This window comes from Thamnophis sirtalis, unplaced genomic scaffold (genome assembly GCF_051295495.1).
Source record: "Thamnophis sirtalis isolate CommonGarterSnake01/CBP01778 unplaced genomic scaffold, rThaSir2_p1.2 scaffold_4, whole genome shotgun sequence".
NCBI lineage: Eukaryota > Metazoa > Chordata > Lepidosauria > Squamata > Natricidae > Thamnophis > Thamnophis sirtalis.
The window spans coordinates 71,603,653-71,723,297 of NW_028261384.1; the positions used below are offsets into that span (position 1 = coordinate 71,603,653).

The following is a 119,645-nucleotide window of genomic DNA, read 5'->3' on the forward strand; positions in this document are numbered from 1 at the left end:
TTTATTCTTTTATTTTTTTAATGTATTTAAAATATTTTTATTCTGTGTGGATACTTTTTTAAAATTGTCTTAGATTATTTAAAAAAAGATTCTATCCAAAATAAATTAAAATAAACCATTTTTAAAAATTCTATATTGTGCATAGAATTTTTAAAAATGGTTTATTTTAATTTATTTTGGATAGAATCTTTTTTTAAATAGTCTAAGACAATTTAAAAAAGAATCCACACAGAATAAATTGAAGTAAAACATTTCAAACTATTCCACACAGAATAAATTGAAGTAAAACTATTTTTTAAAATTCTATGCACAATACATTTCAAAGTATTGAGTATAGAATTTTTAAAAATGGTTTATTTCAATTTATTTTGGATAGAATCTTTTTTTAAATAGTCTAAGACAATTTACGCGCTGTCCTTACCAGGAACTAATGCTGCAACTGAACACATTTTTTTCTACAGTAAACAAAGTGTGGACATCAGAAAAATCACAATTAAGTGTTGAGACTTTGAAAGCCATTTTATGTGTGAAATATAATTTAACAAATTCTTGTAAAAAATTTCATGACCTTTTAAACAACGACAGCAATCTACTAAAAAAAAAATCACTCAAGTGAGAAATATGCCAAAGAATAAAATAATACTGAACATAATTTTTGCAAATATATTTAATAAATATAAATGTAAATAAATGTATTATATTTGTAAATCGTAGTTATGTTGAAATAAAAAATATATTACAATACTATTTTTGCGTTCTATGAAAATTTTTGTTGCTCCATATAAAATTTTTAATCAAGACCCCCCCCTCGTCCCCCGGATCAATGGTGTCCCTCTTTACCAATCTGAAAATCTGGTCACCTTACCCTTTTACCACATAGGGATACACAAATGGAATCCTATGTTATGCAGGGGCAGTATTGTTCAATATTTTCAAGTAATGTGAGTAATCTTCATATACTACATTTATGCATCTTTATAAATGAAAGTACATTTAGAGATCATATAGTTGCTAACTAAGCAAATGAACTAACTGCATAGACTTGACAAACATATTTTGTATTAACTGATCGTTTAAACAGAGCCTATTTATCTAGATCTCTGCATGTTTCAGGTCCTGCCTCTCCCTCCTATTCAAGAAAGCATGGACTCTTGAAACTTTAGCATTTCAAAATAAAACTTTTATTGAAAGGAAGTGAATGCAAGACAATGCAAAGTAAGATCCAAGTTCGTCTCAAACAATTCCATTAGAATAAAGTGGTTAGAAACCCCTCCGCTCAGTTTTATGCTGAATGAGCCCACAAGGAGTCACTCCCATGCGCTACTTCTGTGAGGCTTCCAAACAGAGAGAAAACAGATGGCCCTCCCCCTAGTACATCCCCCAAGGTAAATCAAAGCAAAGGGCAGTATAGGTGACAGGGTAAAATTTATAAACCAGGAAATTACAGGATACATAGGAAAACAGGATGATAGCAATTAGTGAGTAAAAGAATCCGGGGTCCCCTCCCCACTTGAATGGCAGTATCACCTCTTCAAAAAAAATGAGATTACCTGTAAGAGAGAATAGAAAGATGAACATCATAGAGAGTTTGGTTTGTTAGGATACTTCGAATGAAACTATTTCAGCAATGCAGGAGCCCTAACATCTTTCTTAGCTACCCACTCATTTTGTGAGGGAGGTAAATGTTTCCAGGACACTAGGTATTCAGTTCAATGCTAGTGGGTGTGAGAGTCAAGGATTTCAAATTGTTGTTCCTCTTCCGCCATAATAGGGGTTTGATGAGCGTTTTCGTGGGAACTTAAAGGGGATGTAATTTAGGGTTTCAATAGGCTGCAATGAAAAACTGGGTGGACCTAGAGGTGGTATTCAGCCGGTTCAGGTGAACAAGTAGCAGAAATTTTAACTGATTCGCTGAACCAGCAAATACCAACTCTGGCTGCCCCTGTCCAGTTGCCGCTTGCTCCCGCCCACACTCAAAGCTCACCCCCACCTGCCCGGTGGCTGCCGCTCACCCCACCCACCCAGCCCACTGCCAGCCCCGCCTGACCACTGCTCACCCACCTGCCCTTCCCACCTGCTTGCCCCCCCCTTACCTTCGACATGCGGCCCAGCTAATCGTCTTGCCTCACCTCCATGGGTCACCCACTCTACTCACCAAAGGTAAGCATGACACTTACCATTTAGCACCATTCTCTGAGGCCTTGGAGCCTCTGTCCACTCGCCATTTGCTTTGGCCGAGTTGAGGAACACATCATTCCCTGGCTCTGGCCTTGCTCCAGAGCCTCTGCTCACTTGCCGTTCGCTTTGGCGGCGAACAGTGAGTTTAAGAGGCTACTTCAAGTCTTTAAAAGATAAAAGATTGGATAGCATCCTGTCACAATTCAAGTTTTTATAGAAGCCTACAAAGGTCCAGTAGGAAATAGGATAAAATGTATTTGATATTGCAAATATATTTCAGCACCTTTCAGAATTTAAGTTTGCTAAAGAAATAGTGTAAGTGGGATTTTGGTAGCTTTCTGTTAACAATATTTTTAATTCTACCATTTTCCATTTTTGGGTTGGAGAAAGGCTGGTTTAAACCAAATTAAAAGTCATTGCCGCTGTCTCCCAATTACATTTTCTTCCTTCCCTAGCATTTTTCCTCCAGATATAGGGTTCACTTTTTCCCTCCCGATCAACCAAATGTTGAACCCTTGGCTGCGGTAGGGAGGGATTAAGCGTCTGGTTTGTCCCCGAGTCTGATGTCCTGGACTGAGAGAGGAATGGTTTTTTTATTGTTAAAGCCGGACTACCGCCCACAGATTCGAGGAGCTCACAATGAACTAGTTTGTAGCAAGATGTCTTAACCAAATCGGCTCTTCCTCCCAAATTCTTCAGATTCGAACTTTATAACAAGGAATTACTGTTCAGTCCTATGTCTTTCAAGGACATGATATATTCAACTACTATCAATGCAAAACCAGAAGGCTCGCGAGATTATTACGAGAGGGGGGGGGAAGTCTCGCGAGTTTTTGTTGATTGCGTTTGGAAAAGGAACAAACCGAACTCTCTAGCTTAGAGATAGGCTCATTGCTTCTGACTTCAGCGCAGTGGCGCACGCGCAGTTGTACTGGCTGCGCCGGCCGTCTCCCTTCTGTCTCTCTCTGTGCGCGCGCGAGTAAGAGTAAAGCGAACGTAGAGGACAACGGAGACAATTTGGCAATTGCTCCTTCTCATCCCTTACTCGTTTTCCAGGATACGGAGCGAACCGACGAGCCGAGGGCAGCATAAGAAGCGGTGGAGCACGAAGCGTTCGGGCACGGCCTTGAGGAATCGTTGAGGCATAAGTACCGAGAGTGAGGCCTAACACGGGCCCCAGCCGGGAAATGGGACCGGTTTGTGTCACGCGAAGAGGAACCCGCCATCCCTGGTTTTAGGAGCTCGTGGAAGCGACACCTGACGGTCCCTGACACCGAAGGAACTATTCTTCTATAGGCCGGCAGGAGGGACTAGTCTTACAGAGTCGAACCTGGCAAGGGGCCCCAATGGCGACTGCTTCTTTCTCTTCCACCTCTTGGGCGCCTTGACGGATTCTTGTTTGCCGGAGAGAGATACCGATGCCGAGTACCTCAGAGGCGGCGACGTTCGGAGGGGGGAGCGGTGTCCGGGCCTGGGTCGGCGGCTCCGAATCACCAGTGGCAGAAAAAAAGCGTTTGCATCACCGGCGGCGGAAGCGCTACGCTTCGGCGCAGCCGCCCCCGCCTTCATTGCCTCCGTCACCTGTGGCGGGCCCGCCGGCACCTTCCCTGCTGTTTCCGCTGCTGCAGCCCTCGCTCCTGCAGCCGCCGCTGCCGCCGCAGTCTCTGCTGTTCCTGGCGGCCACTGGCGGCGCCGCCTCCTCCTGCTGTGGGGAAGGGGGGGAGCGGAAGCGACCGCGAGGCAAGCGGCGATCAGGGATTCGGGGCAAACGGCGGCGCGGCAGATCAGGGGGTGCAGGTGGAAGTAGCTCAGGGGCGGCCCTCGCAGCCTCGGAGCGACGCGGGACTGGGGCGGGCTTGGGGCCACTGGTAGAGGCCGCGGCCGAAGAATACGACGACGTAAGCTCCCAGTCGGAGGGACCGGTGGGAGGCGGGACGGCCGGGGTAGGGAGCGGCGGCGGGAGTCCGGCGTCCTCCGGTGGCGGCGGGGGCAACCAGCAACGCTCAAGCCGCGGTGAGGCGGATCGGAGCATCCGGCGACCGCGCAGGGAACACCGCAGCAACAGTGGGCGTCGCTCTCGGGAGCGGCACCGGGAACACCGTAGGCGGGGGGCGGACAAGGTGTCGTTACAGCAGGAGGGGGTGGCCGCGGCTGCCAGGGGGGGAGCCGAGGCATCCTCTTCTTCCTCTAAATCTCGCAGCCGCCACAATCACAGCGGTGGCCAGGACCGAGATGGTTCCCGGGGCGGCGGCGGCGGCAGCGACGGCCGCAGGAAGGGCTCAGCTGCGTCGCCCAATAGCAGTCGGAAAGACCGGGAAAATAAAAGCCACCGGAACCGGACGAAAGCAGGCAAAGAGCCTCCCTCAGCTTACAAGGAACCGCCTAAAGCCTACCGGGAGGATAAGACAGAACCCAGGGCCTACAGGCGTCAACGGTCGTCACTCAGCCCTTATCGAGATGACAGCCCAATTAGTCACAGAGCTTCACAAAGCCAACGGAACCGCAAGTCCCCCAGTCCCCGTTCTTCTCTTAGCCCTTATTGGCGTCGGTCACCCAGCTACGGCCGGCACAGTTCTTTCGAGTGTGGTGGGGATGTATCACTGAGTCCTTACAGACGTCGCTCACGCAGCCCTTATAGCCCAGCCATCAGGTAATCACAAAATTGAAGTTTCTTTAAAAACGCATTATTTTAGGCTACTCTCTCAAAATAGAATAATCCGATAATAAAGTGTGTGTCTTCCAGCTGGTTAATCAAATATAAGAGGGTGAAATGGGCTGAACATAAAATAATGTATTTTTGAAAATTGGCCTACAAATGTTTTATGCATACGGGCCATCCATTACAATGATATTAGAAATGGGCATTTTAACAATATGTTATTCTGACTTCCTTGGAACTAGACAGTTTTTGAGGAAATTCAGCTGTTAAAGTAATGTTTTGGTGTAAAAAATCTTTTTGCAATTAAATCTTTTCCCAGTTATTGGCTAATTATACAAATGTACATATTGGAGTATAATTTTCAGGTTAAATTATGAGTTCTGAATAATCAAGCTCTAGAACAAAATCAATATTTGAGGAATATTTACACTTAATCAGTTGGTTTTACTTGAAAATATAGGTTTGAGAATTTTTCTAAACTGTATGTTTCAGTTTGTGTGTGTGTGTGTGTTTTACACATATAGATACACAGACATACTCAAAAGTAAACCTCCTTGGGCTCAATGGGATTTCTAGAAAAAAAGTATGTATTTCCTAACTGTATGCAACTCTGCACATTAGCTTTCATCAAATGAACCAATGATGCAGTACCCTATACTAGATAAACAGAAATATTGAGTATAAATAAGCTGATATCCAACAGTTTAGTTCTAAACAGAACTACAAAATAAATGTAAAAATATTTGATTACAAGGAGAATTCGATCTCTGTTTCTCAATGGTATAAGTTTCTCCATAACTAGCTTACAAAATAGTTCTCATTTTACATGGTGGTGGGTGGAAGTAATTTATTTAATCTCTAGTCTTCTTTTATGTTATTAAAAGTGTTGGCATCTGTTATAAATTCTTTTCACAACTAACATATTTAAAAATTATATAAAGGAAATGTTTGTGTATGTGTGAGTATCATATACTTTTTAAATTACATACATCTGATCCATTGAATTTCATACATATAACTTCATCTGCTCTATTACTGACTAGATGAAAATTTTCATACATACTGAAGATCTTTTTGCATTATGGATAGAAGGAAAGTATTACAAACTAGCCACAACCTTTTCCAGTGCTATTTATGATATGATATCTGATTCACACTGATAAAACAGGTCTTTTTAGAAAGCAACTTCATGATTGATAATGTTCAGATTTTGTTGCATCTCTTTAACTATTTGCCTCTTCTCTACTAATTATGTCAGAGAGCTTAGTGATTTAAAGATTTTATAAAACCTATTGTTTTGAATCACTATTTCTCTTGCAATTATGGTTTTAATAATTCTGTCATGGAATTAAGAACTTTAAATCTTACCTTCATTTGTAAATATACTTATGATCCAGTTATTTGTTTAATTTCCCAGAGTGTGCTACCTAGCTACAATGATTGTTTCATTTCTAAAAAAATGAAATTGATTTTACAGACTTTATTAAATTTATTTTTTATTTCTTATTTATCATTTTTTTTTGCTGCCCATCTTGCAATTCAACACAAATCCAAAGAGCTTACTATAGGGAAACATTTGATAGTGGAGATCCAATTCCTAGCAAATAATGGGCAGAACTATGTAATTTGCATTCTGTCTTTGTTCTACTTGTGAAATCTATAAATCAGTTTACTAAAACTTATTTTACAGGAATGTGTGGGAAGCTGAATTAGGCTAAAACTGGATAGGCAAAAATAACTATCCAAAATATTTAATCTGTAATTGCATAATCTTGTTTAAGTATCTATGTAAGATGCTAATGAAAACAGACCAATATTTATGTTATTTTCCCTGTTATTGAGCTGGTTACCCTTAAAATGCCTTGGAAATGCTATAATATCACATTTGACAATTCTTTGCTGAGAAATTCAAGTGGTTTTCTGTTTTGGGATTTATGTTTTATTTTGCTGTATAGGAACTCGATTGCTTTCAGATGATTTTCTGTGAAGAATGTAGCCATAAGGCAACAGTGATTATGGTATGAATGGACATATACTGATACAAAATTAGGATTGCATTGTTTTGTGTTGATGGTTTGATTAGTTATGTTTCCTTTCTAGTGAATGCTCTCACTATTAATATGGCTGAAACATGTGTTTGCTACATCTAGCTAAATCTTTTCAGAGATTTGGAAATTCAACAATTCAGGCTTTTTTAGTACTTGGATAAGAGTCTTCCAGGGAATTCAAAATTATATATTAATCACCAGAAGCTGCTGGACTTGTGTACAACTTTATAATATAGCATACTTTATTTATTGTTATTAAAGAATTGAACAGTGTTATGCTAGTTTGTGTTTTAACAGATATGTTAAACATGTTTTTCGAACAGAGAGGAAAACACAAGATATTCCTGGTTTTTCAGTTTAGCTTTTTGCAGCACCAAGAGTTGAAAGACATAATTAATGTTTGGAGATTCATTTCAAACTATTTTAGCCTCTTCAGTTTGGGTGCCCAATTACCATTTCCTCTAAAATTTGAATTCTAGCTATTTCCAGTAGTCATATGAATAGCTTACAATAATGTGGTTGCGCATAGCATGTCCATGCCCTCTTATAAGTAGGTAGGTGGCTGTGTTCAGAAGTAACCAATATATTCAAACTGATTATAGGAGTAGTACACCTGCAATCAAAGTGATTCGATCAAGCCCATATTAAGTTCAGCTGTAGTTTAGGATTTTTCTGACATTTATAGTGCCTTTTATAGCAAACGTCATGGTCTGTAAAGAACTTACAAAGTATCAGAGGAATTTCATTGTTGGAAGGTATTAGGTGAAGGATACAGAAAAATTGCTAAGGCATTAGATATACTTATCATGAAACACAGTGAAGACAGTGATCAAAAACTGGAGAAAATATGGCACAAGAAAAGGATGACCCTTCAAAACAGATGAAAAAACAAGAAGAAAAATTGGTCCGAGAAGCTGCTAAGAGGTCTATAGCAACATTAAAGGAGCTGCAGGTCTTACTGGCAAATACTGGTTGCATACTACTTGTGGCAACAATCTTCCATATTCTGCATATGTCTGGCCTAGGGAGTAAGTGACAAGACATCAAATCTGACCAAAGCATGTGGGAAAATGTTGATCTTGATCTAATAAAACCAAGGTTGAACTTTTGGGCCATAATTACAAAAAGTATTGTATGTTTGGGGCAAAAACAACACTGTGCATCACCAAAAGTACATATATCCACAATGAAGTATGGAGGTGGCAGCATTATGCTTTGGGTTTGCTTTCCTTCAGCTGGAATTGGGGCTTTAGTCAAGGTCAAAGGAATTACATACAAATACAATACAACTTACAAATGTCAGTAAATTTTGGCATAAAACTTTCAGGCTCCTGTTAAAATGTTGAGCACAACAATGACCCAAAGCATACCTCCAAATCAACAAAAGAATGGCTTCACCAGAAGATCAAAATGGCCTAGTCAGAGTCCAGACTGAATCCAGTTGACCTGAAAAGGGCCATGCATAGGAGATGCTCTCACAATCTGATGGATTTGGAATGTTTTTGCAACAAAGTGTGGGCGACAATTCCAAAGACAAGATGTGTCATGCTGATAAATTCCTATCCTAAAAGATTGAATGCTATCATAAAATCAAGAGGTGCTTCAGCAAAATATTAGGTTAAGGTTATACACACTTCTCTCCTAAAAGATTTTAGTTTGTTTTTCAATTGAATTGTACATTTCATACAGTATAATAGTATAAATGCAACAAAATTGGTTTTAAGACATTAGATTAAAGGTATAAAAAATATCTTGATTTAATTTTTTTAAATATCTTGGAACTCCGACACTTTAACAGGCTGTGTGGATAGATTTATCCACCGTAGCAACTTGTCATACCTCTACAATACAGGGCATCTGGTGGAAATCTTATGATGGCTAGACTGGGATTTAGATAACAAAAAAGGGCAAATGGCCCAAATTGTGAAGGTTTAAATGTCAAAGCCAGCAATTTGAAACCAGAAATTAAATACCATTCACTGAAGATCAAAGGTCAAATTCCAGATGATGCTCTTGCTATAGCTTTTTTTAAAAACCAACTAAACCTTCTGAGTTAACAAAGCTCCTCACATAAAATTCTGCAATAATTTAAGTGGGAAGTTGCCAAGTTATGGATTACTACTGCAAGATTATTGCTGTTAGGCAATGGGCATAAGGTGGTGAAAGGGGTCTTGTATGACAGAAGTCTTTTCTGCTCTAATGAAAAGCTGGATGCAAAAGAACTCTAAACTATAACCTTTTGATAAGGGTGCAGCACCATCTTGAATAAATTAAATCCAGTGGAATCAAGGAAGAATGTCCCAGCATGAATGAAGCTGGCTACTAAGAAATAAACCTAACAGCTTTAAACTTGTTCTACCTTCACTTAGCAGGATAGCTATTCAAGAAGAATACCATGCTAATCACATTTGAAAATGCAATAGGGGCCACAATGGCCTATTGTGCAACTCAGGATAGCTCACCTATTGGGCTCCACTGTTGCATGTTTTTTTGCCCCAGTGTGTAATTTTTAAAAATTTATTTAGCAGTGGCCACTCTTCCTGTTGTTTTCTTTCCTGCAGAGATTATTTCTATTTTGTAGCACCAATTTGTGTAACATTGGCCTTATTTCTCCACACAGTGCTGGCTTCTACAGGTGTTGTGGGGAAGATACTTGTACTGGATAGGAAAAGTAAATGCTGTGGTGTTCAACCTTTTCTTAGTCAGAAACACCTATAGATTATAAGCACATAGCATTCAACACTGAGCAAATAAAATAGGTTTAAAATAGATAATAGAAATGTAACATGTGTAAGAAGTATATAAATAAATAGGATTAAAACTAAATGACATTTGTCCAATATCTGGCTATATATATACATAAGGAGCTATGGTGGCACAATGGTTAAAATACAGTATTGCAGGTTAATTCTGCAGATTGTCAGCAGTTGGATTCTTACCAGTTTAAGGTTGACTCAGCCTTCCATCCTTCTGAGGTTGGTAAAATGAGGACCCAGATTGTTGGGGACAATATGTTGACTGCTTACAGAGAGCAATAAAGCACTATGAAGTGGTATATAAATCTAAGTGCTGATGCTATTGCTATATTGACTCCATTTTCTTGTTGGTGTGCTATAGAAGAAATGCCTAGAGACTTCACAAAGAAAGCAATACTGAAAAATGAGGGTTGATGCCACTTTCACACTTCCCTTCCAATATTAACCTGCACACTTCCCCTGAGCCACCTAGTTCATTCATCTGCTAATGATATGAAGAATCAAAGCAAGAACTACTGAAGGTGCTTTCGGAATAAGAAGTGAGATCAGGGGAAACCGGGTGAAAATATACTATATACCGTATATATTGGACTTGTGGCCTGGGAAGCTCTTCTAGGACTCAGAGGAGGGGAGAAGAGCGGAGCAGCTCGCCCTCCATCTGCACACCATTATCTTACATCGCACTAGTGCAGTGCTCCGTAAATTTTTTAGGAATGTAGTGTGAATGGTATGCTTGGTTGATGTTTGCACCCACTTTTTTAAAATTCATACTGTTGTATTTTTTGTGTTTAACTTACTTCGTGGGGATTGCATGGGTGAGTGGCTGCGTGTGTATGAGAGGGTTGAGAGTATTGCCTGGTGTCTCCTCCACTGAGTGCCACTGCAGAAGTGGTAGGGGCCCAGACTTACTTCCCGTCCTAGAATGAGTGTTAAGGATTGCCTGCTGGATGGTGCGGGAGCTGTGGGAGGGGTTGTGGGGTCTACGGTAGCGGGGGAGGGCTGGAGCATTACGGTCACTATGGGGAGGGGCAGGTATGATGGGAACTTCAGGGCTGGCCATTACCGGGGAAGGAGGATTCGCTACATCACAGAGATTCCTCCTTCCGGCCCTGTTAGTTCCACTCCAGGGCCAGGTGGCGAGAATTGTCAGGGCCCTGGTCTCAGGCTGTTGTTGCTAAATGCCAGGTCTGTGGTTCACAAAGCTCCCCTTGTCTGGGACTTAATTTTAGACGAGGGGGCAGACCTGGCATGTATTACTGAGACCTGGCTGGGCCCAGAGGGAGGAGTCCCCCTCACTGAAATGTGCCCAGAAGGTTTTCAGGTGCTTCATCAGCCGCGATCCCAGGAAAGGGGTGGAGGAGTGGCTGTCATCGTCCGAGGGTCTTTAGTTCCTCGTAGGATCCCTGCTCCGGAGTTTGTCGGGTGTGAGTCCCTGTTGATGAAGCTGGACCTTGGTGGTCAAGTGGGTCTGTTGCTAACGTACCTACCTCCCAACAGCGTTGCAACAGCCCTCCCCTCGCTCCTCGAGACAGTAGCCGAGTTGGTGGAATTCCTCAGGCTTATGGTTCTGGGGGATTTCAACCTGCCTACACTTGGTGAACGCTCTGATGGGGCGCAGGAGTTCATGGCTTCCATGACAGCCATGGACTTGACCCAAGTAATTCGAGGTTCGACTCATTCAGCGGGTCACACACTTGACCTTGTATTTCTGTCGGAGCAGTGGAGATGTGATCTAGAGTTGAAGGGCATTAAAACCTTGCCCTTGTCATGGTCTAATCACTTCCTGCTGAGGCTTGACTTTCGGAGGCCAATCCCCCACTGTAGGGAGGAGGAACCGATTAGGTGGTTCCGCCCCAGGCGCCTGATGGACCCAATGGGGTTTCAGACGGCGCTTGGAGAAATACCTGACACTATTGTCCACAATTTGGTGGAGTCCTTAGTCGCTGCTTGGAATACAGTGGTGGCGGGGGCTCTAAACCGGATTGCGCCTTTGCGACCTCTCCGAGGTGGCGGATCCAGGAGGGCTCCTTGGTTCACCGAGGAACTCCGGGAGATGAAACGCCAAAAGAGACGCCTAGAGCGCCGCTGGAGGGCCAGTAAATCTGAGTCAGACCGAGCACTGATGAGAGCCTTTATTAGAGCCTATCTCGTGGCAATACGGGCGGCGAAATGTTCGCATTTTGCCGCCCTTATTGCATCCGCCGAATCGCGCCCAGCCGCCTTGTTTAGAATAACCCACTCCCTCTTGAAAGGGAGGGATGCGGATGACCCTCTACAGGGTAGAGCTGAGGAATTTGTTTAGTATTTGACGGATAAAGTTGCTCGGATTCGGACAGAGCTGGACTCCAATTGCACGATACCAGCCGAGGTACCGGGGGAGGGTCTTGAGCATGCTTTATGGATTGAGTTTCAATGGGCTTCTCCTGATGAAGTGGACAAGGCCATGGGAGCGGTGAGTGCCTCCACTTGTATACTGGACCCGTGTCCCTCCTGGCTGGTCTCGACCAGCAGGGAGGTGACACGCGGCTGGATGCAGACGATTGTGAACACCTCTCTCTGGGAGGGAATCTTCCCACCCCTCCTAAAGGATGCGGTGGTGAGACCCCTCCTGAAGAAATCGTCTTTGGACCCAGCCATTTTGAGCAATTATCGTCCAGTCTCCAACCTTCCCTTTGTAGGGAAGGTTGTTGAGAAAGTGGTGGCCTCGCAACTCCGACGGTCCTTGGATGAAGCCGATTATCTAGACTCTTTTCAGTCGGGTTTCAGGCCTGGTTACAGCACGGAAACTGCTTTGGTCGCGCTGATCGATGATCTCTGGCGGGCCAGGGATAGGGGTCACCCCTCTATCCTTGTGCTTCTTGAACTCTCAGCGGCCTTCGATACCCTCGACCATGGTATCCTTCTGCGACGGTTGCGAGAGGTGGGGGTGGGAGGCACCGTTTTGCGGTGGTTCTCCTACCTCTCGGACAGGTCGCAGTCGGTGTTGGTCGGAGGGCAGAGATCGACCCCAAGGCCCCTCAAGTATGGGGTGCCGCAGGGTTCGGTCCTGTACCCCCTCCTATTTAACATCTACATGAAGCCGCTGGGTGAGATCATACGCAGGCACAGGATTAAGTATCACCAATATGCAGACGATACGCAGCTGTATCTGTCTGCCCCGTGCCAACTCAGCGAAGCAGTAGAAGTGATGTGCCAGTGCCTGGAGGCTGTTAGAGTCTGGATGGGAGCAAACAAGTTGGCACTCAATCCAGACAAGACCGAGTGGCTTCTGATGTTCCCTCCCAAGGATTGTCCAACTGTTCCATCTCTCAGGCTGGGGGGCGAAATTATAAGCCCCTCAGAGAGGGTTCGCAATTTGGGAGTCCACCTGGACCCACAGCTGACTCTAGAACACCATCTGTCAGCTGTGACCAGGGGGACCTTTGCCCAGGTTCGCCTGGTGCACCAATTGCGATCCTACCTGGATCGGGAGGCCCTTCAGACAGTCACTCACGCCCTTGTGACCTCAACACTGGATTATTGTAATGCGCTCTACATGGGGCTGCCCTTGAAGAGTGTTCGAAGACTCCAATTAGTCCAGAATGCAGCCGCGTGAGCGATTGTGGGTGCACCAAGGTACACCCACGTTACACCTATCCTCCGCGAGCTGCACTGGCTACCTATTAATCTCCGAATCCGCTTCAAGGTGCTGGTCGCTACCTATAAAGCCCTACATGTCATCGGACCTGGGTACCTGAGAGACCGCCTCCTGCCGATTACCTCTCTCAGACCAATTAGATCGCACAGGTTGGGTCTCCTCCGGATTCCATCTGCCAGCCAATGTCGGCTGGTGACTCCCCGGGGGAGAGCCTTCTCTGTTGCAGCTCCGGCCCTCTGGAACGAGCTCCCTGTTGAGATCCGGATCCTTACTACCCTCCCGGCCTTCCGCAAAGCCACCAAGTCCTGGCTGTTCCAGCAGGCTGGGGGGAGCTGAGAAGCATCTACCTACATAGAAATTGTGAATGTTGGTTTTGTTTTTAATATGTTGTCTTTGTCTTGTTCCCCCCTTTCCCTTGTCTTTTGTAAGCCGCCCGGAGTCCTCCGGGAGTGGGCGGCATACAAGACAAATAAATAATAATAGTAATAATAATAATAATAATAATAATAATAATAATAATAATAATAATAATAATAATAATAGTATATATACACAGACTATAACATTATGGCATAAACATTTTAAACATTACCTATTGCTCTGAAAAGTATTTCCGTCTAGACAATAAAAATAATAAATTATATAGTCATTGGTCAATTGGCATCAGATGTGACTGCAGTATAAATATGATAGTATAAATATTTATTTGATATTGAGGCTACTGATCTGTTTTATCCAAGATTTCTTGGATTTGATCAGTTACAATATTAGGCCACTAGCCTGTCTTTTTTGTACCATTTTATATATCTTTTTGCTTTGTTTTTGCTTTTGATTTGCTATTCTGCAGAAGTTTAAAGCTTAAATAAGGAAGGAACTAATCTCTGTAAAGTTTTTGACAATGTATGCTTGTTTGAGCATCCTGCTAGATATAATACGCCTTAAGGGTAAAGATTTAAAGACAATGCAATTCACTGAATTGACCCATACACATGCCTGTATCATCAAGTCTTAAAACCTGAAACTCATCCAAAGAAGATTGACCTGATGGAGTCAGAGCTGGAAGAGTCCTTGGAAGTTTACTAGTCCAACCCCTTGCTCAAGCGGGTGATTCTGTACCATTCGAGACAAATGACTGTCTCATCTGTTTTTAAAGCCTCCAGTGATGGGGCACCCACAATTTCTGAAAGGAAGCCATTTCACTGGTTAATTATTCTTACTGTTAGGAAATTTCTCCTTAGTTCTAGGTTGCTTCTCTCTTTGATTAGTTTCCATCCATTGCTTCTTGTCTTGTCTTCTGATGCTTTGAAAAATAGGTTGATTCCCTCCTTCTTTGTGATAGCCCCTCAAGTATTGGAACACTGCTATCATATCACCCCAGTCCTTCTTTTCACTAGACTAGACAAATTCAATTCCTACAACTGTTCTTCATATGTTATAGCTCCAGTCCCCTAATCATCTGTTGTTGTTTTTTGCACTCTTTCAAGAGTCTCCACATTTTTTTTATAATGTGATCAAAATGTGATGCAGTGTAAGTGTGGTATTACTAAGAGTTTGTAAGGTTATAAAGTTATACTTCCCATGATCTTGATTCTATTTTTTTGTTAATACAACCTAGCATTGCTTTGGCTTTTTTGGCAGTTGCTGTTGTGGCCCATTGGCTGCCAGCAGCGATTGCTATAGAGTCAGACGAGGAGGAGGTGCGGGGAGAGCCTGGGCCAGTTTTGAAGCCTTTAAAAGGCCCTGATAAGGAAACATAATCAGAGACAGAGAAAGGACCTTCTGTCCTCCCTGAGGTGGAGAGGCAACTGTCTTCAGAGCCTGAGCTGAGTGAGTGGGAGGAACAGATGGGGCCAATCCCAGATGCACATATATGTAGAGAGGAAAAGAGAGGAGAGCAAAGGAAAACAATAAGCCGGCTCTCAAGAAATGCAGACATGGATGCTAGTCAGCCCCTCCCTGTCTGGGAAATAAATAGGGAGTGAAAATAAATGTGGGAGTGGCTGGTTGTCACAGACAACCACTTGCTTTTAGGATACAACAAGCAATTCGGATTTCTTAACTAGGTCTGTTGGGACTAATTACCTTTGATTTTTGTTTATCCATGTGAATAAAAGACTGTTCCTACCGTGTTTGAAAAGGGATTTGTTTTTACTTGTGAGTAAGTGGCTTATCTTTACCTGCTAAGGTTGCAAGTAATGAATCACTGCTGACTCATATTTAAGTGATTGTAAATAATGTAAAATGAAATAATATAAAATGAAAATGTAAATATAAAATGAAATAAATTATTATAAAATAATATAAAATTAAATAGTAATTAAAATATAACAAACAAAAAACCCCACAGAAGCTTTGTAAATTCATATTCAATTAGTAAAGTTAAGAAAATAAAAGAAGTGGCTTATTTGAATAAAATAAAAAGAAGTAGCAGCAGTTAAATATTTTAAATGCAATTTTTAGTTGAAAAGGGATTTTCATTTGTTGGCAGTTTATCTTGTTGAGATCCAGCTGCATAGACATAGGCCTTAGAAAATGAGGTTAGTATATTATATTATTTTCATTTGGAGATGTTTCTTCATGAGTTTTTGCTTTATACTGTAGGTAGTTTTATGTTATCAGCACTTTGAATTACATAAGATACATACATTAGATAAGCCAGGAACCAGGGAACCAGGGAAACTATTATATGATAAAGTAGTAAAGTTTTGGTTTTTAAGAGTCATATTGGGATTATTGAACCCTAATTTTATTACATGATATGGTGGGTTTTTTATCTGTTCAATTGTATTTGATTCTTAGAGACTACTACAAATCCCTGCTGGTTTTTAGAAGTGATTTGCTTTCATCCTAGGACTGAGAGAAACTGACTAGCCTAAAGTCACTTGGCTTTGTGCGTAAGGTGGAACATAAAGGGGTCTTCTTCAGAAACCATTATTCCAAGTTGAATAGACAGATAGATAATTATGACTAAATATTCAAAAGAGTTTCAGTTTATAAATTTGATGAACATGTTATGTGGGGGTCCAATAAATCTGAATACAAAGTACTTGTTTTTCAATGAAGTATTATGATTGTCTCTAATTCACTTGAATTTGTAAATTCTGAAAATAATTCAAATATGTTTATTTTTGTTAAAAAAACATTTCTTAAAATGGATTTGATTTAAATTTCTAGTAAGAAAGATTTCAGAATTTCTACTTTTGACATATAACACTCGATGTTTAAAATCTGAATTGAGTAGAATTGAGTAGTTATGACCACAATTAAGTTCAAAATTTATGTTGCTAACTAAGACAGTTAAGTGAGTTTTGCTCTATCTTTCTTGCAAAGTTCAGTGAATCACTGTTACTGTGTTTTCCCCAAAATACAACCAGTCCTGAAACTAAAGCCTTGCCACATTTTTCGCGTGGGCAAAAATATAAGCCCACCCCTGAAAATAAGCCCTTGGACAATCCTCCCCTCCGGCCAGGCAGAGCACCGCTCACTGACTTAGTGGTATCCTGAAGACGCCAAGCCGCGGGAACAAGGTGGGGGGCAAAGGTGCTCACGTTGCTTGGTGTTTTTGGGGTATCGCTAGGTCGGTCAGTGGCACTGTGCCCAGCTGAAGAGGGGTTTGCTGGGCAGCTGACCTCTTGCGAGCGAGCTCCCGAAGAGCCGGGCACAGTCTCAGGGTCGAATGGCTGTGTTGCGCTGTCGCAGCAGCAACACAGCAGCCATTAGGTGACCACAGTCGAAAGCAGCTGCCCGGCAACTCCCCTTTCCAGCTGGGCACAGTGCCGCTGACCGACCTAGCAGTACCCGGAAGGCACCAAGCAACGCAAGTGCCTGTTCGCCGCCCCCGCCTCTCACGGCTCGGTCCCTTCGGAATGCCCCTAGGTGAGTGAATGGGGCTCTGCATGGCTAGAGAGGGGGTTGTGCGAGTGGCTTTTCCGCTCTCCGCTTGCGCCACTCGCAGGATCATGATGCCCTTGGCTAACTCTACAGTACCTGCAGAGCCAGGGCATCTCCGCTACTGGCGCTGTCTACCGCTTGGTTTTTTTTTTTTTTTTTGGCTTTCAAAGCACGGAGGATGGATGCCGCTCTGGGAGTACGCTCTATAGTTGTAGGCTGCAGAGCATACAATCATAGACCATACTCCCAGAGTGGCATCCGTCCTCCATTGCAGCTTCCAAAGCACGGAGGTAGAAGACCGCTCTGGGAGTACACTCTATGGTTGTATGCTACCATAGAGCGTATTTCCAGAGCGGCATCCATCTTCCGTGCTTTGAAAGCTGCAAAAAGAAACCCAAGCGGTGGGTGGTGCCAGCAGCAGAGATGCCCTGGCCCTGCAGGTACTGTAGAGTTACCCAAGGGCCTCGTGAGCCTACAAGTCGCGCAAGTGGAGAGCGGAAAAGCTGCTCGCGCAACCCCCCTCTCCAGGCATGCAGAGCCCCATTCACTCACTTAGGGGCATTCTGAAGGCACTGAGCCACGGGAGGCAGAGGGTGGCGAACAGGCGCTCGCATTGCTTGGTGCCTTCCGGGTACTACTAGATCGGTCGGCGCTGTGCCCGGCTGGAAAGGGGAGTTGCCAGGCGGCTGCTCGCGAGTGTGATCACCTCATGGCTGCTGTGTTGCTGCTGCAACAGCCAACACAGCCATTCGACCCCGAGGCTGTGTTCGGCTCTTTGGGAGCCTGGTCGAAAGGGGGCAGCCTCCCGGCAACCCCAAAATAATAAGCCTTCCCCTTTAATAAGCCCAAAGCCATATTTTGTGGGTCAAAAAATATAAAAATATGACCCTATCGTATTTTCGGGGAAACATGGTAGTTGTTAGTCCCCATTGACTTTGCTTGTCAAGAAGTTGTAAAAGTTGATCACATTACCCATCATAAATATATGCCAGTTGCCAAGCACCCTGATTTTGATCACTGAGACGTACATGCTGCAATGATTCGAACAGTCACTAAATGAATATTTGTAAGTTGAGTATTTGGTGTCCCATTGTTCCAGATTAATTTTTAAAATATATAATTATATGGATACATCATATCACAATTATATAAATATTAGTAACCATCACCAATTTAATTAACTGATTGGACATTTGAAAACATTTTTCTTTGTCCATCACGAGCTTTTACCCTGAACTCATACAATAATACAATAGCAGAGTTGGAAGGGATCTTGGAGATCTTCTAGTCCAAACCCCTGCCTTGGCAGGAAACTCTATACTGTTTCAGACAAACAGTTATCCAACAACTTCTTAAAGACTTCCAGAGTTGGGGCATTCACAACTTCTGGAGGCAAGCTGTTCCACTGATTAATTGTTCTAACTGTTTAGAAAATTTCTCCTCAGTTCTAAATTGCTTCTTGATTAGTTTCCACCCATTGCTTCTTGTTCTACCCTCAGGTGCCTTGGAAAATAGTTTGAATCCCTCTTCTTTGTGGCAACCTCTGAGATATTGGAACACTGCTATCATGTCTCCCCTAGTCCTTCTTTCTATTAAACTAGACATACCCAGTTCCTGCAACCGTTCTTCATATGTTTTAGTCTCCAGTCCCTTAATCATCTTTGTTACTCTTCTCTGCACTCTTTCTAGAGTCTACACATCTTTTCTACATCGTGGTGACCAAAACTGATATTCCAAGTGTGGCCTTACCAAGGCATTATGAAGTGGTATTAACAGTTCACATGATCTTGATTCTATCCCTCTGTTTATGCAGCCTAGAACCGTGTTGGCTTTTTTGGTAGCTGCTTCATACTGCTTGCTCATATTTAAATGGTTGTCCACTAGGACTTCAAGATCCCTTTCACAGTTACTATGGTTGAGTAAGGTACCACCTATACTGTACCTGTGTATTTCGTTTTTGTTGCCTAAATGTAGAACCTTACTCTTTTCACCATTGAATTTCATTTTATTAGATAGTGCCCAATGTTCAAGTTTGTCAAGATCCTTCTGTATCTTTAGCCTATCTTCTGGAGTGTTGGCTATTCCTGCCAGCTTGGTGTCATCTGTAAATTTGATGAGTTCCCCATTTATTCCCTCATCCATATCATTGATGAAGACGTTGAAGAGTACAGGGCCCAAAACAAAGCCTTGGGGTACTCCACTGCATACTTCCCTCCGTGGAGATGCAGTTCCATTGAGGACTACACATTGAGTGTGGTTGGTCAGCCAGTTACAAATCCATCTGGTGGTGATGCTGTCTAACCCACATTCTTATACTTTATCTAGTAGTAGGTTATGGTCTACCTTATCAAATACCTTACTGAAGTCCAAGTAAACTATATCGATGGCATTCCTCTGGTCCACTAATTTTGTCACATTATCAAAGAATGCAATATATAACTTATTTAAGAATTTATCCTAAACAAATAATAAAATTGTTTATTAATATAAAATATTCATTTTATTTTTGTTTCTTAAAAACAAGCAATTTCAGTCAAATTAGCACTAGTAAGTTAAATGTTGTTATAATTAGTGAATACTTTATCTATATTTTTTTTATTGTCCTGTGAGGGGAGGCAACTTTTCTCCTTTTTAAATTCTTAAATTGCTTTTCAGTTTTGAATCAGTTATTCCAAAGAAATAAAAAGTTCTTCTCAATTAATAGAAGAAACTATTGCGGTTAATGGTTGGATCAGAGCCGAGGTGGCACAGTGGTTAGAGTGCAGTATTGCAGCCACTTCAGCTGACTGCTAAGGTGCAGTTCGGCGGTTCAAATCTCACCGGCTCAAGGTTGACTCAGCCTTCCATCCTTCCGAGGTGGGTGAAATGAGGACCCGGATTGTTGTTGGGGGCAATATGCTGACTCTGTAAACCGCTTAGAGAGGGCTGAAAGCCCTATGAAGCGGTATATAAGTCTAACTGCTATTGCTATTAGTACTCAAAAGATTTTCAGTTGAATTTAGTATCTTTTATGAATATGATACAGTTGATGTATCATTAGCAAATATATTTTTTAATGATGCCCATACATTGTAAACCCTCCTTAACAATCCAATGGTAACCCTAATGCTGAATGTTGACAAGGAAAGAAACTGGTTCAGTTACTGTGCATTTTTATATAGTAGTTGAATTGTCATTGTTTATATCTTTTCAATTTTAAATTTAGCTTCTCCCAAACCTCAACAGAACCAGAAAAATTGGTTATTTCTTTGATTTTTTTTTGAAAGCTGTAGAAAAGTTGTTGGAATAGTTATCAAAAGTTCGTATTTTATTTTTTTGGTCCAGTATTGAGAATTTTCACATTCTGACATTTTCCATGATAATCCATTTTTCCTTTAAAAGTGATTTGAAAATGTCTTTGATAATGCTTCCACTTTATAAATATACTTAATCAAATCATAGAAATCCAAATAATATCTATTCTTGAAAAATCTATTTTCTTTCATAAAAAATAAATGTATTATTTTCAGTAAATGTTTTATATCTCTGGCAATAAAAATGTTCCAAATTATCCATTAAATTGAAAATGGTTAATTTACCCTCTGTATTTTTAATATTTTTCTGAGAAGTTCTTTTTATGGAGAAATCACTCGATTTCAATCCTCAAGGAATTATACATTTTCATATGTAAAATCCAATAATTTAGCCAGGTACTTTATAAAATGCTATACAATGGGATAGAATCAAGAGCACATGTAGTGTTAATGCTACTTTATAATGCCTTGGTAAGCCCACACTTGGAATACTGCATTCAGTTTTGGTCACATGATGTAAAAAAGATGTGGAGACTCTAGAAAGAGTGCAGAGAAGAGCAACAAAGATGATTAGGGGACTGGAGGCTAAAACATATGAGAAACGTTTGCAGGAACTGGGTATGTCTAGTTTAATAATAGAAAGAAGGACTAGGGGAGACATGATAGCAGTGTTCCAATATCTCAGGGGTAGCCACAAAGAAGAGGGAGTCAAACTTTTCTCCAAAGCATCTGAGGATGGAACAAGAAGCAATGGATGGAAACTAATCAAGAAGCAACTTAGAACTGAGGAGAAATTTCCTGACAGTTAGGACAATTAATCAGTGGAACAACTTGCCTCCAGAAGTTGTGAATGCTCCAACACTGGAAGTCTTTAAGAAGATGTTGGATAACCATTTGTCTGAAATGGTATGTGGTTTCCTGTCTAGGCAGGGGGTTGGACTTGAAGACCTCCAAAGTCCCTTCCTACTGCTATTCTATTCTATTTTATCTTCATTTGGGATATAACTTTCCAATATAAAAAAAAAATCTACCTGTTTTACCCTGACATATGTGCCACAATCAATAGTCAGTATAAGTTTTGGATATAGCTAAGGATTTATATACAAAGCATCTTTTTTCAGTTCTGTTGAAATAAATTCTTCCAGATTTTTTGGACTTACATATTTTACATATTTTCCTAATACGTGTTTCTTGTTAACAAATCACATTGTTTTAAATTTTTGATTTTTGTTTTCTGTTTTGAGGATATTTTTTACACTGAGCATTTATAATTCATGCCAAGGTTTTTAAAGAGTCAATACCTATCGATCTAACTTGAAATACTTTTTATGTCTTATATCTAATGTCAGGTTTCCTTTGCAGTTGTCATTTTCATTTATATTTCCTCCAGTTCTAAAGATTTCCAAAATATTTCTTGCTTTTTACACAGAGATCAAACCTAATCTCTGTTGTTTAAAAGTAAAAAAAACTTTTAACTTATCCCATCTAAATCAAGCTTTGTTCTGTTTAGCTTTGACTGTTCAAACTCTCAAACGCTTTTCTTATGCCTAGTTTTCTAATTGGATACCAAAATGCAGATTTAATTTTAAACTTGATTATTTTAAAATAAGCATACTATATGTTTGCAATTTAAATTGAAGACTGAATATTTTAAAAATCTGTTACAGAATATTTGTATAGATACATCAAAAATTTTACAGCTGTTATTGTAGATGACTTTTTATATTTTAATGATTAGGGTTAAGTTTTCAAAATAGTTTGCTTTCTAAATTAGAAATTAAATCTTTCAATAACAAATCATTTAAAAGCTTTCAATTTTTTGGATGAAAGCTTTGTGTGATATCCTGAACTAATAATGCAGATTTACGCACTTAAAATTTGCTGGAAGTATTCTTAAATGTAAACACACATTTAAAATTTGTTAGATGACATAGTGATCTTTTGCTGTTTTTTTATTTAAAAAAAGCCAGCTAACAATTAAAACATGTTAATGGAGTAGTTATAAAAGTGTTCATTGTAATTTACAAACATAACAATATTTACTCACTAAAACTTTATTTTTATAAGCAGAAAATCAGCAAAATCCAGAAGCAGAAGTCCTTACTCTTCAAGACATTCAAGATCTCGTAGTAGACACAGATTTTCAAGATCCAGAAGTCGGCAGTCCAGTATTTCTCCCAGTACTCTGACTCTAAAAAGCAGCCTGGGAGCTGAGCTGAACAAGAACAAAAAAGCCAGGGCAGCAGAGGCAGCTAAAGCCAATGCAAAAGTTTCCAACACTTGTTCCCTTACAAAGGGAAGTGATATAGGAATTGCTGTACAAGTGAATAATGTAAAGGAAGTAAAAAAGATAAAAATAGAAAATATGTCTTCCCCTTCAAATAGTTCAACCTTGAAAAATGATAAGACAAAAGCAAAAGTTTCTGTTCAAGAAACTAAAGTGGAAAACAATGTGATTGTAGAGAAAGTAGTTAAACAAAATGTTTTATCAGCAAAAGAAAATAAATCAACCCTTATGAAACCAACAACACAACCTGTTGTAGTGAAAGAGAAGAATAAGCCTCATATCCTAACTGCAACATCTAAGGAGAAAGACTGTAGTGTTGCACCAATCACTTCCACTCTGCCACCCCTGCCTTTCCCTCCTATGCTGCCCGAAGATAAAGCTATAGATTGGTGAGTTGTGAAATAATTTTAAAGATGCAATGTCAACCTGCAAATGCTAGACAGGTTTAATGAAATGTAAATACATTTTGTTATTTTTACATTAATTTCTAATCTCACATATGCTTTAAAAAGTGTTTGTAGCCAAAACCTTCACCAGTCCATTTTGATGGCTACTTAGTAATGTATATAAAGTACATGGATTAGTATTGTTCTTCACTGTTTATTACATTTTACAAAATGTCTAGATTTTAACTTTTTCCCTTATGTTTACATAAGTATGATATTGGAACAATATATTAGACCTGATACTTTGTTTTAATTATAAACTTGTCATTTATACTGGCATAAAAAGTCTTTTTATTTTGCTATAGTTTGCAAGGTAACATTTCAGTAAAAGCAGTGAAAAAAGAAGTGGAGAAGAAATTACGCCATTTGCTTGCAGACTTGCCATTGCCACCTGAGTTTCCTGGAAGAGATGATATATCTCAAAGCCCCGAAGAGAAAAAGATTCTAGTGCAATCACATCATAAAAAGAGACCAAAGTATGTGCATTTATTTTCTTATATAGATCATAATAAATATAAAATACAAAGTCATTGTATATTAGGGCAATTGATAACTGATTCACTATAGAATTTTATTGTAAGATTGCTTTTAGTATTTTGTGCATGAACAAGTAGAAGAGTTAGATTTTAAATTATTAATTGACTAGTATGTTCTTCAGTAGATAAATTCTCTGTAATTTTCTCATTTTTGTTTTGCATCCAGAATTATAGTATTTGGGTAGAAATATACCAATCCATAGATATATCATAATGTAGTGTTTTGAATGCTGTGGTAAAATAGGATTATTTCATTTTTGTTCTCTGTCTTGTATGTTAATTGCAGGTTGTGAAATAGAGTAATTTGAGAAAATTTAAGCAAATAATTAAAAAAAATGCATTTAAATGTTTCTGATTGGTATTCCAGATCATTCAATTTCCCTATTTTACTAGTAAAAAAACCTGCTTTATTTTGTTTGAACTATAGAAATAGGCAATCTTCACAGTATACTGTAATCTGCTTTTGAAAAATCCATCCATTGAAAAAAATGTTTAATGGGAAACATGAAACCAAAGAAGCTACTAGTGATGAAAATGGCTGCGTAAGATTTGTAGTAGAACACTACAAGAAGGAGGATATAAAATATATAAAAATGCTAATGTGTGACTGATATTTTTAAAAATAATTTAATATGTAATGTCATATTTGCAGAGAGAAATGTACAGAGAAGGACATTTTTAGACAAAAATGTAAACATATTCTTGTGGAACAAAATCTTATTAATTGTTTGGTTAGGATATGTGGACCACGTCATGGTGAAACAAAGCAGAAAGAAATTGACTGGGGGAAACGTTGTGTAGATAAGTTTGATATCATTGGCATTATTGGAGAAGGCACATATGGGCAAGTTTACAAAGCAAGAGATAAAGATACAGGTAAGTTTAAAATTATGATTCACAACATATATACTGATGTCATAAGTAATCGTTGCAGTTTCTATTAGTAAAGGTCAAAAGCATACAGATAGTTTTTGACTTATGACAATAATTGAGCCCTAAATTTCTGTTGCTAAATGAGAGAGTTGTTAAGTGAATTTTACCTCATTTTATATTCTTTCTTGCTGCGGTTGTTAAATGAATCACTGCAGTTGTTAAATTAATAACATGGTTATTAATTAAATCTAACATCCAATTGACTCTGCTTGTCAGAAGACTGAAAAGCCATCTTAACTATAAGTTAGTTGTCAAATCTCTAAATTCTGATCACGTGACTATTGGGATGCTGCAACTTTTATAAGTGTATAAAACAGTCATAAGTCATTTTATTCAGTGCTGCTGTAACTTTGAACAATCACTACATGAACTGTTGTAAGTTCTCCTTGGAGGAGAAATTTATTCATTCATTATATATATATATATATATATATATATATATATATATATCGGGTCTTTTCCCATCTAAGATTGAGACTGTCTTGGCAACGTTTTGGCGAGGTGTCACTCGCCATCTTCAGGCTGGGTTTTGGGCTTAAAGCGTGGTCAGAGCTGCCGTTTTTCTATAAATCTTGACGGGAGTGTGTGGAGTGGCTTTGTTTCAGTAAGTGGTTGTGTGGTTGTATCATGATTGGTAGATTTGTGCTGATTGGTGCTGGCTGTATGTCCGTTGTTGTTTCGTGTTATAACGGCCTGGGTGGTGGGTGGGGTTGTTTATTGACTAGGGCTGGTTTCCAGATGTCTGGTAGGTGGGAGGTATTGTCACATTTATTCATGTGGGGGTGTTTCTCTATTTCGATAGCTTCCATAATTATTCCCTTGTCGAAGTGTTCAGTTTTTGAGATTAACCTGGTTCCTTCAAAATTAATTTCATGACCTGTAGCTTTAAAGTGCTGGAAAGGGGAAGAAATTTTTTCTTTTTTTCTTACTGTGTTCATGTGTTCTGCGGTGCGTGCATTTATTCTCCTGTTCGTTTGTCTGCAGGGCAGACTTTGTATGGTGTTTTGTAGACTCCTTGGTTTTCCTAGGCGCTGTGTGGAGTGTCCAAGCACGGGTTAATTTCAGCTTGCTGCCCAAGGAACTGAGTTTAAATTTGATTGTAGCTCTGCCTCTTGGTTGCCTCAGAGGCTCAGTTTCAAAAAACTCAGTCGCCCTATAGGACGTCTTTTGCTGAACTCCAGTTTTTGGGCATCAACCTGGACTCAGACCCTTCTTGTGAGAGACTATAGCTCCCTTTATTTTTATTTTTGTTTATTCCTTGGGTTATTCCCTAAGTTTTCTTAGCTTAGATAGTGTAGTTTAGGTTAGCCTTTCCCCCTTATATTCCTTTGCATTGGGGGGGTAATTGCTAGCAGCACGGACAGGCTGCCTGGAGTCCTCCCAGCCTATCCTCCTCTGTCAGTGGTGCTGTGGATCAGGGAGCGCAAGGCCATCGCCCGTGCTGCGAGGGTGAGTTTTAACAGCTGACATTCCCCTCGCAAGGAGCGCTAGGCTCCGAAGGCCCCGAACTTGCTCCTGGCATGTGCGGCCGGCCACCATTTTGGACGGTTTCTTTTGGCGCGAATCTCCTCAGAAGCCTCTAATTTAACCGCGCAGCCTTGTCCATCCAGCAGATCACCGCGGAGGGCAGCTCTAAGCGTGGGACCTCGTTCTGGGTGGCCAGGCAGGGACCACCCCTCCTCGCTGCGGCCGCAGGGAACCTTGACACCCCACCCCACGCTGACCTACCTGCCAGTGCAGATCTGCAGGCTCTCGGCTAGACACTCTAGCCTGCCCTAACCGGTCTCTCCTCTCCAGAGCAGTAGGCCCAAAGCCATCAGAGGCCCTGAGCCCGGCCTACATCACCTCTTCAGGCCTGTATTCTAACCAGCCTCAATGGAACACCAGGCAGGCCATCAGGGTGGCACTGGGGAGAGACGGGAGGAGACCATGATGGGGCCTACTCCCAAAAAGCGCAGTAGGCCTTCCCCTGCAGCCAAGAGTGTTAGGGTGGGTGCCCCCTCTAAAGGCAGACAGCCCAAACCGGGGGTGCCTTCCAAGGCTGAGGAGAAAATGGCTGTGAGATGCCAGAAGGCCCTGGAAAAGCAGTTCCAGAAGGCCCAGGCCGCACAGCGCAAGGATCCTGTGGAGCCCTTCCCAGCTGAGATCGAGGGTGAGTCTCCCAGAGATGACTCCCAGCGAAGGGAATCCCCCTTAGGCCCAGGCAGTGAGGACTTTAGGTTTTCCCCCAACCCTCATAGGGCATCCTTGGGATCACCTACCCATTCCATGGGTCTAGATTCCCTGGAAGATTTGGATTCGGGGGCTGAGGAGGAATCCTTAGCTCCCTCAGAATTGGAGCCCCCTTCCCCTCAGGGTCAGGATTCTAATTTGTCCAGGGCCATGGAGGAGGTTGTGGCTCGTGCCATATCGAAAGGCATTTCCGATGGCATGATTCAATTAGCGGCCAAATTGCCCTCTGTGGCACTCCAACCAGCTGCCAGTCAGGCCAAGGCCCCTAAGGCTTCAGAAGCTAGGGCACCCTCCCCCACCCCAACGGGATTTAGTGAGGTGTCAGACCTGGAGGAGGCTGAAATAGAGGTTCCAGTTCCATCTGATGATGAGAACCCTGCCCCTGAGCAGGCCACCAGCTCAAGGCTATTTAATCCCGCCATGTTTAGGGCCCTTCTTACCAAGGCCCGGGCAGCAGGGCCCCAAATGGGTCTTCCAGCCCCCGAGGCCAAACCTACATCTGACCCAGTCACAGGCGTCACCATAGGTCCCCAGGATCCCGGTGCAGGCCTTTTTAAGGAGGTGCCTCCACCCTTGGACCTTGTTCCAGCCCCTCAATTATTTATAGACATTATCCAACGGCAATGGGCTCAGCCAGGGACAATGGCCAATCCAAGTGGGACGGACAGGAAACTGTTCACTATGGAGGCCCCTCTGGAGGAGCTCTTAAAGCTCCCCCAAGTGGATGATCCCATCATGTCCCTTACCTCCCCCCTCTTCCCTTCCCGTGGAATTGCTGGAAGGGCTTAAGGCGGAGGACAAGAGGACGGAGTCCGCAGCTCTTAAGACTCACCAGGCTACCGCCTGGGCCATGCGCGCGTCCGCCAGCTCCTCTTACTTTGGCAGGGCAGCCCTCTTCTGGCTTCGCAAACTGTGGGCCGGGCTCCCGGCAGGGAATTCCAGAACTAGGTAGGACATCACTAAAATTATTGCTGCCGTGGAGTATTCAGCTGATGCGTCCCTTGCAGCCACAAAATTTTCCTCCAGAGCCTTGGCCTCGAATGTCACCTTGAGGCGCCTGCTATGGCTCCACCACTGGCAGGCCGACGTGAAGGCGAAATGGAAGGTGGCTTCCGCTCCCTTCAAGGGGGGTAAGCTTTTTGGGGAGGCCTTGGATCCGTTCCTAACTGAGACCAAGGACAAGCGCAAGGTGCTCCCTCCGGTCACTAAGAAACAGGAGCCAGCCCTTCCGCAAGACTTCCTTTCGGAATAACGAGCCTTCCACTTCCTCAGGCGGTCCCAGTCGCGTCTACAGCGCCCCCCAGGATCGCTCCCAGGACAGATCCTCGTTTAGGGACAGAGGGAAGCAGCAGGGGTTCTGCAAGCCTTTCCAAGGGGCTATTCCAAAAAGCCCTTCAGGAAATCCAAGTGACTGTCACAGGGCTCCCCCCATAGGCGGCCGCCTCCAGCTCTGTGCCGCCCAGTGGGAGGAAACCATGATGGACAGTTGGGTCAGGAACACGGTTCACCACGGACTGACCCTGGAGTTCCTGTCCTGTCCCCCGAGAACCTTCCTCCATTGCCCTGTCCCCAGGTCCTCCCACAAGCTCCAACTGATGAGGGCGGAGATAGACCACCTCCTGGAGATAGTGGCCATAGAGAAGGTCCCCAAGGGTCAAGAAGGTAGGGGGTTCTATTCCATCCTCTTCCTGGTCCCCAAATCATCAGGGGGGGGGGGTGAGGGCAATTCTGGACCTCAAGCAGCTGAACAAACATCTGGCATACAAGCGTTTCAAAATGCAGTCCCTCCAGACCATCCTGGGCTGCGTCAGACCGGGCGATCTGCTGACTTCGATCGACCTGAAAGAACTGTACCTGCATGTTCCGATCCACCTGGCACATCGCAAGTTCTTGAGGTTCCAGTTCGCCGATCGCCATTACCAGTACAAGGCCCTCTCCTTCAGTCTTTCGTCGGCCCCACGGACTTTCACCAAGCTGCTGGCCGCAGTGGCTGCTCGGCTCCGGGGTCTTCACGTGAGATTGGAATGCTACCTGGACGACATCCTCATCCCCTCGTCGTCCAGGGGGCAAGCCCACGCAGACCTGACCACCAGCATCAAGGTCCTGCAGCTTCACGGGTTCTCAGTCAACCTGGCCAAGAGCCACCTGACCCCGACCTGCAGGATCCAGGACCTTGGGACCATCATCGACTCCGATGCCTGTCAAGTCTTCCTCACCCAGGAGCGAGTCGACAGCATCTGGACCCTGGTGAGGAGCATCCACTCGACCGGGTCTGCATCAGTCATCTCCCTCTCCCAGCTGATGGGGAAGCTAGTATCGTGCATCTCGGTGGTCCCGTGGGCGCGGCTACACACGTGAGAGCCGCAGTGTTTCCTGCTCCCGCTCCAGAGAAGGAAAGCCAGCAACTCCAGATGTGTAATACAGGTTCCCCCAAAGGTCCTCCGGTCCCTCCAGTGGTGGCAGTCGAATGCCCTCCTCAAAGGCAGTCACTTCAGGGAGCTGGAGCGACTGATCATCACCACAGACGCCAGCCTCTTCGGCTGGGGCGCTCATCTGGGGACATCGGTGGTCCAGGTCACAGGCGGAGCTTGCCCACAACATCAACTGGCTAGAGCTTCGGGCCGCGAAATTCGCCCTGCACCACTTCCGCGACCAGGTCAGGGGCCGCGATGTACTGATTCTGACGGACAACATCGCCGCCAAGGCCTACATCGACCACCAAGGTGGCACGCGGTCCCTGGCCCTGATGTCAGAAGCGGAGGCTGTGGGTCTCTGGGCAGAGACATCTAGCGTCAATTTGAACAGACCACATCTCCGGCGTGGACAATGTGACGGTGGACTGGCTCAGCAGGACCACCATCCAGAACTCGGAATGGTGGCTGCACCCGAGACTGTTCTACCAGCTGTCCCAGAGGTTCGGCCACCCAGTGGTCAACCTGTTTGCCTCGCCAGCCAACGCCCACCTTCTCAGGTACTTCACCCGGTTCCACTGCCCCCGGGCGGAGGGCACCGACGCTTTAAGATCCCGCTGGCCTCCGGGTTGACTGTACGCCTTCCCCCCTCTTCCTCTGATTCCGCATGTCATCCGGAAAATTCTGGAGGAGGGGGCGGAGGTGCTTCTGGTAGCCCCTCACTGGTCAAGGAGGACTTGGTTCGCCGACCTGGTCAGCCTGTCAGTGTCCCAGCCATGGCGCATACCTCAGGAGCAAATCTCCCTCAGCCAGGGGGCCATCCAACATCCGGAGCTCCAGTGGCTGCAGCTGGCCATCTGGCACTTGAGGGGGACCTCCTGAGGCTTCATCACTATTCCGACAGAGTCATCCAGACGATTCAGGCCTCTAGATGACCTTCCACCGTCAGAATCTATGAGGCAACTCGGTCGGCCTTCTCCCGTTGGTGCCTCAACCATCACCTTGTGGCATCCTCCGCGACCATTCCGCAAGTCCTTGAATTCCTACAGGACGGTTTGGACAAGGGGCTGGCGCCAAACACTCTCTGCAGGCAGGTGGCAGCTCTGAGCACCATTCTGTCTTCTGACACTCAGTTACCGATTTCCCGACACCCTCAGGTAAAAGGGTTCCTGAAGGGGGCATCCAACTTGTGTCTGCCTCCCATCCATAGGTACCCTACCTGGGACTTGACTGTCGTTTTGCAGGCGCTTGCCGCGCCACCCTTCGAACCTTTGCGGACGGTGGGCCTATGCCACCTGACTCTAAAGACTGCCTTTCTGGTCGGCATCACCTCAGCCTGCAGGATATTGGAGTTGGCCGCCTTATCTGTTAGAGGCGACCTTTGTATTTTCCACCCCGATAGGGTCGTCTTAAGATTGGATCCGGTCTTCATCCTGAAGATTAACACCGTCTTCCACAGGGCGCAGGAGGTGATAATTCCGGACTTTTGTCCTCAACCCAGGCACCAGAGAGAGGTGACATGGCACAAACTGGATGTGCGGAGGGCTGTGCGCATCTACATCAAACATACTGCTCCCTTCCATAAGTTGGAAGCCTTATTTGTGTCTTTCCAGCCGGCTTCCATGGGGAAGAAAGTCACATCCTCTACCATCGGACGCTGGCTCAGAGCGAGCATCAAGATGTCTTACGAGACTCAGACCAGACTGGTTCCTTTGCGTATCACAGCACACTCTACGAGGAGCACAGCAACTTCGGCCGCCTGGGCTACTCAAGCACCGATTGAAGAAATCTGCCGTGCTGCGACGTGGTCTGGTCCCATCTCCGTTCATCTGTAACTACAGACTTGACACTTTCGCCTCCGCTGAGGCGTCCTTTGGGAGGAGAGTTCTACAGAGGGTCATGGCAAGCACCGCTGCCCTGGACATTTCTTCTTCCCTCCCGACTTCGACATAGTTTTGGCATGTTCTGTGCTTGGAAACTCCAAGCAGCGCCTAGGAGAAAGACCATTGGCTTACCTGAATGGTCGTTCTCTCTGCGGAGTGTCCAAACCCACCCTTAAGGTGGGGCCGCGAGGTGTGTTGTTAACACCTTCATGTGTTGGACTTGGACTCTGACTGGTTCGGTCATAGACTATTGATCTCCTTCATTTTTTGAAACTGAGCCTCTGAGGCAACCAAGAGGCAGAGCTACAATCAAATTTAAACTCAGTTCCTTGGGCAGCAAGCTGAAGTTAACCTGTTTTTGGACACTCTGCAGCGCCGAGAGAACGACCATTCAGGTAAGCCAATGGTCTTTTTCTAGCAAGATTTTGTCTTTGGGGTTTTTTAAGATGTTGGCTATTTTTTGGCCATTGTTGAAGGCTGTCTTGATATTGTGTTTGTGGAGAATTTTGCTGATTTTATCCGTGGTGCCTTTGATGTAAGGGAGGAGGGCGATGCCGTTGTCCTGTTCTGTTCTGTTCTCGGTTTTGGGGGGAGTCTCCCTTTGGATTAGGTTGGTAATTGTTTTTCTTTGGAATTGTTGGGGATTAATACGTTTCTGAGAGTGTGTAATTCAGTTTTCAGGTGGTCTTTGTCAGCTAGGCGTTTGGTTCTGGAGATGAGGGTCTTGGCTACAGAGTTGATCTCTGCAGAGTGGTGATGGAATTGTGTGTTTAAGTAGCGGTTGTGTGTGTTTTTTTCCGGTAGATGGTGTGTCCTAGAGAGCCATTGGGTTTTTTGTAGATTAGGATGTCCAGAAAGGGAAGTTGGTTGTTTGCTTCTATTTCCATAGTGAATTGTATTTTGGGGTGTAGGCTGTTGAGATGTGTGAGGAAGTTGTCCAGTTTTTCTTTCCCGTGTGGCCAAAGTGTCATCAATATATCTAAGCCAGAGTTTGGGTTTGTGTTCAGATTTATCTAAGGGGTTAGTTTCAAAATGTTCCATGTATAAGTTTGCAATGACGGGTGAGAAGGGTGATCCCATGGGTGTTCCTTCTATTTTTTTTGTATCTTTGTCCATTATGTGGACACTTCAACAAGAGAATAATTATGGAAGCCATCGAAATAGAGAAACACCCTCATAACATGAATAAACGTGACAATATCTCCCCCCTAACAGACATCTGGAAACCAGCCCTAGTCAACAAACGAACCCCACCCACCACCTAGGTCATTACAACACAAAAGAACAACGGACACACAGCCAGCACCTCCGCCATATAGGATGATATGAAACAGCTGACCAATCTACAAATATCAACTCCATCTACCAATCAGGATGCAACTACACAGCCAAACAACCCACTTACAGCAACAAAGCCAGCACTTCACACACCCCCACCAAGATTAATGGAAAGACGACAGCTCTGACCACGCCTTACTCACACAAGCACAAAGCTGAAAACACCAGCCTGAGGATGGCAAATAGGACCTCGCCGAAATGTTGCCAAGAGAATTTCAATCTTACACGGGAAAAGACCCGAATACAACAAGACCAGCATATACATATGCTGAAAAAGGCACTGAAAAAAGTGATTTTTCGTACAACTATTGCAGCATCCCCATGTCATGTGATCAAAATTTGGGTGCTTGGTAATATATGTATGACAGTGGCTGTGTCCTGGGGTCATGTGATCATCACTTGTAACCTTCTCAGCTGGTTTCCAACAAGCAAAATATTGGAGGGGAAGCCAGATTCCCTTAATGACTGCGTGATTCACTTAATAACTGCAGGGATTTGCTTAACAACTGTGGCAAAAATGTACATAAGGCATAACTCACTTAATAACTGCCATTCTTAGCAATGGAAATTTGGAGTTCAATTGTAGTTTCTAAGTTGAGGACTACCTATAGTTTTGGCAGCTTACTTGACAAAATTTTGGAAGGGGTTTGGCATTGTCTTTCTTCAGGCTGAGAAAGAATGATTGGCCTAAGATGACATGTTTAAGGTAAGATTAGAACTCAAAGCCTTCTGATTCCTAGTTATTTGACTTAATTATTATACTAACTCGGCTGTACAGTCTTTTAAAGTTAAGTCAGTCTTGATTACAGCAAAAGCATTTAGACATATACCACTTCATAGTTGTTTTACAGCCCTATCTAAGCGGTTTACAGAGTCAGTATATTGCCCCAAAAATCTGGGTCCTCATTTTGCCTACTTTGGAAGGATGGAAGGCTGAGTCAACCTTGAGCCGGTGAGATTTGAACTACTGAACTGCAGCTAGTATAATTAATTAATTAATTGACAGAATACTTGGTTTGCTGAATCAAATAAAAAGCTTTGGTGAACTTTACATTTTGATAAATATAGAGCTTGTATAGATTTTAAATTCAAAATACTATAATTAATAGTCACAAATAGTTTTTCTACTTCTATAATAGTCTATTGTTTACATGTATAATATGAAATTGTTTTCTGGATATGTCAGCATTTTAGTTTTTGCTAATAACAGTTTAACTGATATTTTCCTAGGGGAAATGGTGGCATTAAAGAAAGTACGGTTGGATAATGAAAAAGAAGGTTTTCCTATTACAGCTATTAGGGAAATAAAAATTCTTCGACAACTAAATCATCCAAGTATAATCAACATGAAAGAAATAGTGACAGATAAAGAAGATGCTTTAGATTTCAAGAAAGATAAAGGTATGTTCATAAACATTATTTTGTCAGTACATAATTGTAAGGTAATTTATAATTGTTTCTGGGAAAAGACTGCTGATTTAAAAAACATGGCAAGTACTGTATTATTTCCATTCTTGCATATAAAAGTAATATGTTAAATACTTTAAACTTTTGCTGCATTAATTCTGTCTTGCACCATGCTAGAACCTGGGAGACTATGAGTCCTGCACCACTTAGGCAAGCAGGCTGCCTAGATAACTTTGGTCAGTCACTCTCAACCCACCATACAAGGTTGTTGAGGGGAAAATAGGAAGATAAAGGAGTATTAGATATGTTCACTGCTTTGAGTTATTTATAAAAAAGAAGAGGGGATAAAATAGATAAATAAAACTTCCTAGTTTCTTTTCATTCTCCTGTGTGCTGCTTGGAGAGTCCAAGCATGGTTTAAATATAGTCTATCTGCCCTAGGACTGAGTAGATTTTTCTTTGACCACGCCTCCTTTGCCTCATTGAGGGCAGTTTAAAAACTCAGTCTGCCCGTCAGGACTAGTTTTGGGGAGCTCTTCAGTCCTTGATAGATAGACTGGAACTCTTTAAGCAATTCACAGTAGATTTAGTATTTTTTATGTTTCTTAGTGTGGTTATTGAGTTAGAATAGGGTTAGAACCTTACTTGAAGTCCAATTTACTTGGAAAGGTTGCTGAGGTGACGGTTGGCAATTCAACCTGCTGCTGGTCACACGCAGCGGTCGGAATAACAGAGATCACTTGTCTTGCGGCTGCCGGCGGGTGCAGGAACGGCAGGAAGGTTTCTGTGTGTTCCTGGCCGATTGACAGCGTCAGGAGCATCCAGAGGGTCCTGCTGTTGCGACGGTGTTTCTGAGCCTCCGAAGAGCGCGGCAGCCATTTTGGAAGCGATGCTTTTCATGCGCTTTTTAACAGCTGCTCATAAGGGCAGGGATGGACATTGAAGTGCTCCTTTTGGCAGCGCAAAGCCGTGGTGGCCATTTTAAGAGCAAAATCGTCCGTCTTCCTTCTGCTTACCTACGGATACTAATTGAAGCAGGAAGAACATCAGAGGCTTCTGTTCAGCAGTGCAAAGCCGCAGCAGCATTTTAAAAGTGTCAAACTGCCCCTTGCTTCAATTCAGCCAGAAACAGATTCCTGGGAATCGTGCCTCACCACCTCAGCGCAGATCGCCGCAGAGGAGTCCTTGGCCCTGTCCAGGGTGCCGGCAGGGCTTTCCTCCCCTTCCAGAGGACTTTTCCTGTTGCAGGAAGGCAGCATTGGAGTGTCCTGGGTGTCTAGCCAGCCTCCAGCTATCAAACAGATCTGCAGAAGCTGCAAAGCCAGCTGGCCAGTGTCAGGTGTCCTTCTCTACTGCAGCTTTGCCTCGCAAGCCAAGAATCCAACCATCTATAGTTCACCATGGCAGATGAAGGGTTGGGGGCACGGGAGAAGCTGGCAGGTCCCTCTTCAAAGTGCAGTAGGCCAGATCCTCCAAAACAAGGGGGGAAAGGGCAGAAGGGTACTGGGGAGAAATCCACCCATTGTTCATCAGGTAGTAAAGGCCCCAGAAAACAGGGCTCTGTCAGCCCTCAGGGCCAAGCCTTGCCTCATGAGTGTGACAAGACTCCAGGCTCATCGACACCCATATCTGAGGAGGGGGAAGTCCCTTCACTCCAGGGCGATCAGTCTCCATCCCTAGATGATAGGGACTCAAAAATTGGGTCTCCTGCAGCCTCCTTGGGATACCTGGATTCCCCCAGTTCTTCCATGAGGGATGAGTTGGAGCCTTTTCAGTGTACCTTACCTGAAGAGGTCTCCTCAGCCCTTGTTAGGCGTAAATGTCACCTGCCTCTTCCAGGTCCAAGCCTGCAGAAGACAAAGACTTTGTTGAGGCAATGCAGCAAAAAGTGTCGAGAGGTGGCAAGGGCCCTAGGGCCGGTCACCACCTCGTTGAGAACAGGGAGCGCAACCCTGACTCACCAGGTACCTCTGTTACAACGGAGGTGTCGGCTTGGGAGGAGGAGGTTGCAGACGAGTTTGAATTATCAGAGGATGAGGATATGCCTCCTGATAAACCCGCCTTCACGGGCCTCTTCAAACCGACGCTACATAAGGCCAGGGCTTCTAAAGAGCTAGGTCCAGCTAAACCTAAGGACAAAGCTGTTGTCCGCTTCCCAGGACCCCAAAGAAGGTCCTGAGGAGACTGCTCCGGATCCAGAACTTATTCCGGTTCCTGACTTGTTCATAGATGTTGTGCAGCGCCAATGGGTGCAGCCAGGAATATTGGCCAATCCTGGGGGGACGGGGACAAAAATTTATATTCCCTGGAAGCTAAAATGGAGGGCATCCTGAAGTTGCCAGAGGTTAATGCCCCAGTGGTCTCCTTGACTTCCAATTCTGCCCTGCCTGCAGAACTCATAGATGGCCTCAAGGCAGAGTACAAGAGGGCGGAAAAAGCCTGCCATAAGATGCACCAGGCAGCCACTTGGGCCATTAAGACTTCAACTTCTGCCTCCTTCTTCACTAGGACTTCCTTACTCTGGCTACGCCAGTTGAGATCTAAACCTCCCTTGGAGGGGTCTAGTTGGCATCACGATCTTAACAAGATCATTACAGCAGTGGAATACTTGCAGATGCCTCATTGACTGCGGCGAAGTTTGCTTCCTGAGCCTTAGTCTCCAATGTAACCTCACGCCATCTGCTACGGCTCCGCCACTGGCAGGCGAATATGAAGGCAAAATGGAAGCTGGCTTCAGCTCCGTTCAAAGGGGGGCATCTCTTCAGAGATTCTTTGGAAAATGTTTTTGATAGAGACGAAAGATAAGTGAAAGATCTTTCTCTACTCACAAAAAGAATGAAAAGAAGGGATCCGGATCCTTCAGGAAACAAACCTTTTGGGCCCAGGATAATGTTCAGGAATCCACCTCATTCTCATATCAGAGGGCCTATACTCAACCTAGTGATAGGAACCAAGACAGGAACTCTTGGAACTCCTTTGGCTCCTGGGGCAGACATCAGCAACAGGGCTCCTTTTGGAAGCCTTTTCGTGGTGGCTCCAACAATTGCCAGTTCAGACGTGGCAAGTGACTGCCAGAGCGACCCTCCCATCGGAGGCTGACTGCAATTCTATGCAGACCAATGGGAGGAGATCACCACGGAGACGTGGATCTTCAACACCATCTGGAGGGGTCTGGTCCTAGAATTTCTGTCATTCCCCCCACGAATGTTTCTTCATTGCCCCATGCCCAAAAACCCCATCAAAAGGTCCCTCATGCAAGCAGAAATCAGCCATCTTCTGCAAAGAAATGCCATGAACCAGGAGGGGAAGGGATTTTATTCCATTCTCTTCCTGGTCCCCAAGAACTCAGGTGGATGGAAGGCCAACTTAAAGTGCCTGAACCAGCATCTGGCCTACAAGCGCTTCAAGATGCAGCCCCTCCAATCCATCCTGGACTGCATAAGGCGAGGGGACTTGTTAACGTCCATTGATCTGAAAATGGCTTATCTGCATGTGCCCATCCACGCATCGCACAGAAGGTTCCTGCGGTTTCACTACGACGGGAGGCACTATCAGTACAGGGCTGTGCCCTTTGGCCTCTTGTCCACTCCTAGGACCTTTATCAAGCTTCTTGCAGCGGTAGCAGCTCACCTTCGCTCCCGCCCCATACGCCTGGAATGTTACCTAGCCAACATCATAATTCAGTCAATGATTCGTTGCCAGGCTCTAATAGACGTGTGAATCACCATACGCACCCTACAGAACCATGGGTTTTCAGTGAATCGAAAGAAGAGTCATCTAGAACTGACAACTCACATTCAGCACCTGGGCACCATAATAGACTCTGTCTCTTGCAAGGTGTTTCTGTCCCAGATCGCCTACGCAATCTACGAAACAGAATACGCCAATGTTGCCGGCTCTGGTCCATACCGATTGTTCAACTATCCCAGCTTCTCAGGATCATGATATTTTGCCTAAAGATAGTTCCCTGGCTAGACTGCATGCCTGGGAGCTACAATGGTTCTTACTTCCAATGCAATGTCAAAGACCAGCAATTCGCCCAGACGAGTTTGGCTTCTGCTGAAGGTGCTCCGCTCCCTCAGGTGGTGGCAATCGGCATCAGTCCAGCAGGGGCGACAGTTTAAGGAACCCAAAAGAATCGTCGTCACCTTGGATGCCAGTCTCTACGGCTGAGGGGCACATTGCCAAGGTCAGCTGACGTAAGGCAGGTGATCACAGACAGAGTCTCATCGAAGCATAAATTGGCTGGAGCTGAGAGCAGCCAGACTGGCACTGCATTCCTTCTCAACATGACTGGTTGGTCACCATGTACTGTTACTGACAGACAACATTGCGACAAAGGCCCACATAAATTGGCAGGGCGGCACCCTCTCCAAGAGATTCATGGCAGAGGCAGAGTCCCTGGGTCGTAGGGTGGAACACCACTTAACGTCAATCAGCGGATCATATATCCGGGTCAAGCCACGTAAGAGCAGACTGGCTAAGTCGACAGACGATCGACAACTCTGAGTGGCGTCTACATCCCACTCTTTTCCGGTATATTGTGAGGCGGTTCGGTCAACCACAAGTCGACCTATTCGCAACTCAAGTCAACACTCAACTGCCAAGATTCTTTTCCTGTTACCACTCGGCCCAGGCAGAGGGGATAGATGTGCTGAGATCCAAGTGGCCTCCAGGCCTCCTCTCTGCTTTCCCACCCCTGCCGCTCATTCCGCAGATGATCACCAAGCTCCTGGCGGAGGAGGCGGAGATTATACTGGTAGCTCCACATTGGCCCAGGAGGTCCTGGTACATGGATCTGATCGATCTTTCCATAGAGAAGCCATGGAGGATTCCTCAGGAGCAGATCTCCCTCAACCAGGAGGTTGTCAGTCATCCGGACCCCCAGTGGCTTCAACTAGCCGTCTGACACTTGAGGGGGAGCTCCTGAGGAAACAAAATCTTTCCGACAAGGTCATCCAGACCATTCAAACGTCCAGAAGACCATCCACAACACCCCTATAGGGCGTGACCTCGGCCGCGTTTTCCACCTGGTGCAAAGGACGTGACATTGTGGATGTTTCAGCATCCATATCCCAACTTCTGGACTTCCTTCAAGAGGGTTGGACAAAGGGTTGATGCCCATAGGGGTGGTTGAGGGAACCACGGCCATGGGAGTGGGTCGGAGGGAGTGGGTCGGAGCATTACGGTCGTAACGGGGAGGGGCAGATATGGCGGGGACTTTGGGGCAGGCCATTACCGGGGAAGGAGGGTTCGCTACGTCACAGAGATCCCTCCTTCCGGCCCTATGAGTCCCACTCCGAGGACTCCACCCTTGCAGATCCAGCCGAGGCACAAGAGGATGAATTGGTAGATCACCCCTGGGTTGAGTTTCAGGATGTTGCCCCCGGGGACGTGGACAAGGCCATGAGGGCTGTGAGTGCCTCCACCTGCGTACTGGACCCGTGTCCCTCCTGGCTGGTTGCTAACAGCAGTGAGGTGACACGAGGCTGGATCCAGGCGGTTGTTGCCGCCTCCCTTCGGGAGGGGCACTTCCCCACCGCACTTAAAGCGGCGGTGGTGAGACCCCTCCTGAAGAAACCATCCTTGGATCCAGCTGTACTTAACAACTATCGTCCAGTCTCCAACCTCCCCTTCGTAGGGAAGGTTGTTGAGAAGGTGGTGGCCTTCCAGCTTCAACGGTCCTTGAAGGAAGCCAGTTACCTTGACCCCTTCCAGTCGGGCTTCAGACCTGGTTACAGCACAGAAACCCCTTTGGTCGCATTGACCGATGATCTCTGGAGAGCCAGGGATGGAGGTCATGCCTCCATCCTGGTTCTCCTTGATCTCTCAGCGGCTTTCGATACCATCGACCATGGTATCCTTCTGCGACGACTGCGGGAGGTGGGGGTGGGAGGCACTGTTTTACAGTGGTTCTCCTCCTACCTCTCGGACAGGTCGCAGTCGGTGTTAGTTGGGGGGCAGAGATCGACCCCTAGGCCCCTAACATATGGGGTGCCGCAGGGTTCGGTCTTATCCCCCCTACTATTTAACATCTACATGAAACCGCTGGGCGAGATCATTCGGAGGCACGGGATAAGATACCACCAATATGCGGATGATACGCAGCTGTATCTGTCCGCCCCGTGCCAACTCAATGAAGCGGTGGACGTGATGAACCGGGGTCTTGAAGCCGTTAGGGACTGGATGAGGGCTAACAAGCTTGTACTCAACCCGGAGAAAACCGAGTGGCTGTTGTGTTTCCCTCCCAATAATTTGGTTAGTGCTCCATCACTCAGGCTGGGGGGTCAAATTTTATACCCCTCAGAGAGGGTTCGCAACTTGGGAGTCCTCCTGGACCCACAGCTGACCTTCGACCACCATCTGACGGCTATGACCAGGGGGGCATTTGCCCAGGTTCGCCTGGTGCGCCAGTTGCGACCCTACCTGAACCGGGAGGCTCTCACAACAGTCACTCGGGCCCTTGTGACCTCTAGGCTGGAATACTGCAACGTGCTCTACATGGGGCTGCCCTTGAAGAGCATCCGGCGACTTCAACTAGTCCAGAATGCGGCCGCGCGAGTGATTGTGGGTGCACCTCGGTTCGCCCACATAACACCTATCCTCCGCGAGCTGCGCTGGCTACCTGTTGATCTCCGGGTGCGCTTCAAGGTCCTACTTACCACCCATAAAGCCCCTCATGGCAGTGGATCTGCGTACTTGAGAGACCGCCTCCTGCCAATTACCTCCTCGCGACCTATTCGATTGCACAGATTAGGCCTCCTCCAAGTTCCATCTGCCAGTCAGTGTCGACTGGCAACTACGCGGAGGAGAGCCTTTTCAGTAGTAGCTCCGACCCTATGGAACGATCTCCCCGTGGAGATTCGTACCCTCACCACCCTCCAGACTTTCCGCGCAGCCCTCAAGACCTGGCTATCCCGTCAGGCCTGGGGATAAAGATCGTAATCTGTCCCCACCCGAATGATGAATGTTGTGTTTTATTTTTTACTTGCACTGTTTTCATGTTTAGTGTTTTATTGTCTTGTATCCCCTTCCCTATAAATTGTAAGCTGCCCTGAGCCCCTCAGGGAAAAGGGCGGCCTATAAATAATAAACTCAAAAAAAAAAAAAAAACCTCAAAAAACACTCTCCATCACCAGTTTGCGGCTTTGTCCGCCATACTGGCTAGAGACACTCATCAGTCCCTGAGTCAACATCCTCAGGTCAGGAATGTCCTGAAGGGTGCATCCAACATCTGCCCTCAGGCCATACACAGGTATCCTTCCTGGAACTTACTTTTTGTTCTGCGAGCCCTGACGAGCACTCCCTTTGAGCCGATTTGAACTGCCAGTTTCCGGCACTTGACTCTTAAAACTGCCTTCTTAGTAGCAATCACTTCTGCTAGGAGGGTATCAGAGATAGCAGTGCTTTCTGTCAGGGAGTAACTGTGTATCCATCACAACCGGGTCATCCTTCGACTCGATCCTTCCTTCATACCGAAGATGAATACTCAATTTCACAGGACCCAAGAGGTGATCCTCCTGAACTTTTGCCCCAGACCTAAGCATCCAAAGGAACGTTCCTGACATAAGCTAGACATTTGAAGAGCGGTTCGCATATACATCAAAAGGACCAAAGAATTCAGACGCTCTGAGTCCTTTTTTGTGTCATTTCAGCCTAGGTCTCTAGGCCGCAGGGCTTCTTCTTTCACCATTGGACGTTGGCTGCAGGCCTGTATAAAAATGACTTATGAACACCAAGGCAGGGCCGTACCAGGTCGAGTGACAGCACACTCTATAAGGAGCGCGGCCACTACAGCAGCCTGGGCGATGCAAGCTTCCATTGACATTTGCAGAGCGGCTATGTGGGCGTCTCCCACAGAATTCATCAGAAATTATAAAATTGACACCTTTGCCTCAGCTGAAGCCTCCTTTGGAAGACGTGTTTTACAGCAAGTTGCCTCGGCTCCCAACAATCTGGACATGACTTCTCCCCCCCCCCCCCCCCGGGACACAATAGTTTGGATATGTCCCATGTTTGGACTCTCCAAGCAGCGCACAGGAAAATGACTGTTGGCTTACCTGAACTGTCATTTTGTGGGCATTGTTGAAGAGTCCAAACCCGCCCAGGGTTTATTGTAGTGTCCAAGATTCTGCATCATGATCAAGGTATAGGAAGGGCATCCTATAGCGGACAAGACTTGGTTTTTAAACTGCCCTCATTGAGGTAAAGGAGGTGTGTTCAGTCCTAGGGCAGATAGACTGTATTTAACCCATGCTTGGACTCTCCCGCAGTGCCCAGAGAACGACCGTTCAGGTAAGCCAACGGTTATTTTGTTGGCTTTATTTATTATATGTTTTACAGGAAGTGCTTGACTTATGAGGGATTGCTTGGCCACCTTTCGAAGTTATGATGCATACCCCCTACCTCTGAAAGCTACTTATGAACAAACTTTGAAGTTAAAATTGCTGTAGTGCCCTTATGTTCATTTGTCCTTATCACCAACTGCAGGGATGCTATAGCAGCCCCCCCCCCACCGCTCCCGCACCTGCCTCCGCCTTATTCTGCCCTGCTGTGTTTCCACAAACCTTGAGTCCGCTTTCCAGTCCACTGGGTTCACAACCTTCTGTCATTGATTTACCTTTCAAAGATCTCCAGAGCTTGTGTTAGGGGGCCCTAAGCTTCCCTGGACTCAACAGCTGTATTCTGGAAACAGCTACCATTTTTGGAGTGGGTGCAAGGAATTGTGGCTGCTCTAAAAATTGCAACTGCTTCCAGAATAAAACCATGCAGCCTAGGAACAGACCAATCTGCTCTATTTCCTGAAAACATGTCTGGATATTTTTGAAGCATTCCAGAGAAGCATTCATGTTAGAAAAACAGAGTAAATTGTGAACATAGTAGTCTTCTTTGCTTTCCTAATGTCAGCTCTGGAACTCTCCAGAACACTCTGGTGACACATTAGGGTAGCAGAGCCGACACCAACGGAGCAGTGTATTTTAAGCTCCAGAGCTTTTCAGAGCACTCTGGAGATTGTTAGGAAAGCAGAACATACTGAAATGGGTGGAGGGAGTGGAAGGGATGGGGCTTGGTGGGATGGGAAGGAATACCAAGGTCTGAGGTGACCTGGTGGTGGTGGTGGTGAACAAAAATCAGGCCTAAGGCCTGCGGGGTCCCTGAATCACAGGAAATGGATCACAAGGTGCCTTGGGTTAAGGGAAGGCATTGGAAGGCCTGGACCAGGTAGGTCTGGGCTTATGCTGGGACTTCCAGGGCCTTCCTTATCTTTGGGGCACCTCATGTTCTGCTTAATGACCCGTGCAATTGCTTAATGACTAATCAGGGAAAAAAGATATGGAGGCATTAAGCAAGGCAATGACATGGTCATTTCGCTTACTGACCATCATGACTTGCAACTGTAAAAGGCAGGTTCCATTACAATCATGAGTGGAGGATTAGCTGTATTGAAATATTTTATCATACTGTGTGTCAACTAGTAAAGAATTTTAAGGAAAGGAAAAGAATCACAGATGCTACAAAGCTCCCAAAAATACAATTTATAATAATAATTCATAGTACAAGAAAAAGACAGAAAAATATCAGGTTAATACATGAAAGTTTATATATGAAAAAAAAGATTAATTCATAATTCATGTTATTTTTGATGCAATAAAATGGGCCTGCTTTAATATTTTAAATAGGGAAATAATTATTAACATTCATATCAATACAGGATTAGAAGCAATCCTTTCTCCATATTGGAGATAGCATTCAGGAATGGGTTAACTCAGTCCAACATCCAATTGTACTAAGTCTACAATCTGTGATGACATGTCTCCTCTGGTAGCTCCTCCTAGCTTTTAGTCTTTTCTAGGACTGGACATGTTAATTGCCTCTCTTCTAGATTAATTGTGGAAAAATTAAAACCTTTTCAGCATTAGTAGGCTGCTCTATACTTTAGCATCCAAAAGAGCAGCCTTTTATTCCAGCGAAAGGAGGTTTCTCCTCTTCTCCAACACAGGCCCAGGCCTCCATTGCATTGTGGCACCATTTCCTAATATTAATGCCAATGGGCGCCATTTTGAATAGGAGTGAAAAGCGGCAGCCACCATTTTGGATCAGCATTTTTCTTACCATGCTATAAAAGAAGACAGGTGAGCACTAAATAAAGACCTTGCCTTGTCCCACTTTCACTGAGCCACCAAACAGGTCAACGTGCTACAGGGGGACTCCTTCTCTGGCCACTGCAGCTGCCATGTGGCAACCCGCAATGGCGACCTCCGCAACAGGGGACTCAGCCTTGGCGACTGAAACCCCTCGCAGCTCTTGCCCTCAGAGCAGGCTATCTGCAGGGTCCTCGGGAGCGAGGCCTGCTCGCAAGCGGGTGGTTCCAGAACCTAATCCTAAGGGGCATGCTCCAGAGGCCTCCAAAGCCACCCAACGGGGGGGGGGGGGAGCCGACTTCACAAGGTCCTGGACAGGGAGTTTCAAAAAGCCCAGAGGGCGGCAGCCAGACAGGTCTCAGAATCAGCATTCTTGGAGCAGGGCAGCCGTCATCTGTTTGCGGATGCTCAAGAATCCTACCCATGTCCCCAGTGGGATGCTCTATCTCCCGACAGTGAGGAGGAGCCTCCCTCCCCTGCCCTATCTGATCCCCCAGAGGAACCCAGGGTTTTCTCCGACTTTGTCCCAAGTAGGAATGTCTCCGTGGGGTACAGAAGTCTTTCCCCAGGAGCTCCTGCTCAAATACCATCACAAGTTCCAGGCATCAGCAACCATCAGATATCAATCCACCCCCAGCTATGGCAGCTATCACTTCCCAGACTATCAGGCAGGGAATAGAGGCTGTGTTTCAATATAGGCCCAGCCCTGGGTCATCTGAGAAACATAAGTTCAGGGATCAGAGAGAGCCGCGGCATTCTCGAGAGACCAGGCCATCTCAGGATCAACTTCCTTTCATTTCCCCCAGTCAGGCCTCCCTATTTGGAGAGGAAGAGGAACCCTACAGGGATTCTGACTTGTCTGGCCAACCGGCCTTTGTGGACCTCTTTAAGCCATCCTTGTTCCATTCCCCCCTGTTTAAGGCCAGGAAAGTGGCCAATATGGGAAGTTCTCAACCTAGACAGGAATCCTCAGCTGGAGAACAAATTGACCCTCTTAATTACCAAACTGGCTGTGGAAAAAGAGGTGGTTCCATCCCCCAAATTATTCTTAGACATTGTCCAGTGGCAATAGGTTTCTCCGTGATCCAGTCCAGTGCTACTAACCTCAGGCCCCCGGTCATTCATAGGTATCCAACTTGGGACTTGATCAAAGTATTGGACACCCTTACTATTTGAGCCCTTGAGGTCCACCTGCCTGCGCTATCTTACTCTCAAGGTAGTGTTCATGGTGGCCATAACATCGGCCAGGTGGGTGTCTGAACTAGCGGCCCTGTCCGTGAGACAGGACCTCTGTGTATTCCATACGGACAGGGTAGTGCTAAGGCTGGACCAGGCCTTTGTCCCAAAAGTGAACACTAGGTTCTATAGGGCCCAAGAACTGGTACTACTAAATTTCTGTCCCGCACCAGCTCACCAGTTAGAGTGCAAGTGGTACACGTTAGATGTTTGCCGAGCCCTCCCTATTTACATCAGGAGGACCTCTGATCATACACTCTCAGAGGCCTTGTTTGTTTCCTTCCAACCAGCCACAATAGGAAACATGGCTACTTCATCTTCTCTGGGTCGTTGGATCAGGACCTGCATTGCCAAATCCTATGAAGTACAGTCGTTACCTCCACTGTGACACATTACAGCTCATTCCACCAGGAGTGTTGCCATGACTGCAGCTTGGGCAACACAGGCTTCAATTGAAGAGGTCTGTCAGGTGGCCACCTGGACCTCTCCGTCTCCATTTATTTGCCATTACAAATATGCGTCGTCATCAACTGCTTTCAGCAGAAGGGTCCTTCAACATGTGCACAGACCAGGGAGTCTTGGCTCAGACAACGGCCCACTCGTAAGGACAAGTCGGGCTTTGATATGTCCCATTCCTGGCTACTGTCTCCACCAACTATGGAGAGTGGGCGTTGGACTTACCTGAGACACCCATTTTCCTGTAGATGTGACGGGAGGGGCTGCAGCTGGGTTTAGTCACAGCCTGATTGGTACATAGACCGAGGAAAATTTCTTAAAGTATCCTTCCTTCCCTATTGGCTCCCAGTTTCCTCTCAGTCTTTGGTCCAAGCACTAGCTTTGGCTCCTTTGAGGTAATTGTTTATTGATAGCTATATTAATAATTCAATTGATTGGATATTCTAAATTCCAAAGTTTTTGACTGCTGGCCATAGAGACTGATCTGTCAGCCTCAGAAGGAGATAGGAGTGCTCTGGTCTCCTATCTCTGGGCCTGGGAGAGCCCTGCCCAGTCCCTGGGTGCACGGGGTGACAGGCTCCCACTTTGCAGCCAAGATCATTTCAGAGGCGGCAGCATGGGCGGTGGCTCAGCTTTAGCCTCACAGCTCCTACACTTGGGATTTCACCTAAGGAGCGCTGTGGTTTTAAAAGCCTTGCCGCGGCTTTAAAAGCCTTGTTGCGGCTTCTAAGGACTTGCCACGGCTTCAACAGCCTCGCCACAGCTTCAACAGCCTCGCCACAGCTTCAAAGGCATGCCGCTAATTGGAACTGCCGCCGTGGCTTTAAATCAGTGTGCCGTGGGTTGGATAAAAGCTGTGGCTCCAGAGACAGCGCTGCAGCTTGTAATCAGCGCCACGACTTCCAAATTGATTATCTGGCCGGAAAGAGTTAGCGGGGAAGGAATTGGCTCATCGCGAGGTGGCTTCCTCGGAGCCATTTATACCAGGTGGATTCCTCTTCTTCCACGAGGCGCGGCGGCCATTTTGGGGTGACCTCATGGAAGTGGCCATTGTGCAGCAGCAGCCTGCATTGTGGCCATAAATTGAGACTGGCAGGACACCTCTTCTCCATTCTGCAGCCTGCAGTGCAGCCATAGATCGAGGCCGGCAAGTTTTCTGCGCAGTTCCCTCCAGGCACAAGCCACGTGAGTGAGGCATGGCCTCCACAGCCCCTGAATCAACACAAGCCCCTATGGGAGTCCTAAGTGAGGTGGCAGAGGAAGCCAGGGCAGACTAAGAACCAGGGCAGCGGCCTCCAGGCCATCTGTTGACCAGTGCCCTTCTAGAGCTGCTGTGAGAGATGAGTTAAGAAGGCTTTGGAAAAACGAGTGGCCAGGGCAGAGAAACAAGCACAGTCTGCTAGACCCGAATCTCCTTGCAGATCCAGGTCCCCAGTGAGACCCAGCCCTCATTACTCTGCCTCACCTCCCAGAGGCTTTAGCCCTTCTTCCCCTTCTATCTCCCCTGCTAGGCCTCACAGGCAGGTAGTTTCTCCTTCTCCCCCCAACTCTCTGAGATTGTATAGGGAGGGGGAAGGGATCCATTGGAAGAGGGATCTCAGGACTACATTCCTACTTCACACCTAGCCCCCCCCCCGGGCCCCTCAACCCTTGGGCCTTCGGATGAGGACCTAGATGACTGAGCTCCTGCCTGAAAGCATCAGGAGGCTCATTTCCTCTGCAATCACTAAAGGCATCGCCTCAGGCCTTTCCCAACTGGAATGCTCTTTGCAGTGGGTGGCAAGGCCTCATTCTGTCGCCAGGCACTCCAGATCACCATCCTCTTCTCAGGGTCAAGGTCCACCTAGGCCCCCTTCTCCATCGGTGGTTAACGAGAGCTCAGTACTGGGGGAGAGTGCACATCTGGACTTGGGGTTTTCTGAGGATCCCTCCTGGATCCCCCAGCATTCCCTGGCCTCTTTGGACCCCCAGCCTCTTTGGACCCCCAGCATTCAAACCCCTCCTGCATAAGGCAAAAAAGACTAAGATTGGTACAGGGGCTCCACCAACACAAGCATCCCAACCTGGCTATGTTTATAAATCCCAATACGGATAAGGAGGAAGTCCCAGCCCTGCCACTGTTTCTAGAAATGGTCAAAAACTAGTGGGTTCGGCCTTCCTCTTTGCCCAACCCTGGGAGTAATGATTGCCACTTCTACAATATGGAGCAAGCTTTCTCTCAGGCCCTTCAATTGCCAATGGTGGACGCTCACATTGCTCTTCTCACTAACGCTTCTACTATAGTCTCCGGGGATGTGGCTGATAAACTAAAGTCTAAGGACAAGCGTGTGGAACTTACTTTATGTAAGAATTTCAATGCTTCCGCCTGGGCTATTAACTCGGTCACTGCTGCTTCCTATTTTAATCGCACCACTGTAATGTGGCTGCGCCAGTTACAGGACTGCATCCCAATCCAGGATGAGCGTCTTCACCAAGACCTCACCAAAATTATCTCGGCCATGCAGTTTTCGGCAGATGGCACTCTACATTCTATCAAATTTTCATCCAGGGCATTGTCCACCTCAGTAACATGCAGGCGCCTTTTGTGGCTTCGCAACTGGCAAATGGACAAGTCCAAATGGAATTTGGCAGTGGCCCCTTACACTGATCCCAATCTCTTCGGGGAATCGCTTGACCCGATTCTCGTGGAGAACAAAGATAAGAAGGTCCTATCCTCTAACACCAAGAAGCCAGAGTCCTGTCCAGCTTCTTACCGTAGACCTTCCTCTTATCGGCCACCTGACCTGGATTATCGCCAGCAGCGATACACCCCTTATAGGTCCGACGGGCAAAATCACTTCCCCTTCTATCAGGATAGGGGTAGGTACCAGGGTCAGTCCAAACGGCCCTTTCGTGGGGGATGGTGGCCGCCCCTTCCACAGAGGGAAATGACTCCAACCAGAGTCGGCCCATCAGTGGCTGCTTAGTGTCCTTTGTGGATCAGTGGGACCAGGTAACGTCGGATGCTTGGGTCAGATCCACCATCAGGGACGGCCTCCAAATAGAATTTCTCTCCCTTCCCCCGACGCTCTTCAGGACCTTCCCCCCGTCCAGGGACCTGAATGACGTCACCTAATAAGTCTGGCCATTCAACACCTGCTGGACATTCAGGCGGTGGAACTGGTCCCGATGGAGGAGTACGGGTTGGGTCTATACTTCAACCTATTCGTTGTCCCAAAGTGCTCAGGGGGATGGAGGGCAGTTTTGGACGTAAAGCACCTCAACTCTTACCTGGTTTACCGGCACTTCAAAATGTCATCTCTCAGGAGGAGCCAATATCGCAACGATACATCTTGTGGACTCGACAGTCCGAGTCTGCTGATGACACTTTTGCTCGTGGACGGTCCGGTAGGACCTAAACCGTCTCGAAGAGATGGTGACTAGGAAGACAAAACCTTGCTGGTCGCAGGGACATCGCAAAGTCCCTGATTGACCAAAGGGAAGCGTTTCCAACTGGCAGCAAACAGGCAGCCCCCAGGCTGACAAAGTTGGAGATGGCTCCTGAAGGAAAAGAAGAAGTGAAAGTGTTCCATCTGGTGAGGTTTTTCTTTCTTACTTTCAGAAGACTGCCCTAAGAAACCTTTTTTAAAAAAAGATAAATTAGTCCTCTAAGTAAGAATAAAGCGGCGAATTTAATCCTTTTTGGACTGCCTTAGAAAGTTTTTTGCTCTTGCTTGTAACGATGTTTTGTGGATTGAAGTGATTGCAACGTTCCCTGTTTTTCCGTTTGAAGTAAATGGACTGATCTTTTTCTTCTATTTTTTACTACCTTAATTCTTTTGGCTTAAACTAAAACTTTTTTTTATTTTAACAAATTCCTCCTTCTATTTGTTATAAAAATACATTAAAGATACTTAAAGAAAAATTATTAAAAAAAGTTGAATCTGCCATTCGGAAGCCTGAGTCTGAAGTTTTTTTTCTTGAAACAATGTATCCTTTGTTTATTCATATTTGACTTCACTGACTTTGTAATGGAAGGGTTTGGAACTTGTTTATAAAACCTGATAAAGACTCAAAGGCACGAACAGTGTTTTGCAAGTGCTCTTGGAAAATATTTTGGCAAGAGAAGGAAAAGGAAAGAAAAAGACAAGAACCCTTCCACTTTGAAAACCACAAAAGAACTTGTGCTTAAGATTTAAAATAAATATAGATATATTCTTTAAAAATAATTGACAGGCTAGAGTGGCAGTGATTATCAGATTCCTCTTTTTCTTTTTCTTTATGTTTTTTTTTCTTTTGGAAAAATGGATCAATATTCAGATGAGGAAAACTTAAAATTTCAAAACATCCTGGCTGGCCTTCAAAACATTTTAGAAGGATTTGAGAGATTTGACAAGAAATTGGACAGACTATTGGGTATCACAGCAAAAGATGATGGGGTTAGAGCCCCCAAAATTAAAGAAGAGAATGAAAATACAGAAAACAAAGACAAAATAGTAGATGAACTCATTAATGGAGTAAATGTGAGTGAAAGTGGAAAGAAGGGAAGCTGGAAAAGTGACTGACAATTTGGAGTTTTATCCCAAATCCCAAGGTGCAGGAGAAAAAAAAAGAGCAAAAAGGATGGATTTAAGAAGACAAATCTATCCAGAAATAAGTTTGATAACCAAAGTTAAGCTTATGTTAATAACAATTCAAGGGCAACGAAACTACATGAGAGATCTTCTACGCTACAAAGTGCAGAGAGAAGTTCAAAACTATGGAAAGGAACTGAAAAGAGAATTGACACAACAGCTGGTGAGAGAGATAAGACCATTTTGCTATTGGAAAGATACTGACTGATAATGCTAGTTGATGATGAAAAGTTAGCTAATTTTTGATGATTAATAAGTAGGGATTTTAATATTTTGTAGACTTTTAGATTATCATTGAATGTTTATTCATTAACATATAATTTACTATGATATTAATAATGAAATGATAACCTTAATTAGGATAAATAATCGGGCCATAAATTGTAAATTGGGATCTGGCGAAAAGACTTATAAATCTTATTAACAAAATTTTGTTTAGATCTTGTTATGAAGGTATAATCAATCTGGGTCAGAAGAGAGGAGACATGACACAAATAGCAAATAATTCCTTTTTTTAAACTATAATAATAATAATAATAATAATAATAATAATAATAATAATAATAATAATGATGAAATGTTAATGGATACTTTTGGTGATTATTAATTAGAAATGTTAACATCACTTAGATCTGTCTTAGATTTTAAATGTTTAAATTGTTTTTGTTTTTTATTGAAAATTTTTGAAAAAAAGACTTTTAAAATATTTATCTCCCCTCCCCACCCGAGCCCAACCCGCCCCAACCTCCCCCCCTCCGGCTTCCCAGAACAGATACAGGGTATAAATCTTTAAAAAGATATTCTAACATAAACTTAAAGAAAGTTAGTATCATCTTTCATTTGAGCTTTAACTCCTCTTTTGTAAGTCTAACTCTAAACAAATTATAACATTCCTCGCTTTTTCAGTCATAAACTATCTGGAATTTCTTAGTCCCGTATTTATTTGGAATATACTCAATCCATCTTCTCTACTCCAGTTTATATTTCTCATTTGAGTGGTCCTAAAGATATGCTGATATTTTAGCCATCTCTGCTAAATTTGTTACTTTTAATGTCCATTCTTGTATAGTAGGCAAATCTTCCTTCTTCCAGTATTGTGCCACCAACAGTCTTGCTGCCATTATTAAGTACAAAATCAAATTAGTCTCTATAACAGTACAATCAGTAGTTATACCTAACAAAAATAACTGAGGAGTAAACTTTAAGAACATTTTGCATAATCCACCATATTTTTATCCAAAATGCTTTAACCTTTTTACAAGTCCACCATATATGGTAATATGTAGCACCAACACAATCACATCTCCAGCATTTAGGTTGTAAATTCGGATACATACAGGCCAGTTTTTTAGGATCTAAGTGCCATCTATAAAACATCTTATAAAAGTTCTCTCTCAAATTCTGGGCTTGTGTGAATTTTACATTTCTTACCCATATCTTTCCCCATGTATCCAACATTATTGGTTCTTCAAAATTTTGTGCCCACTTTATCATATAATCTTTGACTAATTCTGTTTCTGAATCCATTTCTATTAATACATTATATAATCTTTTTATATGCATTTGAGTTTGATCCCTAATTTGTTTTAATAAATTATCCTCATTTTGTGTAAAGCCAATTTTTTTATCTTTTTTCCATCTGGCCTGTAACTGTCTATACTGAAACCATGTTTGAATTACCTTTTCCTCTTTTAGTATATTCAAGGGTTTTAGCTGTAATACGCCTCTTTCTATAGTGAGAAGTTGTCTGTATGTAGTTATAGCCTGTTTTGTACTATACTTATGTACTCTGTTGCATGTTTGGGAATTACCCACATAGGTATCTTGTCATTTAGTTTATGTTGATATTTTTTCCAGACCTGCAGTAGAGCACTCCTTAAGATATGACTTTTGTAATTCTTATCCACCTTCTTGTCATATAACAGAAAAGCATGCCAACCATATACCACATCATACCCTTCGATATTAAGTATTCTATCATCTGTTGAGTTAATCCAATCACTGATTAGTGATAAAACTACTGCTTCATAATATAATTTTAGACTTGGCAATTTTAAACCTCCTCTCTCCTGTACATCTTGCATTATCTTAAGTTTTATTCTCTGCTTCTTCCCTGCCCAAACACATTTATTAATACCCTTCTGCCATTCTAGCAAATTTGCATCTTTTTAAAGTATTGGTATCATTTGAAAAAGAAATAGAAATTTAGGCAAAACATTCATTTTCACTGCTGCTATTCTTCCCAACAAAGATAATTGTAATTCTTTCCAATTTTTCATCTCTGCCTGTATACTATGCCATAGTGGCTCATAATTATACTTATATGGTTTCCCGTTTGAGGTTGAAATATAGACTCCTAGATATTTAACCTTTTTAACTATTTCACATCCTGTCATTTTTTCTAAATCTTCCCTTTGATTAGTGTTCATATTTTTAACTAGCATCTTTGTTTTTCCTAGGTTAATTTTAAATCCAGATATTTGGCCATATTGATTAATCATATTCATTAAAACCTTGATAGATTTGTTTGGTTGGGTTAATGTTATAACCAAGTCATCCGCAAATGCATGTAGTCGATATTCTTGATGCCTAATCTTGATTCCCTGTAAATCATCTGATCCCTGTATTTTACTCAACAATAATTCCAGGGTTATAATAAACAATAATGGTGATAGTGGGCAACCCTATCTTGTACCTTTTTCAATTTTAAATGGTTCTGACTATAATTTGGGCTGTTCCTGATATATTGCTTTAATTGATTGTAGAAAATACTCTCCTACTTGCATCTTTTGCATTGTTTTCATTAAAAATTGCCGATTCACTCGATCAAAGGCTTTCTCGGCATCTAAAAATATAAGTGCTGCGGGGATTTGATTATTCTTTCCCAAATATTCCAATATATTAACAATTTGTCTTACATTACTTCTCATTTGTCTCCCTTGTATAAAACCGGTTTGATCATTATGAATCAGTTGCTGAATAACCAACATTAACCGATTCGTTAATATTTTTGTAAAAAAATTTGTAATCTATATTAAGTAATGATATAGGTCTATAATTTTTTGGTTGACTAAGATCTTGATCTTCTTTAGGTATCAGAGATATGAAAGCTGTATTCCAAGATGGGGGCACCTTCTCTTCCACTTGGATTTTATTAAATAATTCCATAAGGAGTTCTACCATTTCTAATTGTAAATTTTTGTAATAAGCCGATGTCAAACCATCTGTATCCGGTGCTTTCCCTGCCTTTAGCTGTTTAATTACCTGGAGGATTTCCCCCGAGGTTATTGGATTGGATTGGATTTATTAAATTTATAGGCTGCCCAATCCCGAAGGACTCCGGGAGGCTTACAGAAAATAATTTTTTAAGAAAAAGGTTAAAAACAAACAGAAGAAAGCGGATTAAAAGAAACACAACATGCACCCAATCTAATCAGGGCTGGACCTCGGTTAAGAGGTCAACAGCCCCAGGCCTGCCGGAATAGCCAGGTTTTAATAGCCTTTCGGAAGGCCATGAGAGTGGGTAGGGTCTGGATCTCTGGAGGTAGTTCATTCCATAGGGCCGGAGCAGCTACAGAGAAGGCCCTCGTCCGTGGTGCCGCCAGCCGACATTGTCTAGCAGATGGCACCTGGAGAAGGCCCACTCTGTGCAATCTTATCGGTCGTTGGGAGGTGTGCGGCAGAAGACGGTCTCGTAGATATCTGGGTCCAAGGCCATGTAGGGCTTTAAAGGTAATAACCAGCACCTTGAATCGTGCCCGGAGACAGATAGGGAGCCAGTGCAGCTTGCAGAGGATAGGTGTAGTGTGGGTGTACCTTGCTACACCCAGTATTGCTCGCGCGGCTGCATTCTGGACTAATTGTAGTCTCCGAACACTTTTCAGGGGCAGCCCCATGTAGAGCGCATTACAGTAATCCAATCTTGAAGTGACGAGGACGCGAGTGACTGTTTGCAGTGCCTCCCGGTCCGAATAGGGCCGCAACTGGTGCACCAGGCGAACCTGGGCAAAGGCCCCCCTGATCACAGCCGACAGGTGATGTTCTAATGTCAGCTGTGGATCCAGGAGGACCCCCAAGTTGCGGACCCTCTCTGAGGGGAGTAAATTTTCTCCCCCCAGGCTTAGGGATGGACTAGCTGGACTGTCCTTAGGGGGCAACATCCACAGCCACTCGGTCTTGTCAGGATTGAGTGCGAGTTTGTTCACTCCCATCCAGACTCTAACAGCTTCCAGACACTGGAACATCACTTCCACCGCTACACTGAGTTGGCACGGGGCGGAAAGATACAACTGTGTGTCATCCGCGTACTGGTGGTATTTAATCCCATGCCGATGAATGATCTCACCCAGTGGCTTCATGTAGATATTAAATAGGAGGGGGGACAAGACCGCCCCCTGCGGCACCCCATAATTAAGGTTGCCAAGGGGTCGACCTCTGCCCCCCAACCAACACCGACTGCGACCTGTCGGAGAGGTAAGAGGAGAACCACCATAAAACTGTGCCTCCCACTCCCACCTCCAGCTGTCGCAGAAGGATACCATGGTCGATGGTATCGAAGGCCGCTGAGAGGTCAAGGAGCACTAGGATAGAGGAATGTCCTCTATCCCTGGCCTGCCAGAGATCATCGGTCAGTGCGACCAAAGTGGTTTCCGTGCAGTAACCAGGCCTGAAAAGGGTCTAGATTATCTGCTTCATCCAAGGTCCGTCGGAGTTGAAGGGCCACCACCTTCTCAACAACCTTCCCTAAAAAAGGGAGGTTGGAGACTGGACGATTTTAAGAATAGCTGGGTCCAGAGAAGGCTTCTTGAGGAAGGGTCTCACCACCGCCTCCTTCAGAGGCTGTGGAAAAGATCCCTCCCACAAAGACGAGTTCGTAATTCTCTGGAGCCAGCCTCATGTTACCTCCCTGCTGGTCGAGACCAGCCAGGAGGGACACGGAACCAGTAAACAGGTGGAGGCACTCATCGCTCCCATGGCCTTGTCCACTTCCTCAGGGGTGACAAGCTAGAATTCTTTCCAGGAAATCTGAGCAAGACCCTCCCTCGGCATCTCCGTTGGCACTGTCCAAATGGAGTCAAGGTCTGTCCGAATCTGAGTGATTTTGTCTGACAGAAACTGAGCAAACTCCTCAGCCCGTCTCTGTAAGGCATCCCCCGTGTCCTCCCCTTTCAGGAGGGAACGGGTTATCCTAAACAGGGCGGCTGGGCGGGATTCAGCGGACGCAATAAGAGCGGAAAAATGTGCACATTTTGCCGCCCGTATTGCCACTAAATAAGTCCTAATAAAGGCTCTTAATAGTGTTCGGTCGGATTCGGAGTTGCTCGCCCTCTAGCGTCGCTCTAAGTGTCTCTTGGTGCTTCATCTCCCGGAGTTCCTCAGTAAACCAAGGTGCCCTCCTAGATCCACTGCCGCGGAGAGGCCGCAAAGGCGCAATCCGATCTAGCGCCTCAGTCGCGACTATATTCCAGGCGGCGACCAAGGACTCTGTTAGATTGTGGGCGAGAGTGTCAGGTATCTCTCCAAGCTCCTTCTGAAATCCGAGCGGGTCCATCAGGTGCCTGGGGCGGAACCATTTAATCGGTTCCACCTCCCTGCAGTGTGGGAGTAGCTTCCGAAAATCAAGCTTCAACAGGAAGTGATCTGACCATGACAAGGGCGAGATCTCTATTCCCCTTAGCTCCAGATCACGTCTCCACTGCCCCGAGAGAAACACTAGGTCGAGCGTGTGTCCTGCTCTATGAGTCGGACCCTGAATTACCTGGGTCAAATCCATGGTTGTCATGGAAGCCATGAACTCCTGAGGCCCATCAGAGCGTTCCGCTAGAGATGGCAGGTTGAAGTCCGCCAACCCGGCTACTGACTCCAGGAGCGCAGGCAGGGCTGTTGTGACGCAGCTGGGAGGTAGGTACGTCAAAAACAAGCCCACTTGAACCCCTAGGTCCAACTTCAAGAGAAGAGACTCACACCCCACAATCTCTGGAGCAGGGATCCTGAGAGGAACTAATGATCCTCGGATAATAATTGCCACTCCCTCACCCCTTTACTGGTGTCATGGTTGATGGAGCACCTGGAACCCTTCTGGGCACATTTCTGAGAGGGCGACTCCTCCCTCATGGCCCAGCCAGGTTTCAGTAATACATGCAAGGTCTGCCCCCTTATCAAGTATTAAGTCCCAGACGAGGGGAGCTTTATGAATCACAGACCTGGCATTTAGCAGCAACAACCTGAGACCAGGGCCCTGGCTTCTCTTGCCACCAGATCCTTGAGTTGAGCTTGCAGGGCCGGAACAAGGGATCTCTGTGATGTAGCGAGCCCTTCTTCCCCGGTAATGGCTAGCCCTGTAACTCTCGCCATACCTGCCCCTCCCCATCGTGACCGGGATGCTCCGACCTGCCCCCATCCTCGTAGGCCCCCCCTCTCCAAAGGCCCCCGCTTTTCCCGGCAGACCGTATCTATCATTCATTAAAGGACGAGAGGTAGGCTCGGGGCCCCTTCCACTTCTGCTTATGCACTCAGTGGAGGAGGCACCAGGCTTCTCTCTCGGTCCTCTCATGTATACACAGTCACTCCCTCATACATACCCCACTATGGTCATTTAAAAACATAGAAAAATACAATGGTTCAATAGTATAAAATTAATTAAATTGAGTGGGTTCATTCATCGTCATTCACACCATACATACTCCATCAACAAACAAACAATTCCGCAGATCTTAAAATTCCGCACAAGTGGATTCGTGCAGATTCGGAGGTTGGAACTGATGATGATGAAGGAGGGAGAGTTCCTCACTCCCTCTTCCCCCTTGTAAGTCCGGAAAGTACAAAAGGGGCCCGAGGGCCCAGAGTCTAAAATGGTTGGAGCGGTTGCAGGGGGAGGGGGGGGGGTAGGCGTCAGTTTGAAAGATGGTAAATTCACGGCTTTGCCCCCCACTGCTTCTTGTCGTTGACTCAAAAGTGGCGCTGTCGAAGATGGTACCACTGAGGGAGCAGCAAATGGCGCCAGCCGCACTGATCGTAGTAAAACAAGCAAAATGTCGGCAGCAAAGTATCAGGCAGCACGAAAGCCCTGCAGCGGCAACAACAAAGCAAAAAGAAGGCCGCACCAAGAGAGAAGGAGGGGGGAGGCCTAGAAGAACTGCGGTGGCAGCAAAAGACCAGCCGCCCAGTCCCGGCACCCATTGTTGTAACGACTCACCGTCCCCTCGTTGGGGGGAGGCGCAGACCTCCGCCCAGCACAGGTACAGCAGGTCCAGCACAGGTCCAGAGTCCCCCACCAGCAGCACAACCAAAAAACGCCCGCCGCTTGCGTGCTGCCACTGCCCGTGCAATGCTGCCGCCGCCGCCAGTCCACACAAAGGCATGGAAGCACAAAAACACCATCCAGGGGCCGCCCGAAAGCGACCCCCTCCAGGTAATCACTTCTCTGGCTTGCCCGATGATTAATCTCCTGCAGGGACTCCCTTTTTTTCGTATCCGGAGTCTCAGTCCCATGAATTGGTTGATTCAATCTTTCCCTCTGCTCGTCCTTAAGTATAAGTTTTTTTTTCTTTCTCCAGGCATCTATCTATATATAAACCTTGTATTTTGTCACTCGTGTACAATCTTGTAAAAAGTTCACGAAAGGCCTTTTGAATCACATCCTGTTGATACACTTCCTTCCCTTTCGATATATTGTGAGATTTTTGTTTCTTCCTAGTCAAATATGCTAACCATCTGCCAGGTTTATTTGCGTTACAGAAAGTATTATGTTTTGCATATAACAGGTTAGTAGCCACCTGGTCTGACATCAGCATATTAAACTGTGCTTGTAATAAGGTAATTGCTTCTTTAATCTTCTTATCTCCTGTTCTCTATTAACTCCTGTTCTCTCTTCCCAATCTCTTCCTCTAGTTCATTTCTTTTTCCCCCTGTTTATGTCTATGTAACCTATTTAAATTTATTACGACTCCTCGCATGTACGCTTTACTTGCATCCCAGACCATTTCCATAGATGTGCCTTTATTCATATTAAAGGCAAAATATTCTCTCAACAATTTTTTACATTCATTAACATTTTTCTCATATCTAAATAAATTTTCATTTAATCTCCAAGTCCTTCTAGCTTCCTTCCCAAATTCCAACTCCATCCAAACCGGGTTATGATCTGTTAAAGCTCTGGAACATATCTTCGTCTTCTTTACCCTAGAAAGCAAATCATTTGTTGTTAATATAAAGTCAATCTTGGAAAAGGATTGATGTCTGTCAGAAAAGAATGTAAAGTCCTATTCTTTTGCATTTCTTTCTCGCCAGATGTCTCTTAGCTCCATATCATCCATCATATCGAAAAAAGACTTAGGTAACTTCGCTCGCTTTTGGATGTTTTGCAGAAGATCCTTCTTGTCTTTCTTGGTATCCAGAACACCGTTCCAATCACCCATTAATATGCAAGATCTATAGTCCCACTGTATTAACTTAGTATGGAGCATTTTGTAAAAAAATTCTTGTTCTTGATTGATAGCATATATTGCCATTAAAAGCATCTTTTTCCCTTCTAATACCAGTTCTATTGCAATATATCTTCCTTGGGAATCTGCTTCAATTAATTCCGCTTTCATGTCCTTTCTTAAGTATATAACCATACAATTTTTCTTCTCCGTTTATTTTGTTAACACATAATGTTTATTTTGTTAACATGTAATTAACTACGATAATAATAAAATGATAACCTTAATTAGTAAAATGTTGTGGCTATCAGTGAGTGGTTTCAGGATGCTCTCGGGATACAGGATAATGAGCAGCTCTTGCTCGTTAGGGTCTTCTCCTGCAGATAAAAGACTGATGATGCCACGCCTTAGTTGCAGAAGTCAACGTTCGTGGTTCGTCATTCGTTTGTTCATGAGTTCAGTTCAGTGATTCAAAGAGGCACTTGGATAGTGATTTGCTTTATGTAAACCTGGTTTGCTGTAAGAGTTTTGTTTTTCATTTGCTGTGTAACTTTTTGCCAGAGACTTTACCTACGTTTATTTTGGGCTCGCAGCCAGCTTGAGCCAGGACTGATAAAGATATTTCCTTTGAAGTTCTGCCTCTCTGTCGTTTGTGAAGGAGCAAAGAGCGGGGTCAGAACAGTTTGACTTCTGCCCGACAAACGTCCATTCATAAAAATATGGAACAGCTTTACGCTGAAAATGCCAGACTGAGCCAGCAAATAGCCGTATCGGCTGACCAAATTGCTCAGCTGCAACCCCCCCCCCCCAGCCAAGGAGGAAGTGCCCAGTAGCCATGTCAGATAAATTTGATGGGAATCAGGCCATGTAGTCTCTGCCGCTAGTCTCCGACATTACAGGGGCTGGTAGGTCGGCCTTGGAGAGGGTGGAGGACCCTGGATGTGTCGACGCGGCGCAGGGTGGGAGAAGATGTGGTGGCCACCGGATACCTGGGGAGCATTGGATCAAGGGGAAGGTTCCTACAGATATTTGGGAATCACGAAGGAGGAAATGAGTGTGGGCCATTTTATGGACAATCCATTCCGACCACATCCGGACCGTCAGACCCGGGGGAAGGGCCCTGCAGTGGGGGATAGTGTTGTGGCTCGGTAGGAGCCTTTGGAGCTGCTATCAGTGAGTGGTTTCAGGATGCTCTCGGGATGCAGGATAATGAGCAGCTGTTGCTCATTAGGGTCTTCTCCTGCAGATAAAAGACTGATGGTGCCACACCTTAGTTGCAGAAGTTAACGTTCGTGGTTCGTCGTTTGTTTGTTCGTGAGTTCAGTTCCATGATTCGAAGAGGCATTTGGATAAGTGATTTGCTTCCTGTAAACCTGATTCAAAGAGGCACTTGGATAAGTGATTTGCTTTCTGTAAACCTGGTTTGCTGTAAGAGTTTTGTTTTTGCATTTGCTGTGTAACTTTTTGTCAGAGACTTTATCTACGTTTATTTTGGGCTCGCAGCCAGCTTGAGCCAGATATTTCCTTTGAAGTTCTGTCTGGCTGTCGTTTGTGAACGAGCGAAGAGGGGGGTCAGAACAATAAAATAAACTGGAATAAATTGTAATCTGGGACTTAGGGAAAAGACATATAAATCTTATTAATAAATTTCTTTTTACAGCTGGTTATAAAGGTATAATCTCTTGGGCCTGAGGAGAGGAGAGGTGAGATAAATAGTAAATAATTTTTTGCTAACTACAATAATAACAAGGAAATGTTAATGGATAATATTTAATGATGTATACAGGCGTGTTGTACTAGTAAAAGCAAATTGGACAGAAGCGTTAATTTGTGAGTTGCGGGGGAAAGAAGGAGAGGAAATGTTAGATATCCTACTAGCTGACTCTTTTTTAGAATATGTTATAAAGATGTAAAGTTATGGCAGACTCATTGAGATTGCGAAAGTATGCCAGTAGGTAGTTGTGTCTTCAAATATAAATGATTTTAGATAAAAATACCTTTAAGTAACTGTAATCAAATGAAAATTGTGGTACAGTGATAGTAAAATATATAAATTCTAAAATGTACAACTTAATTTGAATGAAGTATATGCAATTATTGTGGAAGAAACGCACGAAATGTATCTGTAACCAATTGCCATGCTTTCTACAAGATGTGATGAAAGCTGATTCTTTTTTTTCTTATGTTTTTGTTTTATAAAAACAATTTTTTTTAAAAAAATAGTCATCTCTCAGGTCCATTCTCCTGGGGATCAGGCAGGGCGGGGCAACTTCATGGCATCTGTAGACTTGATGGAAGCGTATCTGCACATCCCAATCCTATCTGCCCATCGTAGATTCCTCCATTTCTACCACAAGGGGCACCACTTCGAGTACAGGGCTCTCCCATTCAGTCTAGCCTCTGCCCCGCACACGTTCACAAAGGTCCTGGCAGCATTGGCGGCTCACCTGTGATTCCACCCGGTGAGACTCCAATGTTACCTAGACGGCGTGCTCATTCAGGCCCAATCACGCACGCAGGTAATTCACAACCTGAATCTGATAATCCACATATTGCAGTCCCTGGCGTTCTCTGTCAACTTCCCCAAGAGCCATCTGTCACCCTCGATGAGAATCCTTCATCTAGGTACAGTAATAGACTCTGTAGCAGGACTTGTTCGACTTTCTTCAGAATGTCTCACAAATCTTCAAACCTTGGCACGTCATGTCTGTGCAAGTCGGTCAGTTTCCATCCTGACATTGGCCCACTTGCTGGGCAAGATGGTGTCATGCATAGGGATAGTGCCCTGGGCCTGTCTTCATTCTCGGCCACTCCAAAGGACACTCATCCCTTATCAACGCCAGGGCATGAGCAACTCGTTGCGGACAGTCACTCTTATCACCGGGCCTCCACTGGTTCTTAGGGTGGTGGTCATCTCCGGTCCTGCGTCACGGGTTCGACATTTGGGAGCCGGATCATATCACGATTACGACGGATGCGAGCCTTTATGGCAGGGGGGCCCTGTTGGAATCCAAACTGGTGCAGGGTTGTTGGACAATCTCAGACCTGCGCCATAATATAAACTGGCTACAACCGAAGGAGCCCGACTAGCCCTCCTTCATTTTCGGGACTCTATCGTCAATCACCATGTGCTCCTTCTGATGGACAATGTAGCCACAAAGGCTCACATAAACCATCAGGGGAGGACTTACTCCAAGTGCCTCTGGCTGGAAGCTCAGAAACTCGGATTCTAGGCGGAGAAGAACCTGGCCTCAATAACATCGAAGCACATTTCGGGCATAGCCAACCATCAGGCCGATTGGTTGAGTCGGGTGACGGGCGACCACGCCAAGTGGCAGCTGATTCCAGAACTGTTCCACAGGATTTGCCGCTGCTTCGGCTCCCCATTGGTGGACTTGATCATGAGCCCAGCCAATGATCAACTGCCCCGGTTCTTCTCCCACTTCCCAGCACGCAACGTGGAGAGGTCAGATGCCCTCAGAAGTCCATGGCCTCCGGGCCTTTTTTATGTCTTTCCCCCTCTCCCTGTAATCCAGGGGATCCTGAGGAAGGTAGTGATAGAGAGGGAATACATCATTCTGGTAGCCCCATATTGGCCAAGACGCCCTTGGTTTGTGGACCTTGTCCAACTATCCGTATGTCCCCCGTGGAGGATTCCTTAGGAGGAGATCGCCCTGTGCCAGGGGGTCCTATTCCATCCGGAGCCCCAGTGGCTTCATCTGACCGCCTGGCACTTGAGCAGCGCCTCCTGAGGGACGCTAACCTGTCAGCCAAGGTCATTTCTACCATTGAAGTTTCCAAGCGCCCGTCGACCACACGGATTTATAACTCGATGTGGTCGACGTTTGTTTCCTGGTTCAACCTTTCTCCAGCCAACGCCTTGGTTGCCCAAGTCCTTGAATTCCTACAACATGGCTTACACCAAGGTCTTTCTCATAACATCTTACGGAGACAGGTGGCTGCTCTGTCCTCCATTCTGGCAGGGGACGGCCGCTTCTCCTTGTCCCGTTCCCTTAGTCAAATGGTTCCTTAAAGGGGCGGCAAACCTGTGTCCTCCAGTGCATCAGTTTCCAATGTGGGACCTCTCTCTAGTCCGTAGGGCTTTCACGGGGCCACCATTTGAACTGTTAAGAACAGCACACCTCAGATTTTTAACCCTAAAGTTGGCCTTTCTAGTCACCGTTGCTTTGGCTCGACGAATCTGAATTAGGGGCACTGTCATCCAAGGATGACCTCTGTCAATTCCACCAGGATAGGGTCATCCTTAGGCTAGATCCGACCTTCCTCCCGAAGGGCAATTCCCTCTTTCACAGATCCCACAAGGTCATACTCCCTAACTTCTGTTCCTCTCCTTCTCACGAGAGGGAACACCTTTGGCACCGACTAGATGTCCGCTGCGCTTTGCGCATTTATCTCAGGCGTACATCCCCCTTCTGTAATTCTTATTTTTTTAAATAGTAGGTTAGACTTCTGTCCCTAAAGTTTTAGTAGAAACAGTGAATCAGGAAAATGGGGATTAATAGTATCTATTACAATGGGGATTAAAGTATATAAATATTTCATTTGAAATTAGAGTGTGTATTCACAAAAACTGAATATAAACTCTAACTTCAAATAAAATATTTATATTCTGGCAGTGTAACGTGGCAAAATTCTTGTCCAATTCTTGGATCTTTTTCGTGTAAGAGATGTGAAGTTTCTCTTTTTGAAAAGACGGCAGTCTGCATCTGTTTTTCTGTTTTAATAATTTGTAGACCTCTTATCATTGTGAAGAAACTCTTACATTAACATGCAGATATTCTGGATCATTGCTGTAATCTTGCAATTTGGAAAATTTCATTGACAGTTATCAATATCAGAGAAAGTGTTATTATTTTTTCTGTTTTCATCCTATATGAAGTCCTATATGCAATCCCCTGGGAATTAATAGTTCAAGAATGGGTAAACATGGAGAAACTGATGTTTGGTTACTCATTAACAAAGATACTTGGATGGTTTTGTTTCAATAATTCTCTGTATACATAAGTATAAGTATAATATTTATTGTCATTATACTTAAATACAACACAATTGGTTTTAACCTCACTGGTGCAAAATTATAACAGAAATGAAAAAAGAAAGAAAAAGAAAAAAAACTAGTGTGTTCATAGAGTGTTTGTGATTGTATTTAAAAGTCTCATAGCCCAAGGATAGAAACTATCTTTAAACCTGTTTGTTCGGCTGGCTATACCTTGATGTCTTCTGCCTGATGGTAGGAAGTGCAAAGAGACACTGACCAGGGTGTGAATCATCTCTGAGTATAAAGCAGCGAGATCTGGCAAAGTCATCCAGTGGTGTCGGAAGGCAATCAATGGTTTCTTGTGCCGAATTGAAAACTCTCTGTAGTGCTTTCCTGTCCGCAGCTGTTAAACCAGCATACCATACTGTAATACAATATGTAAGGACACTTTCTATGGTGGACCGATAGAAAGAGGTCATCAGCCATTGGTCCACCTGATTTTTTCGTAGGAAATGAAATCTCTGTTGGGCCTTTCCAATCACCAGAGAAATGTTATTTTTCCAGGTGAGATCTTGACTAAGAAGCACTCCCAAGAATTTAAAAAAGGAAACCCTCTCCACACAACCCCCCTTGATATATAGTGTGGGTAGGTTCCTCTCTGTGCTTCCGGAAATCTAGCACCATCTCCTTTGTCTTACTAGTATTTAGTTGTAAGTTGTTTCTTGAGCACCATGCGGATATCTTCTGGACTTCTTCCTTGTATGCTGATTCGTCCCCTCCAGTTATGAGACCCAGCACTATTGTGTTGTCTGCAAACTTTATTATGATGTTAGATGAATGTATGTTTAGAGAAAATACAGTCACCATGAAACTGCCTTTATTTAGATTTTTTCCTAGCTCTTGTTAAAGAAATTGTGAATTAGAGATTGCATACATATTGTAAAATTATGAGAGGCTTTTTCCTGTGACATTTTAATAGGTCATTAATAGGACACAATTAACTCATTTCAAACTCTTAAATGATTGGATCTTTATAGTTTTGGGCATGAGAAAAAAAGTCATAAATATATGACTTCCTTTACCTCTCCATTACTTCTGATTGCATTTCCAATATCTTGGATTGACTATTTCCCCCACTTCTCCCAATTAAAAATATTTATTGATCTATGATATTAAAAAGTTTGTTAAAAATAAGCAATGAATTGAAAATAAAACATTTTAAAAAAAACTATTTATTAGTATTTTTAGCAATAGTAGAAGGTAATACAAGCATCCATAAAGGTTCTGATGCAATTGAGCGCTTTTTGTCATTCCATATCTCGTAGAAGTCAAACACACAAGTTGACTCTTGCCCTGTGATTTCTACATGAGAGGAAGCAATTTTTCAACCTTGCATTATCTGGAGGAGTTCAGATCTTTTTTATTGTTTGTTCAAAAAAACTATGGTTAGAGTTCAAAAGTTTTTACACACAAACACACACACACACACACACACACACACTTTTTATTAACTGATTTGTTATGCTATCTGTGCTAATATACTTGGTTAACAATTGTTTCATACCAGTCAAAATACAATTAGTGGAACGGAGTACCTTGTGTGTTGTATATTTCAAATACAAAAAACTCTGGGTATGTCAAGTATTCTATCATAGGAAATCTGTGCCTGTTTAAATAACTTTGGTTAAAATTAATTGTATTTTATTTTCCAGACCCAGAACTGTTGTTAATTAAGAATGGAAGTGAAAGCTTCCAATTGCCTCCTCTTGGCCATCTGGAAGGAGGAGGATAGGACTGTGCAAACCTGAAGTTTGCTATGGCTTGTTTCTTTTTCATGCACGTGTTTACAACAAAGTTCCCTGAAGTTGGAATACAGTCTTGATTGTGCCTCCCAGATCTGTTTAATGGATATAGAAAAGAAAATAAAAAGTGCAAAATACATGTAGTGGACTATCTTAAGTGAGTTTCTTAAGTATGTATTTGCGATTTACTGTCTGGAAGAACTTATTCTGACTTTTTTTTTTACTATTTCGATGAAATTCCGGGGTCTGTCAAAATACTGTAGCATACACTGAAAGCATATATTGTTAGCTTGGATTTATGCATCTGTTTTTGAATAAATGAAAGATTGGGATTGGCAAGGAACAAGGAATTCATATTTATTTATTATTCATTATAGCAATAGCACTAACATTTATATACTGCTTCATGGTGCTTTACAGCCTAAGTGGTTTACAAAGCGGTTTACAGAGTCAGCATATTGCCCCCAACAATCTGTGTCCTCATTTTATCGATCTTGGAAGGATGGAAGGCAGAGTCAACCTTGAGCAGGTCAGGATCAAACTCCTGGAGTGAGCAATGAGTGAGCCTGCAATACTGCACCAGCACAGCTCTGTGCATTGATACATATACATTGTATACATTGTATAGAGTAAGGCATCTATAGAGGTCATGCATTCACTGATATACAAATTTAAGTAAAATATCAGCATACGTATAACTGTATCTATACAGGCAGTATTCGGCTTACGATCACAATTGAGCCCAAAATTTCTGTTGTTAAGTGAGAGATTTGTTAAGTGAGTTTTGCCTCATTCTATGACCTTTCTTGCCTCAATTGTTAAGTGAATCACTGCAGTTGATAAGTTAGTAACTCGGTTGTTAAGTGAATCTGGCTTCCTCATTGACTTTGCTTGTAGAAGGTCACAAAAAGAAAAACCAGAAAGTCCAGTTGCTTCATAGACTTATCTTTCATAAAATAGAAGAAGGTGATGTTTCCAGATGGCTCAGTATTTGCCCCCAAAACATTTCTTATGAAGTAAGCAATTAATCCTAGTTCCTAATGTTGTTTGGATTTCTAGGTACTATGTTTTTGGTTGAACTATTTTTGACTAAAATGTATAGAATTTAAAATTACAGAAACCTGAGGACTAGATTTTGAGATTTTATTCAAACATGAAAAGAATCCTTAATGTTGTATATCTTTTTATTTTTATATTGCAATAAAGACTGTTTTCCAGATGTTAATAATTTCCAAGATGAAAAGTGGGCTGGAGAGGGAAGCTAGAATTTATTTTTGTTTAATCAAGGGATAATGGTAAAAGTTCAGAATTATTTTCTGGAATTTGAACATACTATAAATGGTGATGCTGCAATAGCTGCTCTTAAATGAGGAGAAAAATATTCTATTGTTTAAAAGCGAAGGTTTTTTCAGTTCAGTGAATGATTGCTTTTATCTTCACATGGGGACAAAAGATTGATACTGTCTGAAGAGAAATGAGTACTATTTTTAAGGTAAAATAATGTATTTAGTATTTTAATTTACAAACTGATTGATCAAAATTGAAAGCCATATGTTAGAGAAAGTTTACCTCAGTCCTTAGCTATTCCCCACTATGTAAGTTACTCTCTTTCTTAAATATAGAGGTTATAATACCATATTGTTGAAATTTGTGAAACAGCCAATTATTACTAATGTATCTTTACACCCTATGACCTATGTTCTAAGGCAGTGTTTTTCAACCTTTTTTGTGCAAAGGCACACTTTTTTCATGAAAAAAATCACGAGGCACACCACCATTAGAAAATGTTAAAAAAATTTAACTCTGTGCCTATATTGACTATATATAATAATTTTTTCCCACGGCACACCTTACACTATGTCACGGCACACTAGTGTGCCGCGGCACAGTGGTTGAAAAACACTGTTCTAAGGTAACCATTGAGTCAATATCTCATAATCTGCTGCATTGCATATTATACTAGGATTTGTACACAGTTCACATACACTGTTTTCCTGATGGCCATATAAGATTGCTTGAATGAAACGACATACTTTATTTGGAGACATCTCCAACGAAATCTTTAACAAATCGGTTAAATATTGTTGTATTTGTTGCTAGTTAAAGTCAATAACTTTAAATTTAGTAGTTGTGCACTTCACATTTCAGAGACTAAAGGAAAGGCTATTTAGTTTACTGCTTTGCTATTGCTCTACACGTATCTATATGTATATAAATATAGATAGTCCTCAACTTATGACCACAAATGAATCCAGAATTTCTGTTGCTAATCAAGACAGCTTTTAAGTGAATTTTGTCTCATTTTATGACCTTTCTTGCCACAGTTGTTAAGTGAATTACTGCCGTTGTTAAGTAAATTTGGCATACCATTGACTTTACTTATCAGAAAGCAAGGTGGAAAAGGTGATCACATGACCTAAGGTCACAAACTATCATAAATATGAATCAGTTGCCAAGCAGCCTAATTTTGATCACGTGGGGATGCTGCAACAGTTGTCCTAAAATGGTCCTAAGTCCCTAAACAGTTATTAAATTAAATGTTGTAAGGCAATAACTACCTATACACCTAAATGTTGTTCGAGTTGATATTAATTTCCAGGTAGTCCTTGGGTTTTGAGGGGAGTTGGGACCAGAATTTAATGTGATGTGACTGCATTGCTTAGTGATGGAAGTCCCAGTTGTCATCATAATCCCAGAACTGTATGAGGAGGCAAGAGTCCTAGGTGCACCTGGCAAACACTATGGAGTGGGTGGGTACTGCATGGATACCATGTATAGTTACTATGACATATGGGTGAGTTGGGGGGGTCACAGGCAAGTTGAATATGTGACTGGGATCTCATATGCTGTAACAAGACTCCTTGGGAATAAAAATGGCAAAAGCAACATATAGGATAAACTTGCGGCCTTCTCTGCAAGCTTCCCTTTTGATTTTGCTTGTGGGAAGCCAGCAAGGAAGATTGCAAATGTTGATCATGTGATTGTGAGGCAAATGCAACTGTTAAGTCTGAACTGGTTGCCAAGCGCCCAAATTGTGATACCATAAACATAGGAGAGTTGTGATAGGCAGAACTTTAAGGATGAGTCATAAGTACTACTTGCTCAGCTTTGTTGCTAACTTTAGATAGTCACTGAACAAGTGATTGTATCTCTAGGACCATCTGTATTTTCCCTGTTACTTTAACTCAATTTTCATCCTTTAATCCATCTTAGAAATACTAATTTTCTTTTTCTTTTTAATATTTGTTTTGATTTTATAAACAAACTTTTAAATCAGAATATATTTTGTATTGTTTCCCTATAGTATTTAAGATGATTGACGAGATAAGGATATTTAAAAATTAAATGTCTCCTCTCTTTCTATAAAGTATTCCGGGGAATTACATTGTGTATATATTAAGCAACTATTAATATATGTAAGAATTCTGATAGCGATTTGCAGCTATAATTTGAATAAATGGTGATAATCTTTAAAATTAAACTAGATATATAATTTTTTTTTTATTTCTTCCAGGTGCTTTCTACCTTGTATTTGAATATATGGATCATGATCTCATGGGGCTTCTGGAATCTGGCTTGGTTCATTTTGATGAAAGTCATATTAAATCTTTCATGAGACAGTTGATGGAAGGCTTGGATTATTGCCATAAGAAGAATTTCTTACATCGAGATATAAAATGTTCTAACATCTTACTAAACAACAGGTAATCATCCAGTTTTATAAAAAAATTGTTTCCAAAATTTAGAAATCAAACAAAATGTAGTTTGTAAATTCATTTTCAAATAATATTTATTTGATACATATAGTGCATTTTTTGTTCAAACTGCTGGAGATACTGAAAATTATTAGTCTAATAATTAGGCCCAGTCTTAGACCCAGTACTCTTCGAAATCTTTGTAAATGACTTAGATGAGGGAATAGAAGGGAACTCATCAAATTTTCAGATGACACTAAACTGGCAGGAATAGCCAACACCCCAGAAGATAAGCTCCGGATCCAAAAAGTTCTTGACAACCTTGAACAATGGACCTTAGCCAACAAAATGAATTTTAATATGGAGAAAAGCAAAGTTTTACATTTAGGTAGGAAAAAATCAAAGGTGTAAGTACAGATTAGGTGAAACTTGGCTCAAAAACAGTAAGTATGGGAGGGACCTTGGAGTCCTACTGGGTGATCACTTGAATATGAGCCAGCAGTGTGCAGCAGCAGCCAAAAAGCTAATACAATCCTGTGTTGTATAAATAGAGGCATAGAATCAAAATCACATGAAGAACTAGTACTGCTTTATAAAACACTAGTAGGACCACACCTGGAATACTGCAACCATTTTTGGTCACCATACTTCAAAAAAGATGTTGATACATTGGAAAAAATTCAGAGAAGAGCAACTAAGATGATCAAAAGCCTGGACACTAAAACATAAGAAGAATGGCTGCAGGATTTGGGTTTGGCTAGTCTAAAGAAAAGAAGAATTTGGGGTGACATGATAGCAGTATTCCAGTACTTGAGGAATTGCCACAAAGAAGAGGGGGTCAAATTATTCTCCAAAGCATCAGAGGGCAAGACAGGAAACAATGATTGGAAGTAATCAAAGAGAGAAGCAACCTGGAATTATTTAATTCCAGGTCATTCAATATCAAGTGGTCCGGGGGTCCTGCTCAACTATTATGGCTTTCAATGAAATTTTGTACGAACATGCACACATATCCCCAATGAACTTTGGTAAAGTGTTACATGTGCTGATGCAATACTTGCCGAAATATAGTCATTTGACCCCATACCACAGCCTTCTACAGTATGACAGAGATTCCAGCAACTTTGAGACAATATCTCTGGCAATATTTTGTTGAGAGAAACAAAACTTGGCCATCTTGTACAACTTTTTGTGCTTTATTAAACAAAATAATAAAAACATTCTCATGAGCGATCTCCATCTAGATAATTTGGAGCAAAGTTGGCTGAAAATATTGCGGCTTGAAAAAAGGTTAAAGTTTGGCTTTTTATATCTCTGGAAAGAGGTATAATAAAGTGTAACTTTTTGTGTAATAACTTAGCAACACAAGTTTTTTGAATATAAAATTTCATTCTACTGCTTTCAAATAGTTTACAAATTGAGTGTAAAATTGACAGTTTTTGTAAAAACGCCAAAAATAAGGTATTTTCAGCCTCCATTTACAAAAAGGCCCTGGAAACTCTGATAAATCATTCTCATTAGAAAGAGCATGTTTCAACCCCCGCTAAAAAGTAGGGTTGGTTTGTCATCCCTGACGTATAAAGCCCTAAAAATAGGGACAAAGTTGAGGATGTTGCTATTGCAATGTCACATGCATTCTATTATTTTTTCATCTTGTTTGTTTCATATAGACATCATTACTACTATTATATTGCATTGGTCCATGGTGACATTGTCGCTACCAGTTCAGGCACTTGAACCAGCAACCCCATTGCCATTAGGGCACACATAATACTTTACCAATGTTCATTGGGGATATGTTTGTATGTTCACACAAAATTTCATTGAAAACTGATGGTCAGACAGAGCACTTTTTTGAAATCAGACCACTTGACACGGAATGACCCAGAAACTTCCTGACAATTAAACAATTAATCAGTGGAACAACTTGCCTCCAGAAGTTGTAAATGCTCCAACACTGGAAGTTTTTAAGAAGAGGCTAGACATACACTTCTCTGAAATGGTATAGGTTCTCTTGCTTGAGCAGGGGGCTGGACTAGAAGACCTCCAAGGTTCCTTCCAGATTCTATTCTGTTCCACTCCACTTCACTCTATTCTTACTCCTACTCTATTCTAGACTTCAGCATTTCATTTATTTGAATGCATAACTAATATGAATCTAAAGTTCATTTTAGGCATGTTTGAAATAGAAGTATGAAAGCAGTTAGTTAATCAAAGTCATGATTAAATTTTCAATTGATTTAATAAGAATATTTTAGGCTAAATGCAACTCATAAGGCTTCTGTAGAAACTCTCTAATTTTAAATTAAAGATGTTATATAACTACAATAGGATCAATAAATTATGACAAAAAATAAGACTTATCCTGTGTGTACTGAACTCTGCATTTTAGTAGGATTGTGATTTTCATTTCCCAAGGAACCTTTTTTTAACCTGTACATAGTGATACATACACACAGAGCTAGATTAATGACATACTGCATGCATGTATTTATTGAGAACAACTTATAGTCCTCTAGTGCTCACACTGGATGCTAAAATTGGTGTTGGTCCTGATGTTGCTTAGCAATACCTGTCGTGGTTGGGACTGTTGAGAGTTGGGTTTAATTAGTTTACCATCCGTGTAAATTGTACAGTAATTTTTAGGAACTTTTTTCCTGCTCTACTATGACTATTTATTATATTTGTATTTTATGTGCTTTTAAAATATTGTTTTAACTATAAAACAGTTTGAGGAACTAGTAAAAAAAGTGGTACGTAGTAGGTGTTAAAATTTTTGATAATTGAAGCATTAAGTTATAAAAATAAATGGAAAATAAATATTACAACATTACAGTATAATATTTTTAGGTATTAAAATGATTTATTATTACTTTTTAATGCTTTATTTTTCTCATTTTTGACTGTTTGCAAATCTAAATCATGAGAACACAACTTTTTATGCAGGAAGAGTAAAACTTAGTTTTGACTTTTATGCATGAGGATTGTACTACAAAGAGTTTTGGTGGGTCCTAAGCCAAAAAAAAAAAACATTTAAAATTGAGTTAAATATAAATACTTATGGATAATATTCAATTGTACATCAAACAAAATTTACTGTTTCCATTAGGGGGCAGATCAAGCTTGCAGATTTTGGTCTTGCTCGCCTGTACAGCTCTGAAGAGAGGTAAGTTTAATATTAATTTAAAACTATGTGTTCTTTTTGGAAGTATTCTGAAAATATATCATAAACAAAACTTAATAAAAGATGCGGAATTAAAAAAATCTTCCATGACCTTTAAGAATGTGGTAATACTTATTATTTTAAGTATTATTTTAATGTTTTCTAATCTGAATTAAATTTTAAGCATTTTTTATTTATTTATGAACACTTACCTCATAACTCATTAAATGTACCCTGTAAACTATTAGCTTGGGTTCGCTTTCACATATTTCCTTCATAAAAAGTAAATACCAAAGATTTCATGCTTTTTAGCTGGAAATGAGTCCCTCCTTCCTGCAACTGGACTATGTTCCATCACTATGATACCTTTATTTATTCAATAATGTCTAAAGTGTATTGCACAATTTTGTTTGGTTATTGTAATGGTTTGTGCAATAATTTAAAAAGATATGCCTTTTTGGTAATAGTACCGTATTTTCACGACCATAAGCCGCACTGAAAATCCTAAAATTTGATCAAAAACCGGCAGTGCGGCTTATAACCCGATGCGCTTTATGTATGGAAAAAGATCGAAAATCTCTCCCTCCCGATTTTACGCTCAAACTTGAAGCTCGCAAGCGAATGACCGCGCGCAGCCACGCACACGTCCCTCTGGTCTCTCCCTCTCAATTTTACGCTCAAACTGGAAGCTCTCCCACACGTCCCTCTGGTCTCTCCCTCTCAATTTTACGCTCAAACTGGAAGCTCTCGCACACATCCCTCTGGTCTCTCCCTCTCAATTTTACGCTCAAACTGGAAGCTCTCCCACACGTCCCTCTGGTCTCTCCCTCTCAATTTTACGCTCAAACTGGAAGCTCTCCCACACGTCCCTCTGGTCTCTCCCTCTGAATTTTACGCTCAAACTGGAAGCTCTCGCACACGTCCCTCTGGTCTCTCCCTCTCAATTTTACGCTCAAACTGGAAGCTCTCGCACACGTCCCTCTGGTCTCTCCCTCTCAATTTTACGCTCAAACTGGAAGCTCTCCCACACGTCCCTCTGGTCTCTCCCTCTCAATTTGCAAGAAAATGACCGCGCGCAGGCACGCACACCTCCCTCGTGTGGGAGAGCTTCCAGTTTGAGCGTAAAATTGAGAGGGAGAGACCCGAGGGACGTGTGGGAGAGCTTCCAGTTTCAGCGTAAAATTGAGAGGGAGAGACCAGAGGGACGTGTGGGAGAGCTTCCAGTTTGAGCGTAAAATTGAGAGGGAGAGACCAGAGGGACGTGTGGGAGAGCTTCCAGTTTGAGCGTAAAATTGAGAGGGAGAGACCAGAGGGACGTGTGGGAGAGCTTCCAGTTTGAGCGTAAAATCAAGAGGGAGATTCAGATTCAGTTCGTGGGAGATATTTGGTGCGCTTCTTTGAAAATCTCCCTCCCAATTCTGCCCAACGCCTCCCCGACCTTACTGGACGAACGGTGCGGGGGTGTGTGTATCATGTAGTGCGGAGTGCGAGGAGTGGCAGATGTTGCAAAAAAAAACGTGCGGCTTATAACCCGGTGCGCTTTATATATGAAAAAAGTTTGAAAAATTAACGTTAACTGATACTGCGGCTTATAATCCGGTGCGGCTTTTGGTCGTGAAAATACGGTACTTCAGATGCAGTATAAAAATCTGAATGTACCCGAAAACATAAATGATTGTAAAATCTTTGATTCTTATAGTATATAAATGGACATGATTAGTTGGTAACACCATTACCTTAATTCATTGGCCTAGTTGTCATGAAGATGCAGGTAGTTCTTGTTTAGTGACTGCCCTGGACTGTGACCTTTCACAGTTGCGATAGTGATGAAAAAGTAACTTTGCAACCAATGCCTCCATTAATGACCAATGCAGTATCTTTCTTAATTATGAGTTTTCTCTTGCAACCAGTTAGTACCTGTTGTCCTCTTTTGTTTTTCCTTTACTCCACTCTAGTAGAGTGGGGAGATTACCTAAAGAAGCTATCTTTTCCTGAGTTACTTTTCTCAGCAGTGCAGCTTTATTCCTAAAAGATGCTAATAGCACGTTAACAAGCTCAGCAACCTAATTTAGTTTGTTAGAACTAACCAATTTCATACCAAGGATTTTTTATTTTTTTTTGCGCCTAGGACCAAAACCTTCATTTTTATGTATATTCATCATAGTTTGCTTATTTACTCAATTGCAATTCCTTCGTCTCTAATAAATGCAAATAACAAACATTAAATCTCTTCTTGCTAATTATGCCAGTGTCAGTGTGAGCAAGCCAAAGGGCAGGGGAGTGCTGTAAGAATTGCTCTTTTACTCTGCTTCCTTGTAAGTCCAGTTCTGGAAACCTTCCCTGCTGTTTGGGTTCATTCATCTGTTTGACGTCATATTCTTCTGATTCGCTAAAGAAAAGAAAAGTTCAAAATAGTAAGCATAATAGCCGTTATGTTATTTTTCACTTAGTGATTGATTTGCCTAACAAGCAAGTTGTGAGTCCCGATTGCAGTTTCTAAATGAGGACTGCCTGTAGTAAAAATCTTTCGATATTGCACCATTGTATTATATGTAAGATACATTCTGTCGTGTGATGGAATATTTTTCTATACATCATAATATAAAGTTATTTAGGGTGAGGCTTGTACATAAGAAACATATGGTAAGACAGAAACAGTGACAAATCCTTGAAGAACAGGGGCTGATTTGAAACTTCCGGCTGATGTCACAGCAGGATTGGATGCCAGGAAGAGGGCTCCGAAAGGAGTTAAAGCCACCCTGTAGGGGTGGTGAAGAAAAGAAGGGCATCCTGCAGGTCGCAAAGAGCCACAACTCTTCCGCTCAACCCAGGGTGTTATCCTTCTCATCCACCAAAGAGAAGAAGCAGCCATCATGGCTGCCATAAAGCTGGGACAGCCGAGACAACAAAGAAAATGTGTACGAGTGATGTAGATGAACAGTGACTGGAGCTGGGTGAGAAGATTTCTTTTTTTCTTTAGACCCTAACCTTAAAAGGAAAAAAAAAAGAGAAAATTCAGGAAAAGAGACTCTTAGAACTATCTGTTAAAGCTGTAAATAACCATAGAGAGAAAAATCCTAGACCCGAATGAAAGAAATTAAGGGGAGAAAAGCTAAAGACTTTCTTTAAAAAAATACAGAAAATTGGATTGCTTAAACTGGCTAGGCATTGTATTGAAAATGAATTATAAAATGCTGGAACTACTTACCTGACTAGCCAACTTTGCTTTCATAAACTGAATTAAAACTTGGATTAATTAATTTGTTAGATTTGAAACAACACTAAAACCTAAGATGAGGTCGCCATCTACTGGTGAATGAAAAATATACCATACCCCAACAAGACTGGGAAATTTTTGATAAGAGAACCAAACAAGGCCTATTTGGAGGATTATGGTGATTTACTGTTCTATAAATATCTATTTCATGATTACTTGAGATTCTATTGTGAGAACCAAGAAGACTCTTACAGAAGTGACTTTTGACTTTTGGAAAGTTGCCTGGACTATCTATGGAATTGATTAATTACCCTGAGATGTAAAGGATTATTATTGAATATTCTGAGAAGGAACATCAGACTTGATTTCTGGACCGCTGATAAGAGTGGGACTTATTAAAACAAAACAAGGGGCTTTACCAAGGGGAGATGAGTGGTACTCCAGGACAAATGGTGTTGATGTTTCAAGACACATTAGGGATGTTATGACAAAGAATTACAGAGAAACACAGAACTTATTGCAAGGCATGAATGGAAAAATGGAAAATATCTTACAACTGATGAATGAATGAAGATCAAAGAGTCCAGGAAAGAGAGGAGATAACAGAAAGAACAGACAAATCAGCAAATAAAACAAGAAGATGAGAAGGAGAAGATGATGACAACAATAATAAAGACTGATGAAATAAACCAAGGAAAAAGTACTTTTAAGAGATTTAAAAATGGAATCTGGTAAGCTGGAAGATACTTTTGAAAGGAGGATCGGGGCATGGGTGGATATTTTTGAGACCTGGCAGCTTAGGAGGATAGAGAGATGGGAGAATTACCTATATTGAACGGTGATGTACGTGTTGATAGAGATAAAGAGCCAAGAGAAGAGTACAGGAGGCAAGTTAAAAAATAATTTAAATATTAAAATGGGCAAGAAATGATCAAGAGAAAGGAAATATTTTCTTTTTCTTTCTAATGAAATGATGGCCTGATGAAAAACTAGAATAGAGGTAGAAATAAGAATGTGCACTTTTATATAAAACAACAGTTAGATGCAAAGATTGAAAGTTGAAAGATAGTAGTATTATGTACGTCCAAATAATATGATGATTGACATTAGACTGGCCTATTGAAATATTGAATAACCATTGAAAATGACTATTTTTAAATATAAACCTGTGAATTAACACAAGAATAAGTAATTATGACCTGACTAGAATTTGGAATGGAGGCAGAAATAAGTAATAGTGAGAATATTAACATATATAATTTTTATATGATAGAATGAGAGTAATAATCAGATGGAAAGATTAGCGGTCAAAAGATGGTATTACTATGTATGTTTAAATAATATTACTATTGGTATTAAAATGAAACATTGACATATTGAACTAAGACATGACTAAGAGTGTATTAATCACTAATTGCAAAATCAGTAACAGTAACTGATTTTGTACATAGCATAGATTGCCATATTGGCTTTTGCTTTGAACAGCAAAAATTGATTCAGACCCGATCTTATGGTAGTTTGAAAAGAAACCTGAGAATAGCAGTGACTTCCAAAGACATTCTAAAACACTGATGGCTAACCTTTTTATCGTTGTGCAGCAAAAGCCTGGGTGCACACACCCATAATGCAATGCATGCATGCCCCCCCTGCGCCCTCCATGCATACATGTGCAACCCTGCATGTGCCCCACTTGCACCCGGCTTCCGCACATGCACAGCAGAGACCCGAAAACCAGCTGGCCTGTGGGAGGCTCACGTGCATGTGCGGTGGAGCTTAGCTGGGGTGTTGGCTCGCGTGCTGGCAAAGAGGCTCTGCATGCCACCTGTGGCACACTTGCCATAGGTTCGCCATCATGGTTCTAAAACATTATTTTCTGAATCAGAAAAAGATCAGAATTATTCTTCTATGGAAACTGATTAAGAAAATAATGCCAAAATTAGCAGTCACAGACCATCCATTTATTTTGTGTAAAAATGTAAATGCATTTGAAGAACATCATTTTTCTTTTTCTTTTTTAGTTTTTTTTTTAATTGAGCTTTTAATCTTATAAGTCACTCAGAATCACTGAGAATGAGTTGGCCATATAAATTTTCTTAAATCAGTTAAATGAATAAAAGGAGGACATGGTGAATACTGACGTAATCAATTCCCTAATTTCAAGAGTCTGGCTGAAGACAATCATTGCAAATACCTTGGCATTCTACAAGCTGACAGTACTAAGCACACTAAAGTCATGATGTCAGAAGTGAATTCAGTAATGAGAATGAGGAAGATTTTAGTGTTCAAACTCATAGGAGGAAATAATATCAAGGTGATTAACACCTAGACAATTCCAATATATATGCAGATGAAATAGTGAATTAGAATGATTAAAATGAAACCTTAAGAACAAATGCAAACAAAGCCAGAATTGAATAGAGAGCAAATGAAACTTCTGCACAAAAGTGGAAGAAACAATGAACTATCTAGTTTGCTGCTACAAGAAGATCACATAGACTGATTACAAACAGACAAAACAATTACTTATAAGAAAGATAAAGAGAAGAGAAGAGAAAGAACTTGGGGTGGGTGGGGGGTGGGGACAAAATGCAAAGACCTGAAAATTGAAGTAGAATAACTATGGCAAAAGAAAGCAAAGTTAGTACAAGTAGGAATAGGTGCCCTGGATCCAAACCCAAAATAACTGAAGCATCTCTTGAACATCATCAGCATTGATAAAATCACTATTGGTCAATTGCAAAAGGCAGATTTATGTAGAACAGCTAATATTTTTTGACAGTATCTTTAACACAGCATCTGCTCATCCCAGGCCCTTGGGAAGGATTAAATTGAGGGATAAAAATGCCAATTCCAGTATAAACATCTGTCTGACTATGCCGTGAGCCATAATACATTTACTTCATGTCAAACTGTTGAAGAAAAATGTGCATTAGCTGAATATGGAAAATTAGTCATGAAGCATTGATAAGTTAAAAATTGGAACTTTTGACATGTACAGAAAACAAAAATGAATATCAAAATAATTTAATGAAATGATTAACAAAATCCTGGCAAGCAAAAGCATTAGCAGTAATATAGATTACATTGTATCTACAAAAGATCATGGAGAAAGTGGATAAAGATAAATCCTGGCAATGACTTAGAACTGGAAGATTTAAAAAGAAACCGAGGGCTTTGAATATGATTGCTCCAAAACAAGCTGTTCAAATTAATGCTGTTAAAACTAGAATTGAAAAATTGTCAAATGACTCAAGATACAAATTGTGCAGAAGGCAGTAGATGCAGTAGAACATAGAGTCTCCTGCGCATGTGCGAGGAACATGTCTGCCGAGTTCACCGCTCCGGCTCCGTACAGAAAAAAAGCCCGTAGAGAGGAGGAATCGAGCTCTGGAACTGAGCCAAGGGAGGCTAAGGTAGTGTGAACTCCTCGCGGTCCTGGAGCTGGCAGTGGACTGACGAGTTTTTACTCCCCAAGGCTGCCACCTCCGAAAGACGCCGGCACCGTTGATACCGCTGACGCCGCCCAACGCCGCGGCCCAGCTGGTCTGAGAAACCCGACCTCCCCCCTCGTATTTACTGCCTGACTGCCGCAACCACAACCACCGCTGTGCCGCTGGCTTGCCGATGCCGGCTTGAAAACGCTGCGGCTTGTGAACGCCGTGGCTTAGCTGTTACAAGACTTTGCGGCCGAGCTGCCAGGGGAGCTCTGATCTCCCCCCGATTATTGCTGGCTGCTGCAACCATCGCTGTCTGTTAGCTCGCTGGCTCGCTGGCTGTGAGAACGCCGCGGCTTAGCGGGTTGGAAGATTGTTCGGCCTAACTGCTTTTGGGGGGAGCCTGATTTAGCTCTCTGGTTTGCTGAGGCCCCTTGAGAACGCGGCCCAGCTACTGAATGGGGCACTCCCCCTCCTTCCACCTGGGATGAGCTCTTCTTTTTTTTCCAACCTTGGGCTTAAACTACTAAGGGGGCTGTTGGTGTGAACGGACTTGTACATTAGGCCTTTGTCCACCATGATTGGCCTTCCGGCTCTTGTTGCTGCTGTTGATATTCGGACCTACTCTGCCTTTCAACCACCCTCCCCTTCGGACTGCATTGAACTATTCAGAGGGGGTGATCGACATGACAGGTCGCTTGATGAGATCTGGAAGCTGGCTTGCTGCCACTGCGACCCGTCTGGATCCCCCCCCTTCCGCTCCATCTAACTCGGCCTTCCTTAAGGTGTGGCCTCTCCCCTGTCGGGTGTGTCTTGGAACCTGGAGAAAAGGAGAGGGGCGGAACACCCCTCTTGGACCATATATTTTTTACCATATGTTACACTGGACTCTCTACTGGTCTTGGCAGAAGATATAAGCCTTGTACGGACTTCGCGCGCCTGCGCAATTTTTAATCTGGTATGGTGAGTGCATGGGATTGTATGTGATTGAGTGAATGATCCCACTTTTTACTATTTTATTACCACTGTATTTTATGTGTTTTAACTATTATGTGGGGACTGTCTGGTGAACAAATGGATGTGTTTGATTCGGAGGGCCTGTCGGGGAACGTGGGAGCCATAGGGATGGTCGAGGGAACCACGGACATGGGAGTGGGCCGGAGCATCACGGTCGTAACAGGGAGGGGCAGATATGGCGGGGACTTTAGGGCTGGCCATTACCGGGGAAGGAGGGCTTGCTACGTTATAGAGATCCCTCCTTCCGGCCCTACGAGTCCTACTCCAAGGCCAGATGGCGCGAGTAATCAGGACCCTGGTCTCAGGCTGTTGTCGCTAAATGCCAGGTCTGTTGTTCACAAGGCTCCCCTCGTCCGGGACTTAATTATAGACGAGGGGGCAGACCTGGCATGTATTACTGAAACCTGGCTGGGCCCGGAAGGAGGAGTCCCCCTCGTAGAGATGTGCCCAGAAGGTTTTCAGGTGCTTCATCAGCCGAGAGCCCAGGGAAGGGGTGGAGGTGTGGCTATTGTTATCTGAGAGTCTCTAGCACCTCGTAGGATCCCTGCTCCGGAGCTTGTCGGGTGTGAGTCCCTGCTGGTGAAGTTGGACCTCAAGGGTCAAGTGGGTTTGCTGTTAACGTACCTGCCTCCCAACAGCGTTGCAGCAGCCCTCCCCTCGCTCCTCGAGTCGGTAGCCGAGCTGGCAGTTGAGTTCCCCAGGCTTATGGTTCTGGGGGATTTCAATCTGCCTTCGCTCGGTGAACACTCTGATGGTGCGCAGGAGTTCATGGCTTCCATGACAGCCATGGGCTTGACCCAGGTAATTCGGGGCCCAACCCACTCAGCGGGTCACACGCTCGACCTCGTATTCCTCTCGGAGCAGTGGACTTGTGATCTTGGTCTGAGGGGCAGTGAGATCATACCCCTGTCGTGGTCAGACCACTGCCTACTGAGGCTTGACTTTCGGAGGCCAAATCTCCACTGTAGGGAGGAGGAACCGACCAGGTGGTTCCGCCCCAGGCGACTTATGGACCCCTTGAGGTTCCAGACGGAGCTTGGGGTTATTCCTGATACTCTCGCCCACAGTCCGGTGGAGACTCTGGTTGCTGCCTGGAACTCGGCAGCGACGGAATCTCTTGACCGGATTGCGCCACTACGGCCGCTCCGAGGCTGTGGATCCAGGAGGCCCCCTTGGTTCACCGAGGAACTCCGGGAGAGGAAGCGCCGGAAGAGACGCCTAGAGCACTTGTGGAGGTCCAACAAATCCGAATCGAGCCGAGCACTTTTAACATCGTGCATCAAGGATTACATCAGGGCAATTAGGACGGCTAAAAGAACATATATTGCCACCTTGATTGCCTCCGCAGAATTGCCCCCAGCCGCCCTGTTTAGGATAACCCGTTCCCTCCTAAATAGGAGGGATACGGGGGATCCCCTACAGGGTAGAGCTGAGGACTATGTCCAGTTCTTAGCGGACAAAGTTGCTCGGTTTCGGTTGGAGTTGGACTCCGATTCTGCAGATCCAGCCGAGGCACTAGGGGATAATCTGGTAGACCACCCCTGGGTTGAGTTTCAGGATGTTGCCCCTGGGGACGTGGACAAGGCCATGAGAGCTGTGAGTGCCTCCACATGTGCACTGGACCCGTGCCCCTCCTGGCTGGTTGCTAACAGCAGGGAGGTGACACGGGGCTGGATCCAGGTGGTTGTTACCGCCTCCCTTCGGGAGGGGGTCTTTCCCCCCGTGCTTAAAGCGGCGGTGGTGAGACCCCTCCTGAAGAAACCATCTTTGGATCCAGCCGTTCTTAACAATTATCGTCCAGTCTCCAACCTCCCCTTTGTGGGAAAGGTTGTTGAGAAGGTGGTGGCCTTTCAGCTCCAGTGGTCCTTGGAGGAAGCTAGCTATCTTGACCCATCCCAGTCTGGCTTCACGCCTGGCTACAGCACAGGAACCGCTTTGGTCGCATTGACCGATGACCTCTGGAGAGCCAGGGATGGAGGCCACGCCTCCATCCTGGTCCTCCTTGACCTCTCAGCGGCTTTCGATACCATCGACCATGGTATCCTTCTGCGACGACTGCGGGAGGTGGGGGTGGGAGGCACTGTTTTGCGGTGGTTCTCCTCTTACCTCTCGGACAGGTCGCAGTCAGTGTTAGTTGGAGGGCAGAGATCGACCCCTAGGCCCCTAACATATGGGGTGCCGCAGGGTTCGGTCCTGTCCCCCCTACTTTTTAACATCTACATGAAACCGCTGGGCGAGATCATTCGGCGGCACGGGATAAAATGCCACCAGTATGCGGACGATACCCAGTTGTATCTGTCCGCCCTGTGCCAACTCAATGAAGCGGTGGAAGTGATGAACCAGGGACTTGAAGCTGTTAGTGACTGGATGAGGGCGAACAAACTCGTGCTCAACCCAGATAAGACCGAGTGGCTGTTGTGTTTCCCTCCCACCAATTTGGCTAGCATTCCATCTCTCAGGCTGGGGGGTCAAATATTACGCCCCTCAGACAGGGTCCGCAACTTGGGAGTCCTCCTGGACCCACAGCTGACTTTCGAACATCGCTTGTCAGCTGTGACCAGGGGGGCATTTGCCCAGGTTCGCCTGGTTCACCAGTTGCGCCCCTACCTGAACCGGGAGGCCCTCACAACAGTCACTCGTGCCCTTGTGACCTCTAGGCTGGAATACTGCAATGTGCTCTTCATGGGGCTGCCCTTGAAGAGTATTCGGCGACTTCAGCTAGTCCAGAATGCGGCCGCGCGAGTGATTGTGGGTGCACCTCATTTCACCCACATAACACCTATCCTCCACGAGCTGCACTGGCTACCTGTTGATCTCAGGGTACGCTTCAAGGTGCTACTTGCCACCCATAAAGCCCTCCATGGTAGTGGATCTGGATACTTGAGAGACCGCCTACTGCCAATTACCTCCACACGACCTATTAGATCTCACTGGTTAGGCCTCCTCCGAATTCCATCTGCCGGTCAATGTCGACTGGCAACTACGCGGAGGAGAGCCTTCTCGGTGGCAGCTCCGACCCTGTGGAACGATCTCCCCGTGGAAATTCGTACCCTCACCACCCTTCAGACCTTCCGCACAGCCCTTAGAACTTGGCTATCCCGTCAGGCCTGGGGTTAAGACTACATCCCGCCCGAATAGTATGAATGTTGTGTTCTTAATTATGTATTTGTCATATATGTTAAAAGTCTGCCTCCCCTTCCCCTCTTTTAAGTTGTAAGCCGCCCTGAGTCCCCCCAGGGAAAAGGGCGACATATAAATAAACTTTAAATTCAAAAAATTCAAATATATCCAGCTCACAGGATTTGTGATCATAGTTATAATAAATTATATAAGATGATTGCCAAAATTATTTACTGGAACAACTGTAAAAATGATCAGGTGCCAGTAACAAAAAATTGAAAAAGTAGTTGAAAATAGCAGTTTAAAATATTGTGGGATTTTAGAATACAGACCAGTATGTTATCTGGCTCATAAAATACAAGATATAACTATGGTTGAAAAGAAGAAAGTATTGATAATTGATGTAGCTTTACCAGGGAATAATAGCACAAAAGGAGAAAGAATTGGAGAAGATCACAAAAATATAAAGAGCTAAAAATCAAAATTGAAAGCTTATGGCATAAGCTGGCTGTGGTAGTCCTATTAGTTATTGGGTATGCTAGGTGGCGTACCAAGAAATCTTGGATGGTACTTAGACAAATTATGTATTGACATTTAAGCATCCAATCTGTCAATTACAAAACATCATACTGTTTGGATCTGCACATATATCTTGCCAATACATTACAGCATCCTAAGTTCTTGTAAAGAATTTGATGCATATAAAGATTAACAGAAGCTAAAAAAACTGGTAGCTTTTATTTCATGCTGTTATGTAGAAAATAACAATCTATTAAATGTATAGTCCACTTGACTCGCAACAGCTCAGTACCAATTTAGGAAATAAATTTTCAAAAACAAATCTGTAATTCTATTGAAAAGTGAGCTCAGAAGATTTATAGGATGATTTAATTCATTTTGATAACATTATTTGGAAAAATGTTTAATGGGAAATTATGTTTAAATAAAAATGCAAAAATATTTTCTTTTTTCCCTAGTCGTCCATATACCAACAAAGTTATCACTTTATGGTACCGTCCCCCTGAACTTCTGCTAGGAGAGGAACGATACACACCTGCCATTGATGTCTGGAGCTGTGGGTGAGGCATTTTTTGCTAACAAACTTTATGCAGAAAAGTAATTTGACAAAAGGTACAAATTATGTGGTATAATGGATACGTTTGAACCAGAGACCAGGATACATTACACTAGCAGCAATTGTTTTATTGACAGTGTTGGACATTATCTCTAGAGTCTGTTAAAAAGGGGTGCAGTTACAGTTCCTGTTTATACTTACATAAAATGTAACTGACTGAATACAAAAGCAAGTATGTGTTGTAATAGAATTAATGAGGCCATTAGAGTGTACATACAATGCAGTGCAACTGGACTACAAATAAAGTGAGGTTTCCAATGATTTCAAAATATTTTCTGAATGTAGTTTTTTTTAGGAGTTACTTTTGGTTTTTTTGGAGATTTTCCGCATTCCCGGGCTTTCTAAATATTTTAAGCAAGTAGTCCCAAAAGTGCTACTTTCAGGAGGGATTGAACTTTCTTGTTTTTTTTTTTTTTGGAAGATATTTTGCTTCTCACCCAATAAGCTGCTTCAAGCTCTGACAGGATAGTGAGGAATGGAAGGATTTATATTCCTTGCAGACAATTGGTAATCTGCATTCTTTTAGAGTACGGGTGTCTAACTCGAAGCCCGTGGGCCAGGTATGCATTGCGCCTCCCCCCCCCCCATGTCCCGTTTTCAGCCAGCAGAGTGCTACTGGAGGCCCATTTTGGCCAGCAGTGACACTGAGGACTGGTCCTTTGATATTTTCAGGCTGGCCCCACAGGCAGGAGGCAGAGTGCTGCAGAAGGTCGTCCAGGCCGAATATGGGATGCATGGGACCATGTGAGGCTCCCCACACCCTGTTTTGGCTGGGAGAGTGCTGCAGGAGTCAGAACTTTCTTCACCTTCTCTTTAGCAGCATCTGCCAACTAAAACTAGGTACCCTCCAAGTTTTCCTGTAGGTTCGGCGGGAGGGGCTACAGCTGGGTTTAGTCACAGCCTGATTGGTCCAGAGACTGAGGGATTTTTCTTAAATATCCTCCTTTCCCTCTAGGCTCCCAGTTTCCTTCAGTCCAAGCACTAGCTGTGGCTCCAGTGAGGTACTTATTGAAGTTTATATTTTTCCTAATTAGGTTGATTTCTAAAATTCCTACCAAAATAAGAATCGACTGCTGCCCATAGAGACTGTCCCTCAGCCTCATCAGGATAAGGAGGGCCCTGGCCTTCTACCTTGGGCCGGAAAAGGGGCTTGATTCCTGGGTGTGCAGGGGTGGCAGGCTCCTATTGCAGTCTAACAAATTGCAGGCTCTGCGGCGGCATGATTGTTATTGCTTTTCCTTTGAAAGCCATGAACCTTGCCATGGCTTTAACAACCCGCCGCTTCTGCAAGGTCTCGCTGCCACCAGAGCCTCACCACAACTTTAAAAATTCGCTGCAGCTTTAATTACGCTGGAGAGGCGTGCCTCTGTGAGTCGCCTCGAGCGGCGCAGCGCGGTCTGTCAAGGAGAGCAGAGAGCAAACGGACAGATGTAGCTGCTACAAGAGTCCAAAGGGCTCGGATCATCGCAAGGCCACAACCTCAGAGCTATTGAGACTGAATGCCTTTCTTTCAATCCACAATCGTCATTTTGGTGCGACTTCATGGGCGGCAGTCATTTTCTAAGACAATGGCCTGCATCGGAGTTGTTAACTGAGGCCTGCAGATGCCTTCTCCTTGGGTCTACTGCCAATATTGCGGCCATTAATCGAGGCCGATAGGCTCCTTCTCTGCCCAGCGTCCTGCAGCACGGCCATACATCGAGGCCGGCAGGTTTGCCGCAGTCAATCCAGGCACAGGCCACGTGAGTGAGGCATGGCCTCTATAGCCCCTGAATCAGTGCAGGCCCAAGAAGAAATGGCAGAGGAAGGCCAAAGCAGACTCGGGCCCAGGGCAGCAGCCTCCAGGCCTGCAACTGACCAGCGCCCCTCTAGAGTGGCTGCTAGGGATGAGTCAAGGAGACAGAAGACCTTGGAAAAGCAGGTGGCCAGGGCAGAGAGGCTAGCACAAGCGGTTAGGCCTGAATCCCTTTGTAGATCCAGATCCTCAATAGGGCCCAGCTCTCACCATTCTGGTTCCCCCCCCCAGGGGTTTCAGTCCTTCCCCTTCTATATCACCTGCATGACCACGCAGACAGGTGGCTTCTCCTTCACCTCCCTTCTCTCCTAGATCATATAGGGAAGGGGGAGAGGACCCAGGAGAAGGGGGACCTTGGGACTACCTGCCGGCCGCCCAACTTGCCTCCTGGGGGCCCTCGTCCCAGGGCCCGTCTGAGGAGGATTTAGAGAATCTAGAGCTTTTGCTTGACAGCATCAGGAGACATCAGGAGACTCATCTCCACCGCTATAGCCAAGGGCATTGTGTCGGGCATGTCCCAAAGGGAACGCCTCCCACAAAGGGTAGCAAGGCTGCACTCTGTCCCCAGACACAGATCTCCTTCTTCCTCCAGGGGACAGGATCCACCTCAGCCTCCTTCCCCTTCGGTAGTCAGTGAGGGCTCTATCTTAGGGGAGGTGGCCCATCCGACCTGGGGTTCTCGGAATATGAGGACTCAGTTCCTCCTGACCCTCCGGCATTTCCAGGTCTCTTCTCTCCTCCGGCCTTCAAACCTCTTCTGCATAAGGCCAAAAAGACTACTCAGATTGGTACAACCCCCCCCCCAGTGTCCCAACAAAGGGATCCCAACTTAGCCATGTTTATAAATCCCAATACAGATGAGGAGGTTCCAGCCCCCCCCTCTTCCTAAAAGTGGTCAAGAACCAGTGGTCTCGACCTTCTTCTTTACTTAGCCCTGGGAGTAATGATAGGCACTTCTACAACATGGAGCAGGCCTTCTCCCAGGCCTATAATTACCAACAGTAGACACCCCCATTGCCCTACTTGCTAATGCATCCATCGTAGCCTCAGGCTACGTGGTCGACAAACTAAAGCCCAAGGACAAGGGTGTGGAACTTACCCTCCATAAGAATTTCAACGCTTTGGCCTGGGCCATTAAGTCAGCTGCAGCAGCTTCTTACTTCAATCACATGGCGGTTAGGTGGCTGAGACAATTACAGGACAGCATCCCACTTCAGGATGAGTGTCTTCATCAAGACCTCACCAAGATCATCTTGGCCACCCATTTTTTCGCATAAGCCACCCTAGATTCCATAAAATTTGCTTCAAGGTCCCCAGCTATTCTTGTTAGGTATAATTACTGACTGTACAGCAGTAGAGATTAACTTGATTTTGCACTTGATAACTGCAGCTAGATTGTTGGTGGCGCAATACTGGAAGAAGGAAGATTTGCCTACTATCCAAGAATGGACATTGAAAGTTACAAACTTAGCAGAGATGGCTAAAATATCTGCATATCTTAAGGACTATTCAAACGAGAGATATAAACGAGACTGGAAAAAATGGATTGACTATATTCAAAATAAATATGGGTCTAGGAAATTTCAGATAGCTTATGATTAAGATCAGGAACAATACAAATTGTTTATAAGCCTAGCAAGGAGGAGCTAAGCTCAATTTAAAGATGTTATTAATTTTCTACTTTCTCTTTAAGTATATTTTAAACTGTTTTTGTTAAAGATTTATACCTTGTATTGGTTCTGGGAAGTCGGGGGGGGGGGAAGGTTGGGGGGGCTGGGGGAGAGGAGGGAGGGAGCGGAGTTTATTATGACTGTACATGTATACTGCTATTTTTTCTTTATGTATATTGAAATGGAATTATAAATACCATCAACACAAAAGGGAATTTGCTCAGAAGCTGAAATACACCAAGTGAATTAGAGGAAGAGTGGGAAGCAGAGGAGAGAAGAAAGATAGGAAGAGAGGGACAGGAGAGAGTGTGAGGGGAAGATGAGGTGTTTAAGGAGGAGTGGTAAGGGGAGAGAGGAGAAGGAGAAAGGAAGGGGAAGTAGAGTAGAAATGATGGAGGGAAAAAAGGATGTAGAGAGGGGGAGGAGAGAGAGAGGGAAGAAGGTGTTGGATATGGTATAAATATGGTGTATGGGGAGCAGAAGAGCCAATAACTGTTTTTTGTTTTTTTTTGGTAGTTGATGGTAAGATGAATTGATGTAATTACTTAATAATACAACATGATATTGACTATGTAATAGTATACATGTGATTATATGCTATGAAAATGGAAAATTAAAATTTTCTATGGAAAAAAAATTTGCTTCAAGGCGTTGTCTACCTCAGTAACATCGAGACGAGGCACCTCTTGTGGCTCCTCAATTGGCAAATGGACAATAAGTCCAAATGGAATCTGGCAGTGGCCTCCTTCACCAGTCCCGACCTCTTCGGGGCTTCCCTTGACCCAATCCTTGCGGAGAACAAGGATAAGAAGAAGGTCCTTCTCTCTAACACTAAGAAGCTGGAGTCCGTCCGACTTTGTACCGTAGACCTTATTCTTTCAGGGCTCCTGACCATGACTATCGCCAGCAGCGGGTATGCCCCTTACAGATATGACAGGCAGGGTCAGCGCTTCTTTTACCAAGGTAGGGGTAGATATCAAAGGCAATCCAAATGGCCCTTTCGCGGAGGGGGCGGCCGCCCTTTCCGCAAAGGGAAATGACTCCAATCCGAGTCAACCCATCCTTCGCAGATCAGTGGGGCCAGATAACATCGGATGCCTGGATCAGATCAACAGTCAGGGACGGCCTCCGTCTGAGGTTGCTCTCTCTTCCCCTGATGCTCTTCAGGACCTTCCCCCTTCCAGGGATCCGGAACGGCGGCGATTAATGCTTCTAGCTATCCAACACCTGCTGAACATTCGAACTGTTGAACTGCTGGAAGAGCACGGATTGGGACTATACTCCAACCTATTTGTCGTCCCGAAGAGCTCTGGGAGATGGAGGGCGATTCTGGACCTGAAGCGCCTAAACTCTTACCTAGTCTACCAGCGCTTCAAAATGTCCTCCCTCAAGTCCATTCTCCTGGGGATCTGGCGGGATGACTTTATGGCCTTGATAGACTTAACACACAGGTGTATATCCCAATTCTGCCAGCCCATCGCAGATTCCTTGGCTTTTCCCACAAGGGGCGCCCCTTTCAATACAGGGCTCTCCCATTCGGTCTGGCCTCTGCCCCCCACACGTTCACAAAGGTCTTTGTGGCATTGGCGGCTCACTTGTGATCTCTTCCGGTGAGACTCCATTGCTACCTCGATGATGTGCTTGTCCTGGCCCAATCCCGAGCACAGGCAATTCGCAACCTGAACCTAACCATCCAAGCTCTACAGTCTCTGGAGTTTTCCATCAACTTCCCCAAGAGCCTTCTCTCTCCCTCGAAGAGAATACTCTATCTGGGCACAGTGATAGACTCGGGAACAGGACTAGTTCGTCTTTCCCCAGAACACTTGACAAGCCTTCAAACCTTGGCACGACATGTCCATGCAAGTCGGTCAGTTTCCATTTTGACCTTGGCCCGCTTGTTGGGCAAGATGGTGTCATGCATAGGGATTGTTCCATGGGCCCGCCGCCACTCTCGGACTCTCCAGTGGATGCTCATCCCCTACCAACTCCAATGCATCAGCAATTCTCCACGTTCAGTCTCCCTGTCACCGGGGCTTTGCTGGTCCCTGAAGAGGTAGCTGTCCCTGGCCTTCTGCCGTGGATCTGAGTTTTGGGAACCGGATCACATCTCAATTACGACAGATGCGAGCCTTTTCAGCTGGGGGGCCTTGATGGAATCCAGACTGGCGCAGGGTTGGTCCAAACTGCACCACAATATAAATTGGCTGGAGCTGAAGGCAGCCCGCCTGGCACTGCTTCACTTTCGGGACTCAATAGCCAACCATCACGTGCTCCTCTTGACGGACAATGTTGCCACAAAAGCCACATAAATCGTCAAGAGTGTACCCATTCCAAGAGCCGATGGCTGGAAGCCCAGAACCTTGGGCTCTGGGCAGAGAGGAACCTGGCATCAATAACATCAGAACACTTTTCCTGTGCACCGCGGGAGATTCCAAGCAACGGGTTAATTCAGTCTGGTTGCCCTGGGACTGAGGAAACTTCCTTGGCCATGCCTCCTGGTGTTGCTAATCCCTAGAATTTTTCCTCAGTCTGCCCATTCAGGACTGTTTTTTGTGAGCTCCAGCTAAAATTTTCCCTGAGCTTGGACTCTCTATTCTAAACTTCCTTTTTCCTTTCAATTTCATTCACCCTTTTTTCTACTACCATCAGATTGATTTTCTTCAATTTTTGTGTCTTCTACGACATCGTCGATCTCCTCGGAGGCCAGGAGGTAGGCATGGTGGTGGTGGGGTGCCCCATCGCTGCGCCGCACTTAGGTGAGCTTCGGAGAGCTGCTGCTTGCTTTTAAAAGCGTGGCAAAAGTGGCAAAGCCAGCAACTCTTTTAAAACCTTTTTTCTTTTAATTTTTGAGTTTTTTAAATTTTTTGCCCCCTTTCTGGGCCGAGCCTGCCAAGGAGAGGCATGCGGCTGCCTTTTAATAGCGCAGTAGCCATCTTTGCCTCCTCATTCTCCCCCACGCTGGAGCGGTGGCCATTTTGGCAAGGCCAAAGCTGTGACAAGCAGGAGAAGATGAATATGTACTGGAGTGATTTGTGGACAGTGGATTGAAACTGGGTGAGATAATTTCAACTTCTATATTAGAGACTTAAAACACTGCAAAGAAATATAAAGGAAGAAAAAATAGGAAAGGGAATCTGCCACTCTAGCCTGTCAAAATTTTAGGAAATGTGTCTGTATTTATTTTGAATCTTAAACACCAGTTCTTTCAAAGTTTTTAAAGTAGGAGGGTTTTTATTCTTGCTTGCCTTTTCCTTCTCTTGCCAAAATATTTACCAGAGTTTCATGCTTTCAGTCTTATCAAGTTTTAAAAGCGAATTCCAAACCCTTCCATTGCAAGGTCAGTGAAACAAGTGAAGCAGAACAAAGGATACATTGTATCCAAAACAGAAACAAAGTTCAGACTTTGGCTTCCAGGTGGCAGATTCAATAATTAGGCAAATGTTTTTTTGTTTTTTGTTTTGCTTTCCCTTAAATATCTTTCATATGGTTTTAACCAATAGAAGGAAAAATTTGTTGAAGTAAGAAAAATGGATCAATATTCAGAGGAAGAAAATTTAATAATCCAAAACATCCTGGCTGGACTTCAAAATATTGTAGAAGGACTTAAGAGATTTGACAAGAAATGGGACAGTTTATGGGGTGCTACAGTTAGAGGAGGGGGTTGGAGCCCCAGAAGAGAATGGAAACATAGAAAATAAAGATAAGATCTCAGATGAATCCATCAATGGACTAAATATGAGCGAAAGTGAAAAGAGGGGAAGCTGGAAAAGTGTTTTTGACAACTTGGAGCCTTTCTTCCAATTTCAAGATGCAGGAGGGAAAAAAAGAGTGAAAAAGATGGAACTAAGAAGACAAATATATCCAGAAACAAGTTTGATAACCAAAGTTAAGCCTACGTCAATAACAATTAAAGACAACGAAACTACGTTAGAGATTCCTTAAGCTACAGAGTGCGGCAAGAAATGTTAAACCCTGAAAAGATTCTAATAATAGAAATGACACAACTGCTGGCGAGAGAGAAAGGTTTATTTTGCTACTGGAAAGACACTGGGTGATAATGCCAATTGATGATAAAAATTAGTTAATTTTTGATGGTTAATAAGTAGAGATTTTAGTATTTTGTAGACTCTTATAGATTATTATTGAATGTTTAGTCACTAATATGTAATATATCATGATATTAGCAATGAAAGGATAACCTTAATTAGGATAAATAACCAGGCCGCAAATTGCAACTGAGATTTGATGGAATGATAAAATCTATAAATTTGTGTTTTAGACCTTGTTATGAAGCTATAAATAATTTGGATTAGAATAGGAGGTGATGTGACGTAAAAAACAACTGTTTTCTTCTCTGTCTTTCTCTAATTACAATAATAAAAGGGAATGTTAATGCATATCTTGGAGATTTTCAGTTAGGAATTTTTATTTGGATTAGAAATGACAAACAATTGTTTTTTTCCCCCTGTCTTTCAACTATAAAAACAAAAGGGAAGGTTAACATATATTCTGGAGATTATTAACTATAAATGTCAATATTTTTTCTTTTCTCTTTAGATTGTCTTAGATTTTAAATGGTCATTTTGTTAACACATATTAATAGATTGTTGTTGAGAGATTGTTGCTTTTTGCGTTTGTGGAGAGAAGAGGAATGAAAAATGTAAATAACCCTTAGTTAACTATAATAATAATAAAGATATGTTAGAGAGAGGAAATATTAGATGTCCTACTAATTGACTTTATTTTTTCCCCTTAGAATATGTTATAAAGATATAGCATATAGATTGGAACTGGGGGAAGGGGGGAAAAATGCCTGTCGGTGGCTGTGTCTTTGAAATCTTAACTAAATGAAAATTGTGGTGTGGTGATAGTAAAATATATACATTTTTAACATATACAATTTAAACTGAATGGAATATATGTGATTGTGGACAGAACGCACGAAATATACCTGTGACCAATGGATACGCTTTCTACAAGATGTAATGAAAGATGATGCTTTTCTTTTTGTGTTTTTTTGTGTTTGATGCTGGATTTTAGAGTGCGGGTGCCACTTATTAGTCAAAGAGGATACTTTATAAGTACATGTGGGAATAATCTTGGAAAGTAAGATTTATTTGATATTATTTGATAATGCAAGAACAACAAAGAGGAGAAAAAAGAGAATAGTGAAAGGAAAGCAACATTTTTATTTTGGTTTCATATCTACTGGAGTTTTGGCTGGTTAGAAGTATTAGTGAGTCGTTTGAAGATTTTTAAAGCAAGTGGATTACTAGTAACAAGAAACATCCTTGAAACTGAACATCTGCCTTTGTGGACTAAAGGCATTTGGGGAAATTTGGTGGGCCAATTTGGATTATTAAAATCATTTGACAGAACAGTCTACAAGAAGAAAGAAGACAAACAAGATTTAAAAATTTGGAAAACTTAGAGGGTGCTGAAAAAATTTAAGGATGGAAACTGGAAAAATTTAAGGATTATAAATTTAGAGAAATTTTTGTTAACATAATTAATAATTATTTTATGAACAGAGTGTTGTCTGGATTTCCCCTTTAAAATTGTCACATATACACAATTCATTTTACATTATATTTCCATTTCCACTTTTTGCCGTGTTACTTTTCTTCTCATATTTTCCAACTTTTAATTTTTATTATATACATAAACAATATTGTTTTTTCTTCCCTTTAAAGATAAACCAAATTTATCATTCCCTTTCCATCTATTTTCTTCAAGTAACATATGCCTTCAAATTCAGTTTTTTATATAGTAAGCATTTAACATAATTACTTTGCACACTTAAAAGTATTAATATAGCTCACACACATCTTAATTAGGTAGATACTATTGCCAGGTTTAAAATATTTCATTCCATTCTACTAATTTCATTCTACTAATCTCCAATTCCTAGATTTTCTTTTCTCTTTTTCTTCTTTTTATATGTCTTATATCTTTTCTACCACTTTTCGATAGATTGTTTGAATGGCTCTCCCCCAAGTTTTCCTTTTCCACTTCCCATTGTTTCTCTCTTTATTTTTGGCTAATTTTTTTTTTTGATACCATTTTCCTTTTTTCCACTCTACTCTTTCTGTGCCTCTACAAATCTCAATAGCATTGTCCCACTGAGTTTTGTTTTTCATTTCTTTTTCTACCTTGTTAGTTTTTTGTTCATTTGCATTTCTTGTCTGTTCCTCTCCTATCTACTGTTTCAACAATTTTTCTGGCTCCTTTTCTGGTTCTTTATTACTTTTTAATGTTGCTCATGCATTTTTTAACATTTCCAACAATTCCTTGAACATCCCACTCTCCATGATCAGATTTAACATACTTTTAGTATCTTTATGTTTTACCACAATTAATTCAGTCCCTCTTCTTATTTTCACTCTTTAATACCAGGTCCCAAAATAATCCAGTCCACTTCAAAGATCCTTTATTTTCTTCCTAAGCCATAAACAAAATGAAGTCCAATAGTAGAAAAGGACCACACCCTCCACAAGGGACCTCTTGAAGACAGTTTGCCGGCTGGGTTTTCGCATAGTTCCACAGAGCTCGCTATTTTCCTAGCCATTCTCGCCGTGACACTTCTGGGTTCAGCAGTGATTAGTTTAGTATATCAGCATAAAATGTTTCAACATGGGAAAACAAATTCTGTTTATAAAGAAATATTATTAATGTTTCAATGTATTAAGTAAGATATGACAAGGAATCATAGGTAAATGATGGAATTGATGCAGAATACAGGTATAAGACTAGAAAACCCTCAGGAAATGACAATAAAAAATGAACAAAAAATTCAGAAAATTGAGGAGAAAATTGAGGAGAAAGAGCTGAGGAAAGAATAGAGGAGATAAATCCAAAATTGATGCAAGCAGACAAAGAGATGAAAGAGATAGCAATAATTTCTAACATGGAACAAATATAATATATTTTAAGAATTCAAATAGAAAATAGAATAAAAAGAAAACTCCTAAAAATGATAGGGCAACTATGGTTGGGTGCTCTAGAGATTCAACAGCAAGAGATAGAAGTGGTGACAGATGAAATATTTAGATTAAATAAACATGATAAAAGGAGTTACAGAGAAGTTATCCGGCCTTTTGGCTGAAATCAAGTGTAGTATCTGTTCTTGTCAGTTTAATAAAAAGAGTTACAGAATACCAGAGGAAAAGCATGAAAAATTCACCAGGAAGTTAATAAGAGTTGAAATTCTAAAAAGGGCGAGGGATGATGCATAGATATAGAATAATTTTTTAACATGGTGGTTATTACATTAAGTTAGTTGGAAAAAATATTGAAATATTATAGAACATATTATAATTACTATGTATACACAAAGAATGTTAGAAGTTGAAAGATTATGATTGTGTATATTTAAAAGGTAATATCATTATCAGAATTGTATGTAAATTATATTGATCTTGTCAATACACTATTACCATGCATTTTTGGATGTTAAAGAAAAAAAATCATAAATAAATAAAAAGAGCCAAAAATATCTGGCTCTTCACCCAGATCTTTGATGAGAGAGAGTGAGCCCCCTCATATCACTGAGTTTGTCATCTTTTAATCTTTTAGCTGTGGTTGATTTAATTGTAATTTTCTTTATTGTTGTGAGCCAGCTAGGGACACAGAATTGAGTGGTATATCAATTTTGTAAATTATTACTAAATTTATTAAATCCTCCTCTAGGGCTGTGTCATGTAGTAACAAAGATTGATAGAGTGTTGGACAGACAATTTTTAGAGACATTTGGAGAAATTGTCAGTTCATTTATGCTCTACTTCTTTACAAAAGTCCCATAGCAACTGGGGACTCTAATGTGTCTTTAATCTCTACATTATAAAATAGAAACTATTTGTGCCAGAAAGTAAATCTCCCTTCAGTATGGAAGGCCCAAGATTTCTACACTAACATATTGAAGGCTGGACATCCCCCCCGCCCACTAGACCCAGAGAAAGAGAACAAGAAGGACATGATAGACAGCAAATCACTCAAGCATCAACAAGGGTGGATCAACTTCCTCAGAGGTACAAGAAGCTAAGGAACAAAGACAAACCCGCATGATTACCAGGCGAATGGAACAGGAACTAAAAAAGCAACAAACACATGTCACCGTTCAAGAACCCTACAAGTGTTACTCTAGAAGCAGTGGGAAAAGCCAGGCCAAAGATTAAATTCCAAGATGTTCAGATGGCTCTTAAAAAGCTTCAGGGAACTAAAGATGGCAACTAAGTTCCTAACTTGGAACGTCAATGGCTTAAATTCCCCACAGAAAAGGAAGAAAATAAATCACTATCTTAAACAATTCAAGAATGATATAATTTGCTTGCAAGAAACTCATATTAGATCAACTGATAAAAAATACCTCATTAATACAAGACTTGGACAACACTTTATAGCTTCTGCCACAGAGAAGAAAAATGGTATAGTTATTTGCTTAAGGAAGGGTTTGAAAGCTGCATTAATTGAAGCAGATTCCCATGGAAGATATATTGCAATAGATTTCGTATTAGAAGGGAAAAAGACACTGCTATTGGGAATATATGCTCCCAATCAACAAGACAAATTTTATAAAATGCTTCACGCTAAGTTAGTACATTGGGACTATAGATCCTGCATATTACTGGGTGATTGGAATGGTGTTATGGATACCAAGAAAGATAAGAAGGCTCTCCACCAAAATACCCAAACGCAAGCAAAACTACCTAAGTCCTTCTTCGATATGATAGAGGATTTTGAATTGAGATATATCTGGTGAGAAAGGAATGCAGAAGAATATGACTTTACCTTTTTTTCTGATAGACATCAATCCTTTTCCAGGATTGACTTCATATTAACAACCAATGATTTGCTTTCTAGGGTAAAGAAGACTAAGATATGCTCCAGAGCCTTATCAGATCATAATCCGGTTTGGATGGAGTTGGGAGTTGGGATCTGAGCAAGAAGGTCTTGGAGACTGAATGAAAACTTATTTAGATATGAGAAAAACATTAATGAATGTAAAAAGTTGTTAAAAGAATATTTTGTTTTTAACATGAATAAGGGTACATTTATGGAAATGGTATGGGATGCAAGTAAAGCGTATATGAGAGGAGTTCTGATAAATATGAATAGATTACATAGACGCAAACGGGGAAAAGAGAATTGAACTTGAAAATGAAATTAGGAAGAGAGAGCAGGAGCTAATCTTAAAACGAGGAGACAAAAAGACCAAAGAAACAATCACATTATTAAAAGAGCAATTTAACATGCTGATGTCAGACCAGGTGGCTACCAATTTGCTATATGCAAAACACAACATTTTCTGTAATGCAAACAAATCTGGTAGATGGCTAGCATATTTGATTAGGAAAAAACAGAAGTCTCGTAATATATCAAAATTACATTTTAAAGGGAAGGAAGTGTACCAACAGCAGGAGATTCAAAGGGTTTTTTGTGAATTCTTTATAGGATTGTACACGAATAATAAAATCCAAAGCTTAGATATAGATAGATACCTGGATTTTAAAAAAATACCCATAGTTAAAGACAAGCAGAGGGAAAGACTGAATCAACCAATAACTTTGGGGGAAATTCTCCAGGTAATTAAACAGCTAAAAGCAGGGAAAGCACCAGGTACAGATAGCTTTACGGCGGCTTACTACAAAAATGTGCAATTAGAAATGGTAGAACCACTTAAGGAATTATTTAATAAGATCCAAGTGGAAGGGAAGGTACCCCCATCTTGGAAGACAGCCTTTATATCCTTGATACCCAAAGAAGATCAAGATCCTACTCAACCAAAAAATTATAGACCCATATCATTACTCAATATAGATTATAAAATTTTCACTAAAATACTAGCGAATAGGTTAATGTTGGCTATTCAGCAATTGATTCATAATGATCAAACAGGTTTTATTCAAGGGAGACAAATGAGAATTAACGTAAGACTAATTCTCAATACATTAGAATACCTGGGAAAGAACAACCAAATTCCTGCTGCGCTTATATTTTTAGATGCTGAAAAAGCCTTTGATCAAGTGAATTGGCAATTCCTGCTGAAAACATTGCAAAAATGCAAATAGGGGACCATTTTTTACAATCAACTAAAGATGTGATTTTGTGGATGCTACATATTTTCATATATGGTGGACTTGCAAAAAGGTTAAAGCATTTTGGATAAAAATATGGTGGATTATGCAAAATGTTCTTTAAAAAAGGATAAAGTTTACCCCTCAGTTATTTTTGTTAGGCATAATTATTGATTGTACAGTTGTAGAGACTAATCTGATATTGCATTTAATAACTGCAGCTAGATTGTTGGTGGCGCAATACTGGAAGAAGGAAGATTTGCCTACTATTCAAGAATGGACATTGAAAGTAACAAACCTAGCCGAGATGGCCAAAATATCTGCATATCTTAAGGACCATTCAAGCGAGAGATACAAGCTGGAGTGGAAAAGATGGATTGACTATACTCAAAACAAATATGGGACTAAGAAATTCCAGATAGCCTATGATTAGAGATCAGGAATTATAAATTATCTAGAGTTAGTCCAGCAGGGAGGAGTTAGAGTTCAATGGAAATACGTCATTAACTATCTTTTTTTTAAACTGTACCTTAGATTCTCTTTATTAAAGATTTATACCCTGTATTGGTTCTGGGAAGTCGGGGGGAGGGGGAAGGTTGGGGGGGTTGGGGGAAGGGGTGGGTGGGAACTAAACATTTGTAAAAGTTTGTTTTTCTTCAAAAATGTTCAATAAAAAAAATTATTTGCTCTCTTTATGTAGATGTATCCTGGGTGAACTTTTTACTAAAAAGCCAATTTTTCAAGCAAATCAAGAACTTGCTCAACTGGAATTGATAAGGTCAGTATATGATAGGTCTCTAAAAAACTACTTTTCAGCAAATAATCTGCAATTATTTATCTCCATACAATTAAAATATATATTTTGCCGTATTTTAAAAAAATAAAAAGAACTTTATGCAAACAAGTAATTGTTTAAAAAGTGAGGAACTAGAGTTGCAATACACTGTAATTATAGGTTTCAACTCAGAAAATTTAATGTGCTTTTTAAGTAGTTCTTACAATTTTGTCTCCTTTCTGTTGCAGTACTTTTTAATGAAAATAAAATATTGTACCCAACAAGCTATGTAGTTTTATTGGGCAAACAAAATTTCTCTTCTGATGGGATATTCTTACAATTTAAAATTTATTTGGTCTTTTAAAGTATCTTTAATCGTGTAGATTTGAGTGGCATTGTTTTAATTAAATCCATGTTTGATGCAGTAACCTTTGTGGTACTTGTTAATTTTATGACATATATTGTTTTTACACAGCCGCATATGTGGGAGTCCTTGTCCTGCAGTATGGCCTGATGTTATAAAATTGGCATATTTCAATACCATGAAACCAAAGAAGCAATATCGTCGAAGACTGAGGGAAGAGTTTGCTTTGTAAGAATTTAACTATTTAAATATAATATGTTTTCTCCCCCATTCATGAATTTATTTTGTTGTTTATTATCTTCATATCATGTATCTATGTAATATCACCTTTGAAAAGAAGCAGAATTTATAGACAACAAAAGATACTCCAACCTAGGTAGACCCAGATCAGGAAATAACAGAAAGAGTGGAACTAACTTTTATTGAGATAGGCTATAGTAATATAAATCTTGCATGTCTGCTTATGGTTTACATTACCTTTCATCCAATCTAAGTTTTTTCCCAAGCCTTCCCAGAGTTTAAGGAATGCTTTTGCTTTTATTTTATGCCAGCTGTGACTTCAAACTATTTTCATAAGTCTATATACATTTTTGTATGATTCAAAAACAGTTTTGAAAAGTGGTCTTTATTTAGTTAAGTTGATATTTTCTACCTAGAGAGAAATAAATATTGCATGTGAGACAAATACTATTTTATTTATTAGAGTAACTTGTGAGATGGGCGACCATATCAATTTTATAAATAAATTAGGATATTTTAATAAATTTAACAGAAAAATAATCCTTGATATCAGCTGTTTAGTTATCTGTATTTATTTATCTACATAATCCCACCATTTGTTACACACTTTTGTTAATGATGGATGAGCATCTTAAAGCCACTGCAAAAAAAATTCATGTCCTATCCCTCCAACTTGGTCTTGATAGACCTTTCTACCTCTTTGAGTTAAAAAAAAGATGCTAATAAAAATATTTCTTCAATATTGAGAAAATATAGCATTTTCAATTGCTTCTTGTATGGCTCATAACATTGGATGCAAAATATTGGAATAAAATTTCCTTCTTGTACTTCTAACTCTTTAATTGATGTTTTGGATGTTAGTCACATGCCCCAAGAAACCTATATGATCATGTAAATATCATTTACATCTTCCACAATAGATAACCATGATTTTTTTGATCCAAACTTGGATCTTGAATTTTTTTTCTTCATAAGTGAAATTTTTCCTGATACTACTTTGATTGACAATGTGTTTTTGGGTCATAATTATGAACCTATATTTGATCAGCTGTTACAATGTTGTAAAATTTTTGAAATTCTCAACTTTATTCTTATAGAATGGTAAATGTTGCTGGCAAATTTCATCTTTGCCATCAAGCATGAAAAGAACCCATCTTGCACAATCTTCTGATATTGAAGAAATCAATAACATGACCAATGTGTTCCTGTAAAATGTCATGTTTGATAGCAATTCCTCTTTGAGGGTCTGTTGACTATTTGTCAGTTTATCTACATTTCTTATATGAAATTCTTTATTTATTTAGTTCAAGTTGTGCTGTTGTTCAAGCAAATCACTTTTACCCAGTTTACCATTTTTACATTTTTTGGTCCAGTTATTATGCAGTTTTTATGTCACTTACTGTCACTGCCATAAGCGTTTGGAATTGAATTTCAGTTGGAAAACCCCTTTAGCAGTCAAACATTCAATTAAAGCATGTTGCTTAAAATGCTATGACAAATGCTCATTTGAGCCTTCTGTTTCACAAACAATAACAATATCACTATTTTTCATAGCAATTTCCACCAACTGAAAGGAAAGACCAGATGCCAAGGAATTTGTCAGAATTTCTAGTTTTGAGGCATTACTTTTCATTCAGACTCATTGTTATATTTAATATTTAACATATGCACATTATATTTAGCATTACATTTTTTTTGAAAAAGTTTTTTATTTTTCCCATTCAGATACATTCACAATTATACATTCTTATAAGTGCTATTAACATTTATCTATTAACCATTAATGTTTATCACTATCTTCTTACAAATATATAAAATACAGTTTGGGTCACTTTCTTGCCACCCCATATCTCCATCTTATTCTGCAGCAACCTTGCTCGTTCCGATTTCTCAACCCCCTTTCTCCCCCTTCTTCTTTGCTTCTCCCTCCTCTTTACTTCTTCCCCTCTTTTCCCCCCAGTCCTGTCTTCTCCTCCTCCTCCTCAACCTCTCTCCTACTCTTACTTCTCTCTTTCTTCCTCTGCTTTGCCCTTCCTTCCTTTTCTTCCTCATCCTCCCTCCTTTCCGTTCTTGCCCTTGCTTATTGCTTTCTCTGATGGGTTCTTGGGGTCAGTGATCCCAACATAAAAATAATTTTCTCTGTAACATTTTGCTTCCCATTATTAAATCCATTTGTACCATTTTTTAAAATTTGTATGCTTGCATTTTAATACTTTCCTAACACCACCACCCCCGATTTAATAATGTGTCATCTGGGTCCTCTATTTTATGCTTTGTTCCTTTCTATTTGTATCTCTTTTCTAACTAATTGTAAAATCGCTCCAAAAGTACTTTTCGAAGTACTTTTTTCCAGCTTTATTGGTATTGTTCGAAACAAAAATAATATTCCTGGTAATATATTCATCTTAATTACCACTATTCTTCCTATGGTAATTGTAAATTTTTCCATTTCTCTACATTTCAATTTGATTTTTTAATTTATAGTAATTATCTTCCTAATAGTTACACATCTCAAAGTCAGCCCAAATATTTTACTTTCTTTACTATTTGAATATTTAATTTCTCCATTATTTCCTTTTTCTGTTATATTCTTCCCTAAGATTTTTGTTTTATCTTTATTAATTTTGAATCCTGCTACTCCTCCATACTCTTCTATTTGCTCAAGTAGCTTTGGTCCTGTTTCTATTGGATCTTCCATAATAAATACTAACTCATCTGCAAATGCTTGTAATTAATATTCTTCTTTCTTAACTTTCATTCCTTTTATTTCTTTGTCTTTCCTTACCTTTTCATTCAAAACCTCTAACGTGAGTATAAATCATAGTGGAGATAGGGGGCACCCTTGCCTGGTCCCTTTTCTAATAGGCACTTTTTTCTCATATCCTCATTTATCATCACTTTAGCCTATTCTTTATAAATAGTTTTAACCATATTTATAAATTTCTCCCCAAAATTCATCATTTGCAATTGCATTATCATAAATTGCCAATTTATATTATCCAAAGCTTTCTGTGCATCCAAAAATAACAATGCCATTTGCTTCTCCGAATGTGCTTCATAATATTCTAGTGCATTTAGTATAATCCGCATATTATCTCTGATTCTGTCTCTTAGGTAGAAAACCATTTTGATCTGAATGTATAAATTCATTTAACAGTCTTTTGAGTCTTTCTGCCATTATTGATGCAAAGATTTTATAATCCACATTTAATAAAGAAATTGGTTTATAGTTCTTTATTTGCTGCAAATCTGATGATTCTTTTGGAATAAGAGTTATATAGGCCTCCAACCAAGAGTCTGGTATTTTTGCTTTCAATAACAATTCATTAAATACTTCCAGCATTACATTGCTTAACACCTCTTACATTGTTTTGTAAAATTCCTCTGGCAACCCATCCGGGCCTGGTGTTTTCCCCTTGCTTTGTCTTTTTATTGCATCCATTACTTCCATCATTGTTATTCTTCCTTCAGTGCCTTTTTAATTTTTTCTGGAATCGGGTGTTTCCGCTTTTTCTAAGTATTGTTTTATCTTTTCCTCTGCCACTGTCTCCTGTTGGTATAATTCTTTATAGTAGTTTTCTACTATTTTTTTCTTTTCTTCCTTTTTGTAACAAATATTCTCTTATTAGTCTGTTAATTGGTTTTCTCTCTCTCTCTTTTTTCATCTTGTACGCCAACTATCATCCTGGTTTGTTTGCATTTTCAAAAAAGTTTTGTCTTGTTCATTTTGTAAATTTCATTTTGAAAATTTGTAATCCAAGTTTTAAAGAAGTCCTGCCAAAGCACTTTGTATCTTCAAGTATCCAAAATCCGTCTGTTTCAAATCTGATGACTAAAGCTTCAGATTCTTGTTACTCTAATCCAATTTTTGTGAGGAGAACAGAGGGAGGGAAGGAGGGAGGGAGGGAGGAAGAGAGACAGAGAGAGAGGGAGGGAGAGAGAGAGAGAACCAAAAGAAAAAAATACTACAATTACAAAAAAAAAAAAGATTTTTGATCCCCTTTATTCCCTCCACCTCTGGCGAAAAAAGAAAAAGAAAAACCTAGCAAAACAAACAAACAGAAAAGGCTGGTTTGAAAAGAAAAGTTTTTGTCAAAAAATAAATCCAAGTACAAAAAATTAAATCTCAATGAAATAGACCACTAAAAAATAAAAATAATTCAATTTGTTCTCTTCAGCTCTAATGAAAAAGAAAGTAGGTAAGTAGAAAAAAAGGAAAGGACAAGAATATTGTCCGAAGAAAAATAAATTCTAGTACAAAATTTATGTCCTAATAAAAGCAAGCTCCACAGTTCCAAAACTCCAAAGTTGTAAACAGAACAGCGAGAGAGAGAAAGTACAACAAAAGATAAGCCCACAGCTGATATTTAACATTACATTGTATAGACAACTTTTATGGAGGGATTCTTCAGGAAAAGCATTAAAATTGAACATATTAATTTATGTGAAAAAGATGTCAGTTATCTGAAGTATCATCATATATTTTTTAAGTGAAGACAAGGATAACTTTCTTTAAATGCAAAGCCTAAAAGGGAAGAAAAATTTTGAAGTCTTTGAATGAAGACTATTTTGTTTTCTTGACTTTGTTTTATTTATTTTTTACAGTATTCCTGCAGCTGCACTAGATCTCTTTGATTACATGCTTGCTCTTGATCCCAGCAAACGCTGCACAGCAGAACAGGCACTTCAGTGTGAATTCCTAAGAGATGTGGACCCTTCAAAGATGCCTCCACCAGAGTAGGTGTTTCTTAGTTGAGTTTATTTTCTACAAAATAAAACTCATTTCTACCAGTAGAAGCCAGGTATTACATATATGTACTCACTTTTGTTGCATATTGGATCAATTATGATCCAATTATATTATGGCTGCATTGTGTAAACATATTGTTGAAATTGCATTTATTAATCTCCTAAAGATTTTGCAGTACCAACAACCATAGAACTGAGCCCAGTGAAGGAGTAAGCATCTCAGTAGGCTCACTTCAGCATGTCACATTAACTTAGCAGCAAAACATATCTGGAAAATATTTCAAACTTTATCTGGAAAAGTCTACAACCCAGTAGTGGTCTGTAGTATGCATTCCCTACCCAAGGAACATCTTTGTATTTGTTTACCTTTTTGAAAAATAAACATTATTCACACAGAAATATATAGAAATAACAATTCTGAACTTCTCAGTAACAGAAGATTTAAAAACAGCAATAAGTTTAGCTAACTGACAAGTAGCAGTCTTTTTGTTGTTGCCCACATATTTTTATTTAATTGAAAATGATGGACTCAAGAGCGGCTCCAATTGTTTCCAGATTTGGTTTTAGAGGGCTGGAAGTAGTTTCCTTCATCTTTTCTAACTTGACTAGTTTTATGAGTCCCACTTACAGTCAAGCACTCTTCTTTTTCTCTGATCTTCAAGGATATGCTCATGTTTCTCCCATTTGCTTTGAGCAACTTAGTGACAGTGATAGAATGCCTATTTTGCATGGTTAAAAAAAGATGAGATTTCATGAGATAATATGCACACATCATTTAGTGGAATTCCTTTTCCTAATTTTCTGAAAGTAATAGGTAGTAGGTAGAAAAGTCTCAGGACAGTGATCAGTTGCCCAGGTAATTAGTTTTTTTTAACCAGAGACAATGAAAATTCCAGAAAGTAAGGGGTTTTTAAGCTTTATTATTAGCTAAAAGTATACAGAATTAAAACCATAACCTAAAAAGCCTATATACCAAGTTTTTATAGTCTATCAAGAGTTTCTTAATAACAACAGCATACGTACCCCAAGGATGTCAGTTTCAATAGTACCTAGTGCTAGGTTCTGTGCAAAAGCTCCAACAAACAACAGCCTTACAGTTTTTGTCAAATTCTGGTTTGGTCTGCCAGCTGGCTGATATGTTAACACTCTTCTCTTGTTTCCAGATAATGGCTTCTTGAGCTCTCCTTCATAATAGTTAACTACTGGCTCTTTAACTTTTTTGTGGCCTTCTTTTTAAATTTTGCCATTCAAGATCCTTGTGATTATTCCGCGCTAAATAACTGTAATTTCTTTTCTGATAGTCTTCCTTTATGGCAAGATTGCCATGAACTGTGGAGTAAGAAACGTAGAAGGCAAAAGCAAATGGGCATGACTGATGATGCAGCTAAAGTTCCAAGAAAGGATTTATCTTTGGGGATGGATGATAGCAGAGCCAACACCCCCCAGGGTTTGCAGACCTCTTCACAACTGAAGATGCAGAGCAACTCTAACATAGCACTTGGTAATTTTTTCATTTAGCCATCTCTCCTTTTTTTCTTTTATGGGAAGTAATAAATAGTTCTATTTATCTATTTAATCTTTGTAGATGATCATCATTTATAGTAACTAAATTCACTATAGTTCTTCAAATTATTTAACTTTAAAGGGAAAACTTATATAAATTTAATAAAAGGATAAAATTAAAAAAACAAAGTTTACTTTATTGCCTATTGGTGTGGGAAAATATACCATATTTTTCAGAGTATAAGACGCACCTTTCCCTACCCCCACCAAAAAAGAGGGTGAAAATTTGGGTGTGTCTTATGCTCTGAGTACAAAAATGCATGCGTTCCTCCTGGCCAAATCAATTTCCTGGGCCAGGAGCAGAAGACGACCGCCCTCCGCCTGGGTTGTCTGGAGAAGTGGGAGGCTGAGCGGCAAGCCACCTTGCCTTATGCTTCCTGCGCAGTGCCCGCTTCATCTGCTCCTTCTCCAGACGACCGAGGCGGAGGCTGGTTGGCTTCTGTTTCTGGCCTGGGAGACGGAGCTGGCCAGGAGGAACTCATGCCCCGTTTTTGCAATCGTGGAGGAAAAAGAGCATTTCAGGCAATGAGAGGTTCCAGGCTGCGGAGAGCGCAGGAGCAGAAGCCAACCAGCCTCCGCCTGGGTCATTTGGAGAAGGGGCCATGGGAAGCAGGCACTGCATGAGAGGTGTAGGCAAGGCAGCATGCCACTCTGCCTGCCCCTTCTCCAGATGACCCAGGTGGAGGCTGACTGGCTTCTGTTCCTGGCCTGGGAGACGGATCTGTGATCCCTGCAGCCTGGAACTGCCGACCTCTTGAAATGTTCTTTTTCCTCACCGATTGCAAAAACAGGGCATGCGTTCCTCCTGGCCAGATCCATCTCCTGTTCCCAGCAAGCCGCTGCACCTTTGGCTAATTCTGCACACCCCATTTTTGGAAAGATCCGTCTTCCAGGTCAGGAGCAGAAGTTGACCACCCTCTGCCTGGGTCGTCTGGAGAATCGGGAGGCCGAGCAGCGATTCCATCCCCGATTCCAAAAACAGGGCGTGCGGAAGGCGGCGGATCTGAAACAAAGGGGAGAAATCAGGGAGGGAATCATGGTGCTGCCACCTTTCCTTTCCAATTCCCAAAACCTGGCGTGCGGAAGGCTGCTTCGGCTCATGTCATCAAGTGTGGGCTTTGCATCTGGAGGGATTTACCCTCCCCCCTGGTACTCTTCCCATTACAAAGTTTCCTGACCAGAGAACCACATGGATCGCTCTCCTGGCAGCTGGCCTGCAAGGATTGCTTGATCAGCAATCCCCCTCAATCCACGCTCTCTTCACTCCCCTGGCCCGGTTTCCCTTCCGAGTCCTTCCCCACCATGCACAGACAAAGGCGAAGCAGCCAGCGGTGGGGGAGAGAAGGAGAAAGGCTGACCAAGCCGTTTGCTGCAAGGACGCTAGCCAGATTAATACCAATGGATGCTGGTAGGCAGAGGCAGAAACTTTTTTTCCTGTCTTCCTCCCCAAAACTTAAGGTGTGTCTTATACTCCAGTGTGTTTTATACTCCAAAAAATACGGTAAATACAGTCTACCTGTATAGATATATAAAATCTATATTTGTATTTTAAATGATTGCAAAAAAGAACTTTCAAGTGAAGTTGAAGACAGTAGAAGTGGTTCTCATTTTAAAATATACTTTATTTTCCAATCTTAACTTGAGAAACAAAAGATTGTATGTGAAACTCTGCCTCTAAAATGAAATCAAAATGTTCATTTTCCCATACTGAGGAAAAGTCAAGAATATTCTTCATATCTAACCACTGTTTAAGTAGTCATTGAAGTGGGTCATAGTCAATTGAATTTTGCTTCAGACTTTAAATATGAGCATACTAAGTGCCTCCTTTCTGTTTTTCTTGTTACTTTCAGTGAAAGCAGGCAGTGGTCAGCTACTAAATCAAAATGAAGTGGCAATTCTCCTAAACCTGCTCCAGTCTAAATCTAGTATTAATATGGCACAATTTGCTCAAGTGCTGAACATTAAAATGAATCCTGAGACTGAGCAACAACTGAATAAAATAAATCTTCCAGCTGGCATTTTGGATGTGGCTGAAAAACAGTCTGAACAACAACAGCAGCAGCAGCAGCAGCAGCAGCAGCAGCAGCAGCAGCAGCAACCACCACCACCACCGAAGCCACCATTGCCTCCCTCACCAGACAAAGAGCCTTTAAAACAAACAGCAACACCACAGCTTTCTGTGCAAGCCACTCCATTGACTCAATCTAAAATTAATACAGAAGTTACCCAAGCAGCTGTGCAGAGTGCATTTACTGTTTTGTTATCTCAATTATTAAAAACTCAACAATTGAAGCAAAAAGAAAATTTCCTAGAAGAAAAAGAAAATGGATCAGGAAATGACATGTCATTACAGTCAAGACAGCCTCCAGAACCAAGTACACCAGTATCTGCCAATTGGGAAGATGTAGAATCGCCGGCATCTGTTTATCCCCATCTTATTAAATCATTATACACATGTGCAGGTATGCATTTCGGTGTTGGGAAAATTATATTTAGGCAGGTAGGTAATTTATATGATTGAGAATGTCAGGTTTGCTATTGCTTCTCTCAAACACTTGGATTAGAAATTATTTCTTGGTGGTTTTCTTAGGTTTACAGGCTGCTTCAGTTGCTAATGATTCTTAAGTGGCATGTTAAAATATTATATTCTGTAATAAAGATTAACTTATTTTTCAAAAACTCCTGTGATACCAAATAAATAATACATTGGGAATTTATAGAATTCCTTTATTGACCTTTATATTTTCCTTTTAGTTATAGTTATTTGTAGCAGCATACAAATATATTTTCCAGATACTATGAATACAGAATCAATGCATTTCTGTGTTCATACTCTGAATTGACCCTAGAGGAAATTGAGCAGAATGGTATCCATACACATCAGCTTTGCTGATTCCTCCCCTCAAATCCCATGTATCTTTTCAAGGAAAATCTAAAATCTCAAGAAGAGTGTGAGATAGGGCAAAAAGAATTTGAAATAAAGAAATTAGGAGAAATTTGGCAGAGGCATTCCTATGTATTATTTGTTTTTCAATTTATAAGGGTGTCAGACTCCATTGGAACTCTGGGCAGAGTGCAGTATTAAAACAATTTTAAAATGCAACCAGAGAACAACAGGGATCTGGAAATAATCCTAGCCTCCTTCCCCTCCTCCAACTCTAAACATAATATTACAACATTCACTTTAGTCTTAAGACCAGAGGAAAGACCTTTTAAAAGAAAGGACAGGATGGGGCCAAGTGAATTTTTGGGAGAATGTTATTTTGCACAGTAGGTGCACATTTGGCTAGAGAAACATATTTCTAGAAGTAATTTTGTTCAAACAAAACTTTGCTCAATCCAATTTTTAATACTTAATAAATATTCTGTATCATTAACTGTGTATTTAATCCTAAACTATATTTCTAGCTACATATTTAATATTAAACTATTTCAAAATTAATTTAGGAGAAGATGACTTGGTGAGACCCCCTGAAATGAAACCTCAAACCCCAGAAGAACGTCCTCGTATCTTGCCACCAGATCAACGACCCCCAGAGCCCCCTGAACCCCCACCAGTTACTGACGAAGACCTTGATTATCGGACAGCAAATCAACACTTACCTTCAATTAGTAGCTCTTCAGGGATGGATCCTCATGCTGGAGTAAAAGCAGCTCTTTTAGAGCTGCTGGCTCATCACCAGGCTCAAACATCTGAGAAACCAGCAACATCTAATGTGGAGTTCCAGTCAAGAGACTCTTTTGTAGCAGGTCCAGAGTATAAAGATAATTTTGCATCTACTACATTCTCTTGTGCCCACTATAGTGGTAGTGATGGAATAGGAAATATATCATCTGGGACATTAGAAAGGGCAAATTTTGTTGGAAATTCAGATGTTCAACACTTGGAGAACTATAACATTGTTTCATCTCATTCAAATAGTGCCCTTCCAACTCCTGCCTTTTCAGAACAATTTCACAGCTCAGTAACTCGTTATGGAGACATTTATCTCAACAGTGGTTCCATGCTATTTAGTGGTGATAAGGATCATAGATTTGAATATAGCCATGGTCCCATCACAGTACTGGAAAACAGTGGCGATTCAGTTGGAAGGTCTGGGTCTGAAAGTACTCATTCTCATTCTTTGTCTTCAAAGATGCAGAACTATAGCTATGGAAGTAATTTACAAGAACCTCCTGCCAGTGTCAGCCACATTCATGGACAAACTTGGACTTCTCCTGCTCAAGGACCTGGATATTCACAAGGATACAGGGGACAAATTAGTACATCCGCTATCAGAGGTCGAGGCAGAGGATTGCCATATTAAGCTTCTGTTCTTTTCCCCTGGCCCTCAGGCACGCCATTTATATCCTGGAAAAACTTTTTAACTGTGATTTCAAACAGCAATCCAATAGACTTGAATGATGTTAATTCAGCAGCTTTATTTTTATTCAGAAAGGGATCTTGCATTAGGAAATTGCTTACAATTCATGCTGTTCTGAAAATCCAGATAATTGTATGTCTTTCAAATTCTAGCTATAAATTTTATATTTTGGCAGTTCTAAGTCGATGCTAAATTTAGGAACATCAACTTTTTAAGGCACACTACTAAGATCTGAACTATGCACACACTTTGTGCTTTTTTTGTAAGTTTGGACCAACTTTTATGTAAAAATTTTACAAAACCAAAACAGGGCACTGATTTATTTGGTATTTCTTTTTACAAAACTACCTTTAGTCAAGAAGTCACTATCAGTCTTTGCACTGCTTTCAGTGTTATCTATGGAAAGTGTTTGTGCTCATTTCAGACAATAAAATAGTCTCTCTTGATACTATTTATACATACTTTGATATTGATTTGATTTACTTTCACAATTGTTTGTCTAGTAGACTATCCAATCCATCTTCCAATATTTGTATAAGTATCTGTTTTACTTGAACGGTAAGTGCCTTAATGATGTAATCTTAAGGTCTGAAGAACATTTCATTATATTTATAAGACTGTTCGAAGGTAATTTGTATTTTGGTACAAAGTATTAATATTTACATGAAACCGAGGCTAACTTAAGGATAAATGGGACAGATAGTTCTTAGGAGTTTTCATATCCTATTAGGTGAAATATTTATCTTCTTTTTTCCCCAAAATTATAACCATCCCCATATTTAATTAAATGAAATAAAATGAAAATGTATGGATATTAATCAAAAAGGTAGGCTTCTTTCAATTTTCTGTACCTTTTAACTACTCTACCAAATAAAAATTAGTGTCCTGTTTTATTCAAAACAGTTTTTTTATTAAAAACAGATAGCAATTTGTCACTATCTTCTAATAAGTACTTTGCTCATTTTAAATGTAGCTGCTGTAGAATGTTAACTTTGGTTACATAAACAGCAATCATTGCAACTGAAATTTAAATAATTTTAATTTATAGAAATTAGGATGGTGCCAATAAGTTCTACATTATATTATTCTACTAATCTATTCATTTAATTTGAATAGGTTTTTAATTCATTGTATCTTAAATTGCAAAGGAGGGAAAACAAGGTTCCCAAAAATCAAAATCGGCCTTCTGGAGAGGCTTTCTGGCATTATATATTTGTTTCTTGAAGAGACGCCCCTCCCTTAGATAAGCCACTGGCTATGATTTCTTTGTACTGAAATGTTTTTAAATGGCCATATTGAAAAAAAGTCTTTCCAACTGATAAAAAAATAAAATAAATAAATAAAAAACCAACTGATTATTCAACTGGCAAGCTAGTGCATACATGTACTGGTAGCTATTTTCTAAAAATATAATTACATGTAATTTACATGTATACTCAGCTGAGTTTATTAGAAGCAATTCAACACACCATTGCTTTTTTTTAATGAGTGAGTACTGCATTTGTAGAGTGTCAAATATATGTGAACTTTCCTATAAATACAACTATGGTCATCCTCGGTAGAGAATTCCTGATTGAAAATAAAAACAGCTAAACTGGAATAAAATATTTTGTAATTTTAGCTGTTAATGTTGATATTTCAGATAAAAGAACTGGCCTGGAATGGGTGTTTCTGAATAACCTTGTTTAGTAAAAGTAAACATCAACATATCTCTTTGATAAAATTTGTTCAATATTCAGATTTTGGATTAAATTCCCAGTGATCCTTTTGATTGCTTATTAGTTTTCACATGAATTTTATATATTACAAGGAGTATATTAAGAAAACATGTCAGAAGTTTCAGACCAGACAAAATATGCTATTTTTCTTTTTATTTATACAGTATTGGTCATATATGATACTGCAGTGCTAACAGGAAATTTAGAAGTTGTAACGTATTTTCATTTACATTTCTTAAAATATATCAAACTTAATTAAGGCCAGTTTCTCTTACAAAGCATTACATAGACTACTTCCATTCTTTAGTGCTCTGATATAGCTCTGTTGGAAATAATGTCAGATCCCTGTCTACTTATGAAATAAATAGGTTGAATCAATAAATACACTATTTTTATTCAGGGAAAGCCATGGTCTTTACTTTTACTGATCAGATCACTTGGTTTAATAGTTTAGTATTTAAAAATTTGAATGTAAAGTAGAAGGTACAATGAATGGTCTTTATCGAATGGTCTTTATTGAAAAGTTATTTTATGTGTTCAAGACAAAATGTTTTAAAATATCCATGTTCACATAGATAATTAGAACCATTAGGAAACAGCCTGCCAAAACTTGTGATTTTACAGTGTTGTATTTTAGGCATTTCTCTGACTAAAATCCGTTTCACATAGTTGGTCAATTAAATTTCAAGACTGATTTCCATTATTTTTAGAATGGACCCCATTCTAAACAGCAATGTAAAATTAAACATGCAAGTTAGAATTTAAGAACTCCTGCTACAAATAAAAATATCCTGCTTATATGATAATTTCTTCCCTCTTCTACAAGCACAAGGGCTCTCTGAAAAACTTTTAAGACACTTTGGAAAACCAAGAGGCCTTGTATTGGAAACTATAAACACAAAGAAGAATTGATAAATTAACTCCATCCTCCTTTCTTCTGTAAAATCCTAAACTTAGGGCATATATCAATATAGTGTATCTACTAATAGGTAAAATGCTAGATCTCTTCTGTAATTTGGGATTCATTATTTTAACTTAAAGGGAGGAAACTGCTTTTTCAATATAATTTTTTTTCAAGGAAAAGTACATGACAAATTAGCTTTTTTCAATATTTATAAAGAAAGTATATATTTTAATAGTATCTTAAATTCAGATGAAACAAAGTAGCAGCCTTGGCACTCATTCTATTTTACTGAAGAAAGTTATTGAATTTTGTTTAATAGGACAGGAGATTAAGGACTGAATCTTATATTTAATTTACTAAGTTCATATAACATGCAATGCACATCTTTAGAAGAATTAAAAGATCTTCTAAACAGGAAAGTTTTTTGAAGACTTCAGCCTTCTATGTCAGTGTTTTTCAACCACTGTGCCGTGGCACACTAGTGTGCCGTGACATAGTGTAAGGTGTGCCGTGGGAAAAACACCCGCCGGGTGTTTTTGCCTCGGGACATCTCTGTATCCCGAAAGTTGCTTTCGGGACACGGATGCCTCTATTAAGTCCCTGCGGCCCCACGTTTACTTTAAAAACGCGGGGACCGCCAGGAGGTAGCGCACGCAGGGACGTCACTGACGTCCCATGCGTGCGCCCATAGCGGTGGGTCTGACTGGCTGGCCCCAAAAGCGCCTTCCCAGGGAGCAGCCACCGACCTCTTCCTCGCCCGCGGAGTCGCAGGAGGAGGCCGAGCAGAAACGCCCCCGCGTCGTGCCACCCCCGCAGGAGACAAGCGGCAGGAGACAAGCTTGCTGCGGGCCGGCGGCGGACAAACGAAGCTGCCGCCACCCGCCTGCTCACCCATCTCCGGCCAGTTACAGTGCTCGGCGAGTTGGGTCGTTGGCGCCGTCTCCCGAAGAAAGCAGCGGTTCCTGCCCCCGCCCTCCAGTCCCTCTTTCCCGCCAGGACTCCGCTCCGAAGCCAAGCGGGAGGCGCCAGGCACCTACCGGGCAGGGTGAGCAACTAGGCTTCGGCGGGTAGAGGGAGCAGACGCCAGCAGCTCTCGGCTGGATGAGCGGCAGGATGACCCGTGCCAGCCGACCTTTTCGTCGGCAGGACTCCGTGGCGCATCGGGGGAGGCGATTCCTGTCTCGCCCCGCTGGCTCTCCTCCACGCCGGCCAACTACCGACCCGAAGAAAGGGAGGGAAGTGGGCTGGGGGGGGGTAGAGGCTGACCACTGGCGGTGTGGGTAGCGGAAGAGAGATTCCCGTTTGGACAAAGGAGGTCCTCACCTTCGCTCTCCAAGACTGCCCCGGGCAGCCGCCTGCCCGTCACCAATGCTCCCTTCCCTGGAGGAGGGGAACCCAGAGGCAGCCCGGGCTGCCAGGGGCTTTCTCAGGATGGTACAAAGGTGCCGCTCCCCTTCCCTGATTGGAGTGATCAGCTTCGTGGATGTCACTTTGGCCCTTCCTGCAGCCCCTTCAACCTTCACTGGGCAGGGAAAGATCCTTCCAAGCTGACCGGGCAGGGGACCCTCCCCTCCCCCCCCACTGCTTGGGTCCTCCTTTCTGTCTTCTAGGGCCTAGAATTACTTTATATATAGTCAATATAGGCACAGAGTTAATTTTTTAAAACATTTTCTAATGGTGGTGTGCCTCGTGATTTTTTTCATGAAAAAAGTGTGCCTTTGCACAAAAAAGGTTGAAAAACACTGTTCTATGTTGTCTTATTTTATCTTTTGTACATATCTATCAATGGACTTTCCAACATAGAGACCTAATTTATCCTCTGCCCTTTTTTTTCTTTGAAAAAGATGAGCATTTGGCATTTTGTAATTGCAAAGCACTGCTTTGCTTTCATTTTTATTTTCTATATCTTTAAAACTAAATACACTATAGCCAATGCTTGACTTCAAGTAAGTACGTCTGGCTATTGGGGAGAAACCCTAGATTTCTAAGGTGATAACAGAACTCTAGGTTCCTAGGGTGATGACAGAATAGTACTTGGATCCATAAGGCCACATCCTTTGGTGCCAACGAGATGCCATTTTTTAGTTTTAGTTAAAAGGAGGCTAGCATTTTTATTTCCATGAATATTTCTAAGGTTTCTGAGAGACTGCAGAAGTGTTTAGAGAATAAAAATGATGGTAGTTATAATCTAGTGCTTTGTTTGATAATATCTTTGCCTAATAGAAGACCTGAGTCAGCTGAGATACAGCAGTCATCTTGAAGTTAAGATTGTATGAAGATGATTTGGTACAATACATCTATTTTAGATTGCAATTCTAAAATAGATTCACAATACTTTTGTATGCTAAACTCTCAGTAAAACAAATCCCGTGGGAATTGTATAGACTTTGATAAATTTATTTTTAAATCTAGCTATCTATATAAGATTCACTAACTACAAGGTGGCACTAGTGACTGAAAGCTGTTGTATGGTTTATTTTTCTGAGATCATATTTCCGATTATTTTAGTTGAGAAGAAAAGCAAATGCAAATGGTTTAAATATTATAGGAAAGTTGTACAGTTTGGCATAAAGAAATGTTTAAAACTTTGGTAACTCAAATCTTATTTTTTTTTTGCTTATTTAATTTATAGATGAGGGTGGGTAATTAAGTGTGTGATTGTTGAGATGATGGTAAAGGTTAAAAAGTTTATCTGGTAGATTTTTCAATTTATAAAAATTGGTTCGCTGATTGACAGCTCCTATAGTACAGTATGGGAAAGTTCAATAGCTCTGATGCTCAGTCATCAGCCAAGGGGAGATGGGGAGGCCAATTAACAAACATTTTAATTTCTTTTTTCCTGGGCAATGTTTGCTGCTGCTAACTGAATTCTCCCACCTAAATTACTTGATCCAGCGATGAATTGAACTGTTGTGACAGAGACCTGAATGAAGAAATTGACAGAAGTCATTTGAGTTAGACTGTCCTAAGTTTCTATGGAGAAAAACCATATTAAGATTTGAAGTGTGCTTATTAGTGCAGGTTAGTATATTTGCTGTTCTCTTCTATTTAAAAGAAGATATAATAGCAATGGGGCTCTTCAGTTCAAGCATTTATTTTAAAAAGCTTCTTCATTTTGTTGAGTTGTCTAGAACAATAATGCAGTCTTTAAAAAATAAGTCTAATAATTTGAACATTCTATAGGCATTTATAGTTATTGACTTACCTCCTTGCAGCAAACAGCTGATTAACACAAGAAAAAGATCTGCCTCTGCCTCCCAGCAATTTGCCTCCTGCAGCAAACAGCAAGTTTCACTTTCAATTTCAGCATGGGCCTCCCGATCAGCTGTTTCAGGCTGCAGGGATTGCCATAGCCTATTGCCCCTCTGCAAGCCCCATTTTCTCCATTTGCTGCAAGGAGGTAAATTGCTGGGAGGCAGAAGCCAAAGGATAGGGGCCAGTGGGTGGGTGGGGCTACCTTCAGTGTATAAGATACACCCAAATTTTCACCCTCTTTGTGGGGAGGGGAAGGTGCGTTTTATACTCCGAAAAATATGATAAGTACAGTCATCATACTGACCTGGAAGTCCCCTTTTCCTCTTTCCTGGCAAAATTAACCCCTAGGATAGGAAAAACAAAGCGAGGGAACAGGATTAACCCATTAAGGCAGGAAGACAGAATTCAGAGCAATCACGTTAATTGTCCCAGATGGGAACAAACCAGGGAAATTTCTTCCAATAGGCAATTATATTACAATGGTTTCTACTATTCAAAAAGATTTCACACAAAAACCAATCAGATGTAACCAAACATTCTCGTTACCATTTTATTCTATAGAAAGTTACCACCCACTCATCTAGAAGAATGAAATATTCAAAAAGGCAGAATATTATACTTCCCTGGATGAAAAAAGGAAAAACATGCTCTTGGAAAGCAGCCCCCACCTTTATTAATAGCCCCAGAAAGACTGGGCTATCCTATTCCTATCTACAAAACAAAAGCTCCAGTCTCCAGGGTGATAGGATTAGCCCTCACTCGGGCTCCAAAGCAGGTCAAACTTCAAAGGATTAAGCCCCAATAGGAATTGTCCAGCAACACCCTTTCAGAACACAAGTGTCACACATCCTCATCACCCAGCAATAGTCAACAGCCTAGGACGTAAACAGCCTACAAGGTTAGCTGGCCTGAACGCCCTCCCCCTGGGAGTCTGACAGCCATTAGGATAATAACTTGTCTTTGCCACAGGAACAGAAAGAGCAGCTCTTGTTGGGAAAGTGTGGTGCTCAGTACAGCAAGCCTCGGGTGCTTGGGGAGATGATCCATGTGCTCTCCTGGTCGTCTACTTCTCTCCATCGCTGGTCTTGCTGGGAGTGTCTTGGGTAGCACACCGAAATTCAGCAGGCTTGAGCCACTGCTTTGGGTTCATAGTCGGATCTGTAAGTCCCATCTGGAAAGTGCTGTGGTGAAGAGTAGCAGCTGGGTTGACTGCTGTTGCTCTCTGCCACAGCGCTTTCCAGATGGGCTTTACAGGACCCAAAGTGGCAGCTCACTGGGAAAGGGTCTTGCACAGCACAGCGAGCCTCAGGTGCTTGGGGAGATGCTTCACGTGATCTCCAGGTCAACTGCTACTGGTCTTACAGGGAGAGCATTTTGCACAGCACAGCGAAATTTAGCAGGCATGAGCCACTGCTTTGGGTCCTGTAAGTCCCATCCAGAGAGACAGAGAGAAGCAGCATTCAATCCAGCGACTTCTCTTTGTCACAGCTCTTTGCAGATGGGACTTACAGGTATGACTCTGAACCCAAAGTGGTGGCTCATGGCTGCTAAATTTCACTGTGCTGCCCAAGGTGCTCTTTAGGCAGGCCACCAGCAAAACCATCAGCAGAGAAAAGTAGCTGGGTTGGGCATGTGGAGTGTCTTCATGAGTGACCGAGGCTCGGCCAGCACTAAAAGCCAGAAGTAGTGGCTGCAAGATCGGAGATGCCGGAGACTTAACCCAGCTGCTTCTCCGCCTAAGCGCTTTCCAGATGGGATTTCTTACAGGTAAGAAACTTACCCAAACCACTTCAGCCCCCCTGTGCATGTGCTGCCCCCTCATGGCAATGCTGCCCTTCTGAGGCCCTCCCTCCTGCACCTGTGCTGCCCCATGGCCCTCTCCCCTTCAGCTGAGCACGATAGGCCACAGGTCAGATAAATTGCTTCGGCCCAGGGGTGGCGTAGTTTGAGGCCAGGGGTTCTAGGCAAGGGTGGGCAGTGAGCATAGATTTCCCAGGGGAATGCATGCAATGGCCCTGGGGGTGAGGTGTAAAGTAAAACAGCAACTTGCCTAAAGCTAGGGAGTGGCAAAGCGAAGGCTTCAGTTGGGAGTGAGGAAGTCGGAGAGCAGTTGGGCTGTGGGTGCCACGTAGTGTAGGCTAGGGCCTATGCAAGCTGCAACAGCTGGGGAGTCAGGAAAGCAGGCGAGCCTGTGCAGGAACTGGAGAGGGCATAAGTGAACTGCGATGGCTGGGGAGCTAGGAAAGTGGGCGAGGAAACCGGAGAGCAGCTGAGCCATGGGCATCATGTGGTCTAGGGTGAGCTGCGAGCATGGCAAACGAACAGCCAAAGCAGGGAAAATAAGTGGCTATAAGAGGTGGGGCCAGCAGGGAGGTGAGGGGGCAGGTGGAGTGGGGCAAGGCGAGAGAGGAGGGGCCAGCCAGTGGTGGCATTTGCTGCTTCACCAAACTACACAGAATTTTAACAACCGGTACGCCCAAACTGTTGTGAACCAGCAGCAGCCCACCTCTGATTATGGGTTTGCCTCACAAAACCTGTCTTTACTAAGATATATTGTAGACCTGGTTTTTGAAGAAGTGGTTAAAGGAACTTGGTCAAGCGACAATAGATGACCAGCCCATGCCTGCAAAGAGGCTGAGCTGGATTAAGTTTCTAAAGAGATAGCTTGGCATTTTCTATATCTGATAGAATTCTAAAGTCACTTGGAGGAGATTTACTGATGACTCTAATTCTTTAGGTCATACCTTGGTAATTGGTTATATCATCGATTACTGATTGTTGGCTAGATCTTGAATTGTTAAGATTTCCATACAAATCAATTTCCTTACTAAAGATCTGCAGATGATGAAGCATGTAGGAAAAACAAATATGCCTAAGTATAGTTTAGAATTCATTGGAAAGCTTATTTTTGTTTTTCTTTATTTTGTTCTTTGTAATCACTGCTTAAAGGACTCATTCTGGATGTAACGGGGGACCAATTAGGCTCTGGAAGATCATCTAGTGCAGTGATGCGAACCTTTTTGCAAAGGCAGGCCAAAATTGTATGCGCACATGCAATAGTGTATGCCCACACCCACAATGCAAGATGTGCCCCGCTCACCTGCACATGCGACCCCCGGATAGGAGGAAATGTTCTCTCTCCCCAGGCTCCAGAGGCTTTCCTGAAACTTGGGAAGGTGAAAATGGCCTCCTCTGCCACCCCTGAAGCTGGAAACGGATCATTTCCTAACTTCCGGTTGGACCTGTTTTTTGCTCTCCCCAGGCTTCAGGAACCCAGCTGCCAGGCTGCTTCTTTCTGCCTCAGTGCTTTCCGGAAGGGACTTCTTACATACCCCCATGGCGGTGCTGCCCCCCTGCAACCCTCCCTCCTGTGCCTGTGCTGCCCTGTGGCCCTCTCCTTTGGCTGAGCACAGTAGGCCACAAGCCAGATAAATTGCTCTATTGGCCTCCTCTGCCACCCCCAAAGCCAGAAACAGATCGTTTCCTAACTTCTGGTTGGCCCGTTGGGCCCATTTTTCACTGTCCCCAGGCCCCAAAGGCTTTCCTGAAGCCCGGGGAGGGCACAAAACAGCCCAACAGTCCAACTGAAGTTCAGAAATGATCCATTTCTGGCTTCCTGGGCCCAACAGACCAACCAGAAGTTCATTTCCGAACTTCTGGTTGGTCCGTTGGGCCCATTTTTCACCCTCCCAAGCTCCAGAGGCTTTCCCGAAGCCTTGGGAAGGTGCAAATGACCTCCTCTGCCCCCCCCCCCAGAAGTGGGGGGCACACACATACACACAGGACCT

The 119,645-nt window shown here is 42.4% G+C and overlaps 1 protein-coding gene across 1 annotated transcript; it reads left to right on the plus strand.

Annotated features, from left to right (window-relative positions):
• Nucleotides 1–3,113: 3,113 nt before the first annotated feature.
• CDK13 (cyclin dependent kinase 13) lies at nt 3,114–110,441 on the plus strand. The gene is made up of 14 exons (XM_087713109.1): nt 3,114–4,828; nt 22,533–23,138; nt 23,501–23,671; nt 24,468–24,607; nt 33,759–33,929; nt 69,121–69,310; nt 72,411–72,467; nt 84,230–84,331; nt 98,626–98,703; nt 99,176–99,292; nt 103,910–104,041; nt 105,355–105,554; nt 107,467–108,078; nt 109,064–110,441. Exons 1-14 carry the CDS (start codon nt 3,597–3,599, stop codon nt 109,921–109,923), a joined length of 4,668 nt encoding a protein of 1,555 aa, XP_087569235.1. The 5' UTR covers nt 3,114–3,596; the 3' UTR covers nt 109,924–110,441.
• The last annotated feature ends 9,204 nt before the right edge of the window (nt 110,442–119,645 follow it).

Bases quoted from the DNA above. Each gene is read 5' to 3' on its own strand.
- CDK13 (XM_087713109.1), top strand. From the start codon at position 3,597: ATGCCGAGTACCTCAGAGGCGGCGACGTTCGGAGGGGGGAGCGGTGTC. The intron at 23,672-24,467 runs GTATGTGCATTT...TTGTTTGGTTAG, and splicing joins CATCATAAAAAGAGACCAAA to GATATGTGGACCACGTCATG. The intron at 104,042-105,354 runs GTAGGTGTTTCT...CTTTTCTGATAG, and splicing joins TCAAAGATGCCTCCACCAGA to TCTTCCTTTATGGCAAGATT.